Genomic DNA, 121,896 nt, shown 5'->3' on the forward strand with positions numbered 1-121,896 from the left:
AACATCCCACTGTGGTATAATACACCACAGCTTCTTTATCTTTTTTTTATAGTGGGCACTTAGATTATTTCCAGGTTTTGGATGTTGTAATAATTCAACAACAGTGTATCTGAGTTGGATCAAGGTGCTGAGTTCACTGCAAATCCCTGTGCCCTGGGTTCCCTGACAATGAGGGAAAAAGAGGGGGGCGGGCGGGGGGTGGTCACTGTCAGTCTGTCGAGTCTGCATGACCAGAGCCACTGAGCTTCTCGAACATTTGTAAAGGCGTCTAGTGACTTCTCAGGACCTAACAAATCAGACTGTGGGTTAAATTTCTGCTGGAGAAGGCAATGGCACCCCACTCCAGTACTTTTGCCTAGAAAATCCCATGGATAGAGGAGCCTGGTAGGCTGCAGTCCATGGGGTCGCTAGAGTCGGACACGACTGATTGACTTCACTTTCACTTTTCATTTTCATTCATTGGAGAAGGAAATGGCAACCCACTCCAGTGTTCTTGCCTGGAGAATCCCAGGGACGGGAAGCCTGGTAGGCTGCCATCTATGGGGTCGCACAGAGTCGGACACGACTAAAGTGACACAGCAGCAGCAGCAGCCTAATTTCTGCTAAGACATTCTGTCAGAGTTCTGGATGTTTTTAAGTTGTGTGTATAGATGTTACTCATATTTTGTCTCTCTGATTGAATGGGGAAATGCTACCCCCCTACTTTATTCTGGAGCAGAAGGACAAAGAAAAAAGACTTCATAATGAGATGAAATCTAATGAATTTTCAACTCTGTGAAAACAGTGCAAATGCTAGAAAATAAGCAATGTATGCCCTTTTTAAAGTATTGGAAGTACTAAAATGGAAAATTCTGAAAGAGATGGGAATAACAGACCACCTGACCTGCCTCTTGAGAAACCTATATGCAGGTGAGGAAGCAACAGTTAGAATTGGACGTGGAACATCAGACTGATTTAAATAGGAAAAGGAGTATGTCAAGGCTGTATATTGTCACCCTGCTTATTTAACTTTTATGCAGAGTACATCGTGAGAAATGCTGGACTGGAAGAAACACAAGCTGGAATCAAGATTTCTGGGAGAAACATCAATAACCTCAGATATGCAAATGACACCACCCTTATGGCAGAAAGTGAAGAGGAACTAAAAAGCCTCTTGATGAAAGTGAAAGAGGAGAGTGAAAAAGTTGGCTTCAAGCTCAACATTCAGAAAACAAAGGTCATGGCATCTAATCCCATCACTTTATGGCAAATAGATAGGGAAACAGTGGAAACAGTTTCAGACTTTATTTTTTGGGGGGCTCCAAAATCACTCCAGATGGCGACTGCAGCCATGAAATTAAAACACGCTTACTCCTTGGAAGAAAAGTTATGACAAACCTAGATAGGATATTGAAAAGCAGAATCATTACTTTACCAACAAAGGTCCGTCTAGTCAAGGCTATGGTTTTTCCTGTGGTCATGTATGGATGCGAGAGTTGGACTGTGAAGAAGGCTGAGTGCTGAAGAATTGATGCTTTTGAACTGTGGTGTTGGAGAAGACTCTTGAGAGTCCCTTGGACTGCAAGGAGATCCAACCAGTCCATTCTGAAGGAGATCAGCCCTGGGATTTCTTTGGAAGGAATGGTGCTAAAGCTGAAACTCCAGTACTTTGGCCACCTCATGTGAAGAGTTGACTCATTGGAAAAGACTGATGCTGGGAGGGATTGGGGGCAGGAGGAGAAGGGGACAACAGAGGATGAGATGGCTGGATGGCATCACTGAGTCGATGGATGTGTGCCTGAGTTAACTCCGGGAGTTGGTGATGGACAGGGAGGCCTGGCGTGCTGTGATTCATGGGGTCGCAAAGAGTCGGACACGACTGAGCGACTGAACTGAACTGAACTGAAAGTGGAAATCCAACAAATGATCTATTATATAGCACAGGGAACTCTAGTCAATTTGATCTGGCAGCCAGGATGGGAGGGGAGTTTGGTGGAGAATGGATACCTGTACATGTATGGCTGAGGCCCTTCACTGTTCACCTGAAACTATCATAGCATTGTCAATCGCCTATACCTCATAACAATAAAATTTAAAAAATGGTAATAGGATTAGAATAATACTGTCTGTGATAATTCAATGCTGAATTTAATATTTTCAAATACAGTGGAGTGTACCTTGAACCATGGAATTGTCTGAGTATTTCTGGCCCAAAATTCATATATTGATATCATAACCCCAAACATGATGGTTTCAGGATGTGGGCCTTGCCAGGTGGAGACCTCATGAACTATATAAGTGCCCTTATAAAAGAGACGTCCAGAGCTCCATGACTCTTTCCATCACCTAAGGACACAGCAAGAAGCACCAGTCATGAATCAAGAAGGCAGCTCTCCCCATATAGGAACCATGCTGCAGCCTTCATCTTGGACCTCTAACCTCCAGAAATGTGACCAATAAATTTCTGTTTATAATCCTCTCGAGTGGGTGATGTTTTGTTGTAGCAGTTCAGACATTCTAAGGCCAGTATTGACAAGGACCCCAGATGGTCGTCGTGGCTAAGATTGAGCGCCATCAGAAGCAATCTCTGAGAAAAGGCATAGTGATTCTGCACCGAACCCGGCCTGCTCCACCCTCCACAGCTCTCCCTGTGTCCCTCTGTCCAGGGCCAAGTTCCTGACTCCTCTGTCCATGGTCCTGGGCACATGATGAGCTCTCTCAGCAGGGCTTCTCCCTCTCTTAGGAGGCCTGCACAGACCAGCTCTGACTTCTGTGCTGACCTGGGACGAGGTGAGTCACACACTTCTCTGCTGATTCAGCGTCACATTAATTATTATTGCTTCTACTGGCTTGTGTGCATGTTTAGTCACAGCAGATACAGAACTCCAAATGATCTGGTGGATTTCTCTGATATTAACTGAGGGAAATATCACCAGACTCACAGAACTGTGGGATGAGTGGTCCTCCTGGAGATTCTGTCAGACTCCTACACACTGAGTCCCCATCGATCCATTGATCATGATGCAGGATTTCCTATCCAGGGCTTGTTCCAGAGGGATTTCTGCTCATGAATCTTTGCTCCAATATAATCTTGGTTCCTTCTCTTCACCTGCTGTCCCTTCCCTTGTGGAGGCAGTGATGTCCCCCGTCTCTCACCTCTCTTACTGATTCGAGAATTTTCAGTCTATTTGGTGTTTTCCTTGTTAGGACAGAAAGGTGACTCCCAAGCTCCTTACCTGAGGAACTAGAAAGTGCAGGTCCACAAATGATTTTTGAAGTTATACCGTGCATGGTAATTCTGATGAAATATGAGTTTTAAGTGTGGATAACTGACTCTGTTGAAACTGTATTAAAATCAGCTGGACAATCGTAGAAGTTCAATACTTTCGCAATTTGCGATTTTTTCTTAATGCATTCTTACAATAGGCAGGAATGTCTCTAAGAGGTTTAGTGTATCTGCTTTTCTGTCTCCTGTCACATAGTCATATACTCAGTACATATTTGTAACATCTATTATGCATCGACCATGTTGGTAAACAAGATAAATGTGGTCCTTTAAAAAAATATATGTATTTATTTATTTGGCTGCATTGGGTCTTAGGTGAAGCACGTAGTTTACTTGCTCCTTGGCATATGGAACCTTGGTTCCCTGATAAGTGTTTGATCCTCTGTCTTTGCATTGCAAGCCAGTTTCTTAACCCCTGGACCCCAGGGAAGTCCGGATGTAGTTCTTAACTTCATGAACTTACATGCTTGTGGAGAATAAGGATATGCCACATAGTAGAAATTAATGTACTAATAGTGAAAAGTATAACTGATGTCATGCATGTGTCCTACAGGTTGAGCCCCACATGTGGAGTATGACAGTGTCTCCCTTCTCAGGAGAGGAAAAGATCAGGAATTCTTTCCCAATGTTGACTCTGTCATCACCTGCACAGCTTCCTTTCACCTTCAGGACACTGACATCTTCTCCATGTCTGTTCACAGAGATGCCCTGAGAAACCCAAGGGAGGTGGTTCTGAAAACCATCTTTCTGTTCCTAGTGGTGGTTGGGGCTCTGGGTAAAGTCATCCTTTTCTTCCACAGCATCTCTCCAATCTTGTTTGGCCAGAAAAAGAGACATACAGATGTGATTCTCACACACTTGGCACTGGCCAATCTCCTGATTATTTTCTTCTCTGGGATTCCCTGTATAATGGCAGTTTTTGTTTTGAGGAAGCCCCTGAACAGTCTGTTGTGTAAGTTTGTGTATTACATACAAAGAGTGGCTCGGAGCACCGCCCTGTGCTCCACCTGCATCCTGAGCACCTATCAGTCCTTCACTCTCACCCCCAGGAGATTGGAGTGGGTGATGCTCAGAGGAAGGGCCCCAAGGTCATTGGTCCTTCCCATTGCACCTGCTGGATACTCAGTTTAATGAGCTCAGATATTAATGAATCTGGATGCTCAGATATTAATGAATATCTGCATTCCCTTGATGATTACTGGTCCAGAGAACACAAGAAGTGATACTGACAATCAAGAGAAGTGGTTCTGCTCACCCACAGCTCCTTACGCAGCTTTTATGTACTTTTGGTCCATCTCGGATGCCATGTTTCTTACCCTCATGGTCTGGTCCAGTGGCTCCATGGTGCTTCTCCTGCTCAAACACTGCCAGAGGGTGCAGCATATTCACACCCCCACTGGACACCACAGATGCCCCCTGGAGACCAGAGCCGCCCACAACATCCTGATGCTGGTGGTCACCTTCATCTTCTACGTGCTGAATTCTATTTTTTTATTTTTGTATCAGTGCCTTTTTAAATTTTTGTCTATGGTTGATACAGACCTCTAGTGTCTTGGCTTCGTGTTTTCCCACAGTTCCCACCTTCCAGTCACTCCTGAGGGATCCTAAAACTCCTAGGTTCTGCTCTTGAAGAAAAATGGTTAAATAGCTAAATATGTAGTACATCCATGTTCAATCTCTCAGTCATGTCTGACTCTTTGCAACCCCAGGCTCCTCTGTCCATGGAATTTTCTAGGGAAGAATATTGGAGCAGGTTGCCATTTCCTCCTCCGGGGGATTTCCCTAAACCAGGGCTCAACCTGTGTCTCCTGCATCTCCTGCATTGGCAGGCAGGCTCTACCACTGTGCCCCCTGGGAAGCCCCTTAGATACATAGTAGACAGCTTCAATAATAGCCAATTCCTTTCTTCTGCAATTATTTATATATTTATTTTATACCCACTTTTACTGAAGCATAAATAACATGACACAGTATCACTTCAGGTCTTACAACATTATGATTGAATATTTGCATATGTTACAGACAATCAGTCAAATAAGTCTAGTTGATATCTATCTACCTCCATGTTGTTTTCAGTGTTGTCTTGTCTGATTCTTCATGATCATGTGCACTGCAGCACACCAGGCCTCCCTGTCCTTCACCATCTCCCAGATTTTGCTCAAACATATGTCCATTGAGTCGGTGATGCCATCCAACCATCTCATCCTCTGTTGCCCTCTTCCCCCTCCTGCCCTCAGTCTCTCTCAGTCAGGGTCTTTTCCAGTGAGTCAGATCTTCACATCAGGTGGATGTGAAGCATCTGAGCTTCAACATCAGTCCTCCCAATGAATATTCAGGGTTGATTTCCTTTTGGATGGACTGGTTTCATCTCCTTGCTGTTGGAGGGACTCTCAAGAGGCTTCTCCAGCACCACAGTTTGAAGGCATCAGTTCCTCAGTGCCCAGACTTCTTTATGGTCCAACTCTCACATCCATACATGACTACTGGAAAAACATAGCTTTGACTATATGGACCTTTGTGGACAAAGTGATGTTCTCTGCTTTTTAATACACTGTCTAGATTTGTCATAGCTTTTCATCCAAGGAGCAAGCGTATTTTAATTTCCTGGCTGCAGTCACCATCCACAGTGACTTTGGAGCCCCCAAAATATAATCTGTCACCATTTCCACCTCTGTACGTACTACAAAAACTTTCTTGTGACAAGAAGTTTGAAGATCGACTCTCTTACCACTTTTCATTATGCAATACAGTATTATTAACTACTGTCTCCATGCTGTACGTTTATATACCCATGACTAATTTATTTTGTAATTAGAATTTGTTACCACCGATGTTTGTACTCAGTACAAATTTTTACACAAATCCAAACAACTTTGAAGGTCAAATAGATAAATGGGCTTGCTGCCTTGAGAGGTCTGAAAGTGAATCCATGAGATTATCAACTTGAAAAAGATTCCAGCCATTACTAAGGCAACCCGTTTTCCCCTTGGCCAGTGCAGCTGCCTGAAGGAGCCTCCTTTCTTCAGGAACATCTGAAGTGTTTTCACAAAGTTTATATCCCTGTGGTGTAGCTCATATCCGATATACGCTTACACACAACCCAGTATTGCTCTACATTGTTATTCCAGAGGGGGTGGATGTTTTATTTCATAGGCAAGGATAAGAATCCTGGGAAATGGAGACGGTGTTATGTTTTTGTTTGCGGTTTTTTTTTTTTTTCACTCGTGTTTCTCTGATATGCTGTAGTGTTACACAAAAATCAATGTTATTCAGTGGGTTACATCATTTTTCACATTGGATTTTCTTTACATGGCTCAGTTCAGTCAGTTCAGTCGCTCAGTCGTGTCCGACTCTTTGTGACCCCATGGACTGCAGCACGCCAGGCTTCCCTGTCCATCACCAACTCCCGGAGCTTGTTCACACTCATGTCCATTGAGTTAGTGATGCCAACCAACCATCTCATCCTCTGTTGTTCCCATTTCCTCTTGCCTTCAATCTTTCCCAGCTTCAGAATCTTTTCTAGTGAGTCAGTTCTTTGCATCAGGTGGCCAAAGTATTGGAGTTTCAGCTTCAGCATCTTTCTCCTTCCAATGAATATTCAGGACTGATTTCCTTTAGGATTGACTGGTTTAATCTCCTTGCAGTCCAAGGGACTCTCAAGAATCTTCTCCAGCACTACAGTTCAAAAGCATCAATTCTTCAGTGCTCAGCTTTCTTTATAGTCCAACTCTCGCATCCATACATGACTATGGGAAAAAACATAGCTTTGACTACATGAACTTTTGTCGGCAAAATAATGTCTCTGCTTTTTAATATGTTGTATAGGTTGGTCACGGCTGACCGTCAGTAAATTTGATTGATTAGACAGATGAAGTCATATGATGGAGGGAAGAGAATCTTCCTGCTCCATATTTTTCACTTAAACGTTTAGTCTTCATCACTGACACACAGAATATTGAGGCTTAGTTTTATATTTTATCCTAATCACTGTTTTCTGTGTTGCTTTGTCATAATATATTTTTTCTTGGAAAATGTGGCATTTTTAATATTCCATTGTAGAACTTAGTCTTTATGCAGGTCAGGAAGCAACAGTTAGAACTGGACATGGAACAACAGACTGGTTCCAAATAGGAAAAGGAGTACGTCAAGGATGTATATTGTCACCCTGCTTATTTAACTTATTTGCAGAGTACATCATGAGAAATGCTGGACTGGAAGAAACACAAGCTGGAATCAAGATTGCCGGGAGAAATATCAATAACCTCAGATATGCAGATGACACCACCCTTATGGTAGAAAGTGATGAGGAACTAAAAAGCCTCTTGATGAAAGAAAAGTGGAGAGTGAAAAAGTTGGCTTAAAGCTCAACATTCAGAAAACAAAGATCATGGCATCCGGTCCCATCACTTCATGGGAAATAGATGGGGAAACGGTGTCAGAGTTTATTTTGGGGGGCTCCAAAATCACTGCAGATGGTGATTGCAGCCATGAAATTAAAAGATGCTTACTCCTTGGAAGGAAAGTTATGTCCAACCTAGATAGCATATTCAAAAGCAGAGACATTACTTTGCCAACAGAGGTCATCTAGTCAAGGCTATGGTTTTTCCTGTGATCATGTATGGATGTGAGAGTTGGACTGTGAAGAAGGCTGAGCACTGAAGACTTGATGCTTTTGAACTGTGGTTTTGGAGAAGACTCTTGAGAGTCCCTTGGACTGCAAGGAGATCCAACCAGTCCATTCTGAAGGAGATCAGCTCTGGGATTTCCTTGGAAGGAATGATGCTAAAGCTGAAACTCCAGTACACTGGCCACCTCATGTGAAGAGTTGACTCATTGGAAAAGACTCTGATGCTGGGAGGGATTGGGAGCAGGAGGATAAGGGGACGACAAAGGATGAGATGGCTGGATGGCATCAGCGACTCAATGGACGTGAGTCTCAGTGAACTCCGGGAGTTGGTGATGAACAGGGATGCCTGGCGTGCTGTGATTCATGGGTCACAAAGAGTCAGACACGACTGAGTGACTGAACTGAACTGAACTGAAGGTACAATTATTTGTATTTATTGCTGTATCAATTACATATGAGCTTCCAAATTTTCTAATATTCTCCTTAGATTTATTATGACTGCTTCAAATAATGTCAGAATAGAAGTGCTCCAATCAAAGGACACAGACAGGCTGAGTAGATAAAGAAACAGACCCATATACCTGCTATTTACAAAAAACTTTCCATCTAGAGACACGAATAGACTGAAAGTGATGGAATGGAAAAGGTTGTTCCACACAAATCAAAACAAAATCAGAGAAATACTTATTCAAAAAAGACTTGAAAATAAAGACTATTACAAGAGACAAAGAATAACACTACATATTGATTGAAGGATCAATCCATGAAGAAGATGTAACAATTGTAAATACATATGCACCCAACATAGGAGCACCTCAATACAGAAGGCGAATTGGGTGTGTGTGTTACACCCAAGCCCCTCAGTCCAAATGAGCCCATGTCAGGAGCTCGGTGGCCCCTTGGGACTGGCGCTTCCACACTGGACGGCTCAGATCTGGATGCTTTCACCCACTCAGCTGGAAGTCTGGGATGAATCACGTGTTTCAAATATGGGAACCTGAAGTGTTAGTGACTCTCTCTGTATCTTCATTACCTAGTTGAGGAATGGCACATAGTAGGTCCACACTGTCTATATGTGTTTGTGTTGAGCAACATCCCCATAGTGAAGAATCATTCAATACATTAAAACCTTTATGCACACTGTCCCAGACAGAGGCCACAAATGAACAACTTTATAGGAGCAGTAGGACTTCCCTCGTGGTCCAGTGGTTAAGAATCCGCTTGCCAGTGCAGGGGACATGGGTTCCATCTCTGGTCTGGGAGGATTCCACATGCCACAAAGCAACTAAGCTTGTGTCACAACTACTGAGCCACTGTGCCCTAGAGCCCGGGCTCCCCAGTAAGAGAAGTCAGAATGAGGAGCCCACACACTGCAACTACAGAGTGGCCCCAGCTCTCCACAATTAGAGAAGGGCTGTGCACAGCACCAGAAGCCTCACGCAGCCAAAATAAATATTATTTTTTGAAGAAGCGGAAGATATTCTATCTACCAGGTTATCTTGGAAACCCCTTGTTTATGAAATTCAGACTTGTCTGCTGCCTTCATGCACCAATTCTCCATAGAAGGTGCCTGATGGGGAGGGTGGGTGGTGTCCCTTCTGCTCCATGGTCCCCCAGGAGAAACACCAGGCCAACTGCCTACCTAATGGATCAGGTATCAAACATCCAATTGTCAAGTTAAACTTCCAACTAGCAATTGATCATCACGGATGAAATTAAAGAATTCTAACATTTTTCCCTAATATAATTTTAATAAATTCTTTTCCCCAACCCCTGTCTACATGTCCCAGAGTGCATCTTGCCAGAGCTAATGGACTGTAACACAAGGGCAGGCTGGTGATCCAAACAGACTCAAAGAGGTGGTCTGTGGGTGACGTGGAGCAGAGTCATGTGGACAGAATGGAGACCTGAGGATTCTGAGAAGGGAAACTCTGGCTTCAAAGGGGGCGTTTTCCAGGTTAAACAGACCTGAGGCCATAAATAGAAAGGGCTGTGGAACTTAACCTCAGGAGAAAGCCCAGCCTCAAGACCCCATGCTGATGATCAGTGTGAACACACTTTGGAACAGTTTGGAAAAGTGAGACCATGAGTGAAAATGCCCAACGGGAGACACAGTAAGGGAGCCCCGGTGCTCTGTGAGTGTCCCTCCCCCAGTTATGACTTTCATTGTAAACTTGGTCTCTCCCACAGGGAACTCAGAAAACTCTCCCTTCCCTCTGCTCAGCTGCCCATGCGGACCTTATCAGTAATTGCCAGGAGTTGTCACTAGTCCCCAGGCGTGGGTGAGGGTGACGAGCACTGGGGGTAAGATCTGCCCCTCACTGGAGACGCCCCAGACTCTCCATGCAGACAGTGTCACCTCCGCTCCAGATGACATGATAATGGCTCCTCTGTGGGGAGTGTGGGCCCAGGGACCCTGTCCCTATAACTGGGGCCCATCCTGACTGACACTTCCCTGCAGAGTGTGGCACCAAGTGCAGGCAGGTGAGTGCTCCCTTGTGTTCAGTCTCAGGGCAGGAAACAGGAGAGCCGGCTCTCAGCAGGAGAGGAGCTCAGAGCTGTGTGGTCAGCACCTTGGGCAGGACAGGTGCTCCCCTGCCTTGTCCTGAGCTGCCCCGTCCATGCCCTGGCTGGCAGGTGAAAGGGGGCAATGTGCTGGGGTGTGTAACTGAGTGGGACCAGAGCTGTGAGTTCAGTGCAAATCCCGGGTCCTGGGGTCCCTGACAATGAGGGGAAGAGGTAGAGGGTCACTGTGGAATCTGTGCTAAGTCCTGGATGACTAGAGTTACTGAGTCCTTCAACCATGTTTAAAGGCAGTCTTTGATATTCTCAGACCTAATAGATTAGGGTTAGTATGAATATATGAGGACATATTTTTGTGCTGAGTTCATTAGAACTGGAAAATCCTGCAGCATCAGATAAGCTCTGATGACACAGACACACAGGTGCGCACACAGAAATACACAGAATTACACTGCTTAATAATGACAGACACATTTTTTCCTATTTTCAATCCCTGTTCAGTTGGATGAAGGTTTTCACTACTTTCGGCAAAAATACTCTCTCCCCATTCTGCATGGGTTTTGTGTTGTTGTGTGTGATCCACATATTTTTCTCAAGAATATGGAAAAAAATCTCAACTGTCCTTCCTTAACCTGAGACATTATGGAAAGGGAAAAGAATCTGCTGTGAGATGAAATTCAGATAATTTTCAAGTCTGCCAAGAGATGTGAGTGATGGAAAGTAACCAGTGTACACTTTTTTTTAACTTAGAAATTAGAATATAACTGGCCTTTGTAAGTTAACTTTGCATTTTATACTCAGAAATGCACCAAAATATATCTTGGGCTGTCCGTGGTCTGAAGTTTACTGCTGCTGCTAAGTCGCTTCAGTTGAGTCCGACTCTGTGCAACCCCATAGAGGGCAGCCCACCAGGTTCCCCCGTCCCTGGGATTCTCCAGGCAAAAACACTGGAGTGATTGGCCATTTCCTTGTCTGGGTCTGAAGTTTGAGTCCCTGCAAATTTCATGCTTTGAAAACCTAACCCCAAACATGACCGTCTTTGGAGGTGGGTGCTTCATGCCCTCACATGTGGAATTACTGTTGCTATAAGAGAGGGTCTACAGAGTGCCATAGACTTTTCCATTACATGAGGACGCTGTGAGAGCACCAGCCATGAATCAGGAAGGGAGCTCTCACAGAGGGGTCCTTGCTACAGCCTTGTTTGTGGGCGTCCAGCCTCCAGGACTGTGAGCACTGAATTTCTGTTGTTTATAATCCCCTGAGTGGGTGATACATTTTGTTTAATAACACCTCAAGCAGACTAAAACAGGTGAACACAGAGAAGGACCCCAGGCGGCAGTCCTGCCTAAGACTGAGGACTTACATCGAGGTGCGCTCTGCGAAGAGGCTGAGTGATTGATTCCGCACTGGACGCGGCCTGCTCCGCCCTCCCCAGCACCCCCTGTGTCCCTCTGTGCAGGGCCGAGGTCCCGACTCCTCTGTCCATGGTCCTGGGCACACGACGCGCTCTCTTAGCAGGGCTTTCTCGTTCTCTTAGGAGGCCTGCACAGACCAGCCCTGACTTCTGTGCTGAGCTGGGATGAGGTGAGTTACATTCTCCTCCGAAGGTTCAGCATCGCGTTAACTCCTGCTGTTTGCACTGGCTTGTGCGTGCTTAGTCACAGCACATCCGAAGTCCAGAAAGTCTGATCATTCCCTCATTCCTGCCATGTCTGAATCTAAAGTTTGCTCTGGGTCTCCAAATTGTCCTTGCCTTGTAGTATGCCTAGGAGTTTTTTCTTGATATCTGGACATGATGTACTGGATAAAAGGAACTGTTAATCAACCTTCAGTGATGTGGTGGTGAGGTGAGGGGAGAGGGGAGATTCCACACCAGCAATTCTCTGCTTTTTCTTCCCCAGTAGATTGGGCAGGATGGCTAGTGTGGGCTGGATGCTGGGTATTTCCTTTCCCAGGTCAGTCAGGCTCTGAGAAGACCCCAGTTGGTTAGGCTCCAGTTAGCTAACCTCTCCTAAAGGCAGATTAAGAAGAACTTCGTGCTCTGATGTATTTCAAAATGGTTTTTCCCCTTCCAACCCCCACTGAAAGCACAAGGAGATTTTGCCACTGATTTTTTTTTCCACTGATTTTTCCTCAAAGAAATCACAAAACTTAGAACTGTGGGAATCTCCCTATAACTTGGTCTTCCTGGAGTTTCTGAGTGCCAGACTTCTCCACACAGAGCCTCCAGCAACCCATAGGGCCTACATAAATCCATTATAAGTTCAGGGTTTTCTGCCCTGGGTCCGAGGGGTTTCCCTCATGAACCTGTGCTCCAATAACCTCGATCCCTTCTATTCACTGTCCATCTCTCCAATCGTGGAAGCAGAGATTTCCCCTCTGTTCTCGCCTCTGTTAGGAATCCAAGAATTTACAGAGTATTCTGTGTTTTAATTATTAGGACAGAAAGTTGACTTCCATGAGGGAGCAGAAGCCAGAACTGCATGACTGATGTTTTATTGTTCTTTTGTATCTCTGATGAGCTGTGAGTTCTCCAAGGTGGACAACTGGTTCAGCGACAACTGTATTAAATTTAGTCAGACTCTCCTATAATCTCAGTAATATTGTCTCATTTTTCAAAGTTAATATTTTACTATAATAGTCAGGATGATCATACATTCTAAAGGGGAAGGGTATATCACTGTCTTTCTCTCATGTCACCTGTAATATGTATATTCAGGACATAGTATTTTACACCAATTATTGGTCAACCAGGGCTGCCCAGGTGGTGCTATTTGGTGGAAAAAAAAAAAAAAAACCCCACTTGCAATGCAGGAGACATAAGAGACTCGAGTTCAATCCCTGGGTCAGGAAGATCCCCTGAGGAGGGCATGGCAACCCACTTCCAGTATTTTTCATGCAGAATCCCATGGACAGAGGAGCCCAGTCGACTACAGTCCACAGGGTCACTAAGAGTCGGATGCAACTGAAACTTGGTGTGTAAGGACACACGCATTGGTCAGTTGTGTTATTGATCAAGAGAGACATGGTTCTCAAGTTCCTGGATCTCACAGGCTAGTGGAGCATCAGCTTATACAAATGAATAGAAATAAATACAAAATAGTAAGTGGGACATTGTAACTGATACCATGCACCTGTTGTCTAGGCTGAGACCCTCCTGTGGAGCATGACATCTCCCTTCTCAGGAGACAGAAAATGCAAGAATCCTTTTCCACTTTGATTGCATAAGAAGACTTCTGATGTCATTACCAGCTCAGCCCCCTTTCCGCTCCAGGACACTCTGACGTCCTCTCCATGGCTATTCACAGAAATGCCCTGAGAAACCCAGGGGAGATGGTTCTGGAAACCATCTCTCTGTTACAGATGGTGGTTGGGGCTCTGGGTAATGTCATCCTTTTCTTCCACACCATCTCTCCGATCTTGCTTGGCTGCAAGATGAGACCCACAGATGTGATTCTCGCCCACGTGGTTGTGGCCAATCTTTTGATTATTTTCTCCCCTGGGATTCCCCACATAATAGTAGCTTTTGTTTTGAGGAAGCCCCTGTCAGGTCTCGGGTGTAAGTTTGTGTATTACATACAGAGGGTGGCTCGAGGCAGCACCCTGTGCTCCACCTGCATCCTGAGCACCTATCAGTCCTTCATTCTTACCCCCAGGACAGCGGCGTGGGTGATACTCAGAGGAAGGGCCCCCAAGGCCATTGGTCCTTCCTGTTGCGCCTGCTGGTTGCTCAGTTTCCTAATGAATATCTATGTTCCTGTGACAGTCACTGGTCCACAGGGTACAAACAGCTATACTGATAACCATGGCAAGTGGTTCTGCTCCTCCTCAGCTCCTAAAGCACGCTTTCTGTACTTATGGTCCATCTCTGATGCCATGTTTATTGGCCTCGTGGTCTGGTCCAGTGGCTCCATGGTGCTTCTCCTGCACAGACACCGCCAGAGGGTGCAGTATATCCACACCCCCACTGGACACTACAGACACCCACCAGAGACCAGAGCCGCCCACACCATCCTGATGCTGGTGGTCACCTTCGTCACCTTCTACACACTGGATTGCATTTTTGCTTTGTGTATTGCTGCATTTTTAGATTTTCGCCTATCGTTGCTTCATACCACTAACGTTTTGGCTTCATGTTTCCCCACTGTTAGCCCCCTACTGCTGCTCCTGAGGGATCCTAGAACTCGTGGGTGCTGCTCTTGGGTTTTTAGGCATCATGGCTGAAATAGTAAATATGAAGCTTAAATATTAGCTACAAGTTCTCTATTTTATAACTATCTACTGAGAACTGTTTATTTTGAAGTATAATTAGTTAGCTTAAAGCTCAACATTCAGAAAACGAAGATCATGGCATCTGGTCCCATCACTTCATGGCAAATAGATGGGGAAACAGTGGAAACAGTGTCAGACTTTATCTTTTTGGGCTCCAAAATCACTGCAGATAGTGATTGTAGCCATGAAATTAAAAGACGCTTACTCCTTGGAAGAAAATTTATGACCAAACTAGATAGCATATTGAAAAGCAGAGACATTACTTTGCCAACAAAGGTCCATTTAGTCGAGGCTATGGTTTTTCCAGTGGTCATGTATGGGTGTGAGAGTTGGACTGTGAAGAAGGCTGAGTGCTGAAGAATTGATGCTTTGAACTGTGGTATTGGAGAAGACTCTTGAGAGTCCCTTGGACTGCAAGGAGATCCAACCAGTCCATTCTAAAGGAGATCATCCCTGGGTGTTCTTTGGGAGGAATGATGCTAAAGCTGAAACTCCAGTACTTTGGCCACCTCATGTGAAGAGTTGACTCATTGGAAAAGACTGATGCTGGGAGGGATTGGGGGCAGAAGGAGAAGGGGACGACAGAGGATGAGATGGCTGGATGGCATCACTGACTCGATGGACATGAGTTTGAGTGAACTCTGGGAGATGGTGATGGACAGGGAGGCCTGACATGCTGCGATTCATGGGGTCGCAAAGAGTCGGACACGATTGTGCGACTGAACTGAACTGAACTGAACTGAATTAGCACATACCATTACAGAAGTTTTGGTTGTGCAACAGAATAATACAGTATTTGTTGTTGTTGTACAGTTGCTAAGTTGTGTCTGACTCTTTGCAACCCTATGGTCTGCTATGGAAGCACTCCAGGTTTCCCTGTCCTCCACTATCTCCCAGAGTTTGCTCAAATTCATGTCCATTGAATCGGTGATGGCAACCAACCAGCTCATCCTCTGCCACCCTCTTCTCCTTTTGCCTTCAATATTTCCCAGCATCAAGGTCTTTCTCAGTGAGTTGGCTCTTCGTATCAGGACAAAGTATTGGACCTTCAGTTTGAGCATCAGTCCTTCCAATGAATGTTCAGGGTTGATTTCCTTTAGGATTGATAGATTTGATTTCCTCACAGTTCAAGGGACTCTCAAGAGTCTTCTCCAGCACCACAATTCGAAAGCATTAATTCTTCGGTGTCAGCCTTTTGTATGGTCCAACTCTCACATCTGTGCATGACTACTGGAAAAGCCATAGCTTTGACTATACAGTCCTTTGTTGACAAAGAGATGTCTTTGCTTTTTAATATGCTGATCAGGTTTGTCATAGCTTTTCCTCCAAGAAGAAACCATCTTCTAACACCATGGCTGCAGTCACCATCTGCAGTGATTTTGGAGCCCAAGAAAACAAAACCTGCTGCTGCTTCTACTTTTTCTCCTTCTAGTTGCCCTGAAGTGATGGGACCGGATGCCATGATCTTAGTTTTCTGAATGTTGAGTTTTAAGCCAGCTTTTTCACTCTCCTCTTTCACTTTCATCAAGAGGCTTTTTAGTTCCTCTTCACTTTCTGCCATTAGAGTGGTGTCATCTGCATATCTGAGACTGCTGATATTTCTCGCAGCAGTCTTGATACCAGCTTGTGCTTCATCCAGCCCATCATTTTGCATGATGTTCTCTGCATATAAGTTAAATAAGCAGGGTGATAATATACAGCCTTGACGTACTCCTTTCCCAGTTTTGAACCAGTCTATTGTTCCATGTAAGGTTCTAACTGTTGCGCCTTGACCTCCATACAGGTTTCTCAGGAGGCAGGTAAGGTGGTTTGGTATTCCCATCTCTTTAAGAATTTTCCAGTTTGTTGTGATATAGCGTAGACAATAAAGCAGAAGCAGATGTTTTTCTGGAATTCCCTTGCTTTTTCTGTGATCTAGCGGACGTTGGCAATTTAATCTCTGGTTCCTCTGCCTTTTCTAAACCCTGCCTGTACATCTGGAAATTCTTGGTTCACATACTGCTGAAGCCTGGCTTGAAGGATTTTGAACATAACCTGACCAGCATGGGAAATGAGTGCAGTTGTCCAGCAGGGTGAGCATTCCTCAGCAGTGCCCTTCTTTGGGTATTTGTATAGAATGCAAAACATCACAAGTCTAGTTAATACCATATCTGTATATAGTTACAAAGATTCGTCTTCTGACAACTTTTTTTTTTTTTAATGTGTAGACACAGGTTTGTTTTTTTTTTTTTTAAACTTTACAATATTGTGTTAGTTTTGCCAAATATCGAAATGAACCCACCACAGGTATACATGTGTTCCCCATCCTGAACCCTCCTCCCAATTCCCTCCCCATACCATCCCTCTGGGTCGTCCCAGTGCACCAGCCCCAAGCATCCAGTATCGTGCATCAAACCTGGACTGGCGACTCGTTTCATACATGATATTATACATGCTTCAATGCCATTCTCCCAAATCTTCCCACCCTCTCCCTCTCCCACAGAGTCCATAAGACTGTTCTATACATCAGTGTCTCTTTTGCTGTCTCGTACACAGGGTTATTGTTACCATCTTTCTAAATTCCATATATAGGCGTTAGTGTACTGTATTGGTGTTTTTCTTTCTGGCTTACTTCACTCTGTATAATAGGCTCCAGTTGCATCCACTTCATTAGAACTGATTCAAATGTATTCTTTTTAATGGCTGAGTAATACTCCATTGTGTATATGTACCACTGCTTTCTTATCCATTCATCGGCTGATGGACATTTAGGTTGCTTCCATGTCCTGGCTATTATAAACAGTGCTGCAATGAACATTGGGGTACACATATCTCTTTCCCTTCTGGTTTCCTCAGTGTGTATGCCCAGCAGAGGGACTGCTGGATCATAAGGTAGTTTTATTTCCAGTTTTTTAAGGAATCTCCACACTGTTCTCCAGAGTGGCTGTACTAGTTTGCACTCCCACCAGCAGTGTAAGAGGGTTCCCTTTTCTCCATACCCTCTCCAGCATTTATTGCTTGTAGACTTTTGGATCACAGCCATTCTGACTGGCATGAAGTGGTACCTCATAGTGGTTTTGATTTGCATTTCTCTGATAATGAGTGATGTTGAGCATCTTTTCATGTGTTTGTTAGCCATCTGTATGTCTTCTTTGGAGAAATGTCTATTTAGTTCTTTGGCCCATTTTTTGATTGGGTCATTTATTTTTCTGCAGTTGAGCTATAGGAGTTGCTTGTCTATTTTTGAGATTAGTTGTTTGTCAGTTGCTTGCTATTATTTTCTCCCATTCTGAAGGCTGCCTTTTCACCTTGCTTATAGTTTCCTTTGTTGTGCAGAAGCTTTTAAGTTTAACTAGGTCCCATTTGTTTATTTTTGCTTTTATTTCCAATATTCTGGGAGGTGGGTCATAGAGGATCCTGCTGTGATGTATGTCGGAGAGTGTTTTGCCTATGTTCTCCTCTAGGAGTTTTATAGTTTCTGGTCTTATGTTTAGATATTTAATCCATTTTGAGTTTATTTTTGTGTATGGTGTTAGAAAGTGCTCTAGTTTCATTCTTTTACATGTGGTTGACCAGTTTTCCCAGCACCACTTGTTAAAGAGATTGTCTTTAATCCATTGTATATTCTTGCCTCCTTTGTCAAAGATAAGGTGTCCATATGTGTGTGGATTTATCTCTGGGCTTTCTATTTTGTTCCATTGATCTATATTTCTGTCTTGGTGCCAGTACCATACTGTCTTGATGACTGTGGCTTTGTAGTAGAGCCTGAAGTCAGGTAGGTTGATTCCTCCAGTTCCATTCTTCTTTCTCAAGATAGCTTTGGCTATTTGAGGTTTTTTGTATTTCCATACGAATTGTGAAATTATTTGTTCTAGCTCTGTGAAGAATACCATTGGTAGCTTGATAGGGATTGCATTGAATCTATAAATTGCTTTGGGTAGTATACTCATTTTCACTATATTGATTCTTCCAATCCATGAACATGGTATATTTCTCCATCTATTAGTGTCCTCTTTGATTTCTTTCACCAGTGTTTTATAGTTTTCGAAATATAGGTCTTTAATTTCTTTAGGTAGATATATTCCTAAGTATTTTATTCTTTCCATTGCAATGGTGAATGGAACTGTTTCCTTAATGTCTCTTTCTGTTTTCTCATTATTAGTGTATAGGAATGCAAGGGATTTCTGTGTGTTGATTTTATATCCTGCAACTTTACTATATTCATTGATTATTTCTAATAATTTTCTGGTGGAGTCTTTAGGGTTTTCTCTGTAGAGGATCATGTCATCTGCAAACAGTGAGAGTTTTACTTCTTCTTTTCCAATTTGGATTCCTTTTATTTCTTTTTCTGCTCTGATTGCTGTGGCCAACACTTCCAAAACTATGTTGAATAGTAATGGTGAAAGTGGGCACCCTTCTCTTGTTCCTGACTTTAGAGGAAATGCTTTCAATTTTTCACCATTGAGGATAATGTTTGCTGTGGGTTTGTCATATATAGCTTTTATTATGTTGAGGTATGTTCCTTCTATTCCTGCTTTCTGGGGGGGTTTTATCATAAATAGATGTTGAATTTTGTCAAAGGCTTTCTCTGCATCTATTGAGATAATCATATGGTTTTTATTTTTCAATTTGTTAATGTGGTGTATTACACTGATTGCTTTGTTGATATTGAAGAATCCTTGCATCCCTGGGATAAAGCCCACTTGGTCATGGTGTATGATCTTTTTAATGTGTTGTTGGATTCTGATTGCTAGAATTTTGTTAAGGATTTTTGCATCTATGTTCATCAGTGATATTGGCCTGTAGTTTTCTTTTTTTGTGGCATCTTTGTCAGGTTTTGGTATTAGGGTGAGAATACCCAGCAGATAAAGGAACAGGATAAATGCCCACCAAACCAAACAAAAGAGGAAGAGATAGGGAATCTACCTGATAAAGAATTCCGAATGATGATAGTGAAATTGATCCAAAATCTTGAAATCAAAATGGAATCACAGATAAATAGCCTGGAGACAAGGATTGAGAAGATGCAAGAAAGGTTTAACAAGGACCTAGAAGAAATAAAAAAGAGTCAATATATAATGAATAATGCAATAAATGAAGTTAAAAACACTCTGGAGGCAACAAATAGTAGAATAACAGAGGCAGAAGATAGGATTAGTGAATTAGAAGATAGAATGGTAGAAATAAATGAATCAGAGAGGATAAAAGAAATACAAATTAAAAGAAATGAGGACAATCTCAGAGACCTCCAGGACAATATTAAACGCTACAACATTCGAATCATAGGGGTCCCAGAAAAAGAAGACAAAAAGAAAGACCATGAGAAAATACTTGAGGAGATAATAGTTGAAAACTTCCCTAAAATGGGGAAGGAAATAATCACCCAAGCCCAAGAAACCCAGAGAGTCCCAAACAGGATAAACCCAAGGCGAAACACCCCAAGACACATATTAATCAAATTAACAAAGATCAAACACAAAGAACAAATATTAAAAGCAGCAAGGGAAAAACAACAAATAACACACAAGGGAATTCCCATAAGGATAACAGCTGATCTTTCAATAGAAACTCTTCAAGCCAGGAGGGAATGGCAAGACATACTTAAAGTGATGAAAGAAAATAACCTACAGCCCAGATTATTGTACCCAGCAAGGATCTCATTCAAATATAAAGGAGAAATCAAAAGCTTTTCAGACAAGCAAAAGCTGAAAGAATTCAGCACCACCAAACCAGCTCTCCAACAAATACTAAAGGATATTCTCTAGACAAGAAACACAAAAACGGTGTATAAATTCGAACCCAAAACAATAAAGTAAATGGCAATGTGATCATACTTATCAGTGATTACCTTAAACGTAAATGGGTTGAATGCCCCAACCAAAAGACAAAGACTGGCTGAATGGATACAAAAACAAGACCCCTACATATGTTGTCTACAAGAGACCCACCTCAAAACAGGGGACACATACAGACTGAAAGTGAAGGGCTGGAAAAAGATTTTCCGTGCAAATAGGGACCAAAAGAAAGCAGGAGTAGCAATACTCATATCAGATAAAATAGACTTTAAAACAAAGGCTGTGAAAAGAGACAAAGAAGGTCACTACATAATGATCAAAGGATCAATCCAAGAAGAAAATATAACAATTATAAATATATATGCACCCAACACGGGAGCACCGCAATATGTAAGACAAATGCTAACAAGAATGAAAGGAGAAGTTAACAATAACACAATAATAGTGGGAGACTTTAATACCCCACTCACACCTATGGATAGATCAACTAAACAGAAAATTAACAAGGAAACACAAACTTTAAATGATACAATAGACCAGTTAGACATAATTGATATCTATAGGACATTTCATCCCAAAACAATGAATTTCACCTTTTTCTCAAGCGCACATGGAACCTTCTCCAGGATAGATCACATCCTGGGCCATAAATCTAGCCTTGGTAAATTCAAAAAAATAGAAATCATTCCAAGCATCTTTTCTGACCACAATGCAGTAAGATTAGATCTCAATTACAGGAGAAAAACTATTAAAAATTCCAACATATGGAGGCTGAACAACACGCTGCTGAATAACCAACAAATCACAGATGAAATCAAAAAAGAAATCAAAATTTGCATAGAAACTAATGAAAATGAAAACACAACAACCCAAAACCTTTGGGACACTGTAAAAGCAGTCCTAAGGGGAAAGTTCATAGCAATACAGGCATACCTCAAGAACCAAGAAAAAAGTCAAATAAATAACCTAACTCTACACCTAAAGCAACTAGAAAAGGAAGAAATTAAGAACCCCAGGGTTAGTAGAAGGAAAGAAATCTTAAAAATTAGAGCAGAAATAAATGCAAAAGAAACAAAAGAGACCATAGCAAAAATCAACAAAGCCAAAAGCTGGTTCTTTGAAAGGATAAATAAAAGTGACAAATCATTAGCCAGACTCATCAAGAAAGAAAGGAGGAAAAATCAAATCAATAAAATTAGAAATGAAAATGGAGAGATCACAACAGACAACACAGAAATACAAAGGATCATAAGAGACTACTATCAACAATTATATGCCAATAAAATGGACAACGTGGAAGAAATGGACAAATTCTTAGAAAAGTACAACTTTCCAAAACTGGACCAGGAAGAAATAGAAAATCTTAACAGACCCATCACAAGCACGGAAATTGAAACTGTAATCAAAAATCTTCCAGCAAACGAAAGCCCAGGCCCAGACGGCTTCACAGCTGAATTCTACCAAAAATTTAGAGAAGCGCTAACACCTATCCTGCTCAAACTCTTCCAGAAAATTGCAGAGGAAGGTAAACTTCCAAACTCATTCTATGTGATAACTTTTAAGACTGCTCTCAGCGACGTTCACATATGGAACAGAGTACTGTTGTCACATCTTGTATACCACCTCTCCATAATTATTTATAAAGGAAAGTTTGTACCTTTTTTGTATTCTTGACTAATTCTTTCCTTTCTTTTTTAAATTTTGACCCTGCTTGCAGGATCTAGTCCCTGACCAGGGATTACACTCGTGCCCTCAGCAATGAAAGCACCAGGCCCCCACCACAGGACAGCCAGGGAATTCCCTGTGCCTTCTGACATGTGTACTCAGTACCAAATTTTTATATGGAATCCCATCAACCTAGAAGACAAATCAGTGTTGGCACTGCCTTGAGAGATCTGAAAGTCAAACCATGAAATAACAGCTCAAGAGCTATTCACAGAAACATTGAGGAAATCAGTTACCCTCTTGGACAGTGTAATTCTGAAAGAATTCTCCTTTATCTGGTATCATTTGAACTGTGTCCACACACTTTATTTCCACATTAGTTTGACCAATACCTGATGTACATTGATTGGCACTTATTCCAATATTGGTCCCAATAAATATCACTCCTGAGTGGTGGGGAGATTTTATTTCATGATGATGCTATGAAACCTGGAAAATGGAAGTGATTTTCTACACTCTTTTGTATCTTTGTTTCACTTCTATTTCTTTAATATGCTGTAATGCTACACATAATTACCAATATTGTACAATGGATCATTTTACCTTTGAACCTGGACTTTCTTTCCATATTTGACCCTCAGTATATATCACTGACTTGATGGATGGAGTAACAGGAAGGAATAGTAGAAGGTACCCAGTCCTGTTTGTCACATAAACATTTAGTTTTCATCACTGTTGTGCAAAATCTTGGGACTTTGTTTTCTGTTTTATCCTAATCACTATTTTCTGAGTTCCTTTTCTCTAATACTATCTTTTAGGAAAATGTGGTATATTTATTATTGTATTTTTAAAATAGGTAGTCTTAACGTGTAACTCTTTGTATAGAATGCTCTAGTCATTACATATGGGTTCACAAATTCTTATATTCTGGTTAGAACTACTATGAGCATTTCAAAGAATATGTAAGAATTGAAAGGCTCCAACCAAAATGGATAAAGAAACATACCATACACATGCTGTACAAAGCACTCACTTTCACTCTAAAGACACACAGACTGAAAGTGAGAGGATGGAAAAAGACATTCCTCACGAATGAAAATCAAGAGAAAGTCAGAGGAGCAATACTTATTAAGACAAAATAGACTTTAAACTAAGATTGCTATAAGAGACAAGGAAGGACACTACATAATGCCCAAAGGATCGGTCCACGAAGAAGATGAAACAGTTGTAAATATCTTTGCATCCAACATGGGAGAACCTCAATACAGAACGCGAATCCAGTGTGTGTGTTACACCCAAGCCCCTCTCGGTCCAGATGAGCCCGTATCAGGAGCTCAGTGGTTGCCTGGGATGGGAGCTCCCACACTGGACGGCTCAGATCTGGACGCTTCCACCAGCTCAGCTAGAAAATCTGCTAAGTCATGGGTTTCACATATCAGAATCCAGGGTATTAGTAATTCTCTTTGTATCTTCATTACCTAGTCGAGGAATGGCACATAGTCGGTCCAAACCATCTCTGTGTGCTTGTGCCAAGCAACGTCCCCATGGTGAACAGTCATTCAGCATATTAAGATGATGTCCCAGCACACTGTCCCAGATGGCCAGGAATGTGCACATGTATAGAAGCAGCAGATGTCCTATCTACCTGGGTTATCTTGGAAAACCCATGTTTATGAAACACGGATGTGTCTGCTGCCTTCATGCGCCAATTCTCCACAGAAGGAGAATCAGAGAGTGATGCAGAGAGTGCGTGTGTTCCTTATGCTCCGTGTTCCCTCGGGACAATGATCCCAGGCCTACCGTGCACCTAACGGAGCAGGTTTCAAGGATCCAAATACCAATTTAAATCTCCAACTAGAAATTGATCATTACAACGATCAACTTAAAGAATTTTAAAGTCTAATATTGTCCTAATAAATTAATCTTGCTAACCCCTGTCTGCACATCTAGGAATGCATGTGACCAGGCTCATGGACTAGAACACAGGGACAGGCTGGAGGTCCAATGAGAGGCTCAAGGAGGGGGCTCCATGGGTGACTTGAAACAAATGACAAAGTCCTGGCAGAGTCATGTGGCCAAGAGGGAGACCTGAGGATTCTGAGGGAAACTCTGGCTTCAATGGGGGCATTTTCCAGATTAAACAGACCTGAGGCCATAAATAGAAAGGGCTGTGGAACTTCAACTCAGGAGAAAGCCCATCCTCCAGATCCCATGCTGATGATCAGTGAGAACACACTTAAGACCATGAGGGAAAATGCCCAGCGGGAGACACAGTGAAGGGAGCCCCGGTGCTCTGAGTGTCCCTCCCCCAGCTATGACTTTCACTGTAAACTTGGGTTCTCCCACAGGGAACTCAGAAAACTCTCCCTGCCCTCTGCTCAGCTGCTCACGGGGACCTTCTCAGTAATTGCCAGGAGTTGTCACTAGTCCCCAGGCGTGGGTGAGGGTGACAAGCACTGGGGGTAAGATCTGCCCCCCACTGGAGACGCCCCAGACTCTGCATGCAGACAGTGTCACCTCCGCTCCAGATGACATGATAATGGCTCCTCTGTGGGGAGAGCGGGCCCAGGGACCCTGTCCCTATAACTGGGGCCCATCCTAACTGACACTTCCCTGCAGAGTGTGGAGCCGAGTGCAGGCAGGTAAATGCTCCCCTCTGTTCAGTCTCAGGGCAGGAAACAGGAGAGCAGGCTCTGCAGCAGGAGAGGAGTTTGGAGCTGAGACTATGCAGGATGCAGGCTGATCCTGCCTCACTCTGAGCATCCACACCCAGGGTCGCAAACAGTTGGACACGACTGAAGAGACTTGGCACACATGCAGGCAGCGTTGTTGCTCAAACCAGCGCAGCTGAGCACAGGCAACAGGGCGCAGAGGTCACAGCTAACGGAAGAGATCCAATACGAGGTTAGGTTTGTTCTTCTGTGTTATGACTGGGGCCACGGCGAAATGTAGCTTTCTAGGAATGCCATGGAAGTTGCAGGTAATTGTAATTCAAAGCAGAGATAAGAATGCATAAGTCTTGTGTTTCCTCCCTCTGTTGTTGGAGACTCTGTGGAATAGCAGTAGCTGATGCTCACAGGATGTTGGCTGTCCAGACACTGCGGGTAGAGAATCTATCAGTCAACAGGGTGAGCTGTGCTTGTCCTCAAACCACTCTCAGTGTATTGGAAGAGAAAGTGTTGGTTGCTCAGTCTCAGTCAACTCTTTGTAACCCCATGGACTGTAGCTCGCCAGGCTTCTCTGTCCATGGGATTCTCCAGGCAGGAAGAGTGAGTTGCTATTCCCTTCTCCAGGGGATCTTCCCGACCCAGGGACTGAACATGAGTCTCCTGCATTGCAGGCAGATTCTTTACCATCTGAGCCACCAGGGAAGCCCAAAGAGAGAGGTGGAGTAAAAACAAAAGCAAAAAAATAAAAAGCATAGATTTAGTTTTTGTGGGGTTTTTTTTTTTGAGTAAATGACATTTTATTATTCAAATTCTCTGGTGTCAATGTGCAACAGGAAAATCACTTCCTCCTCATAGACTGACTTGCATTTCAGCAGCAGCATCAGTGGGAGGTGGGTATAGAAACAGTGGGATGTTAAAGAAAGTTCATCTTCTTTCCAACAGAGCAAGAATTTCAGCTTCTTTCCCAAGGTAACATCTGTGTTTATGTAGTGATCTTAGCCACTTTTGCTTCTTCTAGTATCTTAACTTCTCTTTCAAGTTTTCTTTTTATTATTATTTTTTTAATTGGAGGCTAATTACAACATTGTAGTAGTTTTTGCCATACATTGACATGAATCAGCCTTGGGTGTACATGCGTCCCCCATCCTGAGCCCCTGTCCCACCTCCCTCCCCATCCCATCTTGAGACTGAGATAGAGAATCAGAAATGGTCACTGAGGATTATCATCAGGCAACTGTGAGCATGTCAAATCAAGTGGGCTGGAGTCTGAAGGAGCAAGACAGTTGAAGGAGTGGGAAGAAGGGAATTCCAGGAAAAAGGAAGGATGTGAATTGTTGTGATAAAAGGAAAATGTGTTTTTTTTTTTAAGGGAAGTAAATTCAGCTGGACTTAGGACAAGAAACGCTAGTAAGATGGGAAATGCCTTAGGTGCCTGACCTTGAATGTTATAACCATCCCTCACATTCCTACCGGGCGGAGAGTTTATCTTCTCAAAAAACCAACTCTCATCTTTGCTGATCTTTTATTTGTCTGGTCTGTATTTCATTTACTTCTGCTCTGATTTCTGTTAATTCTTTCCTTCTGGTGAGCATTGGGCTTAGTATTTTTTTCTTTTAGTTCCTGGATTGTTAGATTGTTCCTTAAAATCTTTCTTTTGGGATTTGCCTGGCAGTCCAGTGGTTAAGACTTCGCCTTCCAATGCAGGGGGTACGGGATCCATCCCTGGTCCTGGAGCTAAGGCATCTCACATACCTTGAGGTCAAAAAAACAAAACATAAAGACAGAAACAATTGTAACTAATTCAATAAAGACTTTAAGAATGGTCCACATCAAAAAAAAAAAAATCTTAACAAAAAAGACTAGTTATCATATTCGTTTCCAAGTTTAGCAAGATTCTCATTTTTACAAAAATGAAAACTAATGAAGATGTAAAGCAATCTATCTGTGACTTGGGTCTAACAACCCAAGTATTTTATTAGCTTTCGGGTGACACAGTTGACAAGCAAAAACTGTACTTATTGAAGGTGTACACCTGGATGTTTTGACTGAAATGTTTATTTTTACATATGACTTGAGGCAAGCTGGAGACTGCTCCAGAAAAATCCCTGCACAGACAGACTTAGCAAGTCAAGACCTGCAAAATTATTGATTAAAATTCTTTGCAAACTAAGGTTATTTTCCATACCAAATAGATTACCTGAGGGACTTCCAGCAGCCTGTATAGTCAGAATGCTACCAGTTTCACAGGGGTGTTTTATGTACTATCACATGAATGTATAATTTAGATTTCTCCACAGTTGGAACTATGTTCCCTGAAAATTTTAATAACTTCTGTAACCCTGTAATATGTATATTATTCTGCCTTTGTTTAATTTTCTTCATGCATGATAACGGTAGAAAAGATGAAAATGAATTATAAATATGGTGCAGGCACTGACTCCATGGATGTGAGTTTGAGCAAACTCCGGGAGATGGTGAAGGACAGGAAAGCCTGGCATGCCGCAGTCCTTGGGGTCAAAAAAGAGTCAGACACGACTGAAAAACTGAAGAACAACCATGTATTTTTATTTTTGTTTCCTTTCACTTGTTTACCAACTACATGTTTATTAAATTTATTATTATGTGTCAATCATATATTTTTTACCAACACAGGCATGGCTTCTAAGCTCATGGGTTTTACATCTGTGTAGGGAGTCAGAATATAGAAGTAAATAGAAAGAAATAGAAAATAATAATGATAAAACGTGAAATAGGTGTCAATGGTGCACTTCTGCAGGTTCAGTCCCTCCTGTGTGATGGATGATGGTGTCTCTCTTTTCAGAATAGAAGGTCCAGGACCTGTACGATATGAGAGTCCCCATGTCTCCACTAGAAAATCCTGGTCTTCCTGCCAGGCCGCTCTGAAGCCCTCTCCACGTGTGCCCAGGAGGATGTGAGGAAGCAAAGGTGCCAGTTGCTCGGTCACGTCCGAGTCTTTGTGACCCTGTGGCCCACAGCCCACCAGCTTCCTCTGTCCGTGGGATTCTCCAGGCAAGAATACTGGAGTGGCTTGTCATTCCCCTCTGCAGGGCAGCTTCCCGACCCAGGGATCAAACCTGTGTGTCCTGCATTGCAGGCGGATTCTTTACTGTCTGAGCCACCAGAGAAATCCCCATTCAGAAAGATGCTCCCCCCACAGAAAGAATCAGGGGAAATGTTTCTGAAAGCCCTATTTCTGTTACAGGTTGGGAACGGGACTCTGGCTAACGTCATCCTCTTCTTCTGTAATGTCTCCCCAGTCTTGCTTGGCCACAAACAGAGACCCCCGCAGATGATTGTCACCCACGTGGCCGTGGCCAACTTCTTGGTTCTTCTCTCCGCTGGGGTTCCCCACACGATGGCAGCTTTTGTGTCAAGGAAGCCCCTGTCCAGTCTTGGGTGTAAGCTTGTGTATTACATACAGAGGGTGGCTCGAAGCACCACCCTGTGCTCCACCTGCATCCTGAGCACCTATCAGTCCTTCACTCTCACCCCCAGGACAGCGGCGTGGGTGATGCTCAGAGGAAGAGCCCCCAGGGTCACTGGTCCTTCCTGTTGGGTCTGCTGGATGCTCAGTCTATTCATGAATATCTGGATTCCTGTGAGCATCTCTGGTCCACAGGATGAGCACAACTATACTGATGCCCAAGGCAAGTGGTTCTGCTCACCCTCGGCTTCTAAAGCAGGCTGTGTCTACTTGTGGTCCACCTCGGATGCCGTGTTTCTTACCCTCGTGGTCTGGTCCAGTGGCTCCATGGTGCTTCTCCTGCTCAGACACCACCAGAGGGTGCAGTATATTCACACCCCGACTGGGCACCACAGATGCCCCCCAGAGACCAGAGCTGCCCACACCATCCTGATGCTGGTGGTCACCTTTGTCATCTTCTACCTGCTGAATTCTGTTTTCACTTTTTATATCAGGGCCCATGATGATTTTCGCCTGTGGTTAATGCAGGTCTCAGATGTCTTGACTTCGTGTTTTCCCACCATTTCCCCCTTCCTGCTACTCCTTAGGGATCCTAGAACCCGCAAGTTCTGCTCCTGAATCTTGGCAAATAGCTGGGGAAACAATGGAAAGAGTGACAGACTTTATTTTCGGGGGGGGGGGGGGGGGGGGGGCTCCAAAATCACTGCAGATGGTGACTGCAGCCATGAAATTAAAAGACGCTTTCTCCTTGGAAGAAAAGCTATGACCAACCTAGACAGCATATTAAAAAGCAGAGACATTACTTTGCCAACAAAGGTCCTTCTAGTCAAAGCTATGGTTTTTCCAGTAGTCGTGTTTGGATGTGAGAGTTGGACTATAAATAAAGCTGAATGCTGAAGAATTGATGCTTTTGAACTGTGGTGCTGGAGAAGACTCTTGAGACCCTTGGACTACAAGGAGATCCAAACAGTCCATCCTAAAGGAAATCAGTCCTGGATATTCATTGGAAGGACTGATGCTGAAGCTGAAACTCCAATACTTTGGCCACCTGATGCAAAGAACTGACTCCTTGGAAAAGAGCCTGGTGCTGGGAAAGATTGAAGGCAGGACGAGAAGGGGACGACAGAGGATGAGATGGTTGGGTGGCATTGCCGACTCAATGGACGTGAATTTGAGCAAACTCCAGGAGATAGTGAAGGATAATGTAGTAAACAACAGTAAAGGGAAGCCTGGCGTGCTGCAGTCCATGGGGCTGCAAAGAGCTGGACGTGACTTAGCTAGTGAACAACATCAAAACCACGAAGGTGTTACAAATCATCAAGTTCAAAATAAAGTCTCCATCTGTGCCCTGCGACCACACGTAGCCTCTGCTTGTTGGAAAGGAGGATAAGAAAGAACCTTGGGTGTTTGGAAAAGGGAGAGAACATGACCATTCTGTAAGTTCCTACCCTTCATATACAAAAGTTTATGCATGACACCATCAATGTCGCGTCACATCCTGTGTGTGATCCACGTTCCGTATTTCCAGGTTGGTGGATTACGCTTTAGATGGAAACACAGCCTGTGATCTTTCACAAGAAGCAAAGGCTGAAACTGGGCCTGTTTGCATATTAAGAACCAGTCTAACCCCACCTCCCCCCGGAGTGTGGGATGGACATGCAAACAGGGTTGTATTTAAAATGCAGAACCAATAAGGACCTACTGTAGACACAGGGAACTCTGCTCAGGGTTATGTGGCAGCCTGGACAGGAGGGAAGTTTGGGGGAGAATGGATACATGTGTATGTATGGCTGAATCCCCTTGCTGTCCACCTGAAACTGTCACAACATTGTTAATCAGCCATACTCCATACAAAATAAAGTGTTAAAGAATAAATAAATAAATACAATTTGTAAAACAAAAAAGAATCAGTCAAGGTGTCCATTAGGCTAATTTCATCACAGTATTATAATTATGGAATCATAACTACGTCTATCCCACCTCTCAATCCATGAGAAATGACGTTTTTTATTTCCTCAAGACATTTTTTTATATCCTTTGCTTTATTTAATCCTCTTAATGGCCCCAAGAATTTAAATTATTACACCAATGAGGGAAAAAAACACTTACAGGCGAGCCCATGTAGGATCTTGGGCCAAATAGAGACTTGGGTTAGTATTCTGCAGACTGGGCATTTAACGTGCTGCCTGTCACAGACTGAAGGGGCATCCTGGAGGCGACGGCTCATTCGTCCCCATGAACAGAAATTCCTGAGCAACACACGCGTCAGGGAGGCTGTTCTCCCAGGACGGGCCGTGGTAAACCTGTGGTGTCGCCTCCATGGGTCACCACCACCATCTCTCTTCAGGGTCATTAAAGTCCCACTGAGACTTGACTCTCAAAAAGCACCCCTTCTCATGTAGTTTCTCCAACTCGGCACTCACTACAGAGCACAGGTCTTTTTCGAGCCTGCAAAAACAGAGACAGAAGGAGAAGAGATGGAGACAGGATGAGATGCTAAGATGGGTGTCCCAGAGAAGCTAACTTTTACCGTCCCCTGGATCTCTCTCTACCTCCAGCTTCATGCAGAGATTCCAGGGCACTAGCGCTCCTTTCCACAGAAAAGCAGAGCACAAAGGAAAGAGACGGGAAATCCCCAGGAAAGATGATGAAACAAACGTAAGACGGGGTATTCCAATGAAAAGCACAACCACAGAGGGCCTACACAGCACAGAAAACCATACTCAACGCTATAATAACCCACAAGGGAAAGGAATGCGAGTAGAAAAGAACAGATATAATAGACACGGAATGCATAACTGAATCGCTTGGCTTTACACCGGAAAGCGGCACCGTTATAAATCAGCCATACTTCCATTTTTAAAATGTATGACATAGCATCTGCAGAGACACGGATGGACCTAGAGACTGTCAAACAGAGTGAAGTCAGTCAACGGAAAACAAATGCCGTGTATTAATGCAAATACGTGGAATCCGAAAAATGCTGGTGTATACAACCTTATTTACAAAGCAGAAGTAGAGACCAGACATTGAGAACACACACGTAGACGTAAAGGACAGGGGGGTGAGAAGAACTGGGAGACTGGAACTGACACTCGTCCACTGTTGATACTATGCATAGAATCGTGACTAAGGAGAACCCTCTGTACAGCACAGGGAACCCTACTCAATACTCTGGGGCCTAAATGGGAAGGAAACGCAAAATCGAGGGGATGTAGGTAGCAGACGGCTGACGCCCTTTGCTGCATGGCACAAACTAGCAACACTGTAAAGCAACTAGACCGCAATAAAAAGTTTAATAAAGTTGATAACACGAAATCCTCAGCGTACAGCTTGCGACCAACTTCTCAAAGCGGGCAAGGTTCCCTGGTACTGAAGAGGATTCCTGCTAAAGCATGCTTAGTTTAACGTCTTTCTCAAAAAAATAAATAAGTAAAACCACAGCTTATCTTTCTGACCTCATCTCCAGGATATTAAACAAGGTGGGAAGTGTTCTAATCAAATGCTCTTCTTTCAAACGAACTCACAGTTGCCAGTGGCAAAAGAAATAGAGTTTGGGATGGACATGCACACACGGCTGTATTTAAAATGGGTAACAAGGCCCTACTGCAGACACAGGGAACTCTGCTCAGCGTCATGTGGCAGGCTGGATGGGAGGGGAGTTTGGGGGAGAACGGGTGTATATATATGGATGGCTGAGTCCCTCCGCTGTTCACCTGAAACTACCACAACATTGTTCATCGGCTGTACTCCAATACAAAACAAAAGTTTAAAAAATCAAATGCACTTCTTGTGATGCCCCCAAAGATCACACAGAGCTCGGTCCAACCTCGGGGCTCCGCACACATTCCTCTGACTTCCTCGGGGCACACGCCGCCCTCACCTGCAGTCACTGTCCGTCTTCCCCGCCTGCCACATGGTTCGTCCCTCCAGCCTCGCCGGGACCCCCACAGACACGCCTTCCCTCACCACCCTGCTCTCCACCACAACCCGGAGCTTCCCTCCCAGCATTCACGCAGCTAACCCTGCTGTCACGGGTCTTGGATTTGTTATCTCCCAAAGACAAACACACACCAGCATGAAAAGGCCCAGGACTTTGTGTCACACCAACCACCACACCCCCGTGCTCGGCCCAAGGTCAGCACTGGGAAGGAAGTCGCTGAGTGAACATCTGAGCGAGACACAGCAGGCACCAGAATGAGAAAAGTAGGGGACTCTCCCCAAAACACCATGTGCGTAGGACCGCGCCATCGTCTGGGGACCACAGGCACACATGGCTGGTTAATTCAGCCTAAAGACTAAAAAGTCAGCTTGTCCACTGCAGGAACCATGTTTCAAGCGTCCAGTACACGCACGCCGCTAGCGGCTCCTCTACTGGACAATGTGGATGCAGACCACCACGCGTGACGCCGGAAGTTTTGCTGGCCTGAACCGCCCTGGGAAACTGAACGCCCTGGGAAACCGAACCGTGGGCTTGCTTTAGGACCTCGTCCCATTCGTCCCCATCCCGACAGCCGCTTCCCCGTGGAGGAGTCGGGGGATTACCCGAGTTTCCGCAGCTTGCACGTCGGCTTTCTCAAGGGCATCCACAGCCTGCTGACTCCGTCTGGCCCCAGGTTGTTTCCTAAAAGGTTCAGGTTCTCCAGGCTTTTACTGCTTCCGAGAACAGAGGACAGCGGCCGGCAGCAAGCGGCCGTCAAACTGCATTTCTCCAACCTAGGGGTGGTGGGACAGAAGCGTGAAAGATGGTCCTCCAAGACGGAGGAGTTACAGACAAAAGGGACACAGAATTTAGGGGGACACATACTGAAGGGCTTCCCAGGTGGCTCAGTGGTAAAGAAGCCACCTGCCAAGGAGAGAGACACAAGAGACATGGGTTCAATCCCTGGGTGGGGAAGATCCCCTGGAGAAGGGAATGGCAACCCCCTCCAGTACTCTTGCCTGGAGAATCCCATGGACAGAGGAGCCTGGCGGGCTACAGTCCACAGGGTCGCAAAGAGCTGGACCCTGAAGACAGGCACACAGTACACATGCTACTGAAACAGACTTGCTAACACACACCAGACACTGTCCAAGTGTCGACAGGCAGCATTCAATCCATATGCCAATCCTGCGAAAGGCAGGGGTTATCCTAAACCCCACCTGAAAGATGAGGAAACTGAAGTTTAGCCTGCCCGGATACGGAAGAAGTGGTTTCACTATAAAGTGGACGTGTTCATTTACAAGGCCCTTAAAAGGACAAAAATAACACGACCACCCCTCATTACACTTTTTCCATCCTATTTCTAATTTTCAAATGCAAAAATCTGAAAATACTAGCTACTAGCAAGACTAACGCAAAAGTTACAGGAGACTGACACACAAATCATAGATAACAGACTTTTACACAGGTGGTAGATACACAGGTACCTGGATGGTAGATATTAACTGACACACAAATCATAGATAACAGACCTATACACAGGTGGTAGATACACAGGTACCTGGATGGTAGATGTTATAGATACAGAGAGATGGGAGAGGAGACAGAGGGATTACAGAATAAGTCTTTCAGGCAGAATGTAAACTACCACTGAATCTTGTTCAAAGGTTAATGGCAATTCTTTGTACCCCTTTTGCACCTTTTCTGTAAATTCAATGTATTACTAGAAGAAAAGGTAACCAAAAAAGAAAGAAAGAAAAAGCACTGACTCACCCAAGTGTCTGCAACACACAACTCGGACTTTTCAGGACGCTGCACAGCTCCTTCACCCCCTCGTCCTGAATGTCATTGTTCCCGACATCCAGAATCTTCAGGTGACCATTGCGCTTGAGGGCGTGAGCAAGCTCGCGACAGCCCGCCACCGTGAGAGAACAGTGTGACAAGCTGCAAGATGAAAAAAAGAAAATACAAACGAGGGAAAAGCAACCCCTGAACCCTTGCTCTCTGCATGTTCCAGCCCGCCTTCTAAGGAAGAAAGTGACTCCAAAACCAGGCTTCTCCCGAGTCCTGGAAAGAGGAGGGTGCTGGTTAGGAGGTCTGAACACCTGGGCGCCCCATGTACCCGTGAACGGAAGAAAGCAAAAGGAACAGCCACGCGGCCCTCTCCCTGCCGACCCTCAGGCCACCGACAGGCTCATCTGTGTGCAGGACTTCTCTCTGCAACACTGACCCCCAGACTCATTCTTTTTCTTTTTTACTATCAAAGAATATCCCATCCTAAAGGAGATCAGTCCTGGGTGTTCACTGGAAGGACTAATGCTGAAGCTAAAGCTCCAATACTTTGGCCACCTGATGTGAAAAACTGACTCATTTGAAAAGCCCCTGATGCTGGGAAAGATTGAAGGCAGGAGGAGAAGGGGACGACAGAGGATGAGATGGTTGGATGGCATCACCGACTCAATGGACACGGGTTTGGGTGGACTCCGGGAGTTGGTGATGGACAGGGAGGCCTGGCGTGCTGCAGTTCATGGGGGTCGCAAAGAGTTGGAGACAACTGAGCGACTGAACAACCACCACCACCAACACCCACCCACACATTCCCACCTCCAACAAAACCAAGAGCCTGCTGGGGACTGGCCACCAGGCCCAGGACTCAGATCCCAGCTGACCTCAGGCCAAGTGACACGACCCTCCTCTCGGCCTCTGACCACAGGAAGTGGTGGAACTCACTTCAGGCTCTGCAGGGCGCAGTCCGCACGGCCCAGGGCTGAGCTCAGAAGCTTCACTCCCCCATCTCCCAGGCTGTTCCTCCTCAGGTTCAGATGCGTCAGGCTCCGGCTCCGGAGGAGGGCGTCCGACAGGTGCCTGCAGCTGGGCGTGCTGAGCCGGCAGCACCAGAGCCTGCGCTCCCAGAAGCACAGAGATGGGCACTTGGGACAGCAGCTCGGGGCAACGCCCGCCCGACCGCCCCTCCGGGGCCTCCCTGAGCCCCGTCCCGGACACACCCAGTACCTGCCCATTACCCTCTCTCACCCCAGCCTGACGCATCGAGCATACCAAGGATGTGCCCGTCACTCATGGCTGGGTTAAAAAAAAATAAAAGCATCTTTTGTTTTGCTTTTTTGAGCTTTATACAAATGTGTTAGGTCACTCCAGTCGTGTCCAACTCTTTGTGACCCCATGGACTGTAGCCCACCAGGCTCTTCTGTCCCAGGGGCCCCCCCACAGAGGGTCCGCCCCAGACACCGAGCCAGGAGGGACTCACTCCAGTCTCTGCAGGACACACTCAGGCCGAGTCAGGGAGCCACACAGCAGCTGCACGCCCTCATCTCCGAGCGGGTTCAGTCCCAGGCACAGTCGAGTCAGGCGGGGGGTGCTGGTGAGAAGTGAGGCCAAGTCCTCACAGGCGGCCGCTGACAGGTTCCCCTTCTCCAGCCTGCAGAGGGGGAGACGCCAGGTGAGCCGTACCCCGGCTCCCTTTCTGCTCCCCAACTCTCCGTCCCGGGGCCCAAGGCTGTGCAAAGATCATGTCAGGTAAAGGACAGAAGCACCAAGGAGAGTGAGGTGGCGAAGGTAACACTTCTCTACCACATGACATTCCTCATATATGAAATCTAAATCTCATAAATGATCTCATGGAACAGAAGGAGGCTCACACAACTGTATAAATCTTAATTATGTCGAATTGGTTCATAATGCTTTTCAAGTCTGCTACATTCTTCTGCTTCTCTGTACATTCACTCTAATTCCTGAGAGTTTGAAATTGAAACTCCAACTAAAAATCTTCATTTATTTACTTAAACAACTGTAATATATAATGGAACTGTATGTAACTTTGTTCTGTGTTTTCCAAACCTGTTTATATTTTCATAATTTAAAAATTAAAAAAGATAAAATATGTATCAAAAAATTTTTTAATTTAAAAGGAAACTCACAGACTCAGAGAATGAACTTATAGTTTCCAGGGGGGGAGGATGAGGGAAGGGATGGTTAGGGAGTTTGGGATGGACATGAGCACACAGCTGTATTTAACATGGAGCACCAACAAGGACCTGCTGTAAGCACAGGGAACTCTGCTCCATGTGGCAGCCTGGATGGGACGGGACTTTGGGGGAGAACGGATGCATATATATGTTTGGCTGAGTCTCTTTGGTCTTCACTTGAAACTAACACAACATTGTTTGCTAATCAGCTATGCTACTGCTGCTGCGAAGTCACTTCAGTCGTGTCCAACTCTGTGCGACCCCATAGACGGCAGCCCACCAGGCTCCCCTGTCCCTGGGATTCTCCAGGCAAGAACACTGGAGTGGGTTGCCATTTCCTTCTCCAATGCATGAAAGCAAAAAGTGAAAATGAAGTTGCTCAGTCGTGCCCGACTCTTAGCAACCCCATGGACTGCAGCCTACCAGGCTCCCCGTCCATGGAGTTTTCCAGGCAAGAGTACTGGAGTGACCCCAATACAAAATAAAACATTAAAAAAAAAAAAAGATTTCTCCATCTCAGTCCTGCTGACCTTTGGGCCAGATCGTTCTTGATTGGGGCTCCCCACGTGGCTCAGTGGTAAAGAATCCACCTGCCAATTGCAGGAGACCCGCGTTCAATCCCTGGGTCGGAAAGATCCCCTGCAGGAGGAAATGGCCAACCCACTCTAGTCTTCTCGCCTGGAGAATCCCACGGACAGAGGCCGCAGAGAGTGACCAAGGGTTGGACGCAACAGAGCACGTGCGCTCCAGGGCTCCGGAGAGTCTGATCACACAGGTGGTCCTGACCCATTAGATGCCAAGAGCAAACTCCCCTCCCCACATGTGAAAACCAAGCACATGTCCAGACACTGCCTCGCATCCCTGGCAGGACAAAATTGCCCCTGGATGAAAACTAGCCTGTTTGGAGGAGGCTGGCAGAGGCCTGAGGAGGTGAGACAAAAGAGACAAAAGCAGCCGATGGTCAAGACGGCCAAGACAAGGTGAGAGCAAAGCTGGCTGAGAAGGGGCCCCGAGGGGAGAGGGGAGAGGCAACCAAGTCAGGGCCCTGAAGGGAGAGGGGAGAGGCAACCAAGTCAGGGCCCCCAGGGGAGAGGCGGCTGAGACAGGCCCCCGAGGGGAGGAGCAGCCGAGACGGGCCCCCGAGGGGAGGGGCGGCTGAGACAGGGGCCCCAAGGGGAGGGGTGGGAGGCATGAGGGTGACGAGACCCGTGTCGGGGGTAGGGAGACACAACACAGGGGTCCCCGAGGTGCCCCAGATGCAGCCCCACTGATACCCCCACTCTGCCCCGCAATCCTGCAAGGAAGGGCTTTCTGTGGAAGCAGGGCAACTTACGACAGCTCCTTCAGGGCACAGGTGGCCATCCCCGGGGTCTCCCGCAGTCTCTCCAGCTCAACGTGGGAGAGGTCGTTGTCCGCCAGGCTGAGGAAGCTCAGACTCGAGTTCCTGCCGAGTTCGGTGAAGAGCTGATGGCAAACCTCAGTGCTCAGGCCACAGGACTCCAACCTATTGGAGAGACCCAGGGCTTCCCTGGTGGCTCAGACAGTAAAGAACCCGCCTGCCAATGCAGGAGACCAGGGTTTGATCCTTGGGTCGGGAAGATGCCCTGGAGGAGATGGCAACCTACTCCAGTATTCTTGCCTGGACAATCCTCAGGGACTGAGGAGCCTGGCCGGCTACAGTCCACGGGGTCAGAAAGAATCAGACACGGCTGAAGCAACTTAGCACGTGTGCTCCACCCCCATGCATTCTCCCCCTTTGCTAGCCTTCACATGCTTTTCCTGCAACATTTACTCCAGCCCTTCCAGTGAGTCCTCAAACCCACACATGATGTTGGGGACAGCCCTGGAACGCAGTGACTCACCACAGATACTTGAGGCCACAGGCTGAGTGCCCCAGCATTCTGAACACGCCCCTGGACACAGCGGCATCCAGGCTGTTGGAGCTCAGGTCCAGGTGGGTCAGGTGCCGGTCACCACGAAGCAGAAGACCAAGCTTCCTCAGACCCTCCACAGGGGCCATGGACTTCCAGCTGCGGAGAGACACAGGGATGGAGCGCTGGAGGGGAGGCGCTCCTGCGGTTCATCTTTCCAACACTGCACACACACCTAACCGCCAGGGCGAGGGACATGATACAAGAGGAACCCAGACACTGAGGGGCATCATGGTGCAGAACTGTACTCAATTTTTATTTCTAATTGGAGGACAATTGTTTTACAGTGTTGTCTCTGCCATACATCAACATGAACCAGCCACAGGCATACACAGGCCCCTCTCTCTGAACCCTCTTCCCGCCTCTTGCCTCATCCCAGCCTCTAGGTCATCGCGGAACACCAGGCTGAGCTCCCTGAGCTATACAGCAGCTTCCCCCCAGCTGTCTGCTTATATACTTTGGTGTGTCTGTGGGCTTCCAAGGTGGCTCAGCGGTAAAGAATCCTCCTGCCAATGCAGGAGGTGCAGGTTTGATCCCTGGGTCAGGAAGATCCCCTAGAGGAGGAAATGGCAACCCACTCCAGAATTCCTGCCTGGAGAATCTCATAGACAGAGGAGCCTGGTGGGCTACAGTCCATGGGGTCGCAGAGAGTTGGACAACTCTGAACAAGGGAAGACGGGGGTGGGGCTCCCCCATATATAGAAAACTATAAAACACTGGTGAAAGAAATCAAAGAGGACACTAATAGATGGAGAAATATATCATGTTCATGGATTGGAAGAATCAATATAGTAAAAATGAGTATACTACCCAAAGCAATTTATAGATTCAATGCAATCCCTATCAAGCTACCAACGGTATTCTTCACAGAGCTAGAACAAATAATTTCACAATTTGTATAGAATTACAAAAAACCTCAAATAGCCAAAGCTATCTTGAGAAAGAAGAGTGGAACTGGAGGAATCAACCTGCCTGACTTCAGGCTCTACTACAAAGCCACAGTCATCAAGACAGTATGGTACTGGCACAAAGACAGAAATATAGATCAATGGAACAAAATAGAAAGCCCAGAGATAAATCCACACACATATGGACACCTTATCTTTGACAAAGGAGGCAAGAATATACAATGGATTAAAGACAATCTCTTTAACAAGTGGTGCTGGGAAAACTGGTCAACCACTTGTAAAAGAATGAAACTAGAGCACTTCCTAACACCATACACAAAAATAAACTCAAAATGGATTAAAGATCTCAACGTAAGACCAGAAACTATAAAACTCCTAGAAGAGAACATAGGCAAAACACTCTCCGACATACATCACAGCAGGATCCTCTATGACCCACCTCCCAGAATATTGGAAATAAAGGCAAAAATAAACAAATGGGACCTAATTAAACTTAAAAGCTTCTGCACAACAAAGGAAACTATAAGCAAGGTGAAAAGACAGCCTTCGGAATGGGAGAAAATAATAGCAAATGAAGCAACGGACAAACAACTAATCTCAAAAATATACAAGCAACTCCTACAGCTCAATTCCAGAAAAATAAATGACCCAATCAAAAAACGGGCCAAAGAACTAAATAGACATTTCTCCAGAGAAGACATACAGATGGCTAACAAACACATGAAAAGATGCTCAACATCGCTCATTATCAGAGAAATGCAAATCAAAACCACTATGAGGTACCATTTCACGCCAGTCAGAATGGCTGAGATCCAAAAGTCTACAAATAATAAATGCTGAGAGGGTGTGGAGAAAAGGGAACCCTCTTACACTGTTGGTGGGAATGCAAACTAGTACAGCCACTATGGAGAACAGTGTGGAGATTCCTTAAAAAACTGGAAATAGAACTGCCTTATGATCCAGCAATCCCACTGCTGGGCATACACACTGAGGAAACCAGAAGGGAAAGAGACACATGTACCCCAATGTTCATCGCAGCACTCTTTATAATAGCCAGGACATGGAAGCAACCTAAATGTCCATCAGCAGATGAATGGATAAGAAAGCTTGGTACATATACACAATGGAGTATTACTCAGCCATTAAAAAGAATACATTTGAATCAGTTCTAATGAGTTGGATGAAACTGGAGCCTATTATACAGAGTGAAGTAAGCCAGAAAGAAAAACACCAATACAGTATACTAATGCATATATATGGAATTTAGAAAGATGGTAACAATAAACCTGTGTACAAGACAGCAAAAGAGACACTGATGTATAGAACAGTCTTTTGGACTCTGTGTGAGAGGGAGAGGGTGGGATGATTTGGGAGAATGGCATTGAAATATGTATAATATCATATATGAAACGAGTCACCAGTCCAGGTTCGATGCACAATACTGGATGCTTGGGGCTGGTGCACTGGGACAACCCAGAGGGATGGTATGGGGAGGGAGGAGGGAGGAGGGTTCAGGATGGGGAACACATGTATACCTGTGGCGGATTCATTTCGATATATGGCAAAAGCAATACAATATTGTAAAGTTAAAAAAAAAATTAAAACACACACACACACACACACACACATATACAAAACATCCTCTTCACTCCTGGAGTTGCTGAACTGGTTTCCTTCTGCTTTGGGAGAAGTCACCATCTCATAAAGACACTGAAGTCTGTTTCCCCAGGGACTTCCCTGGTGACCCAGTGTTTAAGATTCTGCCTCTCAGTGCAAGAGGTGTGGGTTCAATCCCTGGCTGGAGCTAAGATCCCACAGGCCTTCCAGCGAAAAAATAAAAAAAAACAACAGAAGCAGTACTGCAACAAATTCAATAAAGACTTTAAAAATGGTCTCCCCATCAACACACACAAAATCTTTAAAATAAAAAAAACTTTGTTTCTCCGCCATAACGTAAGCTCCATAAGGCAAGAAGTAACTGTTCTGGGACTTCCCTGGTGGTCCAGAGGTTAAGAATTTGCCCGCCTATATTGGGGACACAGGTTTGATCCCTGATCCAGGAGGATCCCACATGCTGCAGGGCCACTAAGCCCATGCGCCAGAACTCCTGATGCCCAGACGCCCTAGAGCTAAATGATTAAAGGGTCGGGTCCCCCAGTGTTCACCGCAGCACTGTTTGCAGTAGCCAGGACACGAAAGCAACCTAGATGTCCAGCGACAGATGAATGGATAAGGAACGTGTGGTCCGTATATACAACGGAATCTCACTCAGCTGTAAAAAACAATGCATTTGAGTCAATTCTAGTGAAGTGGATGAACCTAGAGCCTGTTATACAAAGTCAGAAAGAGAAAAACAAATACTGCATATCAACGCATGTATATGGAATCTAGAAAGATGGTATGGATGAACTATTTGCAGGCAGCGATGGAAAGCAGACAGAATTGTGGAAACAGCAGGGGAAGGAGAGGGAGGGGCGGATGGAGAGGAGCACCAACGTGTACACACGATCGGTGTAAGGTTGGGGAGCGTGACAAGCTGCTCTGTGGCACGGGGAGCCCCTTCCACGACAGGGGAGAAAGCGGGGAGGCAGGAGGCCAATGGATGTGTAATTATGGCTGATCCGCCTTGTTGTCTGGCAGTAGCTAACACAACGCGGCAAAATTTAAAAAAAAAAAAAACAAAACACACAAAAAGGTCAGACTCAAATAAACCAAGTAGAAATAAAGGGTGCCACGTACAAGGGAATGCCACACACTAATTCTAGAGCCATGATTCATGACAGTAACTGAGCTGTTAATGGCTCTGAAGGAATCTGCTCTAGAAAGGTCAAGTCTCTGACCAGCTTGCCACTTCTAACTCCATCAGCTGGCCATTTAAAAAAAAAACTTAAGTCGACTCTGCCTAAGTAGGAGCTTCGTGACTCTAAGTCCCTTGATTTTATTCTCCTAAGCGCCCAGCTCACTTTCTGGCTGATAGATACTTATGACCGTCATCAAAAGATAAAGTAAGTTGGGTTATTCTCCAATCATGTTCTTCAAATCATGAGCATCTCACACTTACGCCAGTTTCTGAAGTCTGCACCGTGGGTTTCCCAGCTTGAGACAGAGTCTCATCATGGAGGCAGTGCTAAGCTTGCTGTTACTCAGGTCCAGCTCACTCAGGTTCCCGCTGCAAAACACTGAGCAAATATCCTCCCACTGATGCATCCGGAAATCAGCAACCCTCATCCTTCGTGGGGGAAACAAGAGAGAACGCTGATGAGAGTAGATGAAACCCAACCAACACCCAGCATGTGAAGTACAGGCAGCAGGAAGACACCCTCACCAGGGACTCACTGGGGCCCTGAATATGAAAGTGTGCAACCCGAAAAGCAGAGACACCACTTTGCCCACAAAGGTCCATCTAGTCAAGGCTATGGTTTTTCCAGTGGTCATGTATGGATGTGAGAGTTGGACTATAAAGAAAGTTAAATGCCAAAGAACTGATGCTTTTGAACTGTGGTGTTGGAGGAGACTCTTGAGAGTCCCTGGGACTGCAAGGAGATCCAACCAGTCCATCCTAAAGGACATCAGTTCTGAATATTCATTAGAAGGACTGATGCTGAAGCTGAAACTCCAATACTTTGGCCACCTGATGAGAAGAGTCAACTCATTGGAAGATATCCTGATGCTGGGAAAGACTGAGGGCAGGAGGAGAAGGGGATGACAGAGGATGAGATGGTTGGATGGCATCATTGGCTCAATGGACATGAGTTTGAGTAAACTCTGGGGGATAGTAAAGGACAAGGAAGCCTGGCGTGCTGCAGTCCATGGGGTCGCAAAGAGTTCAACAGGCTACGACTTAGCGACTGAGCAACAGTACTGATACATCGTTTAAAACCACTGAGGGGAAAAAAGCCAGTAAGAAGCTGTGCTGTAGAGAAGCAAGAAATAATCTCAACATCAGAAGATCTTCACTTCAGGGAAGGTCTGAAACTTCCTTACGCCTTAGGATGATCACACATAAAGGGAGGGATGATAAGGTGAGATTACTTTTGGAAACTCACTTGTAGTAAAAGCACTTACATGACCCAATACTGAACATCACCAAAATAGTCACCTATTGAAGTTTTAGGGATTCCAGGACAGGACAAATGATCACCAGTAAGTATCAGTTCAGTTGCTCAGTCGCTCAGTCACACCCGGCTCTGTGATCCCATGGACTGCAGCAAGCCAGGGCTCCCTGTCCATCACCAGTTTCCAGAACTTGCTGAAACTCATGTCCATCAAGTCGGTAACACCATCCAACCATCTCATTCTCTGTTGTCCCCTTCTCCTCCTGCCATCACACCCCCAAACCAAGCACCTTATTGATATCACAGTCAGGTGAACACAAAGAAATTAAGCTACTCAGCATTTCAACTTCTTCACTCAAAACTGAACTGGTGCTTCTCGAAAATTTGAGGGTTAAACAGGAAAGGGTTTGAGAACATATACAGCAACTCCTGTTTCAAGATAACAATTTAGAAAACATTTCTGGGACCTGAATTTAGGAGAACAGCTAAGCTTCCTTATCATCCAGCCGGGAAGCCAGAAGTGTCAGGGACAGGATGAAAAAGGTCACAGGAGAAGAACCAAATGAAACTCAAGTATTTTAAAATATTATTCCTTTAGGAGGACAAAGGGACAAACACAGAGAAAGCTTTAAGACTTTGGTGACACCACTGGCCCCACTCTGGCTCCAACACATGCTCAGAGGTGAGCCACAGGGCATTTTATGGACGGTCTGGAGCTCTGAAATAGAGCTGGGCACTGACCCGGGCCGGGCTACTTCAGAGCCACACGGACTAAGAGAACTGTGCATTCTTATCTCTGAGTGACAACACCAGACCCCCCTCCACTGAGTTTCGGGCACCTGTTTGACACAAGTAGATATCATCTCTTGATGCCTGGTACATGAACCTTCAACATGCAGGGTCTGAGATACAAAAATTACCCCTAAGTAAATGAGTTAAGAATCCAGGGAACCCTACATAAAACCTAAAGGAAAAAGTGCTCACAGACTGGAACTGATCTAGGATGCTTGGTCAATCCTAAAAGAAATCAACCCTGAATATTCACTGGAAGGACTGATGCTGAAGCTGAAGCTCCAATACTTAGGCCACCTGATGCGAAGAGAACTGGCTCACTGGAAAAGACCCTGATGCTGGGAAAGATTGAAGGCAGGAGGAGAAGGGGACGACAGAGGATAAGATGGTTGGATGGCATGACTGACTCAATGGACATGAGTTTGAGCAAGCTCCGGGAGATACTGAAGGACAGGGGAGCCTGGCGTGCTGCAGTCCGTGGGGTCTCAAAGAGCCGGACATGACTCAACAACCAAACAACAACAAACCATGGATTACACAACAGAGCAGACCCCCAGTGTTTCCTGGAAGAACGTGGGCAGAGCCTGCGAAGGGGAGCCAAAGTCAGTTAAGGAGAAGGGCCTCCGGAATACTCACTCCGGAGTTCCCAGGCCGGAAGTCCGTTTCTTTTCCAGGACACGGTGGCTGACAGAGAGCCTCAGCTTTCGTAACTTCTGACAGTGCTTGAGGCAAAAGGAAGAGACCCGGAGGTGTTCGCAGCCCTGAATGTCCAGATCGGCCACTGGGAGGCGATTCAAAACCCGCCGGGCCAAGTTTTCGTCCTGGGTCTCGTGCAGGCACTGGAAGAGCCACAGGAAGTCAAAGCGCCCCGAGACGGCGCCGCACCTCTCCAGCTCCTCCGCCCAGTCCAACACCTCGTCGGCCACCCCGGGGGACATCCGGCAACCCACGGCCTCTTCCAGTTGCCTGGCCAGGTCTGTTCCTAAGAGACCGAAGAAAAAGCGCACCATCTGACGCCAGTAGGGGTTGGCGTCGGCAAAGGCGTGGTTCAGCCACCGCCTCATCTCCTGATGCCGGGGGACCCCGCCCAGCGAGCCTTGGGCCCCCCAGAGCACGTAGAACAAGGCCCCGAAGAACTCCTGGAAGCTCCGGTGAGCAAACGTCACGCAGTGCTCACAATCGCTGACCCTTCGAAGAATCTGCAACCTCAGCAGACCGTCGATGAAAGGGGCTTCCAGGCGCCAGCGCTCCAGGGCGTCTCCCGCAAAGGTGAAGGCGGCCAGCCACAGCCCCTCGGCGGCCAGCGAGCAGAAGGCCCTCCACTGTCCGGCCGAGCTGCCGGTCCGCAGACCCGGCTCCGCCCCCGCGAGGAGGCTGCAGAAGAGTTGGGCGTAGAGGCCGGTGGGGGTGGGCGCGCCCGGCGCCGGTGCCGGGCTGCCGGCCAGCTGCCGCTTGAGGCCGGCGCACACGGCCCAACACGCCAGCGGCGCGGCGCACAAGCGGACCAGGGTCTCTGACCCCTGCATCCAGCGCCAGGCCTCCTCGGCCACGTCCGGGTCCCCCAGGAACCTCCTGAGATACTCCCGGCGGTCCCCTTCGGTGAAGCCCGGGATGCCCACGCGGCACGGCCTGAGCAGCAGCCCGCGGAGGGCGCGGCCTCCGGGGGGCCCAGCGGTGACAAGCAAGGTCGCCTCAGGGACCAGCTCCTTCTTCAGCAGGCGGACTAGGATGCTGGCCGCCGGGAGCTCCTGGTACCAGTCGGCGCCGGGCTGGCTGGCCGAGCCCTTGGAGCCCAGGGTCACCTGTTCCACGCCGTCGATGACGAACAGCAGCCGCTCGGGGTGCGCCCTGAACTCTTCCACGGGGACCTGCGAGTCCGGCCAGTCCAGGGCCAGCAGACCAGCGAAGCTGATGTCGCCGAGCTTGGCCAGCCAGTGGCCACTGATGTAGAAAACGTAGGAGAAGCGGCCCCGGAAGAGGACGCCCTCCGCCCAGTGCAGCACCAGCTTGGTGGCCAGGGTGGTCTTGCCCACGCCGGCCGCGCCCTCCAGCAGCATGGTGAGGGGCGGCGCCCCGGCCCCCCGCGGGCACAGGAGGCCCCGCAGCTCCGCGTGCTCCCGCTGCGTCACGTGCCGCAGGTAGATGTGGTCCTCGGGCCAGGGCGTGCGGTCCCACAGGGCCAGGATCCGGGTCCTCAGCCTCTCCCTGTATCTTCTTCTGTGGGCTGAAAGGGAAGGGAGGCGACACAGACAGCCCAGAGGCTCCTGAGATGATGCTCAGCATCACTAAGGACCAGAGAAACGCAAGTCGGAACTACAGGGCGGTGGGAGCGAGGTTTGGGCGGACGGATACAGGTAGAGGTACGGCTGAGTCCCTTCGCGGTCCGCCTGAAACTGTTACAGCATCGTTAATCCACTGTGGTCGCTCTGGAGTTGCTAAGTCGTGTTGACTCTGCAACCCCGTGGACTGGCGCCCACCAGGCTCCTCTGTCCAGGGGATTCTCCAGGCAAGAATACTGGAGTGGGTTGCCATTTCTTTCTCCAGGGGATTGTCCCCACCCAGGGATCGAACCCTAGTCTCCTGCACTGGCAGGCAAATTCTTTACCCTGGAGCCAGTGGGGAAGCTGTACTCCAATATGAAATGAAAAACTTAAAAAAAAAAAAACCAACAACAACAACCTACAATGGGGTATCACCTCACACTGGTCAGAATGGCCATCATAAAAAAGTCCATGAGAAATAAATGCTGGAGAGGGTGCGGAGAAAAGGGAGCCCTGCTGCACTGTGGGTGGGGAGTGGAAATTGGTGCAGCCACTAAGGAGAAGAGTGTGGAGGTTCCTTAAAAAAACTACCGCATGCCCACTTCTGGGCATATATCTGAAGAAAGCCAGAGTCCGAAAAGACACATGCATCCCAGTGTTCACAGCAGCGCTATTTACAACAGCCAGCGTGCAGAAGCAGCCTAGATGTCCACTGACAGACAGTCGGATAAGAAAGACCGAGAGTGTGTGTGTGCGTGTGTGTGCGCGCACGTGTGCAGTGGACTACTACTCAGCTGTAAAAAGAATACAATAATGCCCCCTGCAGCATATGGAATGGACTTGGACACCACTATACTAAATGAACTAAGTCAGACCTACATACAATATCACTCCTATGTGACATCTAAAAAATTCAAACCCGTGACTATAACAGAAAAGATGCACTGACACAGAGAACAAAGCTGTGGTTGCCCATGGGGGGAGGGAAGGGGAGGGGCAACATGGGGGAGGGGGAGGGGAGGCACAAACTACCGTTCCTAAGGCTACAAGGATGCTGTGTACAACACGGGGAATAGAGCCAATAGATATATTTTTAAAAACTGTAAATACAGTGCTGCTGCTGCTGCTAAGTCACTTCAGTTGTGTCCGACTCTGTGCGACCCCATAGACGGCAGCCCACCAGGCTCCCCCGTCCCTGGGATTCTCCAGGCAAGAACACTGGAGTGGGTTGCCATTTCCTCCTCCAATGCATGAAAGTGAAAAGTGAAAGTGAAGTCGCTCAGTCGTGTCCGACTCTTCGTGACCCCATGGACTGCAGCCTACCAGGCTCCTCCGTCCATGGGATTTCCCAGGCAAGAGTACTGGAGTGGGGTGCCATTGCCTTCTCCTGTTACAATTGTGTAAAAAATAAAATAGAGCTACCTATCACTGCAGCGCAAAATCCAGAGACAGACACTGTACCTAAGCCCTTAGAGGGGACCCGGTGAGAATGTCCGGCTAACGGTGACCTGTTGCTCTTCCAGGCTTGATCAGAAGGTCAGATCGGCTAGTTTCTGGCACACTATAACTGGAAGGCAATTTCAAGGCAGGAGCAAAAGTAGAACGCATGGAACGCGCGTTCCACCGAGCAGCTTGTCTGCGATCATCGTGTAGTCTACAAACCTGTCTCTTCCAGCGTCTCTGGTTCTTCCTGGTTTGGATCTTGGAGTCTGCACACCTGTGACATTTCTGAAACGAAACAGGATGGGATGCTGAGATTCTGCCCGGCTGGAGAATAAGCTCAGAACCGTGGGTGATCTCAGCAGAACCAACCATTTCTCTGCCAGACGTGGGATTAAAGAGACTGAAAGTCATACCTTCCAGCTTATCAACCTGACCACACTGAAAACATGCTCCTTTGCAAAACTGCAGCTGATGTTAAAAGTGCACCCCTATGGACACAGGGAGAGGGGAGGAGAGGGTGAGATGCATGGAGAGAGTAACACGGAAAGGTGCATTCCCATATGTAAAATAGATAGAGAACGGGAATTTGCTGCATGGCTCAGGAAACTCAAATGGGGCTCCATATCAACCTGGGGGGGGTGGGGTTGGTGGGGAGATGGGAGGGAGCTTCAAGAGGGAGGGGCATGTGTATACCTACGACCGATTCATGTTGAGGTTTGACAGAAAACGAAAGTCTGTAAAGCAATTATCCTTCAATCAAAAAATTTTTTAATTATTTAAAAAAAAAAATACCACTGCCTGGAGCCCTGGATCCAGCCTGCACCCCCCACCCGGTCTGGAATGCTCCCCCCACCCTCCACCCCCCACCCCATTTCCGCTTGGCTCGCTCCATCCCCTCGGAGTCTCCGCTCACATCTTGGCGCCTGGTGACCTGGGTGGGCCTACAGTGTGTCAGATGTGGTGAATCAGAAAGAGAAATACACATATCATATATGGATTACATATATGTGGAGTCTGACAAAATTGGCAGAGATTATCTTAATTATAAAGCCGAAATAGACGAAGAGAAGGAGCGTATGGACACCAAGAGGGCCTGGGGGGCCTGGAGATGGGGACGCACAGTGGAGACTGCGCGTAAACACGCGCCTAATGAGACCCTGCCGCCCAGCATGGAGTGCCGCTCAGGGCTCCGCGTGACCAGAGGGAATCCCAGAGAGGGGTCTAGACGCCCTGCTGCACAGCAGGAACTGACAGCACGGTAAGCAGCCATACTCCCAGAAAGACGGCTTTTAAAAAGAAAGTAAAAATATCTGGCCCCTACCAACTGCTGTAAAAGCAAAAAAAAAACAAACAAATGGTAGTTGACGATCCTGTTAAGGATGCATCACACACCTTCCTCACCACGTGCCTTCCTTGGCCCCACTCGCCCTCCCCTCCCCTCCCCTCCCCACCCCAGCCTCTCCTTTCCTCTCCCCTGCACTGCTCACCGTCTACCGGGTTCTATAATGTACTGATTCAGCACGTCCATCACCAGCTCCCTAAGCTGGAGCAGGAGACAGCTAAACACCCACCATGCATGTGACGCAGCCATCCCACACCCAAGCATAGATCCAAAGAAAACCACAACTTTAAGGACGCCCGCACCACAACGATCACGGCGGCACCAGGTCCAACAGCCAAGATGCAGAAGCAACCTGAGTGCAGAAGGGCAGAGGGCTGGATAAAGGAGGTGGGGCGCACGGACACAAGGCGGTGTCAGCCGCCACGAAAACGGACGAGAGACGCCACGCTCAGCCGCAGGGAAGCGCAGCGGCGACCACACGAAGTGAGGTCAGCGAGGAGAGGAGAGACAAGCGCCATGCAATATCACTGAGAGCTGGAGTCTCAACATGGACACACACGAACTTGCTTAGGAAACGGAAGCAGCCTCACAGACTAAAACCAGAAACCACGGTTACCAAGGGAAAGGTGTGGGGCAGGGAGAGATCAGCAGACAGGAGAACACAGACACACTGCTGTTTATAAAAGAATCCACAAGGACCCACTGCGGAGCACAAGGAACCCTGCTCAACAGTCTGTAACCACCTATATGGGAGAGAACCAGAAAAGAACACGTGTGTCTAGGCATAAATGAACTAAGTTTCTGTAAACACACACACACACACACAAATCCCACACCATTGTAACTCACCTATATACGCCAATTGAAAAAAACATGGAGGGAGGGAGAGAAAGGGACAGAAGAACCGCTGGCCCTGTCCCCTCAGGCCTTGGGGACCCGGGCTGGTGTCGCAGCCCTGGGGCCTGAGCAGGCTCGGGTCCCCAGGCGGGACGGGGCTGAGGGCGCTGGGCAGGCTGTGCCCGCAGTGAGCCCCCCTGGACCTGGCCTTCCTGTTCCCGTCTGCCTGAGCCCACTGTCTCCAGACCCAGGGGTCTCTCCTGCAGCAGAGCCAACCCTAGTGCCTCCAAAGGACGGTGCGGTCTCTGGGCTGGAGGCGCTTCGCAAAGTCCCCGGGGCTCCGTGTGTCCTGGGGGTGGGGTTCAGCCTCCTCCCTTAGGGTCCCCGCCTGAGGACAGCTCCCTCTGCAGAGCGGTGTGGCAGGAGCTGGGGTGTGTCTGGGGATCAAAGGTAAGGAGAAAGAAGGACACACAGGCCTTAGGTGTCTCCATTCTAATCAACACCCCCAGGAACAGGACTCGCCCTGAGGCTCTGGTTGCCCAGGTAACCGGAGTTGGGCAGGAAGAAATGCTGCCGCCTTGTGGCCATTCCCTGTAACAACCCCGTGAAAACCGGTGCTGATGGGCCCAATATTCACCAGGCCTGCGGGGCTGGAAATGACACCTGCCCTCAAGAAATGCCCCGGGGTAAATCAATTCACAACAGGGCTGATTAGAAGATAAAGACTTTGCATCACTAATTATTCAAGCAATGCAAATCAAAACACAAGACATTTTCAGTCCCACTGCTCAGAATGGCCATCCTCCAAAAGATTTTGTAAAGATTAAGTGTTTCACAGGGCGATGGGAGCTTGGAATCCTCCCACACTGTAGGCGGGATATAGGAAGGAAAACAGCTCGGAGATTTCTTAATACACTAAACATAGTGTATAATATCACATGATTTCCCAAGCCTGCACCTTGGCTTAGATCCACAGAAAATCATAATTTGAAACGACACATGCACCCGTATTTTCAGGGCAGCGCTTTTCGTAATATCCTAGGCAGAGCACTGGCCAAAATATCCACGGACAGAAAACTGAGTACCTGGTCCATCCACACACCAGAATACACTCAGCCATCAAAAAGAGCAGGAAAAAAATGCCACCATCAGCAGCATGGATGGGCCGAGAGATGACCACAGCAAGTCAGTAAGAGAGGCAGAGAAATAGACCGCTTACAGGTGAAAGCTATAAATTCATACCAAAGAACTCATTTACAAACAGACTCACAGACTCAGAAAACCAACTTATGATTATTAAGGGGGAAAAGGGGGGGGGGGGGGGGGAGGAGAAGGGAGACATTAAGAGGTTGGGGATTAACAGATACACACCACTTATGATCCTACTGTTAGACCAGGGAAGTCTACTGAACACACTCTCATAATATATATGGGAAGAGAACCTGAAAAAAAAGATACACATCGATGTATAACTCAATCATGTTCCTGTTCACCTGAAACAAACACATCGGAAATCGGCGCTACTCCAACAGAAAATGAAAATTATATTACCAAAAGAAGAAAAAAGTTGCGCATGGAAAAATGCTGCCGCTTTGTGGTCGCTTTTGGTAACTACAGGGGAAAAACCTGTCCTCAGGGGCAGTTGACCCTGATAGCTCAGTTGGGAAAGAATCCACCTGCAATGCTGGAGACCTGGGTTCAATTCCTGGGTCGGGAAGATCCGCTGGAGAAGGGGATAGGCTACCCACTCCAGTATACTTGGGCTTCCCTTGTAGCTCAGCTGGTAAAGAATCCGCCTGCAACGCTGGAGACCTGGGTTTGATCCCTGGGTTGGGAAGATCCCCTGGAGAAGGGAAAGGCTACCCACTCCAGTATACAGTCCATGGGGTTGCAAACAGTCGGGCATGACTGAGCGACTTTCACTTCATTTCATGGGTACTTAATATCACCAAGCCTGCAGGGATGGATGGAAAGAAACACCTGCCCTCAACAAATGTCCCTGGGTAGGTCCAGGGAAAGAATTCAAAACGGAGTAGATGTTTAATAGGCAAATTTCAAGAGGTTAGTTTTACTCACACTGTTTTTTAAAAATCACATGAAAAAGCTTTCAACATCGCTAAATCTTAAGAGAAATGCAAACCAAAACTCAAAGGAGGTTATCACCTCACTGGTCAGAATGGCCTTTGTTAAAATGTCCACAAACAATAAACTCTGGTGAGGGTGTGGAGAAAAGGATGCCTCCTGCATTGACGCTGGAAACTTGTAACAGCAGGATGGAGGACTAAGTGGAGGATCATTAAATAAGTGAAAAGAGAATGAAGTTAGGACACTTCCGGACCCCAGACAGAAAAAGAAACCCCAAATTGATTAAAGACCTCCAGGGAGGCACGACTACTCTAAACCTCTTGGGCAAAATATAGGCTGAGCGAGTTTTCACATTAACCACAGGCAGTGCTTTTTGGGCCCAACTCAGAATAATGAAAAAGAAAACTCAATGAAGGGAAAAGCATTTGCACAGCTAAGAAAAGCCATAAAGAAAAAGATAAGCCTCAGAATGAGAAAAAAAAAACCTTTGCAAATGAAGATACCCACAAAAAATTCATCTCTGAAACATGCAAACAGCTCCTGCAGTGCAATATCAAAAGATACAAACCAAATAACCTAATGGAAAAATGAGCCAAAGACCTAAATGGACATTTCTCCAAGGAAGGCATCCAGATGGCCATAAAGCACGTGAAAAGATGCTCAGCATCACTGTTAGAGAAATGCCAATCAAAACGGCAATAAGGTACCATCAGCTCAGCCCCTCAGAATGGCCATCCTTGGAAGAGCCACAAAGATAATGGCTGTGGAGGGCGGGGGCACAGGGACTCCTCTTGCTCTGTGGGCGGGGAGGGACGAGGGTGGGTGTGGCCACAACGAAAGCAGTATGGAGATTCCTTAAAACACCAGACGCCTTACGTCTGAGCCACCAGGGAAGTCTTAAAACACTAAACGCAGACTAACCGTCCATCCGGCAACCCCAGCCTTTGCCTTAGGTCCGGAGAAAGTCACAGTTTAAAACGACACGTGCATCTCAATCTTCAGTTCATTTCAGTCGCTCAGTCGTGTCCGACTCTTTAAGAAAGACCCCATGAATCGCAGCACGCCAGGCCTCCCTGTGCATCACCAACTCCCAGAGTTCACTCAGACTCACGTCCATGGAGTCAGTGATGCCATCCAGGCATCTCATCCTCTGTCGTCCCCTTCTCCTCCTGCCCCCAATCCCTCCCAGCATCAGAGTCTTTTCCAATGAGTCAACTCTTCACATGAGGTGGCTAAATTATAGAGTTTCAGCTTTAGCATCATTCCTTCCAAAGAAATCCCAGGGCTGATCTCCTTCAGAATGGACTGGTTGGATCTCCTTGCAGTCCAAGGGACTCTCAAGAGTCTTCTCCAACACCACAGTTCAAAAGCATCAGTTCTTCGGTGCTCAGCTCTCTTCACAGTCCAACTCTCACATCCATACATGACCACTGGAAAAACCATAGCCTTGACTAGACGGACCTTTGTTGGCAAAGTAATGTCTCTGCTTTTCAATATGCTATCTAGGTTGCTCATAACTTTCCTTCCAAGGAGTAAGCTTCAGGGCAGGACTATTCACAATATACAAGACACAGCATCAAACCAGAATGTCCATCAGTAGAGAAACGAAGAGGAACGGGTCCACCTACACCCTGGAATACACTCAGTCGTCAAAAAGAACGAAAACTGCCAACGTAGCAGCATGGATGGGCCTAGAGATTTACCATACGGCGTGGAGTCAGAGAGGGAAAGAGAAATGGCGTACCACTTACAGGTAGAATCGGTAATGCATGCTGATGAACTCATTTATAAACAGAAACAGACTCAGACTAAAAAAGAAACTTATTTTTTTAAGTCCAGGGGGAGGGATACATTAAAAGGGTGGTTAACAGATACACAGTACTTATTATCAAATAGATTATCCCAAAGGACCTACTGAATAGCACAGGGAAGTCTACTGAACACACTGTAATAACCTACATGGGAAGAGAACTGGAAAAAAAGATATAAATCTATGTGTAATTGGATCAAGTTCCGGTACACCTAAAACAAACACAACATCAGAAATCAACTCTACTCCAATCGAAAATAAAAATTAAATTTCAAAAGAAAAAAAGTTGCGCGTGGAGAAATGCTGTCGCCTTGTGGCCGCTTTTGGTACAACACCTGAAAAGCCTGTGCTCATGACCACTTAATATTCAGCAGCTCTTCCAGGATGTAAGGAAATGATATCTGTCCTCAAAAAAGTGTCCTGGGGTAGGTCCTGGCAAAATAATTCAAAAGAGAACAAACAGTGATGAAGGCAACCTTGAGAGGTCAGTTTTGCTCACACTTTTTTTTTTTTTTTTAATCACATGAAAAGCTTTCAACATAACAAAGCGGAGGACGGATACTATAAACCTCCTAGGACACTGTAGGCAGCCAGGCTTTCACATTAATTGCAGGCAGTTCTCTTTGGATCCACCTCTCAAGAGTAATACAATTTTTTTAAGTCAACAAATAGGACCTCATCAACCTTACAAGCGTTTGCACAGCAAGGGAATTTATAAAGAAAAAGACAGCCCTCAGAATGGGGAAAATATTTGCAAATGAAGAGGACCATAAGCGATTCATCTCCAGAACATACAAACAGCTTGTACAGCTCAATATTTTTAAAAATGCAGTAGAAAAATGGGCCAGAGATCTAAATGGATACTTCATCAGAGCACATGAACACATGCTCAGCATCACTAATTACAGAGATGCCAATCAAAACTACAATGAGGTATCAGCTCACACTGGACCGAATGGACATCTCAAATATTCGACAGCCATAAATGCTGGAGAGGGTGTGGAAAGAAGGGCACCCTCCTTCACCGTGCGTGGGAATGGAAATCATTGCATCCACTCTGGAGAGCAGTACAGAGGTTCTCGAAGACACTCAACAAGTACGATGTGACCCAGCCATCCCAGATCTGGGCACAGATCCTCAGAAAACCAAAATTTTAAAAGACGCCCGCGCCACAATGATTACGGCGGCACCAGGTCCAACAGTCAAGATGCAGAACCAACCTGAGTGCAGAAGGGCAGAGGGCTGGATAAAGGAGGTGGGGCGCACGGACTCAAGGAATGTGACTCGGCCCCAAGAAGGATGAGGGACGCCATTTGCAGCCAGGGGTGAGAACAGACAGGCTCATCCCAAGGGAAGTAGGCAAGACGGGAAAGACAAGTATCCCATGAAACCACTTTCAGCTGCAATCTAAACATGGATACACGTGAGCTGCTTACAAAACAGAAACAGCCTCACAGACTCGGAAAAGAAACTCAGGTTACAAAAAGGAAAGGTGAGGGCCAGGGAGAAATTAGCAGCTTGAGAATAACATAGACACACTGCTATTTATAAAAGAATCCCCAAGGACCCACTGCGGAGCACAAGGAACCCTACTCAACACTCTGTAATAACCTATATGGGAAAGAACCGGGAGAGAACATGCATGTGTCTATGGACAAATCAGTCTCTGTACATCTGAAAAACACACCCACAGCCATTGGAAATCACCTGTATATTCCAACTGAAAATAAAGACGGAAGGAAGGAAAAGAGGGAGGGAAAAGAGAGACAGACAGAAGAAACGCTCTCTTCCCCTCAGGCCTTGGGGACCCGGGCTGGTGTCACAGCCCTGGGGCCGCAGCAGGCTCGGGTCCCCCGGCGGGACTGTCCTAGGGCTGAGGGCGCTGGGCAGGCTGTGCCCGCAGTGAGCGCCCCCGGAGCTGGCCTTCCTGTTCCCCTCTGCCTGGGCCCACGGTCTCCAGACCCAGGCGTCTCTTCCGCAGCAGAGCCAACCCTAGCGCCCCCAAAGGACGGTGGGGTCTCTGGGTTCCGTGCGTCCTGGGGGTGGGTTCCCACCTCCAGCCTCCTCCCTTAGGGTCCCCGCCTGAGGACAGCTCCCTCTGCAGAGCGGTGTGGCAGGAACTGGGTGTGTAGGGGGATCAAGGGTAAGGAGAAAGAAGGAAGGAGACACAAGCCTTAGGTGTCTCCACTCTAATTAACGTCCCAGGAACAGGACTCGCCCTGAGGCTCTGGTTGCCCGGGTAACCCGAGTTGGGCGGGAAGAAATGCTGCCGCCCTGTGGCCGCTTTGGGCAACAACCACTTAGAAACCGTGCTCGCGGCTCTTAATATTCACCAGGCCTGCGGGGCTGTAATTGATATCCGCCCTTGAGAAAGCTCAACCCGGTGCTAAGAGGGGCGGGCGGGGGTGGGAGGGAGCTTCAAGAGGCGGGGGACCTAAGTGTACCTGTGGCTGATTCATGGTGATGTATGGCAGAAACCAACCCAACACTGTAATTATCCTCCAATTAAAAAAAAAAAAAAAAACTGTCTTGGGGTAAATCACCGGAAAAGAATTCAAAACAGGGCAGGCTTTCAATTAGCCAATCTCAAGAGGTAAATTGTACTCACACTGTAGAAGATTAAAAGCCCATGGAAAGAGACGCAGCATCACCAGTTACTAGGTAAATTCCAATCAAATCTACCAGGAGAGCAGCTCACACCGCTCAGAAGGGCCATCCTCCAAAAGATCTACAGAGGTTAAATGCTGTCGAGGGCGGCGAGGGGAACACGGAATCCTCCGACCCTGTGGGCTGGAGGTAAATAGGTGGGTGCGGCCAGGAAGGAAACGGTATGGAGATTCCTTAGAACACTAAATACAGAGTTAAGCCCACTCCTTGCCTGAGATACCAAGAAAACCACAATTTTAAATGGCACATGCACCATTATTTTCAGGGCAGCGCTGTTTATAATACCTAAGGCAGAGAATCAAACAAAATGTCCATCGATAGAGAAAGAAGCATCACCAATGCATCTAGACACTGGAATACGCTCAGCCAGAAGGACGAAAAAATGCCACCGAGAGATCATGCTAAGTGGAGGAAGTCAGAGAGAGACAAACACGCTAAGATATCACTGACAGGTGGAATCTATGAACCCACACACACAAACGAACTTACTTATAAACGGACACAGACTAAGAAAACCATCTTACGATTTTACAAAAACTTGGGAGGGATACATTAAGAGGCTGGGGCTAATATATACACACCTGAGCCTCTTGCTAAAATGCTTCAGTCGCATCTGACTCTCTGCGACCCCATGGACTGTAGCCGATCAGGCTCCTTTGTCCGTGGGATTCTCCAGGCAAGAATCCTGGAGTGGGTTGCCATGTCCTCCAGGGGATCTTCCATGGACCAGGGATCAAACCCGCGTCTCTTGCGTCTCCTGCTTTGGCAGGAGGTTTCTTTACCACTGAGCCACCTGGGAAGTCCATATACATGCCCGTATATATCAAACAATTTTCAAAAACCTACTGAATAGCACAGGGAAGTCTATCGAACACACTGTGATAACCTAAATGGGAAGACTCCAAGAAGAATATATAAACGTCTAGGTGTTTCCTGTAAACAAACAGAACATCGGAAATCAACTCGACTCCAGTAGAAACTAAAAACTAAATTATCAAGTAGCGCATGCTGCCACCTTGCGGCCACTTTTGGTAACAACACCTGAAAAACCTCTGCTGATGGGCACTTACCATTCACCTGGCCTCCGGATGTAAGGAAAAAACACCCGTGGTCAACAAATGTCCTGGAGTAAGTCCAGGAAAAAGAATTCAAAGCAGGGCAGACGGTCAAGAAGCCAATTTCCAAGTTTACTCCTACTGTTTTTTTAAAGTACATTGTAACCTTGAAAGCAATTATACTCCAATTTTTTAAAAAAGAGAAACACTCCACTTTGCTAAATATTTAAGAAATTCTAATCAAAACTACAATGAGCTATCAGCTCACATCAGTCAGAATGGCTATCGAAAAGTCTACAAGCAATCAATGCTGGAAGGCGTGTAGGGAACAGGGAACTGTCTTACACTGATGTGCGTGCTAAGTCACTCAGTCGTGTCCGATTCTTTGAGACCCCATGGACTGTAGCCCATGGGATTTTCCCGGCAAGAATATTGGATAGGTTGCAATTTCCTTCTGCAGGGGATCGTCCGATCGAATCTGCATCTCCTATGTCTCCTGCATTGGCAGGCGAATTCTTTACCACTGAGCCACTGGGGAAACTCAAATAACTAAATAAGCTTAAAAACAAAAACAAAACAAAACAAACAAACAAAAAAAAAAAAAGCAGGGCTTCCCTGTGTGGTCCAGTGGCTACAAATCTGCCTTGCAATGCAAAAGACACCAGTTCAATCCCTGGTCCGGGAAGATCCCACAGGCTGTGGAGCAAATAAACTGCTCAATACCTGAGCCTGTGCTCTGGAGCCCGCGTGCACCTAGAGCCTGTGCTCGGAAACCAGAGACGCCCCGCTGACTGCAACTAGAGAAAGCCCAGGCGCAGCAGTGCAGACAGAGCACAGCCAAAAATGAGTAAGAAGTAAATATTTTTGAAACAAAAGCTGTCTAGTAACAGAGCTGAACTTTCAGTTCCCTCTTGGTGCTTTCTTCCCATGACCATCCTCTCCCGGGCCAGGGCGCCGGACTCTTACAGCCCGTCAGGGAGGCTCCCGCTCAGGGGGGACCAACAATCAGGGAGGACCCCACAAACGCCCCGCAGCGCGCCCGCCGTCCGCTCACCGTGCAGCTCTGCTCGCATCCGCTCGCACAGCGAGCTCAGCCGCAGGTCCTCAAAGACGCGGAGGGCCGCCTCCCACGTCCGCCTCCCGGGGAAGCGCTCCTCCAGCAGGCAGAGCAGGTCGGCGGGGCCCGCGGCTCTCAGGTCTGCCCAGGGGATCCTGCGGGCGCCCTCCGGCAGCAGCTCCGGGCACTGCAGGGCGAGTTTGAAGTCCTCCAGCTGCCAGGGATCCAAGCCCCTCAGGTGGGACAGCAGCTGGTCACGGGCACCATCATGCCCAGAAATGCCGGCAGGGGAAGCCATCGGCCCGGGAGCGAGGTCTCCAGCCGCAATAGGAACAGCTCCTGCGGAAACAGACAGCGGAGGCCAGGCACCGCGACTGTCACCCGCTTCGCGCAGCCGGATCCAGCCACGCGCTGCTTTCTCCGCGCAGCACGCCTGCCTTGTTTTTCTGTGCCTACTGACCTCTCTCTTCCACAAGGAGGGCTTCCCAGGGGGCTCAGCCGTAAAGAATCCGCCTCCCAGTGCAGGAGACCCGGGTTCCATCCCTGGGTCGGGAAGAGCCGTGGAGGAGGAAACGATAACTCACTCCAGCATTTTTGCGGGAAATCTCATGGACAGAGGAGCCTGACGGGCTCACAGAGTCAGAAACGACTGAGCAACTAACACTTTTATTTTTTTCTTCCTTTTTAAGGCTAAGATCCTATTGTATTACTATGTATCTCCCACAGAGTAAATGCAAGTCATGCAGGAGGAATTAGTTTGGGGATGTGCCCTACAGCAAAGGGCCCCCAGTCATCTATACTCTTCTGTACCCTGAAAATTGTAAGAGGATCAGCCTCATGTTAAACGTTCCCGCCACACACACAGACCCTGCAAAGAAACTTCTGCAGGTTCTGGCTATGTCTCCCCTTGTCTGTGTCCACATTCATGAAGATGCTTGTTAAATGTTTGCAGTGTTAAGGGTTGGATTTTTTTTTTTTTTTTCGTATTCAATTATACCTCAATATAGCTGGGGTTTTTTTCCCCCTTACCTTTAAATCCATCACAACAAAGCTGTTTAAAAAAAGAAAAGAAATAAAAAGCCAGAGTAAGGAGACCTCACTCACCAAGCTGTCTTCTCAGCTCTTGCAAGTTTCTAGAACGCAGACTCCGGACCCGAAGCAGTCTGCCCCACCCCTCCCCAGCCTGTGATTGGCCCCGGGGCCCCTCCAGCTCCTATCAGGTCTGTCTACGGGTGTCCCGCCCCCTCCGTCGCAGCCGCGTCTCCGGAGGGTGGAGAAGCCACCTGCCATAGGTGATCCTGGAGTCCTTCTCTTCCAGGTGTAAGTTGTCCCGGCTAAGAGAGGGATGCAGAGTTGGAGGTTCTAATTAAAACCCAGCTGATGTAAATGAAATCTCCCACATCAGCAGGAGGCCAGTGGTGTGAATACCTGTCCTAGAGTGGGGCCATAAAGAAGGCTGAGCGCCGAAGAATTGATGCTTTTGAGCTGTGGTGTTGGAGAAGACTCTTGAGAGTCCCTTGGACTGCAAGGAGATCCAACCAGTCCATTCTAAAGGAAATCACTCCTGAATATTCATTGGAAAGACTGATGCTGAAGCTGAAACTCCAATACTTTGGCCACCTGATGAGAAGAACTGACTCATTGGAAAAGAGCCTGATGCTGGGAAAGACTGAAGGCAGGAGGAGAAGGGGACGACAGAGGATGAGATGGTTGGATGGCATCACTGACTGGATGGACATGAGTTTGAGTAAACTCCGGGAGTTGGTGATGGACAGGGAAGCCTGGCGTGCTGCAGTCCATGGGGTCGCAAAGTCGGACACAACTTAGCAGCTGAAAAACAACGACAACCATCTTCAGGGCAAGGGCAGGGTGGGGTGTGCAGAGATCTTAATAGGATGATGAAAGAGGAGACAAATAAAGAGTCTGTGAGACTCCGACATAGGGAACAGACTGGTGGTTGCCAAGGGAGAGGCTGGGGAGGACTGGGGCTTTGGATTAGCAGAGGCGAAAGATTATAGAGGGATACGGTCATACTGCAGAGCTCAGGGGACTATATTCAACTTCCCAGGATAACCCATCATGGAAAAGACTATTTAAAAGGATGTATGTGTCTGCGTGTAACTGAATCACTTTGCTGTACAAGAGAAATGAACTCAGCATTGTATATCAACTATGCTTCAATAAAATAAAAAAAAAAAAGAGTCCATGAGGTCTGAAAATCACAACCACATCTGGAACCATTTCTTCTCCCAATGCAAGGAAAACCACCCATGAACCCATTCTATCAGATACACGGAGGCTTTTCCATTGAAGTCAGGATCAAGGCAGCTTAGTCTTTATACCACCACTATTTACTATTGTATTACCAATTAAATTAGTGATTTTAATGAACAATTTTAACTCATTTAACTCACCCCTGGAGGGAAGTAGGCTTCTTGACTCCTTCCTGTCATAAACATCTCCCAAAGCAGAAGGAAAATGCACTTGGTCTGCCCCACCATCCACCTTTCCCCCCCTTTTTAAAAAAATCTTTTAAAGTATGCAAGTAGGATAGCACATTTACAGTAGACTTGAGAAACAGACTAGGAGAAGGCAATGGCACCCCACTCCAGTACTCTTGCCTGGAAAAATCCCATGGATGGAGGAGCCTGGTAGGCTGCAGTCCATGGGGTCGCTAAGAACGAAGTTACATATAATTCCACTATCTATTGCAATTATTTTTTAAGTAGATAAATTAAGACTTTTAGTTGGAGTTTCAATATTAAACTCTCAGAAATCAATAGAATGAATAGACAGAAAGAAGTCTATGTGTGTGTGATGTTAAGTTGCTTCAGTCGTGTCCGACTCTGCAACGCTATGGACTGTGGCCTGCAAGGCTCCTCTGTCCATGGGATTCTCCAGGCAAGAATACTGGAGTGGGTTGCCATTTCCTACTTGAGGGGATCTTCCTGATCCAGGGATCAAAGCTGCATCTCCTGCAACCCCTGCATTGCAGACAGATTCTTTACCGCTGAGCCACTGGGAAAGCCCATAGAAGGATACTATAGATCTAAAAAGCACTATGAACCAATTCAACAATTAAGATTTATACAGTTTTCACACAACAGCAGGGAATAAATTCTATTCAAGTTCCCATGGAGTATACACTAGGAGACACTGGAACGTGTTGTTGTTCAGTCGCTCAGTCGTGTATGACCCTTTGCAACCCTATGAACCGCAGCACACCAGGCCTCCCTGTCCATCACCATCTCCCGGAGTTTGCTCAAACTCATATCCATTGAGTCCATGATGGCATCCAACCATTCATCCTCTGTCGTCCCCTTCTCCTCCTGCCTTCAATCTTTCCCAACATCAGGGTCTTTTTTGATGAGTCAGCTCTTTGTATCAGGTGGCCAAAGTACTGGAGTTTCAGCTTTAGTCCTTCCAATGAATATTTAGGGTTGATTTCCTTTAGGACTGAACATATCCAGGGATGTAAACCAGGTGAAAAAAAATGTCACGGTCTAAAGGTTTTGAAAGCATACAAAGTCTGTCCTCTTGTCACTGTGGAATTATGTTAGAAATCAATACCAAAGGATATTTGAGAATAACCCACAATGTGCCCCGCCTTCCACCTTTATTAGGCTGAGGATCCAGGCAATGGGCAATTGTAATTAGTTTTAAATTTAGCAATGAGGAAGCAATTAGAGCAAGGCGTAAGGCCTGGAAAAGAACAGGTAAAGCTGTATATGCAGATTCTTGATTACATATTGGAAAACCCAACAGATTTTGTGGAAAAGCTATGACCAAGATGTGTGTGTGATATTCTGACATGCTCTGTCTCTGGGTCTCCCTCTGAGAGGGTCTGTTTTGGGGAGACCCACATTAGGACCTGCTGATGCCAAAACCTTCCTTTTGCTCAGTGAAATTACATTCCAAATAGGGGTGACGGTCATGGGAACAAGATCATCCGGTTAATGGCTCTAGAGGTTTACCGCTGGACGCAGCATCTTTGTGCTGAGGACAGGCGTTTTGCCCTCTACGAGTCCGGCGGAACTCCCCAAACCTGTCATTTTCTAAAGTTGCTTGTTCTGCTGAATCGAAGAGGCAGGGGCGCAGGTCCTTCCCAAATGGGAGCACCCGTGAGGATAAGCCTTGCAGCCCAGGCCCTCCCACTCAGAATGCTAAATGCTTTCCAGCTTGTGCGGTGAGGAGGCGGCAACGTGCCAGCCGCAGCCAATGGGAAACGAGGGCGGAAGCTGAGCGGTGTCCAGAGCTTATAAAGGTGGACGGCGGGCCGGCCCAGCGCCTTCTCTTTCTGCTTTGGGAGATGTCTGTGACAGGAAGGAGCCAGGAAGCCTAGCTCCCTTCGGGGTGAGTGGGTTGTTTTCCTTTTCTACGTCCTAGTCTTCCACGGCACTTTCCCACAGTTACTGGATCAGACCCGTGCATTCACGCTTCTCTTTCTAGTTCCTCGAGGTGTGAAGTTCGGTTGTTATATTGAAGATCTTCCCTTTTTCTTAACCTAGGCTTCTTCTTTTTGCTCAAATAGCAGAATAACGGAATCAAGAGTGGAGGTGGTTCTTATCCACAGGGAGCTTGCAATTATCCACAACCACTGCTGCAAAGGGAAAAGAGAGAGAACTTTGAGTCAGCGCCCAGCACAGGATGACTTAAGCAACCGGGAAGTTCCCGGATGAGGGGATGAGCGCTGAAGGATGATAAGGAAAGATGACTCAGAGACGGGCTCCCCTGGTGATCCAGCGGTTGAGACCCCACCTCCCGGTGCGGGGGCGGGAGGGGGCGGGTTCCATCCTGGTCAGGGGGCTAAGATCCCACGTGCCTTGTGGCCAAAAATCCAAAACATGGAACAGAAGCATTATGGTAACAAACTCAATAAAGACTTTAAAAATGGTCCACATCCCAAAATCTTAAAAAACAAAAGAACTCGGAGAAGCAATAGGATGTGAGCATAAGTAGACCGAGACTCAAGCCCCTCCTGATAAAGACTTCATTCTCTCTTCCTCCACATTCCGCTCTTTACACACAATAAATCCGGTGCAAGCGGGTGGAAGAAGGATGTGATGTGGAGAAGATAGGTAGCAGGGAATAACATACATACATTTTAAAAAATATTTACATTAATTCTTTAATACCATATATTATCAAATCCATATTCAAACTTCCCCAGCTGTCCTAAGAATATCTCCTACAGCTGTCTTATTTAAACTAGGAGCACAAATTGCATCCGCTTATTACAGGGTTTGAGCTTCCCAGGTGGCACTGATGTAAAGAGCCTGCCCTGCCAATTCAGGAGACGTAAGAGACGCAGGTTCGATCCCTGGGTTGGGAAGATGCCCTGGAGAAGGAAATGGCAACCCAGTCCAGTATTCTTGCCTGGAGAATCCCATGGACAGAGGAGCCTGGCGGGCTACAGTCCACAGGGTTGCAAAGAGTCAGACAGGACTGAAACGACTTAGCAAGCACGCATTACGGCTTTTGAAACACTTTTATTTTAGAACTTCCCTCCCCTCCCCACCCTTTTGACATTAGCTTGTTTTTTTTTTTTTTTTTTTTTATTGTGAGTCTTTAAAATAACCATGGTATAGAAGGAAGCCCGAGTCCTTCTCGGAAGCTTTGATGTACCAGGCGCTGTCTTAAATGTACCTCTGGGGGTGTCTCTCTGAGAACCGTGCCCGGCAGCTATGATAAGATTCCCGCCATCAAAGGTGAGAAAAGAATAAACGCCAGAGTGGATTTGAGTCTAAATGCTGAGCCCCAGCACCGGATGGACCCCAGGTCTTTCCACAGGACAGAGAGTTTCCCAGGAAGGGAGGGAAAGAGAAAATCCAGCACGTGCCAGGCTTCACCGGTTACAGTGTTCGTCAGTCATATCGCACCCTTTCGTGACCCCGTGGACTGCAGCCCGCCAGGCTCCTCTGTCCATGGGATTCTCCAGGCAAGGACACTGGAGTGGGTTGCCATTTCCTCCTCCAGAGGCTCTTCCCTGCCCAGGGATGGAACCCAGGTCTCCTGCACTGCAGGCGGGTTCTTTAGGTCTGGACCACCAGGGAAGCCTCCAGGCTCCATCAAGTCTAAATAAACCTCCTCCCCGGGATGGTGCTCTCACATTCTGTAACCTCATGTCTCCACAGGCTGCCTCTGTCTTCTCTTCCAGCTGGTCCCCTCTGCCCGCTGGTGCTGCAGTTCCCAACCCTGAGTGACCATGGGCGACATGAACTTGAGCTCTGACCCCTCCTCCTGCCCGTCCTCCCCTCTGTCCCCCTCTGGTGTCTCCCCTCCCTCGCTGGAGTCCTCCTCCTCCTCCACCCTCCCCTTCAGAAACGGAGTCATGCCTTTCATGCTTTCTGTAAGCACGGAGCATCTACAAAGGTTCAAGCAGCTTTTGGTGGAGGAGAACCCCAGACCCGGCTGCAGCCCGCTCACCTGGGACCAGCTGAAGTCAGCCCGCTGCGGGGAGCTGGTTCATCTGCTCACCGAGTACTTCCCGGGACAACGCGCCTGGGAGATGGCTCGTGACATCTTCGCCAAGATGAACCAGACAGAGCTGTGTCTTCAGACGCAGAGGGAGCTGAATGGTGAGAGGGGATCTAGAACAGAGCTGGGGGTGGGCTTGGGGGCTGGAGAACTCAGCGCTTTCTCAGCCGCTCCTGTGGGCCAGCTGAACAAGGGAAAGAAGTGGAGTGTATATGTGTGTGTGTGTGTACACACAGACATACACACACATGTACGGGCTTCCCTGGCGGCTTCGTGGTAGAGAAGTCGCCTGCAATGTAAGAGACACGAGTTCAATCCCTGGGTCAGGAAGATCCCCTGGAGAAGGAAATGGCAACCTGCTCCAGTATTCCTGGCTGGAGAATCCCATGGACAGAGGATCCTGGCAGGCTACAGTCCATGGGGTCACAAAGAGTCAGACACGACTGAAGCGACTTAGCATGCACGCATTACAGCTTTTAAAACACTTTTATTCTAGAACTTCCCTCCCCTCCCCACCCTTTTGACATTGGCTTTACATTACGACTAAGCGACTGAATACACACACACAGACACCCTTCCCGGTACCGTCTGCCTCTGCACCATTCTCACCTCCCAACATGGTGATGGAAGCCCAGGTATTTTCCTCTCCCTGCGCCAAGGAGATGAGAGGATGAGACTTGTGGATGGCCTGGCCGCCACTCTCCTTAAAGGCCCTGTTGCCTCTGGGCGGCTCTGTCTTTCTGTCCATCTTGTCATGCCTATGAGGCAGCCTCTTTGTTTTTTTGGTCTGTTCCAGAAATTTTACCTAACTTGGAACCAGAGGCCTTGAGCCTGAGAAAGAGGGAGCTGACTTTGGAGGAAGATGAGTCTGGTACGTGCTGGCCCTGTGTAGACCCTGGCAGACAAGAGGCGGTGGGTTGGGATGAGATGCTGGCTTCCTGAGGTGGGGGGCACAGCAAACGGGTGTGCCCAGTGTCCCTTCTGTGAATCAGAACTTCAGATAAAGGAGCGCTTGTGAACTCATCTCAGGAGGAAGTCCAGCCACCATCCTTCTCTCTCTCGGTTGGATCCAGTCTTTTTTTTTCTTCGTATTTTTTTTAATTTATTTTTGGCTGTGCCAGGTCTTAGTTGAGGCATGTGGGGTCTAGTTCCCTGACCAGGGACACAGCCTGCGCACCCTGCATTGGGAGGATTGAGCCTTAGCCCCTGGAACACCAGGGCTTGCAGGACAAGTGCCTCATCAGTGCACCTGTGTCCCAGAGCCTACGGTAGACACGGAGGCTCGTTCTCTGGTTGATCGGTTAGTTCTCACGAACAGCTGATGCTGGACCCTGTGTCTCCCCTGTCTCGTTCCTGCAGATAAAATTCGGGAGTACAAGGCACGTGTGATGAGTGAGCACTCAACCCTGTGGGACAGGACATCTTGGCCTGGGAACAACGTGGACTTCTTTTACCAAGAGCCCTGCAGAGAAGACACACTCCTGCAGTGTCTTCTTCTCCCCAGAAAGCCCCAAGGAAGACAGCCCAAGACCGTGGTCCTTCAGGGAGACGCCGGCGTCGGGAAAACCACCATGGCCAAAAAAGTGATGCAGCAGTGGGCAGAGAACAAGTTCTACGCCCACAAGGGCTGGCTCGCTTTCTACCTCCACTGCCAGGAGATGGACCGGCCAGAGGAGCAGAGCTTCTCCGAGCTGATCGCCTGCAAGTTGTCCGGGTCTCCAGCTCTCGCGTCTAGGATCCTCTCCCACCCGGAACACCTCCTCCTCCTGCTGGATGGCTTTGAGGAACTAACCTTGACCCTCATAGACAGACGGGAGGACCTGAGTGAAGACTGGAGCCAGAAGATGCCAGGCTCCGTCCTCCTGACCAGTCTGTTGAGCAAAAGGATGCTCCCTGATGCCACGATCATCGTCTTCCTGAGATTCAGCTTGTGGAAGACCGTGGGCCCCTTTCTGAACAGCCCCTCTCTGATCACCCTGATGGGCTTCAGTGCGCCTGAGAGATCCAGGTACTTCAGGTCGTACTTCAAAAACAGGCGCGATGCTGACGCAGCCTTGCGTTTTGCCATGGGCAACGCGGTCCTCTTCTCCATGTGCCGAGTCCCCGTCATCTGCTGGCTGGTCTGCTCTTGTCTGAAGCAACAGATGGAGAGAGGAAGCAGCCTGCCGCGGGCATTCCCCAATGCCACGGCCGTGTTCATCCACTACCTCTCCAGCCTGTTGCCAACCAGGGTGAGGCATGTCGTCGGCGAGACCCCCCAGGAGCAGTTGAAACGCCTGTGCTCCTTGGCTGTGGAGGGCATGTGGAAGAACCAGTGGGTGTTCAGTGAGATGGACCTCAAGCTGGCCAGACTGGACGACAGGGACGTCGAGGTGTTTCTCGGGGTGAGGGTCCTCCGGAGGGCGGTGGCTGGCGGGGACCTCATCGCCTTCGCCCACCCGAGCTTCCAGGAGTTCTTTGCCGCCCTGCTGTTCGTCCTCTGCTTCCCGCAGAGGCTCAGGAATTTCCAAGTGTTGGATCGCTTCCGCATCTTTCAGCTGCTCGCTCATCCCGGGAGAAGGAAAAACCACCTGGCCGGGATGGCGCTGTTCCTGTTTGGGCTGTTGAACGACACATGCGCCCTTGCTGTGGAGCAGCTGTTTGGGTGCAAGGTGTCCCTGGGGAACAAGAGGAAGCTGCTGAAGGTCGCCACCATGCCGCCCGACGGTGACCCCCTGACCCCACAGCACGGGCTCCCCCAGCTGTTCTACTGTCTGCACGAGATCCGGGAGGAGGTCTTCGTGGGTCAGATCCTCCACAACCACCGTAAGGCTCTGCTGGTCATCAGCAAGATCAGAGACCTGCAGGTCTCTGCTTTCTGCCTCAAGTTCTGCCGACAGCTGCGGGAGTTAGAAGTGACCATCTCCTGGGCCGTCGCCAAAGCCACCAGCCTCTCACCAGGCCCTCTTCCTTCCCCCCAGTAAGTGCTCAAATCTCTCCTTCGGTGGGATTCGGGGTCCTGTTGGGGAGCCTTGTCTAGCATCTCCTGGGCATCAAGGGTGACCGCCTGTCGTGAGTTGATCCCTTGTGCACGGGAGTTTGTCTTATAAACAGGCCGTTCCAGTTTAACAAAAAAAAAGAATTGGTAGTGGTGGGCTCAATGGTGACTTCATTATCTGAACCCCAGAGACCGTCAGTGAACTAGAGAAACTTCGTGTATTTTTTTTCTCTCTCATGCAACTAAAGGAAGTCCTGGGTTAAATGTTGCAGAGCATGTGTTTACTCATATTCCGAGTAATTCTGCTTGAAACAATATGGCTTCGTTGAAAACACAAGCAGGAAACCAGCGTTTATGTCTCAGCTGGGGGTTGTCGTGAACATTTGGTACAGTTTCACTGACCCACGTGTCTAAGAGTGTGTGACATTCTAAACCTCCCATCATTGTTTAGTTGCTAAGTCGTGTCTGATTCTTTGCAACCCCACGGACTGTAGCCCGCCAGGCTCCTCTGTCCATGGGATTCTCCGGGGAAAACACTGGAGTGGGTTGCCATGTCCTTCTCCAGAGGGTCTTCCTGACCCAGGGATCGAACCCATGTCTCTTACATCTCCTGCACTGGCAGGCAGGTTCTTTACAGCTGACCCACCAAGGAAGCCCCAAACTGCTGGTGGAAAAGCATAAAATGGAAAAGAAAGTAACTCCTAAGCTGGGGGGAAATAACAGGACAGACACTATGCCTGGGGTTGCTGGGTTCCACTAAAACCAAGAAAATCCTGGAACAAAAAAGCAAGATGCACAGTTCACCTTCCTTCCTGCTATGCTGAGTGCCCTCCCCACCACGCACCTGGGGCTCCCTCCCATCTGTCACCCCTTCATTCTGTGGGGCTCCCCCCGTCTGTCCCCCTCACTCTGTGGGGCTCCCCCGTCTGTCCCCCTCATTCTGTGGGGCTCCCCCGTCTGTCCCCCTCACTCTGTGGGGCTCCCCTGTCTGTGCTCCTCACTCTCTGGGGCTCCCCCGTCTGTCCCCCTCATTCTGTGGGGCTCCCCCATCTGTCCCCCTCATTCTGTGGGGCTCCCCCATCTGTCCCCCTCACTCTGTGGGGCTCCCCCGTCTGTGCTCCTCACTCTCTGGGGCTCCCCGTCTGTCCCCCTCATTCTGTGGGGCTCCCCCATCTGTCCCCCTCACTCTGTGGGGCTCCCCCGTCTGTGCTCCTCACTCTCTGGGGCTCCCCGTCTGTCCCCCTCATTCTGTGGGCTCCCCCGTCTGTCCCCCTCATTCTGTGGGGCTCCCGTCTGTCCCCCTCATTCTGTGGGGCTCCCCCGTCTGTGCTCCTCACTCTCTGGGGCTCCCCCGTCTGTGCTCCTCACTCTCTGGGGCTCCCCCGTCTGTCCCCCTCATTCTGTGGGGCTCCCCTGTCTGTCCCCCTCATTCTGTACACACTGTAATGTTTTCAGTCTCCAGGCACATGCTGTCCAGTGGGGTCTGTGATGGGGAAGAGTGAAGGTGAAGACCAGAGCCAAACCACTGAACACGCTGCTGTTGGGAGAGACTTTAGACTCTGTGCTCACCATGCCCTAATAGTAATAATGATACTTTCCCCTTATTCTGTTCCTTTATAGAGTTTTTTTCTTCCTTTTTAAAATTTTTACTTTATGTGTGGTAGAGCCAATTAACAATGCCGCAATAGTTTCTGGTGAACAGTGAAGGGACTCAGCCCTACATATACACGTGTCCATGCTCCCCCAAGCCCCCTCCCATCCAGGCTCCCACACAGCCCTGAGCAGAGTTCCCTGTGTCTACAGAAGGTCCTTGTTGGTTCTCCATTTTAATAGCAGCATGTGCATGTCCATCCCAAATTCCCTAACCATCCCTTCCCCCCATCCTTCCCCCTTGCTGACCATAAGTTCCCAAAGAGTCAGACACGACTGAGTGACTAAAATGGACCATAAGTTCATTCTCTGAATAAGTTCAGTCTCTTTCTGTTTCATAAGTTCACTTGCATGATTTCTCTCTAGATCCCACATACGAGGGGTGTCATATGATACTTCTCCTTCCCTGACTTGCTTCAAGGCGTTTCTCCTTAATGACAATTTCATAGGCACACAGTAAGAATACGGTTTCTATCTGGCGACCTAATACCTGCCCGCATATAAATCCTGACTGATCACAGCGCAGCTCTCTCTCTCCCTCAGTCATGTTAAACTGTAAGTGGGGCCACAAATCTCCCTGGAATAGAATGAGAAGTCTCAGAGCAGTTCTGCTGGGCGACTCTGTATTTATTTTTTAAGTATGTATTTGGCTGCATGGGGTCTGGGTGGCGGCAGCCGCTCCCTCCTTGCATCATGTGGGATCTCCCCTCGAAGCGCAGACGCTTCAGCTGTGCCTCCTGGGCTCAGTAGCTGTAACGCGGGGGTTTGCTGCTCTGCAGGCATGTGGGAGCTTAGTTCCCACCAAGGATCAAACCCACACCCCCTGCATTGCGAGGCAGATTCTTAATCACTGGGCCACCAGGCAAGTCCCCTGGGCCACTTTCTAAATGAGGGCATCTCAGGAAAGCCCCAAAGGGATCCACGATCATAAGCAAGTCCTGGGTTTGCTGGTAGGTTTTCTCGAGCTTAATAGCTAATGATGAGCTATTTTTTCTATTTTTTTTTTTTTTTTACTCCCACACAGACCAGAAGGCAGTGACTTGCGTTCTCTCTGGTGGCAAGACTTCTGCTCTGTGTTTAAGACACACGAGAGTTTGGAAGTCCTGACTGTGAGAGACAGTGTGATGGACACACAGGCCGTGGAGACTCTTGCCGCAGCGCTGAGGCATCCCCACTGTAACCTCCAGAAACTGATGTGAGTGCCAGTCAGCCTGACCTCAGTGTCGGCCGCTCAGTCGTGTCCAACTCTTAGCGACTCCATGGACCGAAGCACGCCGGGCTTCCCTGTCCTTCACCATCTCCCAGAGCTTGCTCAAACTCATGTCCATCGAGTCAGTGATGCCATCCAGCCATCTCATCCTCTGTCTCCCCCTTCTCCTCCCGCCTTTTCTCTTTCCCAGCATCAGGTTCTTTTCCAAGGAGTCAGGTCTTCACATCAGGGGGCCAAAGTACTGGAGCTTCAGCTTCAGCATCCATCCTTCCAGAGAGTGTTCAGGGTTGATGGGCTCGTAGGATGCTGTGATAACTGACACCGCTTGCTTCCTCAGCTTTAAGCGTGTGGGCCCCCTTGTGGTGAGTGAAGGCATCATCAGAGTTTTGGTGGAAAACCAGTACCTGAGACACTTGGAAATACAAGACACAGAAGTGGGATGCCAAGTGATAGATGCTCTCTGCAACACCCTGAAACACCCATGGTGTTTTCTGCAGTTTCTCAGGTGAGGCCCGAGGCGCGGCGGGGACGGGACGCCGGCACCCAGGGCACTGGTTGCAGGCTCAGTCTGGCTGACGTCTCACTGTGTGCAGTTGCTGCTCGTTTCACCCAGCTTTCTTCTCTTATCAAAGTGTCATCGATTTACAATATCGTGTTAGCTTCAGGTGTACAGCACAGCGATTCCGTTCTGCAGATAGATTTTTTTTTTCAGATTCTTTTCCATTATAGGTTATTGTGAGATATTGAAGATAGTTCCCTGGGCTATGCTGTGCTGTGCTAAGTTGCTTCAGTCCTGTCCAACTCTGTGCGACACCATGGACTGTAGCCCACCAGGCTCCTCTGTCCAGGGGGATTCTCCAGGCAAGAATACTAGAGTGGATTGCCGGGCCCTCCTCCAGGGGTTCTTCCCGACCCAGGGATGGAACTGGTGTCTCCTGCAATGGCAGGCGGGTCCTTAACCTGGGAAGCCCTACAGTTTCCTGTGCTATAGAGGAAACCCTTGTTGCTTCATCTACTTTATTGTTTAACTGGACTATAGTTGCTTTACAATGTTGTCTTTGCTTCTGCTGTACAGCAACGTGGTCGATTCTGGACATGATCTGTCCTGAACATAGACCTGTTCATCCCGGACTCCTGATCTCTGCCTCTCCCCATCCCTTTCCCCTTTAGTAACTGTGACTTTGTCTCCTATGTTTGTGAGTCTGTTTCTCTTCTGTAAATAAATTCTTTCATGTTATGCTTCAGATTCCACATACAGGTGATACCAAAATGTCTGTGTTTGACTCACTTCACACAGTATGATCATCTCTGGATCCATCTCTGTTGCTGCAAATGACAGCCTTTCATTCCTGTTTGTGACCGTTCACTCAGCTTCTTTTTTAAGATGATGGTCTCATGCATGCACGCACCGTGAACCGCTCGCCACCGTCAGGCTAATTAACCCCTTGGCCGGCTCACAAGCCGCCGTTTAAACACTTGAGATCAGCTCTGTTAGCCACGTCCGTGCACACGGCCCTCGAGTTAATCACCATCAGCAGATTGGACCAGTGATCTCCAGAGTTCAGTCACCTTATAACTGGGGGGTTGCGCCCTTAAACCATCATTTCCTCCACCCCGCCCCCCACCTGCAGCCCCTACTCTGTCCGCTGGTTCTTCATCCTGAAGGTGGTTTGGCGGATAAGCGTGGAAAGAAGGTGTGCTCGAGGGCAGGCGGAGTCCCTGTCTGGGATTAGAGCCCCACGGTTACCCCACGCCAGTTCGTCACGGCCCTGTGTGTGTTGTTTTCTATTGTACTAGTGAAAGTCACTCAGTCATGTCTGATCCTTGGTGACCCCGTGGACTACACAGTCCATGGGATTCTCCAGGCCAGAATCCTGGAGTGGGTAGCCTTTCTCTTCTCCAGCGGATCTTCCCAACCCGGGAATTGAACCGGGGTCTCCCGCATTGCAGTGGATTCGTTACCAGCTGAGCCAGCAGGGAAGCCCGTTTTCCGCTGGTGATGTGAAGTTCAGATGCTGAATGGATGCGGGTTCACCCAGGGAGGATGGAAGCCCCCTCCCGAGGCTCTCAGGGAGGGACGAGGGCCGAGGAGGATGCGAGGTTGGGTGGCTGGGGGCACCACACCCCCGGGAGCTCAGGGCTGCTGTCGCTGTGACTCCCGCAGGCTGGAAGGTTGCCCGTTTGACCCCACCAACGGGGCTGACCTCACCAGGAGTCTCAAGAGGAACATCCACCTGAAGACCCTGATGCTGAGACGTGGCTCCCTGGAGAGGGGCGAGGAGTGTCCCCCGGTGCTGGCGCCCCAGCTGGAGAGGCTGTCGTGAGTCTTACCGGGTGCTGTGCTGTGCCTCAGACGGTCGGGAGACGGAGGAAAACAGAAAACGGGGGAGAGTGCATCACGGAACAAAGCAAAGTCTTGTGGTTGTTAATGGTGTGGGGGGGACAGTGAAGGGTTGAGACAGAGAGAGAGACAGATAGACAGACAGACGGACAGACAGAGACAGACAGACACAGAGAGAGACAGAGACAGATGGAGAGACAGGGAGACAGACAGAGACTGAGAGACGGACAGAGACAGATGGAGAGACAGACAGACAGACAGAGATAGAGAGACAGAGACAGATGGAGAGACAGACAGGGAGACAGAGAGAGAGAGAGACAGGCAGAGACAGGGAAAGACATACAGAGAGAGACACCGACAGACAGACAGAGACGGAGAGACAGACAGGGAGACAGACGAGGAGGCAGGGAGAGGGCGAGACAGAGACAGACAGGGCTCTCACCCAGCACGTGTCCGCACCGGCTGCCCCTGGAGGTAGAAGCACAGTCCCTCTGGCGCGTCGTCAGCCCCTCTTCGCACTGGAACCTCGCCGGCACCATCTTCCCTCCTCACGGGTGACCCCGGCCCCAGGACCCCCGCCCCATCTGGAGGTGGGCTCAGGCTCCCTACCTGTTTGCCGCGACACGGCCGCACATGGACCCCGACCCAGAGCACGGGTCTGCAGGCCCTCGGGCTCTCGAGCGGCCTCATCAGCCGTGTGTGCTTTTCCCAGTCAACTGACGTCTTCTGTGTTTCGTTGTTTCTACAGGCTGTTCCTTTTTGGTGCTGGGTGGTAACATGTATGAACACGCAACAGTTTAAGTGTCTGTCTTATCTGCCGCTGAGGCCTGAGCTGTTCACACACACACACACACACACACACGTAGAACTGCCATGTCACAGAGAGTGCTTATCTTCAGGCTTACCAGGCTCATTTCCAGACCACACGTACCAATTTGCAGTCCCACCTGCGGTGTGTGTGAAAATCCGCCCGCACCAAATTCTCATCAGACTCTTGTTACTGTTACAGCTTTGGCCCATCTGTTGAGGAGAAAATGACATGCTGCTGTTTATGTGTAACTCAAGCACTAGATTATTTTTTAACTGAAGTATAACTGACTCACAACCTTAGTGAGTTTCCGGTGACCTGGTACTTTCTAACTCACAGAACGATCACCACGCTAAGTCCAGTGATCAGCTGTCACCACACCGAGTGATGACAACATTAGATACTTTCTTTCCTCCATTTTATTCTTTTAACGTTTAATTTATTTTATTTTATTTATTTGGCTGAGCTGGTCTTAGCTGCAGCATGTGGGACTGACCTCCCTGACTGGGGATCGAACCTGAGCCTCTGCACTGGGGCCGTGCAGGCTTAGCCACCAGACCACCAGAGAAGTCCCAGCAGCAGACACTTTCTTATTTACATCTGCCCTCCCTCGCTGTGGATGAAAACGCTTTCAGAACCATCCTCTCCACCTTAGCTGTTTTCTTCGTCTGCTTTTGGCTACATGGCATGTGGGAGGTTAGTTCCCCCACCCAGGATCAAACCCGTGCCCCTGCAGTGGAAGCGCAGGGCCGTAACCACCGGACCTCCAAGGAAGCCGCTGCATCTTAGCTTCTCTAACACCAAGGCCTGCCTTACGTCTTCAGGGCACCTTTCCATCTTTCTGTAACTTTCTGAGATGTTGTCTCTTCCCACGTCATCTCCATAAATGTCTTCACTCTTAGAGTTCCTGCTGCTCGCTTTCTACCCTCTTCATCCCTCTCTATAACTGTTTTCTTGATCCACAATTCCTTCTCACATCACAACCCCCAGTCCTCTCCTTTAAACCCGGGAAGCCCTAAGAGGTGGTCACAGAAGTGGGAGGAGACGTCTGCCTTTAGATCGGAAGCCCAGATGGAAACCGTTGAGTCTCAGCAGGAGACCAGGAGAAACCCAGTCAAGGGAACAAATTAAACTGCATCCCGACTGTGAGTGTCTCACCCACAGGCTGGAGAATTGTGACCTCACGCTGCTTTCCTGCGAAAGTCTTGCCTTTTCTCTCGTGAGTAACCAGAGTCTGACCCACCTGAGCCTGGCAGAAAACGCCTTGCAGGATGACGGGGTGAAGCAGCTCTGGAACATCTTGCAACACTTTCCGTGTCCTCTGCAGAGGCTGGTGTAAGTCCCTAGACTTACTAGCGGTGTGCTCTCTGGAACTCCCTGGGGAAGAATAGGGCGGTGGGGAGAGACTGCCCTGTGTATGTTATATGTTCCTTTACGCCACGGATTGATCAAGCGCCTACTGCACGAGTGGCTTTGTGCGGATACTGGAAGAAAGCGTAACAGAGAGGAGGATGGCAGTGGTTTCAGTTTCAGGGGCAAACTAGCTAGGGACAGAGTTCTCAGAGTATGTGCCGGGCGACCCAGCGGGGAATCACAGAGGCACGGCTTTGTGAGATGTCAGAGATGCTGACGTCTTTTCATCACTGCAGGAGCTATTAGCTTGAGGCAGTTCCAACACCAGATCATGCTAAATTCCTTTCAGCGATGCTGTGCATGTGTGCTAAATCACTTCAGTAGTGTCCAACTCTTTGCAACCCCATCTACTGCAGCACGCTAGGCTTCCCTGTCCTTCACCGTCTCCCGGAGCTTGCTCAAACTCATGTCCGTTGAGTCAATGATGCCATCCAACCACCTCATCCTCTGTCGCCCCCTTCTCCTGCCCCCAGTCTTTCCCAGCATCAGGGTCTTTTACAATGAGTCTTCTCTTCACATCAGGTGGTCGAAGTATTGGAGCTTCATCTTCAGCATCACCCAATGAATATTCAGGGTGGCTTCCTTTAGGATTGACTGGTTTGATCTTGCTGTCCAGGGGACCCTCAAGAGTCTTCTCCAGCACCACAGTTCGAAAGCATCAATTATTATATTTAGGTAAAGCTGTTGTACAAAAAAAATACAAAAGGCAGAAGAGAAGCTTAAAGGCGTTTGGTTGGGTGTTTCTTTGCAGGCTGAGGAACTGCGCCCTGACCTCCGAGTGCTGTCAAGATATAGCATCTGCTCTTGATAAAAATAAAACCCTGAGAAGTCTGGACCTTGGCGCTAACAGGCTGAGGGACAGCGGCGTGGTCCTGCTGTGTCAGCCCCTGTTGAACCCTGACTCTGGCCTCCAGGTTCTCGAGTAAGCTGTCCCCATTGCTTCCTTTGGGACCGGGGTCTGTAAAATTCTCAGGGTAGAATGTGGGGACGTGTTTTGCATTGCTGGGATTTGCCATCCATTTGGGTAGAGGACTTAGAAGCTTCAGAGCAGTGGTTCTCAGAGTGTAGTCCTCAAATATTGTTCAATTGCTCCGTCGTGTCTGACTCTGTGACCCTGTGGGCTGTGGGGCTGTGGGGCTGTGTGTGTGGTCGCTCAGTAGCATCCGACTTTGCAACCCCATGGACTGTAGCCTGCCAGGTTCCTCTGTCCATGAGATTTTCCAGCAAGAATACTGCAGTGGGTTGCAATTTCCTCTTCCCAGGGATCTTCCTGACCCAGGGATCAAACCTACATCTCCTGCATCGGCAAGTGGATTTTTTATCACTATGAATGTTTTTGTCTGGGAAGTTGTTAGAAAGGCAAATTCTTGCATCATTTGCCTGCATGTGTCTGGTTTATCTCATTGAGCATTATGCCCTCGAAGTCCACCCAAGTCATCACAAACGGCAGGGTTTCCTTCTGCTTTGTGGCTGCGACGTGTGCTGTTGTGTAAACGTGCCACAGCTGCTTCTTCACGGCTGCGTAGTATTCCACGGTGTGTGCATACCACACCTTCTTTATCCATTCATCTGGCGATGGGCATCTAGGTTGCTCTATATCATGGCTGTTGTAAACAGTGCTGATGTGAACATGAGGTGCAGATAACTCTGATATTCTCATTTCTATTTCTTGGGTCCATACCCAGACATAGGGTTGCTGGATCACGTGGGCCCCGCACAGCCTGTCTCACAAACACCTCCCATGATTCCCAGGAATGCTAGGGTTTAAGGACCATCATTCCAGGAAAAATTCTTCCATTCAGTGAAACATTTGTTAGTTTTAGACTAATACCTTAGCCTTAGATGGAGTCTTCTGAAATCAGTGTTTATGCTTAGGGACTCTTTTCTCTGTATATAATTCTTTCTTCTCTTATAACATCTCTATGCCAACATCATACTAGTCAGTGACTTAAAAGGATCCACCCTATTTTTAATTGTTATAGTGGCTACTCCAGATATTTGGAAAAGATTTAAAAACATCTCTTCTCCAGTAACAAAGGTTGAAACTTTTTTAGACTTATTTTTTATTCATTTTAAATTTTGTATTGGAATTGATTAACAATATTGTGTCAGTTTCAGGCACACAGCAAAGTGATTCAGTTATGCATATACAGTTTTTCTTTTTTTTTTTTTTTGCCTCTTTCCTACCTGCATTTTCTGCTCACTATTGGTATGATCTGGGTTCTAAGTCTAGATCTTTTTTTCACTCAGATATGTGAGCTTTTATTTATTTTTTTTTGAAGTACAGTTGCTTATCATATTACACTAGTTTCAGGCATACAGTATAGTGATTCAGTATTTTTACAGAGTCTACCCCATTAAACATTATTACAAAAATGATGACTACAATTCCCCATGTTGTACAATACATCCTTGTTACTTACTTATTTTATACTTAAGAGTTTGTCTCTCTTAATTCAATTAGTTAATTTTCCCCTTTTTCCATCTCCCCCTTGTTAACACTAGTTTGTCTTCTATATCTGTGAGTTTTCTTGTTTTGCATATTTACTCACTTGTGTGATTTCTTATATTCCACATGTAAGTGACATCACTTAAGTCTAGATCATTTAAATCACTTTATGTTACATCTTTAATTCCTAGGATTAATCCTGATAATGGATTTCATTTTTGTTGATAATTAACTACTCGAAGGGAATTCACTGCAGGTCACAATTCTTTTACTCCAGAAATTTAGTCTTGGGATTTAAATATTGATTCATCTCCTAGGTTGAATGAAGTATATTTGCAAGTATGGAATACATTTCCAGGTAACCATAAGTGAAAAAAAAGAAAAAAATATATATATATATGTATATTTGAATCATTTTGCAGTACAGCAGAAATTCATACAACATTGTAAATCAACTATATTTTTAATAAGTAATCTATTTTTAACTTTTTTATTTTGTATTAAGGTATAGCTGATTAACCAGAGAAGGCAATGGCACCCCACTTCAGTACTCTTGCCTGGAAAATCCCATGGATGGAGGAGCCTGGTGGGCTACAGTCCATGGGGTCGCTAAGAGTCGGACACGACTGAGCGACTTCGATTTCACTTTTCACTTTGATGCATTGGAGAAGGAAATGGCAACCCACTCCAGTGTTCTTGCCTGGAGAATCCCAGGGACGGAGGAGCCTGTGGGCTGCCGTCCATGGGGTCGCACAGAGTCGGACACGACTTAGCAGCAGCAGCAGCAGCATAGCTGATTAACAATGTTGTAATAGTTTCAGGTGAACAGTGAAGGGACTTGGCCGTAACATAGATATACATGTATCTATTCTCTCCCAAATTCCCCTCCTAACCAGGCTAACACATAGCATGGAGCAGAGTCCCCTGTGCTACACAGTAGTTTAATTTTTTAAAACTGCTACTATATATACAACAGATAACCAGCAAGGACCTACTGTGTAGCACAGAAGAACTCTGCTCAACACTCTATAACCTAAACGGGAAAAAATTTTTTAAAGAAAAGATACATACACATGTACAAGGGAATCTCTTGGCTGAACACCTACAACTAACACAACATTGTCAACCAACTATGCTCCAATATAAAATTTTTAAAAGGAAAATAAAACTTCTGTTGTTGAGTCACTAAGTTGTGTCCAACTCCATGCAACCCCATGGACTGCAACATGCCAGGCTTCCCTGTCCATCACCAACTCCCAGAGTTTGCTCAAACTCATGCCCATTGAGTCGGTGATGCCATCCAACCAGCTCACCCTCTGTCATCCCCTTCTTCTCCCGCCTTCAGTCTTTCCCAGCATCAGGGTCTTTTCCAATGAGTTGGCTGTCCTTATCAGGTGGCCAAAGCACTGGAGCTTCAGCATCAGTCCTTCCAATGAGTATTCAGGACTGATTTCCTTTAGGATGGACTGGTTGGATCTCCTTTCTGCCCAAGGAAGTCTCAAGAGCCTTCTCTAGCACCACAGTTTGAAAGCATTAGACTATTCAGAAGGAAATGAGGTATTCCGGCCACAGTATGCCTTCCGGGCTGTGAACAGCTCGGCTGGCCATCGCTCAGCCGCGGCCTGTTTCCCTCCCGCAGGCTGGAGGAGTGCCAGTTCACCTCCGTCTGCTGCCCAGCCCTGACCTCCGTGCTCCTCCACAACCGGACCCTGCGGTACCTGGACCTCAGCGGAAACGGCGTCGGGCTCCAGGGCGCCAAGCTCTTGCAGGACGCCGCCCTGAAGAGGGTGCTCCGCCCCGAGGTCGTCCTGTACGTCCCGCCGCTTCGGGTGCGGCAGCCACAGGCCTGGGAGGGAAGGCGCCTCGTCGGGAGGGCGACCCTGGGCCCGAGGTGCTGCTGGCGGAGGTGGCCACATCCTGCACCCCTTTGCTGGGGGTCTACAGTTCCCTCATGGGGCTGCCACACCCCAACTCCTGCTTGTCTGTGATGAGAAAGTGGACCCGGATACTCCGTCTGCTCTTTTTTTTTTTTTTTTGCATTTAAAAATTTTATTTAATTTTTTTTTACAATAGGTCCTGTAGGTTATCTATTTTATTTTTTTAAATATTTATTTATTTGGCTGCTCAGGATCTTAGTTGTGGCATGTGGGATCTAGTTCCCTGACCAGAAACTGAACCTGGGCCCCCTGCACTGGCAGCACGGAGTCCTAGCTGCTAGACACCACCAGGGAAGTCCAGTTATCTATTTTAAACATAGCAGTGTATGCATGTCCTCGTCTACCAGGTGGCTCAGTGGTAAAGAATCTGCCTGCAATGCAGGAAACCCCAGTTTGATCTCTGGGTAGAGAAAATCCCCGGAGAAGGGAATGGCAACCCACTCCAGTATTCTTGCCAGGAGAATCTCATGGACAGAGGAGCATGATGGGCTACAGTCCATGGGTTCAGAAAGAATCAGACGTGACTTAGCATGTGTATGGGAAGTTGGAAGACTCTGGGCTCGCTGCAATCATTCTTTTGATGTGCACCTCAGCTCCCTGGGACCAGGATCCTGTTTTCACGTCCTGAGTTTCCTCAGGGCTCACCGTGGGGAGTGGGTGCAGTCTGATGGCTGCTGGACGGCAGCTGTTCCTTCCTGAGTTCCCTCCGGGCTCATCAGCTCACCTTTGGCTGTACCTGCAACCGCTGATGCCTGTGACATCCTTTGTTTACTGATCCGACAGGCAGTATTCCATTTATCCATCTCCTGGGTGCTAAAGTTCTATTCTAGAGGATTTATGTATTTTTCCAGGACTGCAAAAAAAAAAAAAAAAGGCATACACTGATTCTTATCTTTCACAGGAAGAAGAAACAAAGCAATGGAGTGGACATGATGAGAAGACTGGAGGGCCCAGTGGTGAACAAGGACATCCTGAAGATGGTCCAGGACTGGAAAGATGAGTTCTGTGATCAGGCCGCAGGGATGGTTTGATCTCGTGACCCCAGCCCCCTGCCCTGGATATAGTTGTGGTTTTTTTTCCTGATGAAAATCGGGAATCGGTTGCCTTGTCTGTGGGCCATTCTGAGTCTGGGATGGCACAGTTAGTTCCAGGAGATGCTACGGAGCATGACCTGCAAACAGCCCCCTGGGAGATACTGAAGGTTGTGTGTCCAACAGAGATTAGTTCATGGAATTGGGGTCACCATGGTAAGGAACATTACAGCTCACGTCTAATCCTGGCTTCCAGATGTCTTTGAATATGTCCTGTTAACAGTGTCACAGACTCACCTACTGGGGTATTGCAAGAATTGAATTAAAAATGTGCATGAAAGCAATTAGAAAACGTTTCGAGTGTTTATTTATAAATAGACTTGCAAGTCAACTGTTACAAAGGAAGACATCTTGCTTTGAAAGAGGGTTCAGATCTAGAGAGCGTCCTACTGAGTGGAGTCAGTCAGGGAGAGAAGGAGAAAGATCATGTGACATCCCTTGTGTGTGGAACGAAAAGAGATAATACCGATGGTCTGACTTACCAAACAGAGACTCACAGACTTAGAGGACGGACTTATGGTTGCCCTGGGGGCCGGGTGGGGGGAGGGACATGCACACACTGCTGTATCCAAAATGGATAACCAAGAAGACCCACTGACAGCACAGGGAACTCTGCTCAGTGTTAGGAGGCAGCCTGGGTGGGAGGGGAGTTTGGGGGAGAATGGATACATGTATATGTATGGCTGAGTCCTTTTGCTGTTCACCTGAAAATATCATAACGTTGTTAACTAGCTATACCCCATACAAAATAAAAAGCTTAAAGTTTCGGGGGAGAAACATCCCAGGAAGATAACATAGCAAGCAATGGAAAAGGGAAATTACCTCATGTTTAAGGAACTCTTTTTAAAAGGTGAAAGGTGGACCTCCCAGGTGGCTGGGTGGTAAAGAGTCCGCCTGCCGATCAGGAGACAGGGGTTCAATCCCTGGTCCATTAAGATTCCACGTGTTCGATGCACGATACTGGATGCTTGGGGCTAGTGCACTGGGACGACCCAGAGGGATGGTATGGGGAGGGAGGAGGAAGGAGGGTTCAGGGTGGGGAACACATGTATACCTGTGGCGGATTCATTTTGATATTTGGCAAAACTAATACAATTATGTAAAGCTTAAAAATAAAATAAAATTAAAAAAAAAAAAGATTCCATGTGTTGTGCAGCAACTAAGCCAGTGAGCTGAAAACAACAACAAAAAAAGTGAAGTGTGACTCTCAACTTTTTTTTTTTTTTTTTTCTCTTTTAAATTTTCAAGCCCCACCCCCGCCCGCAGCCGCGCCGGTGCGCGCCCGGCAGAGCTGGGCGTGACCCCGGAGGGCCGGGCGATCGACTCTCAACTTTTTAAAGGAGGTTAGTCCATTAATAGAGTAAAGCAAAGGGGATTTCTCTGTGACTTACACTAGGATGGGCCTGGACCCAGACTGGGGGTCTAGAGAGTGGTCTCCTCAATTCTGCCTCCCCAGTTATCATCCTAGGGCCTTGAGAAGTTGTACAAGGTGCACGTGGCTTCCGGTGCAACCTCCTGGAGGGACTGCACCGCCCAGAACAGACTTTGCTCTGGTGTTTTCCAGCCACCCTGCTTGTAGGACCTCAGCTCCCCGAGCAGAGACTGAGCCCTGGGCTCTTGGCAGTGAAAGCGTGGAGTCCTACCCCTGGATCAGCTGGGAGTTCCCCAGACTATGGGCTTTTCGGGTTCTAGCCATCTAGCCCAGGACTCCCCTGGGGGCCCAGTGGGAAGGAATCCAACTGCAGTATAGGAGACGAGGGTTTAATCCCTGGGTGGGGAAGATCCTCTGGAGAAGGGAATGGCAACCTGCTCCAGTATCCTTGCCTGGAGAATCCCATGGACAGAGGAGCCTGGCGGGCTACAGTCCGTGGAGTTGGACACAAGGGAGCATAGTACAGCTAACTAGCACACAACTAGTTAAAAGTTAGGACAGCGTTTAGAACTCAAAGACCTCGAAAGCAGTCATATAGTCATTTTCTTTTTGTTAGCATGAGTTCATGTGCCCAACGCACAGGGAAGCGAAACAAACTGAAACGTCGCAGTTTGGAGCAGAGGAAGGTTTACTGCAGGGCCAGTCAATGGGACGAGTGGTCCATGCCCTAAAAAACTCTGAGGTCCCCAAAGGGTTTTGGCAAACCATTTTTAAAAGCTAGGTGGAAGACGATACTTTAAGTCAGAAAAACATGGTGTACTAATGCATATACCCCGACGCTGGGAAAGATTGAGGACAGGAGGAGAAGAGGGCAGCAGAGGATGAGAAGGTTGGACGGCATCACTGACTCAATGGTCATGAGTTTGAGTCAACTCTGGGAGTTGGTGATGGACAGGGAGGCCTGGCGTGCTGCAGCCCACGGGGTCGCAAAGAGTCAGACATGACTGAGCGACTGAAGAACAACAACGCATATATATGGAATCTAGAAAAATGGTACAGGTGAGCCTATTTGCAGGGCAGGAATAGATGCAGACAAAGAACAGACTTGTGGACACAGCAGGGGTAGGAGGGGGTGGGAAGAACTGAGAGCTGCATGGACACTTACACCCTTTACCATGAGCACAACGGAGAACCAGTGGGAAGCTGCAGCGTGATGCAGGGGTCAGCCGGTGCTGTAACGAAATATAAATGCACATGATTCTATAACATATATACATCAATAAATAAATGTGGGAGAATAGCCAAGTCTTCCACATGTAATTCCAACCCAGCAACTAAACAATGCAACAGCCCGGCCCCATCCTGTCTTAAGTGAAATGAGTGTGGCCTGAGGCTCAGGGATTTTAAATGTTCTTCCAAGTGATTCCAACCTGCAGAGAAACTTGGGAATTACTGGGGTGGGACACATCACTACTGTGGTAAAGGTTTTGCAATATATGTGCATGAAATGAACACATTATACACCTTAAACCTACGCAGGGTTGATGATTCTCTTAATAAAGCTGGGGGAAAAAAGAAAGAAACGCTTTGGGAGAGAACCATTCACGTGGAGACTCAAGGCACAAAATAGCTGGTCTTACTATTAACTGAGACGGGCATTTTTTTAATTTGTATTTTTTATACAATTTTCAAAGGTCCCACTTAATTTACAGTTATTACAAAACATTGGCTATCAATTCCCTGTGCTGTGCACAACATCCCTGTAACCCAACATCTGATATCCCCCCACCCCTGAATTGCCCCTCTGCACCTGCTGCTGGTAACCAGTGCCTTATTCTCCATGTGTGTCTGCCTCTCTTTTGTGACACTGATTAGTTTGTTGCCTCTTTGGATTCCAGACATCAGTGGTGAAATACAGTGTTTGTCTCTCTCTGTCTGACTTATTTCACTTTAGTACGTGTGATGCTTAGTGGCTCAGTCATATCTGACTCTGTGACTCAATGGACTGGAGCCCGCCAGGCTCCTCTGCCCATGGGATTCTCCAGGCAAGAATACTGAAGGGGGTTGCCATGCCCTCCTCCAGGGGATCTTCCCGACCCAGGGATTAAACCCAGGTCTCCCACATTGCAGGCGGATTCTTTACTGTCTGAGCCACCAGGGAAGCCCAAGAATACCAGAGTGGGTAGCCTATCCCTTCTCCAGAGGAACTTCCTGACCCAGGAATTGAACCAGGGTCTCCAGGATTGCAGGCAGATCCTTTACCAGCTGAGCTACCAGGGAAGCCCTCACTTCAGCATACTACCCTCCAATTCTAACCATGTTGCTGCACATGGCAGATTTTGCTCTTTTTTCTGCCTGAGTAATTCTCCATTGTATAAACGCACCACATCTTTATCCACTCGTCTGTTGGTGGACACGGAGGTTGTTTGCATACCTTGGCTATTGCGGATGCTGCTGCTATGACCATAGAGGTGCAGGTATCTTTCCAAATGAGAGCTTCTATGGTTATCCAGATACATACCCAAGAGTGGACCTGTTGGGTCATATGGTAGTTTTATTTTTATGTACTTCTTCTTTTTTTCTCTTGCTCATTTTTTAAATTATGAAAGTATGATAACATATTTACAGGAGACTGGGGAAAAATAGAACAGAGTTACATATAGTTCCACTATACATTACAATTATGTTTAGGTAGATACATAAATATTTTTGAAGTTTCAATGTCAAAGGAGTTTTTAGAGAAACCTCCATAATGCTTGCCACAGTGACTGCACCAATTTACATTCAAATTACATCAAATTACATTCCTAGCCAACATTTCTTATTTGTGTTCTTTTTGATGATAGCTATTGAGACAGGTGTCGGGTGAGATCTCACTGTGGTTTTGATTTGCATCCTTTATTAGCGATGTTGAACACAGCTGCACTTTAGAACACTGGAGAAGATTTGTTTGATAACAAGCAGGTGCATATACCATGGGGCTTCCCAAGTGGTCCTAGTGGTAAAGAACCCGCCTGCCAATGCAGGAAACGCAGGACACGTGGGTTTGATCCTTGGGTTGGGAGGATCCCCTGGGGGAGGGCCTAGCAACCCACTCCAGAGTTCTTGCCTGGAGAATCCCATGGACAGAGGAGCCTTGCAGGCTACAGTCTATGGGGTCGAAAAGAGTGAGACACGACTGAGGGACAGAGCACATAAATACTATGAATTCACAGGAATCCAGATAAGAGGGTGTTACGGAGAAAGTCAACTGAACAAGCAACGGCAGCATCCTTAGAGAGTGGTCAGCAAGTGCCAACCCACACACATACACCCACACCCCGTTGCTCTGGGCCAGCCAGGTGAGGGCTGTACTGACCCGCGGGTCTTCAGCACAGGTGAACTAAGGCCGACAGAGCATCCTCACCTGACAGGTGGGAAGGGGTGGGGCAAGCAGGTGCAGAGAGCCGCTGCTCCCCGTCTACCCTGGGTATGCCCACGCGGAGCGTAGCAGCCAATAGACAGCAAGAACGTCACCACACGGATCCCCCCAAAGGCCCGTCATCACCGCTTGCCGGTGGGATCCCGTCCTAGAGGTGAGGAGTCAGGGTGGTGGGCGTTTCCTCCTGCCTTCTCCCTGGAATCTTTCTCTCCCTGTTTTTCTCCCTTCCTGGTTGGAACCTACTCGCTGAGCCCTATTCTCTGCTCCCAGTCTCTCCAGTTAGACTCATCAGAGCCCAGGGACCAAAGAAACCCTCAGAGAGAAGGAGGTATGTCCCATTGCTCTGCTTTGATGAAAAAGTCCACCCACAAAACACATCTGTTTGGCATATTTGGGTACATCTCTCAGCTCTTCCCAACCTCTAGGTCTGAAGTTGTTGTTTAGCCACTGAGTTTTATCTGACTCTTTGCAAACCCTATGGACTGTAGCCCACTAGGCTTCTCTGTCCATGGGATTCTCCAGACAAGACTACTGAAGTGGGTTGAGTTTCCTCTTCCAGGGGATCTTCCTGACCCAGAGATCGAACCTGGGTCTCCTGCATTGGCAGGCGGATTCTTTACCACTGCGCCACCTGGCAAGCCCCTTGGTCTAAAGTAGAGGATGAACTTGGGGTGCTCTGACTTGAATGTCAGGACCAACTGATGTGTGTCTGTGTCTTAAAGGAGTCTGGGGGTGTTACTCACCGTGGCTTACAGTCATCAAAGCGCTCTGCGACACCCTACAGTCCTGAGGGTGCTCTTTGTCGAGGGAGGAAACTGAGTTACTGAGGGAAACGCCTTTGCCTGGGGCACCAAGACTCGATATTCAAACGGGGTCTGATTTCAGGCCCTGTAATCCTAACAGCTTCTGTAGGATCACTCAAGACCCCCGTGCAGCAAATGAACTTATCTACAAAACGAACGCACGGACGTAGAAAACAGTTTTCTCCAGTTGCTGCCCAAGGGCTCTGAGTGGAAGCTAGTCTCTTGCTGCAGAGCAGGAGCTCAGGGCACTCAAGCGTCAGGAGCAGAGGCTCCCGGGCCCTGGAGCTCTGCTGCATGGGCTCAGCTGCCCTCGGCATGGGGGACCCTCCTGGGATCAAACCCGTGTCCCTGGCATTGGCGGGAAGACTCTTAGCCACTGTATTCCCAGGGAAGTCCTTAGAATACCTTTATACCAAAAGTCTTTACTGTGTGTGTGTAACTGGATGTTACGTTAACAAGTGCAACCGGAAAGAACTCATCTGAAAACCCTGTGACTGATTTTCAGTAAGTGACGGTAACCTATCGGCCAATTCCATTAAGCCTAGCCTGTTAGCCAGGACCACTCACTGGCAAGTGTTTTCAATCTTCCTCTATGACCTCCCCCAGGGCTCAGCAGGTAAGGAATCTGCCTGCAATGCAGGAGACCCGGGTTCGATCTCTGGGTCAGAAAGATGCCCTGGAGGAGGGCATGGCAACCCACTCCAGTATTCTTGCCTGGAGAATCCCATGCACAGAGAAGCCTAGTGGTCTACAGTCCTTGGGGTCGCAAAGAGTCAGACACCACTGAGCAACTAACTCTTCACTCTTCTAACAGGTCCCATTGGCTTCGTTTACCAAAGACTACTTTTCCATTCCACCTGAGCTCTCAGCCTTGCATCAAGATGAGAGAAGCCAAAATAGCCCCCTTCTCCAATTACGGACTGCAGTGGTGTTTCGAGCAGCTGGGCAAAGAGGAGTTCCAGACATTTAAGGCCCTCCTGAAGGAGCATGCGTCAGAATCAGCAGCGTGCTCCTTCCCGCTGGTCCAGGTGGACAGGGCTGATGCAGAGTCCCTCGCCTCCCTCCTGCATGAGCATTGCAGAGCATCTCTCGCCTGGAAGACATCCACTGACATCTTTGAAAAGATGAGCCTGTCGGCACTGTCTGAGATGGCAAGGGACGAGATGAAAAGTGAGTGAGATTGGGGCAGACCTCGGGGGTAGGGGAAACAGGGGGTGACCTCAAGTTCCCAGGGGATGGGGAAGGTACCATTGGGGGTGGGAGGGTGTCCATCTCTACAGCGGGACTCTGAACTAGGAGAACTCACTCACTCACTGCTCAACCTGCCTCGCTGGAAACCCAAGTCATCTCCAGCCCATGAAACAACGAAGGAGAAGACAGGTCTGCCTGGTGGGCTGAAGGTAGCAGACGGCACGTGGAGTCAAAAGTGCCACGCCAGAGCTCTGGTGGCCCCACATGTGTGACTTCTGGCAAAGTCTCTCCTTCTCTACATCTGGGGGACAGTATTTGTGCTGCGTCTACGTGCTGTTGCCAAGGTCCAATAAGAAAGTGAATCTTCATCTTGTTTCTCCTCATTAATTTTCTGTCCGGAAGATCTGTCCTCCGGTGAGAGTGGGGTCCTAAAGCCCCCCACTGCTCTCTTGTCGCCGTCAATTCCCCTTTAACAGCGGCCAGCATCGGCCTCGTGCACTGAGGTGCTGCTTTGTTGGGTGCGTGTATCTTTGTAACTGTTACATCATCTTCTTGGATAGATCCCTCAGTCATTATGTAGTGGCCTTCCTTGTCTCTTGTGAATGTGCTTGGTCCTGTCTGACTCTTTGCAACCCCATGGACTTGTAGCCTGCCAGGTTCCTCTGTCCATCTTCCTGGAATTTTCGGCCGTTTCCTCCTCCAGGGGCTCTTCCTGACCCAGGGATCAAAGCCAAGTCTCTCATATCTCCTGCATTGGCAGGTGGATTCTTTACCACTAGCTTCAGTTCAGTTCAGTCGCTCAGTCGTGTCCGACTCTGCAACCCCGTGAATCGCAGCACGCCAGGCCTCCCTGTCCATCACCATCTCCTTATTTTTAAAGACTATTTTATCTAATATGAGTATTGCTACTCCTGCTTCTTTTGACTTCCGTTTGCATGGAATATCTTTTTCCAGCCCTTCACTTTCAGTCTGTGTGTGTCCCTAGGTCTGAGGCATTTGGGTTTGTTTGTTTTTAAGAACAGTAACAGCTGTAGAACGGGTGTCTCCCTTATTTCTTGCCTTAGATTTAGAGACTATGGTTCAAGGAACTTCTCTAAGGATTGCCCTCCCTCAGAATGTTGGTACGCATATTCTAGCAATGTACTTACATCAAGTTCTGTGGTTATCTTAAGGTATTTCAAAGAAAGGTAGTAGGAAAAAAATAATAGCTCTCCTTTATCAGGAGGAATTCTCTCCTTCAACTGTGAACAAAAACTTAAGAGTCCCAAGTGTGAGCAGCCAGATTGGCTCTAAAGACTTACAGGTATTACACACCCAGATGTTGCTCATCTGTTGTGTCCATAAAGAGCTTGAACAGAAGCTCTTCCTTCTGAGAATCAAAAAAAAATCCCTGGATGGAAAACATGTTACTGTTATTCATAGGAAATTGTTGTTGTTGTTCAGCTGCTCAGTCATGTCTGAGTTTGCGACCCCATGGACTGCAGCACGCCAGGCCTCCCTGTCCATCACCAAGTCCTGGAGCTTACTCAAACTCATGTCCACTGAGCCAGTGATGCCATCCAACCTTCTCATCCTCTGTCGTCCCCTTCTCCTCCTGCCTTCAATCTTTCCCAGCATCAGGGTCTTTTCCAGTGAGTCAGCTCTTTGCATCAGGTGGCCAAAGTATTGGAGCTTCAGCATCAGTCATTCTAATGACTAGTCAGGGTTGATTTCCTTTACGATTGACTGGTTGGATCTCCTTGCAGTCCAAGGGCCTCTCGAGTATCTTCTCCAACACCACAGTTCAAAAGCATCAATTCTTCAGCACTCAGATCTGTTTATAGTCCAGATCTCACATCCATACATGACTACTGGAAAAACCATAGCTCTGACTGTAAGGACCTTAGCCAGCAAAGTGAAATCTCTGCTTTTTAATACACTGTCTAGGTTTGTAATAGCTTTCCTTCCAAGGAGCAAGGGTCTTGTAATTTCATGGCTGCAGTCACTGTCTGCAGTGATTTTGGAGCCCAGGATAATAAAATCTGTCACTGTAGGAAATGAAGGTTATAAAATCAAAATAAGAGTGGATGTTTAGTGATCAGTACCCCCAGCCGAGCCACCGTGTTGAGACTGTCACAGGCCCTGAGTCTCCATTTTCCTCGCTGCAGACGAATTGGGGAATAAACTGAGATGCTGAGACGAGTGTGGGTTCCCTTCAGTATTTTGGGCTGGAGATGTTTTCATCCCTGATGAGGGTAGCTGCCATGACGTTATTGAGACACGGTCTCAACTGTTCTTGATTGCAGAGTATCTACTGGCTGAAATATCAGAAGATTCTGCACCAACAAAGACTGACCAAGGTCCAAGCATGAAAGAAGTGCCAGGTTAGTTGGGGATCGCGGAGAGGGACGAAGTGGTGGAAACGGATGTGTGTGAATTATGCTGCTCTTAACATTTATATACAAGAATGTGATCATGCGAAAAAAAATTTTTTTTGATATGGATCATTTTTAAAGTCTGTATTGAACTTGTTGCAATATTGTTTCTGTTTTATATTTTTGTTTTTGTTGGCCCTGAGGCATGTGAGATTTTAGGCCCTCGACCAGGGGTCAAACCCACAACCCCTGAATTAGAAGGTGAAGTCTTGACCACCGCACCACCTTGGAAGTCCTGGTGGTGATATCTAAGATATTAGTGGGGCTTCCCAGGTGGCTCAGTAGTAAAGAATCTACCTGGCAATGCAGGAAACCCAGGTTTGATCCCGGGATCAGGAAGATGCCCTGGAGGAGGAAATGGCTACAGGGACTGTAGCCTGCCAGGCTCCTCAGTCCATGGGGATTCTCTAGGCAAGAATACTGGAGTGGGGTGTCATTTCCTCCCCCAGGGGATCTTCCCGACCCAGCGATTGAACCCTCATCTCCAGCGTCTTCTGCATTGTAGGCAGATTCTTTACCACAAAGATACAATAGCAAGCAGCAAAGTCTCTGGCACCGCCCATGGTGGGGAGACAAACTTGTAAAGCGTCAGGTGTGACGTGCGGAAAAGAGGTCCAATTAAAGGGACACAGCTCTATTTCCCAGGACATCCGTCTGCTCTCAGGCAGTGATCTTAGGGACAGAGATCCTTATACGCACATTGCTAGGAAGAAAGGAAAGCGCCCCAGAGGCAGGCTGGCTGTCTTCGCAGCGACTAAGTCTGTGGTCTTTGTTTTGCGTCTTTGCTTGTTTCTCGCTAAAACTGTGACTCTCTTCACACCCAGTCCCATTCTTCCCCTCTCTTCCGTCCCATGCAGGCCCCAGAGAGGACCCACAGGACTCGCGGGACTACAGGATCCACGTGATGACGACATTCTCCACCAGGCTGGACACACCCCAGCGCTTTGAAGAATTTGCCTCCGAGTGTCCGGACGCGCACGCGCTATCCGGGGCATTTAACCCAGACTCCTCGGGGGGCTTCCGGCCTCTCACGGTGGTTCTGCACGGACCCCCGGGGGTTGGGAAGTCCTCGCTGGCCCGGAGGCTCCTACTGTTCTGGGCGCAAGGCGACCTCTACAAGGGCTTGTTCTCCTACGTCTTCCTTCTCCGCGCCAGAGACCTCCAGGGGTCCAGGGAGACCAGCTTCGCGGAGCTCATCTCCAGGGAGTGGCCGGACGCCCCGGTCCCGGTGGAGAAGGTCCTGTCCCAGCCCGAAAGGCTCTTGATTGTGGTGGATGGACTCGAAGAGCTGGAGCTCTCCTTCAGAGACCAGGACTCCAGCCTCCTGGCCGACTGGGCGGAGAGGCAGCCTGCAGCCGTCCTGGCGCACAGCCTGCTGAAGAAAGTCCTGCTCCCCGAGTGCGCCCTCCTCCTCACCGTCCAGGACGCGGGATTGCAGAGGCTCCAAGCCCTGCTCCGGTCTCCCCGTTACCTATGGGTCGGGGGCCTCTCAGTGGAAAACAGGATGCAGTTGCTCCTCGGCGGCGGGAAGCACTGCCGTCCTAAGACATGCGCCTGGCACGCGGGGGCCGACCACCAGGAGGTGCTTGACAAGTGTCAGGTGCCCGTGGTGTGCGCCTTGGTCCGTGAGGCCCTCGAGCTGCAGGGGGAGCCGGGGAAAGGCCTTCCCGTCCCCGGCCACACCCTCACGGGCTTGTACGCCACCTTCGTGTTCCAGCGGCTGGCTCCCAAAGATGCAGGCTGGCGCGCGCTGAGCGGGGAGGAACGCGGTGCCCTGAAGGGCTTGTGCCGGCTGGCAGCGGACGGCGTGTGGAACGCGAAGTTCGTGTTTGACGGCGACGACCTGGGCGTCCACGGGCTGCAGGGGCCCGAGCTCTCCGCCCTGCAGCAGGCGAGCATCCTTCTCCCTGACGGCCACTGCGGAAGGGGCCACGCATTCTCCCACCTCAGCCTCCAGGAGTTCTTTGCGGCCTTGTTCTACGTCCTGCGAGGCGTCGAGGGAGACGGGGAGGGCTACCCGCTGTTCCCCCAGAGCACAAAGAGTCTGACGGAGCTCAGGCATATTGACCTCAACGTTCAGCTGGTCCAGATGAAGAGATTCCTATTTGGCCTTGTGAGCAAGGAGGTGATGCGGGCCCTGGAAACCCTCCTAGGCTGTCCCGTCGCCCCCGTGGCTAAGCAGCAACTTCTGCACTGGATCTGCCTGCTGGGTCAGCACCCTGCTGCCGCCGCCTCCCCAGACTTGCTCGAGGCCTTCTACTGCCTTTTCGAGACACAGGACGACGAGTTCGTTCGCTTGGCCTTGAACGGCTTCCAAGAAGTGTGGCTGCAGTTGAACCGGCCAATGGACTTAACGGTGTCTTCCTTCTGTCTCCGGCGTTGCCAGCATTTACGGAAAGTTCGACTGGATGTCAGAGGGACCCCAAAGGATGAATTTGCTGAGGCATGGTCCGGGGCTCCCCAAGGGTGAGTGCCCCACCTCTGCCGTTCCCGTTCTTGTGTTTCTTTCCAACACAAGAGAGGTATAACTGAGCAAAATTGCACGTATGTAAGGTGTATGACTTGGTGTTTTGATGTACCTGAAATGATCACCATCAGGCTAGTCAGCACACCCATCGCCTCATATAGGTACCATTTTCTTTGTGTGTGAAAACACCTAAAGACTATCCCCCTGGGTGTGCATCACTGTGTTAACACATTAGAGCTCCAGAATGCACTCATCCTGATAGCTGCAACTTTGTACCCTTTGGCCAACATCTCCCAGTTCCCCACCCCAAGGCCAGGCAACCACCGCTCCACGCCCGGCTTCCGTGAATTTGACTGCTTTAGAATCTAAGTGAGACCGGACACGTCTCTCCGTGACTGGCTTATTTCACTTGGCACAGTGTCCTCTAGCTGACCGCTGTTCTGGCCAATGGCAGTGCTTCCTTCTTTTTCAAGGCTGGATAATATTCCATTGTATGTGTGTACACCACATTTTCTCTTTGTATGTATTTGTAGTTGGAGGATAATTGCTTCATAGTGTTGTGTTGGTCTCTGCCACACATCCACGTGAATCAGCCACAGGTATACATGTGTCCCCCGCTCTTGAACCTCCCTCCCTGCCACCCCATCCCAGCACTCTAGGTCATCACAGCACCGAGCTGAGCTCCCTGTGTCATATGACAAATTCCCATCAGCTGTCTGTTTAACATATGATAATGTACCTGTCTCAAGGCTACTCTCTCGATTGATCCCAGCCTCTCCGTCCCCCGCTGTGTCCACAAGCCGGTTCTCTAGGTCTGTCTCTCTTCCTGCCCTGCAAGTAGATGCGTCAGTACCATCTTTCTAGATTCCATATATATGTGTTAATATGCAAAATTTATTCGTGTCTTTCTGACTTACTTCACTCTGTATATAATAGGCTCTAGGTTTATCTATGTCATTAGAACTGACTCAGTTTCTTTCCTTTTTGTGGCTGAGTATATCCCACTGAGTATATATGTAACACAACTTCTTCATCCACTCCGCTATCGGTGGACATCTAGGTTGCTCCCATGTCCTGGCTGTTGTAAACAGCGCTGCAGTGGACACTGGGGCACACACACCACAGTTTCTTTATCCACTGATGGACACTTAGGTTGTTTCTGTATCTTGACTGTTGTGAATAATGTACAAATACCTCTCTGGGACCCTGGTTCCAATTCTCTTGGACACATCCCCAAAAGTGGGATTTCTGGATCATATGGTAGAGGATGAGATGGCTGGATGGCATCACCGACTCAGTGGACATGAACTTGGGCAAACTCTGGGAAGTAGTTCAGGACAGGGAAGGCTGGCGTGCTCCAGTCCATGGAGTCACAAAGAGTCAGACATGACTTGGCGACTGAGCAACAGCAAATGGTAGTTCTATTTTTAGTTTTGGGGGGGACATTCCATACCATTTTCCATAGTGACTACACTTTGACATTCAAGAGGGAGCTAGAATTCAAGCACAAATCTTACTTAGAGCTGGCGGTGTGCCCTGTGGGTACAGAAGTGTTCTGGAAGCAGTTTGGTTCTGACAACACTCCTCCAGACCATGAGATCAGATCCACTCAGAGCCTCTGAGACCCTCCCCCATCCTAACAGCCTGACTTCTCTCCTCGGGCGTGGATGGGGCAGTTGCTCATGTCAGAATCCATCCTGTGTGAACAAATGTTTGTTTCCTTCTCCACAATAGGCTGAAGATCAAGACCCTTGATGAGCACTGGGAAGACCTCTGCTCCGTGCTCAGCACGCACCCAAACCTACGACAGCTCGACCTGAGTGGCAGCGTCTTGAGCAAGGAGGCCATGAAAACCCTGTGTGTCAAGCTGCGGCAGCCAGCCTGTAAAATACAGAATCTGATGTGAGGCTTCCCAGACCCCGTACATCCCTTTGTGTGGCTGTGTCATGGCTCTCCTCTCCTACCTACTGATCTATAGAGTGTATTTGCAGGGAATAAGGGCTGTGGAAGGTGTAGCAACCAAGTTCCCAAAAGTATAGGTGGGGAATGACTAAGGATCTTGTGAAGGGATTACTAAGGTGGGTTCATTTACTCAGGGTTTTGAAGGATGAATAGGAGTTGCTTAGTTGGAGCAGGAAGTGAGGAAGGTTCATTTCAGTACTGTATTCATTAATACCATAAATTTACATTGTCTGATGAATCATGTGTCAGTACCTCATCAATGTTATATACAAAACACTTTAGATGTCATATGTATAACTACATATGTGTCTATACATATGTGTAACACTGGACATCAAAAATGAAAATACAGTGTAAAAAAGAGAATCATACATGTATTTATACACATAATGATTCACACATTGATAATGAAGAAGCATCAGTAAGGTTGCTTTATGGATTCCTGGGTAGGAAAGATCCCCTGGAGAAGGAAATGGCAACCCACTCCAGTATTCTTGCCTGGAGAATCCCATGCACAGAGGAGCCTGGCGGGCTACAGTCCATAGAGTCACAAAGAGTCAGACACAACTTTGCGACTAAGCCGCAACAACAACGCGGTAGCCCTGCCTGGACACTGATGAATGAATCATTACAAACTTTTACGGCATCCACATTACGGTCATAATCATAATACAATATTATATTGTACTTAATACAATAAACATAATACAACATTGCTATATTTAAGAAAAACACTTACCTTTAATGATTGGCTGACAGGCTGTTTCTCTGGTTATAAGATAGAAGAGCATTCTGTACACTAATGTAATTCTTTGAAAGCAAAGTTCTAAAATAGTAAGAAAACAAACACATCATTGATTTTATGCTGAATACCACTCACCTCATTCCTGTGTAGGGATAGGCGGTCCACATCAATGCCAGTTTTGCATACGATGGTCTACATGTGTGTTTTTATATTTATTGAAAAAAACCCAACATACACGAGAACTCGTATAGTTTAAACCCGTGTTGTTTGAGGAGCAACTGTAACTGCAAATAATGAAAGATCAGAGTCGAAATGGGAACAGCGTGAGAAGGAAAGATGAGGGTACAACGAAACCTCTCCCGGTGGTCCTAACTCACGTTCCCTTTTCCCGTCTGTAGATTTAAAGGGGCCCGGGTTACCCCTGGTCTCCGTCACCTCTGGATGACTCTGATTATCAACCGGAACATCACGCGCCTGGACCTGACGGGCTGCCGCCTGAGAGAGGAGGACGTGCAGACGGCGTGCGAGGCCCTCAGGCACCCACAGTGTGCGCTGGAGTCTCTGAGGCGAGTCGCGCTGGGGATGCTTTCTGCTGCTTGGATTTCAGGGCGTCACTGCTTTTACTCTTTATTTTGAAATAAGCTTTCGCAGAAAGCTGCCGAGGTCGTACAAAGGCTTGGGAGTCTGGGGCTGGTTGGCCAGGATGAGTGCATGGCCGTGTGTATGTAATAAACGCCGCCAAACCGGACACCGAGAGAGGGCGCAGATGGTGTCACGCGTACGTCACAATAAACGTCACTTCCGGGGCCTCCCCCGGTGGTGCCGCAGCTAAGACTGTGTGCTCGCAATGCAGGGCGCCCAGGTTCGATCCCTGGCCAGGGAACGAGACGCCGCGAGCCGCCACTAAAAACCCAGTGTGCCTGCAGCACACGGAACTCTGCTCAGGGTTCTGCGGCAGCCTGGACAGGAGCGGGGTTTGGGGCAGAGTCGGACTGACTGAGCCACACACACACACACCCCACACACACGCACCCACTCAGGCCCACACACACCCCACACCCACACACACCCACACACACACACCCACGCAGGCCCACACACACCCCACACCCACGCAGGCCCACACACACCCCACACCCACACACAGACACACCCCATTTGGTGATACAGGGGTGTGCAGTTAGTGTAGTCATTCACCATTCCAGGGACATCTCAGTCGCTGCCAGTTTGTGATTTCCTGGGGGTGTGTTTTGCCATTTAGATTCTCTGGGACTAAAAACCAGGACTACTCGGTGCTTTGGCTGTATTTTGAGAGAGAGAAACATGAGGTCTGTTCAGCTTTATTGACTAACATACCTCAATCCTGTATTATAAACATCAAAATTGCTGAAAGAATACATTTTAATGATTTCCTACCAAAAAAAAAAAAATGATACTGTGTGACGTGATAGAGATGATAGCTAATGCTACTGAGGCAGTCATACCGCAATATATCAATGTATCAAGTCAGCAGGCTGACACCTGAACTTACACAACGGTATAGGTCAGGTAAACGTACAAAACGTCGGCTGGTGGTCATTGCTATGAATAAAGTAATACGGGGACGAGAAGACGGGGCAGAGGAGGGCGGGCAGGCGTGGTTGGGAAGGTGGTGAGACTGACTTACTCAGACAAGGTGGCATCCCAGAGGGTGAACGGAAAACTGAACCACAAAAAGATCTGAGACTGCGAACAGGCACAGCAAATGCTGGGACCCTCAGGCCAGAGCAGAGAACGCCCAGGAGCCAGCCAAAGGGACAGGGCAGCTGATGGGGGCAAGGTGGGCTGCTGCTGGGGAGAGCTGAGGACGTGCTCCACGTTGCCTGTCTCTGCAGGTTGGATCGCTGTGGATTAACCCCAGCCTCTTGTCGGGAGATCTCCCAAGTGCTTGCTACGTCCGGCAGCCTGAAATCCCTCAGCCTCACGGGAAATAAGGTGGCGGACCAGGGCGTGAAGTCTCTCTGTGACGCCTTGAAGGTCACACCCTGCACCCTGCAGAAGCTAATGTGAGCGGTACTCCTGTTCACGAGTCCTATCTTCCCTTGTGATCGTCCCTGTCACAGCGGGTGGAGGAAAGGGAGGGGAACTGGCTGATGCATAAGCTGAGGGTTAGAACAGGGAGGGAGGGCCTCCTGCAGGGAGCCCTTTGTGGAAGTTTATTTCTGTTTAGTCGCTAAGTCCTGTCTGACTCTTTTGTGACCCCATAGATGGTAGCCTGCCAGGCTCCTCTGTCCATGGAATTCTCCAGGGAAGGATACTGGAGGGGGTTGCCGTGCCCTCCTCCAGGAGATCCTCCTGACCCAGGGATGGAACCCGCGTCTGCGGTGTCTCCTGCGCTGGCAGGCGGGTTCTTCACCGACTGAGCTGTCATCTCCGTTCTGGCCTCTCTCCTTGCAGCCTGGGGAGCTGCGGGCTCACAGCCGCCACCTGCCAAGACCTGGCCTCAGCTCTCATCGAGAACCAGGGCTTGACACACCTGTCCCTGTCGGGCGATGAACTGGGGAGCAAAGGGATGAGCCTGCTGTGTCGGGCCGTGAAGCTCTCCAGCTGTGGTCTGCAGAAGCTGGCGTGAGTCCACCCCGTGGCCCCCAGAGCATCTGTAGCTCTATTACAGCGAGTGCAGAGCAGTGGGGAAATGGTCAGGACGAGGGGACCTCGGAAGTGCCATGTCCTGCCCTCTCCTGATAGCTTCTACCCTGGAAAATCCCACCTCTGCCTCTGTGTTTCGAGCCGGAAGTCCTCATTCATCCACATACAGCCACGTCTCATTACTCCCGGCAGTCCTGTTCTGTAAATTTGCCGTGAGTACGGGACAGGTGGACGCAGGATGAGTGACTCTCCAGGGAAAGACTCCCACAGTTCCTGGGCACCTCTGGTCACAGCGTTTTCTTAAAATTTCTTTTATTGAAGTATGGTTGATTTAGCATGTTGTGTTAATTTCTGCTAATTGCACAGGTGACTCAACTCTTTTTCAAAACGCTTTTCCATTGTGGCTCGCCACAGGATGTTGAATGCGCTTCCTGTGCTCTGCAGTAGGACCCTGATGTTTACCCATCCTGTCTGTAGGAGCTCACGTCTGGTGACCCAGACTCCCCATTCTTCCCCTCGCCCGACACCCCTGCCCCTTGGCCACCACCAGTCTGTGAGTCTGTTTCTGTTTAAGAGAAAAGTTCATCTGTGGTGTTATTTTCTCCAACCGATCAATACCTAACCTTGTTTTATGTGTTTCTGTTTACAGACACCTTATGTAATACATATTATTGAATCATTAACATTGAACTCGGGCTTCCCTGGGGGCTCAGTGGTAAAGAATCCGCCTGCCAATGCAGGGGATTCCTCCCTGGGAGGGGAAGATCCCCTGGAGGAGGACATAGCAACCCACTCCAGTATTCTTGCCTGGAGAATCCCATGGACAGAGGAGCCTGGTGGGCTACGGTCTATGCGGTCGCACAAGAGTCGCAAACAACTGAGCGACTCAACAACAAACGTGGAGCTCGCAACCAACAGCACTGTACTCGAGCCCGCAGGAAGCTTGTGGAACACGCCCATTTTCTCTAAGGCGCCTTCCAGCCTCTGTAGCCTCGGGCTGTCCCTGGGGGCCATCTGAAAGGCTGAGGTCACTCTGAGGAGCACACCTGAGCTTCCTCTTCTCTGTGTGTGCCCCGCAGACTAAACGCATGCAGCCTGGATGTGGCTGGCTGTGGCTTCCTCGCCTTTGCACTCATGGGCAACAGGCATCTGACGCACCTGAGCCTCAGCATGAACCCCCTGGAAGATCCCGGGATGAACCTTCTGTGCGAGGTCATGATGGAGCCGTCCTGCCCTCTCCGGGACCTGGAGTAAGTTTCCCCGCTTGTCGGAGATCAAGTCTACCACACGGTTTAGCCGGCCGAAAGAGAGGGCACCGCGAGTTAGTTCTAGGGTCCGTCTCCGCGTCCCCGTCTGGCTCTCTCTCTCCCCCACCTCCAGCTCTCCCTCGCTCTCCGTCCCCTCCCACCTCCCGCCTATCGCAGTTTGGTGAACTGCCGCCTCACCGCCTCGTGCTGCAAGAGTCTGTCCAACGTGATCACGAGGAGTCCGCGCCTGAGAAGCCTGGATCTGGCCGCCAACGCCCTGGGTGATGAGGGGATTGCGGCGCTGTGCGAGGGACTGAAGCAGAAGAACACCCTGACGAGACTCGGGTAGGGTCTTGGGACCACCTCCCAGAGGGCTGGGCGCAGGGGGAGGGGAACGCAGACGTGACGCCGCTCCCACAAAGAGCAGGTTCTGTTCACCATCCCATCGAATGGAGCCCAACCTCGGCAGGGGAGCAGACCGAGGCGTCCAGTCCGACTGGACACCTGTATATGCATGAATGAAATACAAATGCTGGAGAACGTGGTCCGGAGGTGGTGAGAACTAAGTAGATAAATGTTTGCTGGACACAGTGCCAAACGGTGGAGGTGCACAGACCTGGCATTGCCCGTCTAGTGAGAAGGATGGATCAAAAAGCAGATGATCAAACGGTGGAGGTGCACAGACCCTGGCATTGCCCGTCTAGTGAGAAGGATGGGTCAAAAAGCAGATGATGACGCGGGTGGAGCTCAAACTCTCGAAAGCACCAGAATCACCCCGGAGGCTTCTCAGAACACTGCCAGTACATACGGTGGAGTGCTATGCAGCCCTGAAAGGGGAAGAGCTAAAGCCATTTGCAGCAACAGGGATGGGCCTAGAGATGATCACACTGAGTGAAGTAAGTTGGGCAGAGAAGGACAATATCATATGATATCACTTAACTGTGGGATCTCAAGAAATGACACAAATGAACTTACTTATGAAACAGAAACAGACTCACGACATAGATAGAAAACAAACTGATGGTTACCAAGGGGGAAGAGGGTGGTGTGAGAGGGATAAACTAGGAGGTTGGAACTAACATACACAAAATACTGTGTATGAAAATAATCAACGAGGACCTACCGTAGAGCACAGGGAACTCTACTCAACATTCTGTAATAACCTACGTGGGAAAAGAATCTGAAAAATGGTGGATTTATGTGTGGTGTCACCGAATCACTTTGCTGCACACCTGAAACCAATACACTATAAATCAACTACACTCTCATAAAGTTTTTAACAAAGAAGACCGCTCCACTGGCAACCACTGGTTTGTTCTCAGTATCTGTGACTCTATTCCCACTTTCTTCATTCATTTCACTTTTTAGATTCCACATTTAAGTGAAAACATGCAGCGTTTGTCTTTCTCTAGCTTCCTTTACCGCGCATAACACCCTCCATCTTGTTGCAGATGGCAAGGTTTTTGTTCTTTTTCATGGCTGAATAGTATTCCACTGTACTGTTAAAATTGCAGTAGGGCGGTTCCCTAGGGGTTCAGCGGTTCGGACTCTGCACTTCCAATGCAGGGCCATGGGCTCGATCTCTGGTTGGAGAACTAAGATCCCGCATGCCACATGGCACAGCCAAATAACGATGATAATAAGAGATATCTCCTTAAAATAAAATTTTTTAAAATGTTGTACAGGCAAGAATAGCAGAGTGGGTTACCATTCCCTTCTCCAGGGGATCTTCGCAACCCAGGGATCGAACCAGGGTCTCCTGCATTAGCAAGTGGGTTCTTTACCATCTGAGCACACCAGGGGAGCCCAAATAATGATAATAAATAAAAGAGACAGCTATCTAAAATAAGAAAGACTGTAGTGGAAGTCAAATACAGGTTGGAGGGAGGCTCCCAGATGGCGGGGTCTTTCTTGGCTGTGCTGACCCTGCAGGCTGGAGGCGTGTGGACTGACCTCTGAAGGCTGCAAGGCCCTGTCTGCCGCCCTCACCTGCAGCCGCCACCTGGCCAGCCTGAACCTGATGCGCAACGACCTCGGCCCCAGAGGAATGACGACGCTGTGTTCTGCCTTCATGCATCCCACCTCTAATCTACAGACCATCGGGTGAGCCCCCAGAGATGGCTTCTGAAATGCAAACAGACAAAATGTTTGTATCTTCCAAAAAACCACAAGGAGAATTACTGCAGGATCCAGCCAAACCACTTGTGGTCTTAGTGGTAGTTTGGTCGCTAAGTTGTGTCTGACTCTATTGTGAGCCCCCTGGACTGTAGCCCGCCAGGCTTCTCTGTCCATGGGGATTCTCCAGGCAAGAACACTGGAGTGGGTTGTTATTTCCTTCTCCAGGGGATCTTCCAGACCCAGGGATGGAACTCGGGTCTCCTGTGTTGCAGGCAGATTCTTTACTATCTGAGCTACCTTGGAAGCCCTAAAAGATACAGAATTTGATTTTTTAAAAAGGGTGGGGGGCTGAGTTTTATTCAAGGAGGAAGGCGCTGTCTGTCTGCAACAGCGCAAGAAGAGGTTTCAGACCCTTGGGCGGGGTGTCCGGGAGTCCTGGGGAAGGGAGAGGCATCAGAAGCAAATTCCCAGAGTAAGGAAGCCCCTTTCTGGCCCCCTTCCCAGGCTGTGGAAAGAGCAATACCCGGCCCGAGTAAGAAGGCTGCTGGAGCAGGTGCAGAGACTGAAGCCCCACGTGGTCATCAGTGACGCCTGGTACACGGAGGAGGAGGAGGACGGGCCCTGCTGGAGAATCTGAAGAACCTGAGAACCGCCCCGCCCACCCCCGCTCTGATTCGGGACCCTTCAGGAGACGGATGACGATTCCTGATCCTCACAAAGTCTCACTGGTGGTGGCTCCTGAGTATCCACTTCAGTTCGGTTGTCGGTGTCTGCCTCTGACGACGGCGTGTGCCCTTCACGTCCTGGGACTTCAGTTCTCTGTGAAGCGTCTGTCCTACCTGAACACACAGGGAGGACTGAATAAACACAGCATTTGGAAGAAGCATCCAGTGCCTCCTTGATCGGTGGGGGTGTGACTCCAGAGCAGACGAGGGAGGCCTTGGGTCTTTAAAAAAGTCACAACTCTGTTGATGTTTTTTCAACAAAAAATTTTTAAGTGCATATCTGAATTTCAAAGGAGGATGTGACTATCACTGAACATCAGAAGTATGAACACAATGTTGAATTTATCGCTTAGTGTAGTAAAGAACTGGTCTGCCAGAGTCTCCTCCTCAAAGCAACCACGAGGTAGGTAATATTTTTCCTGTTTTTACAGAAAAGGAAACAAAGGCCGATCGATGGACGTTGACATTGGCCTGGTGTCACAAAAAGTCATTTAGTCATCCTGAGAAAACTCTAATTTGAAAAAAAAAAAACCTGCAGCCCAATATTCATAGGAGCACTATTTACAATAACCACATGGAGACAATCTAAGTGGCCATGATCGATGAATGGGTAAAGACGGCGCACAGGGAGTACTACTCGGCCGTAAAGAGAGCGAACGCTTGCCGTTTGCAGCAGCGTGGGTGGGCGCAGGATGATCACACTAAGTCAGGAAGAGAAAGCGAATGCCATGTGGCTGTCACTCCACGTGGAATCTAATACTCGACGCACAGCTGTGTGCACATTTACTTCCATATCTGCACCAGGGAAAGGCAGGGCAAGAGGGCAGGGACCCACTCCCGGAGGGGTCCATCCCTGCCGTTCAGTCGCTCAGTCGTGTCCGACTCTGCCACCCCGTGGACTGTAGCTCACCAGGCCCCTCTGTCCATGGGAGTCTCCAGGCAAGAATACGGAGGGGGTTGCCATTTCCTCTGCCAGGGGATTACCACTAAGCACCAGGAAGCCCTGGAGGGTCCCGTGGCAAATCCAGGGGCATCGCCCTGACCAACCAAGTTCGTCTGGCCATGGTGGGGTGGGGACATCTGTACTGCATCCTGGATGGCTGTGGGCTCGCCCTTGTCATTTTCTCCAGGTGGATAAAGTCGGGGGGCTGTGTGTGTGTGTGTGTGTCTGGTGTGAAGCCATGTCAGCTGGTCCTCTAAGCCACAAGTCCCCGAATGCCTGGCCTGGGGTCGCTGTGTAGAACCTCCCTGTTCACTGGGGGACAAGTCGGTGGGTGGATGAGTCCAGTTCAGTTAATCCCGCGGCCCCAGGAGCAGGCGCCCAGCCCACCTCCCTGCGCTCCCCCTGGTGCCCACGAGGTGGCGGCAGAGCGTTGCCTTTCCCTTTACACGCGCGGGAGCAGGAAGGATGGAGGGGTCCCTGGGGCCAGTGTCTCCCCAGCACCGCCGGCCTCCGGGCAGGATAACCTTTTGGGGGCGGGAGCCCCCCCTGAGCATGGCAGGACGTCAGCAGCATCCCTGGCCTTCCCCCCACTACATGCCAGGTGCACCCACGCACCCCTCCTCCTCTACCCTGGGAATTAGAGATGACCCCAGGGCACAGTCGCCTCAGCTGAGAACTGCCGCTTCACTTGAGACAGAAAACCCTCTCCTGGCCACACGTCCATGCCCCACAGGACGAAAGTGCCCTCCACACAGGCCCGCGTCCTCCTGACATGTTAGGGGGTGGCCACTGCCTGCTCCCCGCGGAGGAGGAGGGCTGTTTCCTAGACCCAAAGGTGCGGCTGCCTGAGTCACAGCCGCCAGAGCTTGGGAGCAGGAGGAGACGGGATAAATAAACCAAGTACGTGCCCCTGCTGGCTCACTGCACGCGCGCTCAGTCATGCCTGTGTGACCCGGTGGACTGCAGCCCACCAGGCTCCTCTGTCCATGGGATTCTCCAGGCAAGAATTCTGGAGTGGGGTGCCATGCCCTGCTCCAGGGGCTCTTCCTCGCATCTCCTGCGTTGGCAGGTGGATTCTTGACCACTGAGCCACCTGGGAAGCCCCTCGAGCTCACTGAATGCCACATTGTGACAAGAAGTGAACTGAGGACTGGAGAAGGCGGGCGGCACCGCCTGGCAGAGCAGTGTGCCTGGCTCCTAAGTCCCGCACTAGGCTCCTCCCGGGACAGGAATCGAGGTCAGTGACCAGAGGAGACCAGGCACTTAGAGACACCCCAGGGGTCCCTGCAAACAGTTGTGACAGGCAAGTTTTTCTTTGCACAGAGGAGGCAGCGGAGGGTCAGAGGGGTTAGTTCACTTGCCCAGGGTCACACAGCCTCTCTCTGTGGCCCAGAATCTGGCCCGGGTGTCAGGTGCTGCCTCTGCCCGTGGAGGTGGGAACAGAACGACTCAACCCAACGCTTACTCCTCCCCAGGGGACAGGGAACACCCCCACCCCCAGCAGGCAGCACTCCCCCCCTGCCCCCCCCCGCCTCCGGAAGCGCCCAAGGTCAGCTCTGGCCGACGGAGAAGGGACCTGCGGGCACCGGGAAACGTCCCCTCAGCCTTTGTTTCCCCGGCCTCGCTGGACAAACAGCAGCTTTCCCCCTCCCTCCCGTACAGAGGTCTGAGACCTCAGAAGAAACAGACCCAGGTCCACCGTTTCCAAGCGAGGCCACGGCCACTTGAGAACAAGGTGTCCTAATGAAGCCTCCTTGGCTACACGTCCCTGCCCACCGGTGGCCGGCCATGACTTTGGCTTCCGAACCCGAGGCCCCAAGGGGCTGTGGCCTGGGGCCTGCTCAGGGACAGCAGAGGCCAGGGGAGACTCAGGCCTGAGAGGACACACACCCCAACCCCTGCTTCCTCCTTCAGCTCCCCCGACTGGTTGGTCAGCTCCGCACTCCGCGGAGGTCAGAGGAACCCAGAGGAACCGTTTGGCCAGGCTGGAAACACACCCTGGGGGGACCCTACCTCCCCGGGGTCACCCACTGCACCTCCCAAGACCCCATGGTCCCCAGGCCTCCAGCGGAGGGTTCCGGGATGCTGGGGTGGTATCAGGCACCACCCCCACCCGGGCCGACCTGTGGGTCTGGCACGTGGCCCAGCAGCAGAAAGCCACTGCCCACCCTTGTCTTCCCCCGGCCCCGCTGGCTCCTGGGAGGCAGGGGGCGGTGTGTAGGCAGATACCCGCCCACCCACCAGAGTCCAGCTTCTTCCTAGAGGCAGTAATTCTGTCGCTGGGAAGTTGAGACAGGCACTCCTCTACGGTGACCTGTGACACCGTGGCTGTCCCCTGCTCCCCCAGTGGATGTGAGGACGGGACACAGCTACAAGGTGCAGGACAAGTCTTCCAAGACGCTGCACGCAGGCGGGGCCGCCGGGGCTGGTGGAGACGGGAGCCTGGGGTCCTTGGCAGCGCGGGGGAGAGCTGCCCGCCACCGCGAGGAGAGGCACGGCCTGTTCAGCCCCGCCCCGCCCCCCGGCCCCCGGCCGCCGGAGTCCTTTTAAAAGCAGCGGTGGGCGGGCCTCGCTCGGAACACCCGCCCCAGGTCCTCTCTGGCCTGCCCGTCCTCCCGGATTGAGGACGCCGCTCACGCGGGGACCCAGAGCCCGCTGCCGGAGCCGGCCGGTCACTCTCCCAGGACATTCTCCAGGGAGCACCCGGGTACGCGCGCGGCCTGGGCCGATGTCGGCCTCTCTCCTCCGGCCTGGCCGGTGCCCCCCACCCACGCACCCAGCAGCAGCTGCCCGGGTGCGGGGCCCTCCGTTTCCCCGGACTCAAGAACCACGCACAGGAGGGACGATCGGATAGTGCGATTTATTGCCCCCGAGCCCTCTTCCCGCCGCGCCCAGGCCTGGGATGAGCCGGGACCCGCTGTCCGCGGGGTCGCCCGGGACGCGGGCGCTCTGCTCCGCACGCCTCCGCGACCCCAGACCCGGCGGGGTGGGGGAGGGCAGGGAGAGGAGAAAGGCTGGGACCGCGAAGGGGAAGAAAATAACAGGCGGGCGGGGGCAGGAGGCAGTGTGATTAAAAGAAAATTCTAAAGGGTAAAAGGACCCTCTCTCCCTTCCTGCTGGGGCCCCTCCGAGGGTAAAGGGTGCACGGCTCGCCGTTCTCGCAGCAGCCCTTTCGGCGAGAGAAAGGAAAGAGGGCGAATGGTCTTCCGCTCATGGGTTTCGTCGCGTCTTGGTCTCTCTAGTTCCCACCCAACGTCTCGATTCGGGCTTGGCCGAGAACCGACGGGGCCAAGCCAGGCCGAGCGGCGGGCGCGGGGAGGGGCCGGGCGACCTGGTGGGTGCTCCGCGCGCCCCGCCCCAGGCCCGCCGCACCCCCGGGACGCCCCTCTGTCCGTTTCGCCCCAGCCTCTGGGTCCCGCGCCGTCGTTCCCGCCCAGCCCGAGGGGCCCCGCCCCCCCGGGCCGCCGCCCCTACCGGCCCTCCCCGCCGCGGCACTCGCTGCACCGCCCGCCCGCCGCCTCCTCGTCGTCGTCCTCGTCGTCGTCGTCCCCGCCCGCCCGGTAGTAGTTCTGTCCGCAGTGGCTGCAGACCGAGGGCGCGCCCACGGCGTGCACCTTCTTGTGCCGGCGCAGCGCCGCGCCCTGCACGAAGCCCTCGCCGCACTCCACGCAGATGTGCGCCGGCTCCTCACCCCCCGCTGCTCCCAGCCCGTCCCCGTGCTGGGCGCGCTGGTGGGCCAGCAGCCCGGCCCCGTGCCCGAAGCCCTTCCCGCACTCCACACACACGTACGGCTTGGGGGCCGGGGCGCGCCGCGAGCGGGGTCCCGGCGCCCTGGCCCCCGTGCTCGCCATGGCTGCAGCCGCCGCCGCCCCCTCGCCCGGCGCGCCCACCACGATGATGCCCTCGCCGTCGCCCACCGGGATGGCGATCTCGCCGTCCGCCGCCGCCGCCTCCTCGGGCGCCTTGGCCCGGCGCACGCTGGCCGCTAGCACCTTGGCCGCCACGCCCGGCCCCGACAGCTCGGGGTGCAGCCGCAGGTGGCGCGCCAGGCTCTTGGGCTGGCTGAAGCCGCGGCCACAGCGCGGGCACACGAAGGGCTTGAGGCCACTGTGCGAGCGCCGGTGCTTGGCCAGGCTCTTGCTCTGCGTGAAGCTGCGGCCGCAATCGGGGCAGGCGTAGGGCTTCTCGCCCGTGTGGATGCGCTGGTGCTGCATGAGGTTGGAGCTCCAGCTGAAGCGCTTGCCGCACTCAGAGCAGGCATAGGGCTTCTCGCCCGTGTGGATGCGCCGGTGCTGCACCAGGTGCGAGCTCTGCGAGAAGGTCTTGCCGCAGTCGGCGCAGGCGTTGGGCCGCTCGCCAGTGTGCGTGCGCTGGTGCCGCGTCAGCTTGGACCAGTGGCTGAAGCTCTTGCCGCACTCGTTGCAGATGTAGGGCGCGGGCGGCCGCGGCCGGGGCGGAGGGCCGGCTGGGGCCGCCGATGGGGAAGGGGACAGCTTGGTCGGGGGCCAGCTGGGGACGTCGTCGTCATCCATGATGAGGATGTCCACTGCAAGGAAGCGGGGAGAGGACGTCAGAGAGCCCGCGGAGGGCGTCTGGGGCTGCTTCCCTGCCGCGCTGCGAGGCCTCGGGAACCGGCTCCCCTCCACCAGGCTGGGGGCGGCACCTCGGAGCGCCGAGAACCGGGCCTGCAGCTGCCAGGCCTGCCCCGGGCAGACGTGCTCGCTCAATCCCCATCCCCACACCCCCCAGTTTCCTGCGTTTTACCAAACACTCCATAACCATCCCCTAGGGCTTCGCCTTCCTTCACAGCCGTTTCCCCCACACCCAGAACAATGCCCGGGACTTGGTGGGGATTCCAGAAATGTCTGCTAAAGGAATCAACAGAATCGAACGGGGCTGCGCGTGGAGGGCTAGGTAAGGCCCTAGTACAGAATGACCCCTGAGGCAGGAGACCCTAGCACCAGGCGGCTCTCATCTCGGCCCGGGAAAGGACGGTGTCACATTTGGGTTCTGGGAAGACGACCGTGGCTGCGGGGGTCGGACTGGTTAATGAGAGCACAGCAGGACAGCCCTGACTACCCCCCCCCCACTAACTGGGGGTGCAACCCCACACCCCGCAACCTCTATCACAGACGTCCTCAGCCTGGGCCCTGGTTCTGTGGGCCCTGTGTGCCCAGTGGAGACAAGAAAGGAGTGCGGGGCCTCGTTCCCGGCGCCTGCGAACCGAGGACACCACCTCGGACACCTCCGCGGGCCGACTGCCCGACAAAGCCTTAATACATTTACACCGCCCCTCGCCCGGGCGGCCTCCCGGGAGAGATGAGCGGCTCCACGAGATCTGGGTGCACCCTCGGCGACATCTGCCTTCCCTGTGCGACTCGGGCCTGAGCTACAGAATGGAGACGGATTTAGGGGGCTCCAGCTCAGACACCTGCCAGGGGCCAGAGCTCGGGCCCAGCCCCGCCCACCATCCTCCGGCTCCACCTCCTGGGCGTGGCCTCGCCCCCCCCCCCACGGCCCCGCCCACCAGTCTCCGGCTCCACCCTTGGGCACAGCCCCGCCCACACGGACCCAGCCTCGCCCCGGCATAGCCCCGCCCACCAGCCTCCGGCCTGGGCCGCGGACACAGCTCCGCCCACCAAGCTTCGGTTCCGCCCCGGAAATAACCCCGCCCACCAGCCTCCGGCCCCGCCCCCAGGTGCCACGCGAAGGCGTCGCTCAAAGGTGAACCCCACCATAACCTACCTAGCTCTGTTTTCCCGCCCCCTCTCACTAGCCTGCAGGCCCACAGGGCCAGCGGTCGGACCGTGTTCCAGCACCCGACCTGGGACAAAGTGCCCCAACACTGTCCTCGAGATAACGTCCTCGTGCACTCGGTAAGCATCTGTGCGTTAAGACCCGCGAGGTGGGCGCTGGGGACTCGGGCCTTCGCAGCGAGGACACCGAGGGGCCAGCCAGATGAGCCGCCTCCCGCGGCGACACGGCCTGGGGGCGGAGAAGCACCAGGGGCCCGCAGTCCGGATCCCAGGTGGCCGCCCTGAGCTCCGGCAGCGCTGGGAGACGATGCCCCACGCGCCACCCCCGGTGACTGAGCACCGACGCTTTGAGAACCAGGGCTCCACGCGAGGAGTACCGGAACAGGGCCTGAGCTGGGACAGGACATCACTTCGGTAGGAAGCCTGGGCGGGGTGGGAGGCGCTTCCGAAGAGATGGCCTGGGGCCCACTCCACTTTGACGTCAACATAAATCGGGAACTCCGGGGCGGCCACCGTTAGGACTCCACTGCCTCGCGGGCCCCAGTCCCACCCTGATCGGGGCCCTGCGATCCAGCAAGCCACGCAGCGCGGCCAAGGGAGATAAAGAGGAGAAAGTCTTAAGCACACGACGTCCTAAGGCGTGGGGAAGGGAGGGGATAGGAAGTAGGCTTGCTATTGGCGGAAGGCCGAAGTACACGCTCTGCTTTCCAAGTTGTCCCTAAAGTTTAACAACAGAGACATGACTCGGCGATGACGCGCATTTGCCATCGCAAGGACCCGGACATAACATAGCCCACCTGAACCTGTGAGACCCCTGGGACTCAACCAGCAGTCCTGGATGCGGGTGGGGGGCGAGGGGCGGAGCGCCGGTCCGGAAACAGGAGAGAAAGCTCGGGGCGGGGGGGGGGGGGGGGGGGGGGGTGCGCCGCAGGGCTGGGCTGATAGTGGGGCTGAGCCGGGGGCGGCACTGCGCCGCCTTCACCACAGGCACTGCTTTTCGAGCAGGTGTTAAAACGGCCCAGTGGAGGAGTGTCTACTCACTCGGGAGTAGGGCCTGCCCCTCAACCAGCGGACCTCTGGTCTCCTGCAGTGGGTGCAGGGCCCCGCGCTCTCGTGCACCCCCGAGTCCGACTCTGCACCCCGTCCAGGTCAGGAAGATGGTCAGCGGCTGCCCCCGGTCCGCCCTCCCTACCGGAGCCCCTCCGTGCCCGGTCCCACGCACCCTCCCCCACCCCAAGCCCAAAGAGCCGTGCAAGAGCCGCCCCCTCGCGTTCCTGCACGCCATCACCCAAGTGCACATCCCCAGACATGAGTTCGGTCCCTTTACTTTTGACTTCATCTAAGTCTTTTAGGTCCTGTGTAATACACAGCTTCGCCGGTCTCTTGCTTTTCCTGACAATCTTCTTTTCACGGAGCCCTGCGGCCCTCTGGACCCTCGCGGGCTGCCAGCTCCTCCTCGTGGGCTGCTGGGGGCCCAGCCCCGCCAGTTCTGTGGTCAGTCATTCTGAAGGTGCAATCCCGTTCTCTCACTAAAAGCATGGATTATCGTCTCTCGTGTGATGGCGTATCGTTTCTGTGACATCAAGGGCCACTGACACGCAGGAACTCAGACATCTACGGAATCATGGAGGGATGCACGGCGCGGCCCCTGCACGCAGCGGGCACAGAGGGGCCCCGCCCCCGTCGTGACAGGGCATTTGTCCTGCATTGATTGTGGTCAGCTCCACATTACGTTTAGTAGGTGGAGTAGTTTTGAGAAGCTCCCTCGCCCGCTGGTTGGGACCCAGTGGTCAATTTCACGGGTTTACGGCGGAATGAACCTCATTTTCCTTCATCTGCCCGGTCTTCCGTTGTCCTCCAGCATGACCAAGTAACCTTCCCTTTCCTCACTGCACTCTGAGTCCACGGATTTACACACATCTGGTGGGCTGCACCCCTCGCCTGTCACCCCGCCAGCTGTGGTGCGTGGGAGCCTTGAAGGGGCTCCGAGTCCTCCGGATGGGACCTAGGGGGTCCTTTGACAGCTCCTCTGCCACCACAGGCTCACCCACACTTTCTTCCCCAGACCTGCAGCCGGCCAATCTACAAGGGCGCTCTGGTTTCTCTGAGCAGGAAACAATTTCAAGCTCCAAATCTGGAAGTGATCACTGCTTTTTTTTTTTTTTAAGGTAAAATTCCTGTAAGCTCTAACTGACACTTTCCATACAGATCCAGGCCAGTAGGCTTCTCTGCGGTCTTCCTTAGACGCCCGCATCCCCAGTCCTCACAAGGCGAGGAGAGAACCCAGAGGCGCCGTCTGTGCCAGGCTGCTGACACCACAGCACCAGCATCGGGATGGCGGTGCGCACACCGGCACGGCCAAGCGAGGTTCCTCAGGACTCGGGCGCCCACCTCACAGCCAGCCTGGCCCCGCTCCCTGCCCGCGGATCTCCAGGAAGGGCCCACGCGGAGCCGGTCTGCTTGGCTCCGCCCTTCCAATGTGCAGGTCGCTTCTCCATACGATGTGACCCGCGGCCTCCCTTTCCTTCCCCCAACAATCAGAAACAGGAGCCCTCCACTTTGCGCTGGCAGAAGGCGCCACTGACTGGCTGAGCGCAATGCCGTCTCCTCTGCCTGGGGCCCTTCGCTCTTTCCCCAGGTACCCGGGGGGATCTGCTTCTTCAAGCCCAGCGACTTGATTCAAAGACCATCCATCCGAGCGGATGTTCTCAGAGTTTCGACTTGCTCTTTCGACACCCAACTTTTCCATTTCAGGAATGTTTTCTAGACGCGTAGGTTTCACTGTTCTCTTCCTTATACAGGGTTTTGTCTTCTTGGGGCTTTCTTTAACTAACTTCAGTACCTTTTTTTTTTTTTTTAAACCCTGCTGTAATCTTTATTTCTTTTTGATTTTACAACCTTCCTCCTTTTCACCTTCAGGTTTTCTCAGGGAACGATGCACTCACTACTTTTACTTGGTCTTCAGCTGCTCCATCTTTGTCTTGAAATGGCTTTGTCTGTGTTTCTGGCTGTCTGCTGAGCTCTGCCCCTGGGCCGCGCGGTCCTGGTCTTGTTCTTCCAAGCCCCTCCGCACAGTCCCGCCTGTCTGGTTGTGCACCTCTGACACACCGCAGCCTCCGCATCTGAGGACACCCTCCTCGGCCCCTTTCTCTTATTCTAGTAGCTCCTGCGGGGTGGGGTCAGCAGAACAGAACTTTAGTTCCCTGTCTGCCCATCTCTGGACGTCCACTTCCCTGAATTCACAGGCGGCTACATTCTGGGCAGTGTTTTCAGCTCCTCGAGGGTCCTCTGCCGCGTGTGTGACCTGCTCTCCCAGGGACCCTCGCTCTGCCGCCACCCCATTTGGTCAGTACCTTCCCCTCCCCACTGCAGTCCCCACTGGACCCTGAAGCCCCTCCGTGCAGACCCTGCCCTGCCTGGGGCCTCCATGGCGGGTGCTTTCCCTGGACACAGGAAGCCGCGGGCCCAGGCAGTCTGTGCACCCCGCTGCTGCTCTGCATGGAACACCCGCTGCGGCTGCTGCCCACAGTGACCCCCGAGGGCAGCCTGGTGGCCAGCTCCCCGCCCCCTAACACCACGAGGGCCATTGGCTCGTCCCCATCCCCCTGTGCTCGGGGCTGTGCCAGGGCACGTGGGTCTTGCCTGGGTGAGGTTGCTGTCTTTTCACGCGGGGTCTGCTGTTGCCCCAGCTCAGGCAGAGCATTTCAGGGGACTCTGCGGGGTGATGCTAGTGCCACTGAGATAGGAGAGGCGGGCCTGACCGTGTGAGGCTGGGACCCTGGCCCTGGAGGGTTATCTCCAACCCACTGGCTGAAGACTCCTCCCCGCCTCAGTCAGGCCTTCTCTTCACCTACGATCCGTGTTCAGAGGACCTCTCTCTGAGTGCCCACGTGGAAGACCTGGCCAGCTCTCACCCCGCACCCCTGCCGGCTCCCCCCCTCCCCCGGGGTCTGGGGGGGGCGTGCGCGGTCAGTGCGCCCGTGAGGTGGTCAGCACAGACCTGGCTGCAGCCTGCAGACAGTCCAGCCCAGCCCCAGCCCTGGCTCCTGGTGGCCCCACCGTCCCATGCCCCGGGCTCACAGCCCTGCCCCCGGGGCCCCTCGGCCCTCCCCACCGCACCAGACAGCACCAGCGGTCTCAGGGCAGGGGTCCCACACTGCCCCTCACGGGAGGGGCCCACAGGGGTGCCGACAAGGGGGAGCAGAGCAGCTGGGAAGCGCGCAGGGGGTCACAGGGTGGGGGCCCGAGCAGACCACTGGGCAGAACAGAGGTGAGAGCCCACCTGCCCTTCAAGGTCTGCCCAGGAGAGCGCCTGAGTGGACAGCGTGCACAGTCAGAACTCTGGGCTCCGAGGTAAACCGCCTTCCGGAGGCGGCTGGGGGCAGAGGACAGTCAGGGGAAACGCTGAGTCCGTCAGCTGAGATGAGCGTTTGCTGCTCGCGGAGAATTTATGGGTGAGCCGCTGCAACACGTGGGGATGCTTTTTGAAATCCTCCAAGAAACGGGCACAGGCAGTGTAGGCCCACCCAGTGTGGTTCACTGCTGGGGCCAGGCAGCGCGACGTGCGGCCACCACACTGTCGGGCTGGAAGTTTCCAGAAGGAAACCAACTGTAAGGTTAATCTTACTTTAAAGCGGTAAAAAAACAGGGAGGGGGGGCGCCGTGGTGAAGGAGGGCCTGGGCCCTCCCTGTAGGGCAGGGTCTGTTCCCCCAGGCCTAGAGCCCTCACAGTGAGAGGTCATGGACGCCGGCCGGGACGCACGAAGACGCATCAACAGCAGCACAGAGCGCTTCACACTTTATTTCACAGGCGCCCTGCACGGAAGCCCGGGGCCGGGGAGATGGGCCACGGCTCCCCCTGAGGGTGGAGGCTGGCGAGGCTGTGGCCCGGCCTCAGCACGCGAAGCCTCATCCCCGGGGGCTCACAGAGGAGGTTACTCAAGCCAGGTAACGCTTTATTAAATAAGGCAGGCTGCCCATGTCTTAAATGAAGATGAAAACCCGGGAGGACCCAGGCCCACCCGGACGCCCTGTGTCCTCCTGGCCCCCAGCCCCCGGGCCCTCCCCAGGCTGAGGAGCCCCCACCCGCGGCAGCCGAGGGGGCTGCCCCCAAAGGCTCCCAGCTGGGGGGCCACGGAGACCCCACCAGGCCCGGGAGGCGGCTGGCTGGGCCTGGGAGGCGGGGTAGGACCCCGAGCCTCCAGGAAGCGGGCAGGGCGCGAGGTCAGCCGGGAGAAGCCCAGGGCCCCTCACCTGGGTTCTCGTGACTAGCCATCTGCTGGTCCTCGGAGTCCAGCGGCCCCGGAGACCAGGCCTCTTCCCGCAGCTCCATGTCTGGGCCCTGTCGGAGGGGAGACAAGGAGAGGGTTCACAGGACGCCAGAGCACACGCGGGGGCCCGAGCTGCACCCTCCGCCCCCCGGCTGGACGGCCACAAGACAGATGCGGGCAGCGCTCAGCCCGAGCTGGGGACCCCAGCCGCCTTCCCAGGGCGACTGCCCCGAGTGGAGGGGTGGGGGCGTGGGGGCCACGGGGTTCCCAGGAAGCTGGTGGCCCGGGGACACGCCACCCCGAGACCCCCGGACACAGCAGGCGCTGCTGACGGTGAGCGACGCCCAGGAACTGCCTGAGTAGCGTGGAGGCTCCAGGTCCGGAAGGCAGCCCGCTGAACGCCGACACACGGGCCGCCAGACCCTTCCACCCCAGACCCCACAGGACAGACGGCCGGAGCCGAGCGGGTACCACCCCACAGTCCGGGTACAGGGCGGTCGGGCATGCCAACCAGGACGGCCGCCGTGAGAACAGCCTAGCAGGCCGACCACAGGGGCTCAGCCCACGCAGCCCCAGAATCCCGCTCTGAGGCCGCCTTCACAGCAGCGCTGCGCAGAGGCAGCGAGGGGAGCGGAGCAGGCCATGGAAGATCCGGCTGAGGCCAGGCTGCCAGGCCGGGGATTGGCGGAGCGCCCACATGTGGGCACGGGGCTTCTCTGAGTGATGAAATGTTCTGGGACGAGACGGTGGCAGTGGCTGCCGAACTCTGTGACACCCAGTGGACTGTCCCTCTCACGAGGGTGGCTTGTGTCCCAGTGAGTCCGTAAACAGACTAAGACATGTGTGCAGGCCCTGACTCAAGCACCGTCCGTGTCAGAAACGAGTAAAAGAGAAACAGGAGCGGCAGGGGCAGGAGGGGCCGCTCGGCGAGACTTCTGATCCACACCTATCTGCTGGGCGGCCACCTGTGGGGCCGGAATAACTGCGTCCAAGTCAAGCAAGCAGGGCCTTCCCGGCCAGCATCCACCTCCGCCCGCTTCCTGCACTGAGAAGGCGGGGGCCCTCCATCCTCCTCAGGGTGTCCACAGGCTCCAGGGGAAGGGACGCAGGACAGGGAGGTTTTGGGCAGCTTGCCCCGAGGCCAGAGGTCCCCACACCCCCAGACGGGGCAGCTCAGGGAGTGAGGGAGACACCACCTGATTCCCATGGCGGGCGGGGAGCGGGCCTTGAACTGCAGGACCCCCGCCCACACCCAGCTCCTGGTGCAAGGAGCTCCTCTGAACCCATGACTCCCCGAGAGGAGGAGGCAAGTCCCCCGCGACAGAGGGTCCCGCACCAGGAGGGAACAACGCCCCAGAGGGCGGGGAGCCTGCAGACGTGACCTTCCTTCGTCTCCCCCACCGCAGCCCAGGCTACCCCCCAGCACGCAGACCCCTGCTGGCGCCCCGCCCTGTCACTCGGGTTTTCCGAGCTGGTGCTTAACAGAATCCATCTGGTCTCCTGCTGATCGCCTCAGTCAGTCCAGCTGGAAGCCCCAGGAGGGCAGAGGAGGGCAGGGTAAGGCCCCTCGACAGACTGGAACAGAGTGGGGGCGGGGGTGCACACACGATGATCCTCCTGGGAGCTGCCGTCCAACGAAGGGCGCTTTTCACTGGGTCTAAGTGGGATCGAGGTGTCCACACAGACCCTCAGCGAGGCCGACCAGCGGCAGGTCAGAGTCTGAGACCCGGAGGCTAGGGCACAGGGTCGCCACGATTCGGGGAAGCGCCGGCCACGCAGGGCGCCCTGGGAAACGCCTGGAGGAGCCCAAGGCAGAGCCCGCAGCGGAGGGGGCGGGGTCGGTCGGATGGAACTCGGAACCTGGCAGGAAGCCCCGACTGGGCCCCACAGGCGGCAGCTTCTCTGGCTGACTTCTGGGCCCACGGGCTCTCCACCTGGCGCACGGCACACCCGGGCCCCGGGGCAGTCTGCTCTGCATTCTGCTTTTGGCCTGAGCAGAGGGCGGTGACCCCCCTCCCCGCCCCCCCAGGAAGGGAGACTTAAAGCCAGCCACCGGGTAAACACCCTGGCATCCACCTGCTGGGCCTCTCGTGGGGGCCGCTCTGGCTCGGGGGCCGGGCCCTGTGCCCCCACCGCGGCCTCACACAGCAGGGACCCCAGGAGCCCGGGGTTGGGGGTGGGGAGGAGCCGGAGCGCGCCCTGGGAGACTCCCTGGATCCCTGTGAAGGGCCAACGGCGTGCACTGGAGAGTCGCCCCGGCCACTCGTGTGCTCCTCCACTGCGGCCACTCGGGCTCCTGTGTTGCCCCGAGCCCCGGGGCCTTGGGGTCCAACCCTGGGACCTGGGGGGAGGGGGAAGCCACAGCCCTCCCACCCAGAGCTGGGGGCTGGGGCAGCCCCTGACCCGGCAGCTCCCTGGGGGAAGTGGGGTGATTCCCGCGCCAGCCCGACTGTGGAACCTGATGTCTCTGGAGGCTGAAGGTGGTGGGTCCTGCCCTCCCCGCCCCCCAGACGCTCCACGGCCCGGCACACCTGTCAGGCCCGGCCGCCCCACTCTGACCCCCACCCACTCCACAGAGACGAAGGCCCACCCCCGCGGGGCCCTGCAGCGATCCAATTAGCCTGGGAGCCGGCAGGGCCTGCGAGACAAATTATTATTATTGTTGTTATTAGACCCACCCACCTGCACTGGATGCCTGCCCACCAATTACCCGCCGGCTCTTTCTTCCGCTGCCAATCTCGCCGCCTCCTCCGGCCGGCCCTGCTCCGGCGCCTGCCCAGGGTTCCCGCTGCCGGAGACAGCTGCCCCGGCTGTCCCCTCGCTTCTCCGTCCCACCCGCCCCACGTGCCTCTCTGTTCCTGGGCTGCCCTCAGGCCTTAGCTGGGACCCCCGGCTCCTCCCCGGCCATTCTTCCCCAGCCCCCGTCCCAGCCTCGAGGCCACCGAAGCCCAGTGGCTACCTCTCGGCCTCCACCCTGGGAGGGCCCTGCACCCACCCTCACCGCCCTCTCCCAACTCCCACCCCCGGGGCCTGCACCCTCCAAGCCCTCTCCAAATCTGCTCCCCACACCACGGACCGGTTCATCTTTTCCAGGCACTAGGTTCAAACAAATCAGTCGACTGAAAGGGGACAGAGGATGGGAAGAGACACTTCTCCAAAACGACACGCAAGGAACTGGCAAGCACACGAAGAGATACATGCTCCGCGTGGCGTCAAGACCACAGACAGACCCCAGAGCAGGCGCGCCAGCCGGACGCGATGACCACAGAAAGCACGCGCATGCCTGCGGAGAAGCAGGGCCTTCCAGCCATGAACCCAAGAGGAGTGAAAACACGTCCGCACGACAGTTTACACGCGCGTGTTTGCGGAAGCACAAGTCACAAGAGCCGCGCGTGGAGACAGCCCAAACGGCTGTCACCGGTGATGGACGCGCGTGCAGCCCGTGGCAGCTGGAGGAGCAGGAAGAGGAAGCGCTGGTCTCGGAGGGGAGACCTCGGTGACTCCGCTTGCCCGAGAAGTCAGGACGGGCAGACCCAGACAGGACTCGGGCCTGTGGTCCCCAGGGGCACGTCCCTGTGCACGTGGTCACTGTGAGCTGTAAGAGGGTGACCTGTCTGCACGGCAACCACCTCACAGGGGAGCTGCTGTCTGTTTTATTAAGGGCAGCTCAGTCCCACCACCCCCCTACCTGAACTACCCCCACACACGACCCTTGCACTAGGTCCAAACTCCAGACCCGGGCGGCGTCTGCCAGGTCAGCCCGCAGACGCACTTCCTCCTGGGAGCCCTGCCCCACATCACACGTGCCGGGCACCTTCTGGCCTTCCAGGGGTCTGCTCTCCAGTGCCCGGCCACCACCAGCCTTCCTAGAGCTTCCCACACGTCTGCCCTTAAATGCTGGTAAATAAGTGAAGATTCCTTAAAACAACAAAATACTCTTCAGGCCAGAAAAACACAGCTGCACATGTGGGCCATTGCTGGTTGTCACCCCTTGACCGGGCGATGGGCCAGACTCCGCTCCCTCTGGGGGCGCTGGGCTGTCCTGGCTGGTATCTGCAGGATACTTCTTTCCTCCTTGCCCCCACCCCTGTCTGCTCCCTGGAGACCTGCCGCCAGAGCCCAGAGAACACAGCACCTCCCCCAGGAAGCCTTCCCAGACTCCTCCCTTCCCTCAGCTCCACTGTCCCTTCTCCCCACACAAGACCAAACAACAACACCGAGGACTGGACACAGCGTGGGCACCGCCTGATCCCCACAGCCACTAAGGGGATGGGAGGCTGCCCTCGCTGGGCTGGTGGGTGGGTGGCCAGGGTGGAGTTGGCCTCACCCCCAGCCACGCCATCCGGGGCGGATGCTCCACCCCGCGCCTCATCTTCAAGGGCTTGGCATCCAGATCATGAGAGGAACGGCCGCGCTCCACAAGGAGCTGGGCGCCCAGGGAACGTGGACAGGCCTCTGGAGCCCAGTTCAGACCCGTCCAGGGCTGACCCAACCTCCCAGGGCCTCGGGACACACCCGCGGCCCAGCCTCCAAGGCCAGTCCTCCCCTCCGCCAAGAACACCAGTACCGGCTCCCTTTACTCCGGATTACAGCCAAGCCCACATCTCTGGGAGGCTCTCCCTGACTTCCTCCACCCTATGTGTCCACACACACCTCAGCAGACGGCAAACTCCTCCAGCCCAGGGAGTCAGGACGTCCTGGCCGGCCTGACCCTGCGCCTCCAGGCTGGACCACGTGTGGGTCCCCAGCATCACTCGTGACGAGGCAGCCCGCACAGGAGCCCCCATTTGGCAAAGAGAGGCCAGTGTTCTGTGGGCCCAACAATCAGGCAGGCAGAGCAAGGAGACCCCCACACCAAGGTGGACCCCAGGAGCAGCCGGCTCAGCCGGGGGGCAGCGCAGTGGTGAGAGGCGCCCTCTCTGCCACCAGGACAGGGCTGCTGGCCCCGCTGGAGAGACAAGCAACCCCCCGCAACTGGGGCAGGGAGGCCTCCTAACACACGGACCGAGAGTCACACCTGAAAACAGGCGCCAGCTCTGCGTCTCCGAGCCAGTCATCGGCCCCACCCCATGGGGGGTATCCAAGTCCCCTAACCCCAAACCAACGGATACCTCAGAGACCTCCAGAACAGCCTCCATCTCCCCAGAACCCAAGCCTGGCCAAAAGAAGCCAGCGGAGGCGGCAGCTCTGGTAAAGGCCAGGCTCTGGACTCCCGCCAACCCTGCACCGGTGCAGGGGGCTCAGCCCACCGCTGAGTGGGGTGACCACCCCCACCCTGGGGCCTCTGCGGTACGTGCCAGGCTCCTGGCTGCAGTCTGCCTCCACAAGGAGGCCAGGGCCACAGCGGGGTCCCAGGCACAGCCTCGGCCAGCTGGGGGCGCTGTAGGACACATGTCCAGGGTCAGGGCTGGGGGCGTTTGAGCCCAGGAGTGCCCAGAAAGGACCACCCAAGACCCAGGGCAGCCAGGCAGAGACTGGAGGTCAAGACCAAGACCGCCGCCACTAGCCCAGGACTCAGGCCCCCCTCAGGTCCCCGGGGCCTCTCGGCCAGCTCCTCTGTCCTGTGAGACTCGAGACATCTCCCCCGGGCTCCTCCAGCTCCCGGCTAGCCTGGCAACCCCCAGCCCCTGCCTGGGGCGTCCGAGCCTCTCCACTACTGCACCGTCCTGCCCCACCCCTAGCGGAGCACCGCACCAGGACCACTGTGTCCCAGGCCCAACACCAGGCGGGGCTGGCAGCTGCGTTGATGGACGAGGCTCACCCAGGGATGGTGGACCGTGCTCTGGGTCATGGGGGCCTGAGGAGGAACTGAGCCTGGGAAAGGGGAAGCGGCAGGTCCAAGGTCACGGGGCTGGAAGAGACGGAGCCCGGGAATGCCAGGCCGGCCTGAGGCCTCTGCACCCGCTTCACACCCACTTCTGAGAGCTGTGCGCTGGCTCCAAAAGGAGAGCATTGGGAGCCTTCCTACCAAGGTCAACGCCATTAGTACAGCCCCTCTTTTTCACTAGTAGAAACTGAGAAATGCCTTGTGCTGTGAGGTCAAAAAGGTGATGATGAACGTGGAGCTGGGACCTGAAACCAGTCTGTCTGACCCCAGAGCCCAGGGCTAACACGCAGCAGTGCCGCCTGACGCCCGGGGCCACCCTGGGCCGAATCCTTCCAGTTCTCTAGCTCAGCCTGCGGGGGTTAGACTCCAAGACCTCCAGGAGTAAGAGGCTAAGACAAGAGACAACACAAGAAGGAATCAGATCTGAATGTTCTGGGGCTCAGGCCGGAGGGCCTGCCTGCAGAGGCGGAGGGTGAATGCCAGCTGAGCCAAAGAGGCTTAAGTTCTTAGGGAAGAGATAAGCCACAGTAACCGGGCTTCCCCGGGAGCAAGGGCAGGCCCAACCCCCAGCTGGATCCTAACCCTGGATCCCTAAGACAGGTCCAGGCACCAGGAACCACGCGGAGCACACAGACCAAGTCAGTCCCTTCCTACAGTGCCCCTCTGGACTGGGGCTGGGGCGCCCTCCCTGGTCCCCTGGGTGAGGACAGGAGTGTGGAGGTGAGGAGGCGCATGGGCCTGGTCCAGCTCTTCCACGCGCACAGCGGGCCTGCTTCATCTCCCTGTCCTCGTGCCAACCAATGGGCCCGCAAGAGTCTCTGTCCACACTCGCCGTGGCTCACTTTTCCGTCTGATCACGCCATCCCTGGCTGGCCTGTGCCCCAGGGGCACCCGTTTCCACGAACTGGGGTGCTCCCCTTTATGGCCGGGCCGCGAACAGGGGCTCAAGGGCGCTATGCGGCGCCCGGGAGGCCTCGGGGTGGCCATCGGGCCCGGCCGCCGGCCTCGCCCTGCCCCGCGGGCCACGCGGTGCCTGACCTTGGCCTAACATTTCCCCTCCAGCGCACGCGTTTCCTGCCCGCCGCCCGCGCCCGGGCGAATGAATGAGCCTCCCGCCGGCCGGAATGCCCGTAATTACCGGCCGGATCAAAGGCCGCACGCAGCGCGCCCGGGGCGGCAACGGGATCTGGCTCCTTTGAAAAGGGGGGAAAGGGGAGCGGGCAGGCCAGGGGCCGCCACCGGTCCCCCGGGGGCCGCCGTTTCCGGTCAGGCCGGCTGGGCCCGCGCGCGCCGCCTCCCCCACCGGGGCCTCAACTTCCCCCGGGAGTCGCCACCACTTCCGGCCACGAGCGGCCGGGAAGGCTGGGGTGGGGGTGGGGGCGACACGGCGGCCCCACCGGCGAGCCCGCGCTGCGCGCGCCCGCCTCGGGCGCGCCCCCGGGCGTGGTGCGCGCTCCCGTCCCGGCGCGCGCGCCCCGCCCCGCGTCAGCGGCCGCGCGCTCACTCACGCCCCCGCCCCCCCGCGGCGCGCACGCGCACTCGCCTGCCCAGTCGCGCTCGCCGCCCGCCTCCCCGCCCGCCCCCCCGGCCGCAGCCCGGCGCCCTGAGGCGCGCGCCCACCCGGCCCCGGGCGCACGGCCCCCGCCCCCGCGCCCTCCCCTCACCTCCTCGGTCCCGGGGCCGCCGCGCCGCACTCCTCCTCCTCTCTCCTCCCTCGCGGATGGTGGCAGCGGCGGCAGCGGCGACTCAGACCCTGGGGTCAGGGGGACGGGCGCCCAGGCCGGAAGTGACCTTCCTGGCCGCTTCCGCCCGCGCCGCTCCCCCCCTCCCCTCCCTACCCCCCTTCCAGCCTCCACCCCGTCCTCGCCTCTCTAGGAAGGCGAGTCCGGCGACCCCCCCCTAGCTGCCGCGGGGCCCCCCCCCCAGCTCTATGGTGCGGAGCGGGCGCCCCAGGGTGGCACTTCCGGACGCGTCTAGGACACGGGTCCTCCGGCCACGCTCTATGGCGCTGCGCGACGAGGGGCTTCGCGCCCCGCCCCCTTCCAGGCCAGGAGGAGCGGGCTCGGCCCGTTAGGCGGAGACTTCCGGGTGCCCAGGGAGGTGCCCCCCGCCCCCGCGCCGGGCTCTCGCGCCTGCGCGGTCGCGCGGTAGGCGTCGTGGAGGGTGGTGGCCAGGGCCGCTCAGCTACCCCGGGTCCGCCGGTCGTCTCTATCGTTGTAACCCGTTCTATGCCGGCGCCGCCCGCGGCGGCCGGAGCCCGTGCGCC

At 51.1% G+C, this 121,896-nt stretch overlaps 6 protein-coding genes and 1 pseudogene across 7 annotated transcripts; 5 read left to right on the forward strand and 2 right to left on the reverse strand.

The window, feature by feature from the left end:
* The first annotated feature begins 3,715 nt into the window (after positions 1 to 3,715).
* On the forward strand, positions 3,716 to 5,165 carry LOC109572058 (vomeronasal type-1 receptor 4-like; annotated as a pseudogene).
* A 7,704-nt stretch (positions 5,166 to 12,869) lies between these two features.
* LOC109571864 (vomeronasal type-1 receptor 4-like) lies at positions 12,870 to 14,639 on the forward strand. The gene has a single exon (XM_019978379.2). The coding sequence runs from the start codon at positions 13,710 to 13,712 to the stop codon at positions 14,637 to 14,639; it is 930 nt and encodes a 309-aa protein (XP_019833938.2). The 5' UTR covers positions 12,870 to 13,709.
* Positions 14,640 to 27,988: 13,349 nt separating this feature from the next.
* Positions 27,989 to 28,858, forward strand: LOC109572201 (vomeronasal type-1 receptor 4-like). Its single transcript, XM_019978779.2, has one exon. It carries the CDS (start codon positions 27,989 to 27,991, stop codon positions 28,856 to 28,858), a length of 870 nt encoding a protein of 289 aa, XP_019834338.2.
* Positions 28,859 to 30,162: 1,304 nt separating this feature from the next.
* On the reverse strand, positions 30,163 to 58,694 carry NLRP13 (NLR family pyrin domain containing 13). Its single transcript, XM_070770267.1, has 11 exons — positions 58,386 to 58,694; positions 47,755 to 47,820; positions 44,468 to 46,055; positions 42,046 to 42,213; positions 38,008 to 38,175; positions 37,479 to 37,649; positions 35,428 to 35,598; positions 34,893 to 35,063; positions 33,936 to 34,106; positions 32,786 to 32,956; positions 30,163 to 30,688 (listed from the first exon to the last, which is right to left on the reverse strand). The coding sequence occupies exons 1-11, from the start codon at positions 58,684 to 58,686 to the stop codon at positions 30,565 to 30,567; spliced, it is 3,270 nt and encodes a 1,089-aa protein (XP_070626368.1). The 5' UTR covers positions 58,687 to 58,694; the 3' UTR covers positions 30,163 to 30,564.
* Positions 58,695 to 64,350: 5,656 nt separating this feature from the next.
* NLRP8 (NLR family pyrin domain containing 8) lies at positions 64,351 to 80,986 on the forward strand. Its single transcript, XM_070770268.1, has 11 exons — positions 64,351 to 64,966; positions 65,662 to 65,736; positions 66,225 to 67,824; positions 70,517 to 70,687; positions 71,040 to 71,207; positions 72,334 to 72,396; positions 72,867 to 73,022; positions 75,016 to 75,186; positions 76,016 to 76,186; positions 79,353 to 79,542; positions 80,502 to 80,986. The coding sequence occupies exons 1-11, from the start codon at positions 64,594 to 64,596 to the stop codon at positions 80,679 to 80,681; spliced, it is 3,318 nt and encodes a 1,105-aa protein (XP_070626369.1). The 5' UTR covers positions 64,351 to 64,593; the 3' UTR covers positions 80,682 to 80,986.
* Positions 80,987 to 83,163: 2,177 nt separating this feature from the next.
* On the forward strand, positions 83,164 to 101,988 carry NLRP5 (NLR family pyrin domain containing 5). The gene is made up of 11 exons (XM_070770269.1): positions 83,164 to 83,172; positions 87,072 to 87,507; positions 90,800 to 92,408; positions 94,144 to 94,311; positions 95,515 to 95,682; positions 96,991 to 97,161; positions 97,553 to 97,723; positions 98,824 to 98,994; positions 99,169 to 99,336; positions 100,924 to 101,094; positions 101,614 to 101,988. Exons 1-11 carry the CDS (start codon positions 83,164 to 83,166, stop codon positions 101,744 to 101,746), a joined length of 3,375 nt encoding a protein of 1,124 aa, XP_070626370.1. The 3' UTR covers positions 101,747 to 101,988.
* A 3,630-nt stretch (positions 101,989 to 105,618) lies between these two features.
* ZNF787 (zinc finger protein 787) lies at positions 105,619 to 121,457 on the reverse strand. 2 transcript variants are annotated; one of them, XM_070771868.1, is made up of 3 exons: positions 121,295 to 121,457; positions 113,787 to 113,874; positions 105,619 to 107,323 (listed from the first exon to the last, which is right to left on the reverse strand). In XM_070771868.1, exons 2-3 carry the CDS (start codon positions 113,863 to 113,865, stop codon positions 106,248 to 106,250), a joined length of 1,155 nt encoding a protein of 384 aa, XP_070627969.1. In that variant the 5' UTR covers positions 113,866 to 113,874; positions 121,295 to 121,457; the 3' UTR covers positions 105,619 to 106,247. The 2 variants fall into 2 exon arrangements, with proteins under 2 accessions (XP_070627969.1, XP_070627968.1); XM_070771867.1 differs by lacking the exon at positions 121,295 to 121,457 and adding an exon at positions 120,769 to 121,019.
* Between the last annotated feature and the right edge of the window lie 439 nt (positions 121,458 to 121,896).

Source organism: Bos indicus, chromosome 18 (assembly GCF_029378745.1).
Source record: "Bos indicus isolate NIAB-ARS_2022 breed Sahiwal x Tharparkar chromosome 18, NIAB-ARS_B.indTharparkar_mat_pri_1.0, whole genome shotgun sequence".
Lineage (NCBI taxonomy): Eukaryota > Metazoa > Chordata > Mammalia > Artiodactyla > Bovidae > Bos > Bos indicus.

Bases quoted from the DNA above. Each gene is read 5' to 3' on its own strand.
- LOC109571864 (XM_019978379.2), top strand. From the start codon at position 13,710: ATGGCTATTCACAGAAATGCCCTGAGAAACCCAGGGGAGATGGTTCTG.
- LOC109572201 (XM_019978779.2), top strand. From the start codon at position 27,989: ATGTTTCTGAAAGCCCTATTTCTGTTACAGGTTGGGAACGGGACTCTG.
- NLRP13 (XM_070770267.1), bottom strand. From the start codon at position 58,686: ATGGCTTCCCCTGCCGGCATTTCTGGGCATGATGGTGCCCGTGACCAG. The intron at 35,599-37,478 runs GTAAGTTGCCCT...CCCCCTCTGCAG, and splicing joins TGTGCCCTGAAGGAGCTGTC to GCTGGAGAAGGGGAACCTGT. The intron at 32,957-33,935 runs GTGAGTCAGTGC...CACCACCCCTAG, and splicing joins TGTGTGTTGCAGACACTTGG to GTTGGAGAAATGCAGTTTGA.
- NLRP8 (XM_070770268.1), top strand. From the start codon at position 64,594: ATGGGCGACATGAACTTGAGCTCTGACCCCTCCTCCTGCCCGTCCTCC. The intron at 72,397-72,866 runs GTGTGCTCGAGG...TGACTCCCGCAG, and splicing joins CGGATAAGCGTGGAAAGAAG to GCTGGAAGGTTGCCCGTTTG. The intron at 75,187-76,015 runs GTAAGTCCCTAG...GTTTCTTTGCAG, and splicing joins TGTCCTCTGCAGAGGCTGGT to GCTGAGGAACTGCGCCCTGA.
- NLRP5 (XM_070770269.1), top strand. The intron at 94,312-95,514 runs GTGAGGCTTCCC...TCCCGTCTGTAG, and splicing joins TGTAAAATACAGAATCTGAT to ATTTAAAGGGGCCCGGGTTA. The intron at 95,683-96,990 runs GCGAGTCGCGCT...CTGTCTCTGCAG, and splicing joins TGTGCGCTGGAGTCTCTGAG to GTTGGATCGCTGTGGATTAA.
- ZNF787 (XM_070771868.1), bottom strand. From the start codon at position 113,865: ATGGAGCTGCGGGAAGAGGCCTGGTCTCCGGGGCCGCTGGACTCCGAG. The intron at 107,324-113,786 runs GTGAGGGGCCCT...GCTTCCTTGCAG, and splicing joins GGCTAGTCACGAGAACCCAG to TGGACATCCTCATCATGGAT.